The 121,896-nt window shown below is 48.7% G+C and overlaps 2 protein-coding genes across 3 annotated transcripts; both read right to left on the bottom strand.

Annotated features, from left to right (window-relative positions):
• Positions 1-434: 434 nt before the first annotated feature.
• On the bottom strand, positions 435-83,128 carry L3MBTL1 (L3MBTL histone methyl-lysine binding protein 1). Of its 2 annotated transcripts, none has more exons than XM_089769641.1 (22): positions 73,008-83,128; positions 55,487-55,648; positions 51,058-51,281; positions 49,766-49,910; positions 48,974-49,112; positions 48,034-48,160; positions 47,273-47,360; positions 44,288-44,379; positions 43,323-43,427; positions 42,225-42,360; positions 39,937-40,037; positions 35,998-36,149; positions 29,328-29,404; positions 28,422-28,507; positions 23,794-23,904; positions 22,765-22,879; positions 21,679-21,778; positions 20,375-20,572; positions 11,856-11,902; positions 8,144-8,301; positions 7,126-7,188; positions 435-5,410 (listed from the first exon to the last, which is right to left on the bottom strand). In XM_089769641.1, exons 2-22 carry the CDS (start codon positions 55,620-55,622, stop codon positions 5,276-5,278), a joined length of 2,535 nt encoding a protein of 844 aa, XP_089625767.1. In that variant the 5' UTR covers positions 55,623-55,648; positions 73,008-83,128; the 3' UTR covers positions 435-5,275. The 2 variants fall into 2 exon arrangements, with proteins under 2 accessions (XP_089625767.1, XP_075757492.2); XM_075901377.2 differs by having other exon boundaries at positions 39,937-40,028.
• Positions 83,129-87,430: 4,302 nt separating this feature from the next.
• On the bottom strand, positions 87,431-92,376 carry SRSF6 (serine and arginine rich splicing factor 6). The gene is made up of 6 exons (XM_075901378.2): positions 92,151-92,376; positions 91,779-91,927; positions 90,024-90,157; positions 89,583-89,791; positions 89,079-89,162; positions 87,431-88,952 (listed from the first exon to the last, which is right to left on the bottom strand). The coding sequence occupies exons 1-6, from the start codon at positions 92,255-92,257 to the stop codon at positions 88,595-88,597; spliced, it is 1,041 nt and encodes a 346-aa protein (XP_075757493.1). The 5' UTR covers positions 92,258-92,376; the 3' UTR covers positions 87,431-88,594.
• Positions 92,377-121,896: the final 29,520 nt, after the last annotated feature.

The following is a 121,896-nucleotide window of genomic DNA, read 5'->3' as shown; positions in this document are numbered from 1 at the left end:
CTCCCTCCCCCCCCCCCCACCATGAGTTCCTAACTAGTCTTCCCCTTCCCCACAAAGTGTCTGGCTTTCCCCATTACCAGTGGGGGTGGGGGGGAGGGAAGGGGATAAATCCAACCAGCCCTGACTTAGGCTGTGTCCACACTCAGGGGTTCTTTCGAAAAAAGTAGCCTTTTTTCGAAAGAACTTCCCCTGCATCCAGACTCAAGCCGCGTTCTTTCGAAATTATTTCGAAAGAACGCGGCTTTTCTTTCGATGGCGGTAAACCTCGTTTCACGAGGAAGAACGCCTTCCTTCGAAAGTTCTTCTTTCGAAGGAAGGCGTTCTTCAATGTAAAGAGGCTGTCTTCGAAAGAGAGCATCCAGACTCGCTGGGTGCTCTCTTTCAAAAAAGCGGATTTCCGCTATCGAAAGATCCGCCTGCAGTCTAGACGCGCTCTTTCGAAAGAGCCTCTTTCGAAAGATGCTTTCGAAAGAGGCTCTTTCGAAAGAAGCCTGCAGTCTAGACACACCCTTAGACTGTGAGTGATAGGCTCCCTGCTAAGTCCAGGCTGGCCAGAGGGAAGAGTGATGGGCTGTTGAGTTGGCAGGCTGTCATTAAAGAACTGGGCACCAGTCCTTCTGCCATAGGATGCTGGAAAAGGGGTCTGCTGGTCCCTTCTCCATCACCTGCACATGGGTGGGAAGAGAATAAATGGAGGAAATGGGATGGGGAGGAAATAGGGGGAAAGATTGCATGTCCCAAAAATCCTACAATCAGCCCCGCTGGCTTGGAATGTTTGTCAGGACACTGGGCTTTCTGGACCAGACCAGACCGCTCTTCCCCCAGGCACTTCAGAAGCACGAGTTGCTCCCAGGGACGGTTTGTGTCTGGGGAAAGTCAGACAAACCCTGGAAGTCGGGGGCCTGCCTCTTCTCGCACTCCATGGGCCTGGCTGCTGGAATGAGAACGAACATGGAGGGCAGCCCCATTGCCTGGCTGAGCTCACATTGTGCTGTCTTCCCACAGCAGCAGGATGTCACAATCACAGTCAGCCTCGCCATCGTCAGCACCCAATGGCAACCATCACGGGGCGGGAGGGGGTGGACTGTGAGACAGGAATTTGCTGCCATCATAGGGGCAAAGGACTGGCTGATTGTCCTGCCTGGCCCCACTGATAATTCTGTGCTGCACCACCAGCTCCCAGTCCCTCTACTGCCCCCCCAAAGGGCAGGCATAGCCAGGGGCAAGGTTTGAAACTAAGTCGTCTGTTTGAGACATTGCTCTGGCTTCCCCCAAAACGAGTGCCGAGAAGACTCCTGGGCCAAGCTCAACCAGATGAAACACTGCAGAGCGTGCCACTAGTGAGAAATCCGGCCTGCTAGGAGGTTAAGGATTAAAACCCTCACCAGGGGCGTTAGCTTTTCCTGTGCATGGATCTCAGTGCTCCCTGAGCTGGTGGGACGTCTAACTAGTAAAAAACAGGGAGCAGATCTTGGCATTTATGAATTGCAGAGACTATTTTGTTAATTCTGAGGTCAGAACAGAGGAAAAGCTTCTCTTTCTTAGACTTTCCCTGAGGGTCAGGGAGAACAGCAGGTCACGGAGAGAGCTGGGCAGGCAATGCTTTTCTCATCCCGTTTTAAAAGATTTCCAGAAAAATTTCCCATTCTGCACTAGGACAAGCTCGAGAGCCATCAGACACTTCTTTTTAAAAAGAGAGCCCCACCCCCACTACACCATAGTCGCATGGTGAGAATACAGGTGGGCTTTGGGAGACCCAGGCTCAGCTCTCTGTATCATAGCTATGAGGGCTCTGGGGATACTGGGACTTGTCTCTGATTTTGACCAGAAATTCCATCCTGAATCTGAGGAACCTTCCCACCAAAGCTGTAACCAGAATTGATACATTCGAAGTAAAAGTTTCAATTTCGATGAATCAATGATTTTTGACCAAAACAACCCAGCCCAGCTATCATTAGGCAGATAATTGTCAACCAATTCCAGTCAGGGAAAGACTGTTCTACTCCTCCGCCCAAATGCTGCCATATGGCCAGTTGCTAATATCACAAGAGTCATGTCCCTTCAATGAAAAGAACATGTCACAAAAACAGTTGAGAAGTGGAGGAAGTAGCATCCATTGATTTTCTCTCTCTCCCTCTACTTATACACACACACACATACTCACACTCTCACACAGCTTTGGGTTTTTTAAAAAGAAAAAAGAACATTACAAGCTGTAACAGTACATAGCCCTTGGCCATCTACAAAATCTGCATTTCTCTCACCCAGACCAATTCAGAAGCTTCATACTTCAAAGGTCAGGAAACAGTCCACGCAAGAGGGGAATGGACTCCGGGCTGGGGCAGTAGCTAAGCGAGTGTGACGAGAAGGCTCATTACCACAAACACACGCACACAGACACCAACACTCTGTCTCACTTCACATTTACAGTGAGGATCATCTTCCTGGGGAGCGCCAACCTGAGATAATCCCCTGAAAGACCTTGACGGGGCTGTACCTAGACTCCCCTAGAGGTGGGCATTTCAGTCCGGTCTGGTCTGTGTCCAAGGTTACACTGCAGGGACGTGAGAATGCAGTTCAGGTAAAATCTCCTAGACCTGTGGTGTCCAACCAGTTCTGAAGCAGTAGCCACTATAGCCACATTCAACCGGTCACATAGCCACATTGTTCAAGCCAACTAGCCACATTCAATCAGCCAAATAGCCACATGTGGCTAGCAGCTAGCGTGCTGGACACCACGGTTCTAGATGCTGTCTGTAAGGGCTGGGTGGGCTCAGTTGGATGGGCACCGATGGGGAGCCCCCAGATGGCTAATCAAAACGTTAGTTTCACAGGAGGCCAGAAATCCAGCTGAAAGTTGGAAGGTGTCAAGTAGCCATAAAACAGCTCATCCAGTGTCCCATTGGCCATTGAGATTCCAGGGAGACAATCCTAGGCTGGCTGCTACAGCCCCTGTTCCTTTCAAAATAGGCCCACTTATTGGAACAGCCTCCCCAAGAACCAGTTACTCGATCTGTCGTCATAACTTCAAATGCAGAGTACGACTCAGGTGTCCGACTCTCCACTCCAGTGCGGAGCCCAGAGTGTGCCTGTGGCATCCAGCTATCACGGCTGCTTTGCCTGCCCGTAAGTGAAAGAGGAACATAGTCACTTAGTAGGTGGAGACGGAGCTGATAAGAACAGAATATTTCTTCCTTTCTTCCTCTGTTGTGGATAGTTCCTGTAAATACATGGACTGAGCCTTTTGTGGGGATATCAAGAGCTGACCAGGAGACTGACTTTCGTTTTGGATCAGTTTGGAGATATTTCAAGGGATGTTGACATGGAGCGTCCCAAAGCTGAAACCACATTTATATCCCAAGACCGCTTTTCTTCTTCCTCCCATCCAAATCAACAGCGGCCCAGGAGAAGAGCTCCTCTTTGGACACAGAGGCCAATCTGGCACCACTTGCTGAGGATCAGAATGCATCTATGGAAGGATTGGTTCCAGAGCCCACAACTCCTCACCCCCCAGTTTGCTTCTCCCCGCAGACGAACACAGGTCAGGATTTGAACGGAGAGAAGACAATGAAAGGGAAAGAAAGACAGCTTGCAAAACAAGCCCAAACGTGTACAAAACCCCCATACATTGCGTAACATCTTTTATGAATAGCAAGCAGCAATCATTGGAATGGCAGATCAAATGTGACCCCAAAGAGTCAATAATAAAAAGAGTCAAAATGCTGCATTTCCATGGGAAGCCTAGCATGAATTTGACCCATATGTACATGAAAGTGGACATCATATGCCATGTTGCTATGAGACATGTTGCTGGTGCATATGGTAGGAGCGGTCATCAGTTGACCGGGGGTGGGGATGGGGACAAAGGAAACGGTTGATTCATGTTTCTAACCTGACAGAGCGTGGACTGGGGACTGTGGTTCCTCTACCCAGACTACACCTCTTCTGACTGGCCCTTCTGGAAGCTTTTACATGGTTGGCAGTTAGCTGCATGCCAGTACAAACCCTGCACTACCCTTTTCTCAGCCAATCCCAAGAGGCTGTTTTGTTAATAACTGGCAAGTGATTGTCTTTTGGAAAAGCAGTTTGCATGTCTTGTCCCAGGGGAATGGGTGTCAAGTAACTACGGACAACAGCGTGGCCTTCCTTGAATTGCTTAGTTTGATGCGGAAGGGCTGCTGAGATCTGAAGATAAAACCTCACCAGAGTCAAAAAGGAAGAGAGTCCTTCCGACTCTGCAAAGAATATCTGTGCAGCAGAGCAACCACCCACCCAGCCGAGGGAGCACAACTGACCTGACTATCCTTATTCCCAGAGAAGTGCTGACACGGCTGGTACATTTATACTTAGACTGTAAGCTCTTTGGGGCAGGGACTGGTGTGTTCTGTGTTTGTACTGCACCTAGTACAGTGGGGACTTGGTCTATGACTTGTGCTCCTGGCTGCTACTGCAACACAAATAATAAACAGTAATAAAACACTGACCCACAGCAGCAAAGAGATCTGCAGCATAAAGAGCATGATGGGCTTGTTCCCCATGAGAAACAAAAGGAAATAGAAGAAAATTCAGGTTGCCTCATGGTGAAGGTGACACAAGGCTGGGGCAAAGCCAAGTTACTGCCTAGCTTCAAAGGGAACGTTACAAAAACTGGAGAGAAACCAAGTGGAATGTTATCAAAAGCTACTTGAGAATGTCCCTTTAAACACCAACCCCAGCGCAGCAAACATGCTGGGAAAACCCTTTTCAACCACCAAGAAAAGGAAAATAGAAGTGGGTGGGGGTCAGGTGCATGAGAGAGAAGGGGTGCATGGAGGCAGTTTAAATCTTATGAGAACACCAAAAATTCAATCTTGGTTTCTTGAGTAGCACCGTCCCTCAGCCCTCCACACCCTAGTACCTCCTTCATTCAGAATCTCTCTCTCACACACTCAGACACACACACACACCCTCCTATGGAACATGGTCAGTCAGAAGCATATGAAGGGCAGGGGGCTATCCTGTCTCACATCCACAATACTTTAAACGCATCAGAGGCAGAGTGCAGGTCTGTGGTACCCCAACTGCAGCTCGCCCACCAGGCCGGGAGAGAAGTATAACAGGACAGGGAGAGAGAAAGACGAGAGACGAATTTGGTTCAAGGACAGAGAAGGCGACTCAGAGAAGGTGCGAGCAGGATTTTCCAGCTGCTGCAGTAGGACGGTCTCTGCTCCCGTGAGTCAGACAGACAGCTTTGGCAGCTGCCGAGCCGAGGGCATTCCCAGGCTGAGGGGCACGGTCACTTTAAGGTGTCATCGGCGTTTTTGAACATGAGGATGGCGTTGTAGATCTTGAGCGCCGGGCCCAGTTTGACACTCATGATCTTGACAATGTCGGCTTGCGTCAGCAGAAGGAATGCCTCCCCATCAATCATCTGCAGGAGAGAGGGGGCTGGGTTTGACATGCACATCATGCTGCAGGAAATCTGGGCTTCAGCGCTGCCCATCCCCAACCTGTCCTCCTGGGCCAAACAAGGAGCAGACGTGCACGCATGGCCAGCAAGGTAGCTCTTAGGATGGACTAACTACGGCATGGGCTCCCAAACTGGGGCAGCATGCCCCCCTGGGGGAGCGTGAAGAAATTCCAGGGGGGGCACGAGGCAACCCAGCCACACACACCGAGTTTTGCTGCTATTTTTTTGGGAGGGGGGGCATGAGCGTTTCTCAAAAATCAAAAAGGGGGCGTGATGCCAAAAAGTTTGGGAACCACTGAACTAGGGACATGCAAATCTGCTTCCTGCTCAGTGCAAATCTTCTCCCCAGCCTCACCCCGTGAGCATGCTGCCAAGTGGCAATGGAAAATGGCATCAAGGCAAGTGAAAAGGCAGGCCATTCACTGGGCAGACAGAGTTGCTTCCAGCAACCGAAGTGCCTTGAGGCAGCCAGTCCGGGTAGCTCTGCGCAAGTAACTGAGTAGCTCTCCGCCCACAAGTCCAGGTTATATGTGCTTTGTGTAGGGGTCAAAAAGCTTTGCAACCTCTAGAACTGCAAACACAGCCTGGGATCTGGGGGTATGTCTACACTACCCTGCTAGTTCGAACTAGAGGGGGGTAATGTAGTCATACGGAATTGCAAATGAAGCCCGGGATTTGAATTTCCCGGGCTTCATTTGCATGAAGCTGGCCAGCGCCATTTTTAAATGCCGGCTAATTCGGACTGCGTGCCGCGCGGCTACACGCGGCACGAACTAGCTAGTTTGGATTAGGCTTCCTCGTTCCACGAGGCGTACAGCTAGTTCGGATAGGAAGCCTAATCCAAACTAGGTAGTTCGTGCCACGTGTAGCCGCGCGGCACACAGTCCAAACTAGCCGGCATTTAAAAATGGCGCCAGCCGGCTTCATGCAAATGAAGCCCAGGAAATTCAAATCCTGGGCTTCATTTGCAACTCCGTATGACTACATTACCCCCCTAGTTCAAACTAGGGGGGTAGTGTAGACATACCCTGGGACTCCAGCGGGGCATGTAATCCCCAGCAATCGAGATCCAAAAGGAACTGAGCCAGCCACCTTTTGGCAGGAGGATGCAGAACTGGCTGCCAGCATTCCCTCTAATTTTTCCACCTGCAGAATAAATGTTGTTATGTGCACCACGGCACATGTGGATGTGCACCAGCACCACAAACACATGCTGCCGGCCACGTGCGCTCTGCTAATCATCTGGGTGGCATGTGAATCTCTCATGGGCGGCCGCCCAGCACTCAGCATACAGGAAACTGCTGGCTCTGCTGCTCCCCCGCTGAGCCCTCGGAACTCCCCCACCCCCAGTCCCTGGTCTCAGGGACCACACTTGTCCCATCCAGGGGGTGTGACCGTATCTATCTACTTACTGTACCTGAGCGGATCCACGTGGTGCCTCATGTGCCTGACACACAGACAGACAGACAGACAGACGTCTGAGGGAACTACATGGGTGTGGCTAACTGGCCACTGGGGCTATGCTCTCATGGCCTGTTACTTTGGCAGCAGAAGGGCAGAGTTCCAGAGGCCGGTGGTAGGAGGCCACGTAGGCAGCCCATTCTCCCATCCCCTTCTGACTGCAAATGGGCTTCCTTTGCTCCCCTCGCGCACACGCAGGGCCCCAGTCTCCCTACCTCATCCTTGAAGAGTTTGGCTTGGTCCTCACAACCCGTCAGCGTCTGAACAAAGCTAAAGACCTTTGGAAGAGACATGAAGGGAAACAGAACCAGGGAATTAGCCTGCCTGAAATCTCACCTCTTGAGCACCCCTTTCAGGTACGCCTCTTGGCATCTCCAGAGCAGGGAGTCTCCAGATATCTGCATGCCTTGCTCCGGCCAAGAGCTGCTCCTTTCTCTATAAGCCGGGCGTCAAACGGGAGGCAAAGAGCCTTTTATTCTAACACCCCTAGTGCAGCTACTTGCTGTCCACAATAAGGTGACACCTCAGCAAAGGATGGGCACTGGAGCAGGTGGGGCGGAGACCTTAGATCATGAGAGCAGAGTGCAGGGCAAGGCCACGTGGCTGGAGCGCCCAAGAGTGCCTAGGGAGCGGGCACAGCAGTGTTTGGCAGCAGCAGCAGGAGGCGTTAATAAGGAGCTTGGCTAGAACCGTGGGTCAGCGAGGGTTGGGTTTGACTCTCTCGCTTGGCTTTAGGGTTGTTTTGTCTTTAACTTGCTACTTACCAAAATACATGAAAAAAAGCCCAAATGGATTTATTGGAAAGGTTTGTAATAAAATAAGTAAGTAAACAGCTGGCTGCTGGCCATGTCCTGGCACAGACTCAAGAGACTGGTTCCAGTCCAATTGCTAATCAAGTGAGAACGTATTGGAATCACTGACAGGCTCTTTGAGGGGTACGTTCTCCTGCCATACCAATTAGACCAGTGGCTGGATGAGTGGGGGGCTCTAGCACGGAGACGGCGTCTGTGAAATGAGTGCTGCACTGAGAGTGGAGAGCTGGGAGGAATTGGAGAGGCTGTGGAACCTGTTTGGCTCCCACTGGCAACGTGCACTAATTCCCAGCTGGAGGGAAAGGACACCCTCGCCGGGGAGCCATGCGCACAGGGGAGTTTGCACATGTGACTTTGGGAATTTGACCCTCTATTTCTACATTTTTCTCTGCTTTACCAGCCCTCTCTGAAACTCCCTCACCTCATCAATGGTCCACTTGGCCACAGTAGCAGCTGTGATGCCAGCCACCCCTGGCAGGAGTTTGCAGTGTTGCTCCCAGCAGAGGGACAGGGAGCGGTCAGGGTGAGCAGATAAGGCCGACATGAAGAGGGACTGGTGCATGTTGTCCGAGGAAATAGCTGGCAAAGAAATTCAAAATGTTACACAAAGTGGAAGGCCAAAGAAATCGAGTCATATCCTGCAGGTCCTGAATGGCTTGATGGGTCTGAGAAGACATGGGGGATGACACTGCAGGGGTTTCAGGTATCAGATAAGAAGAGTTGTGCTGTGCTAACTATTGCTAAGTAGACGACATTCTTCTCTGATACAGTGGAACTGTGTCCCAGAAAAATAACACAGTCACGATTTCTATCATGATGGTGTCTTTTTATAATAGAGACACAGTGGAGGGATGGAATATCTTTTATTGGAACTTTTGAGCTTACACAGAGCTCTTCTTCAGTTCTAGGAAAGGTTCCATAGACCTGAGGAAGAGCCCGGTGTGGCTCAGAAGCTTGTTTCTTTCACCAATAAAAGTTGGTCCAATAAAAGATATTAGCTCTCTAGAACCCTGAGACCAGTATGGCTACGGTAACACTGCAAATCTCTTTATCATGACATGATTGAGGTTACGCTGTTTCAGAGGGAAAAATGTCTGTTTAGCAATAGTTAATGTAAACTTATTTAACTTGATCATATCCCTCTATTACAGTCAGAGCATAAAATTGATAAGAACATACACAGGACAGTATATAGACATGCACACCTCCTTACTTAGATAAACTGAAAATAATTTAAAGATCTGATCACCATTTCTGCTGTGTGTTTACCTTTTGCATTTAATTTAAAATAGATCTGTAGAGTTCTGTGTGAATACATCTGCAACTGTATTTGCAAAAATGAACCGTGGCTATCTGCAAGCCCATCTGTGGCTGCAGATACCTGTAGATATAAAGCAGATATCCATAGATTTGCAGAGCTCCATAGATATTGGCTGTGATGCTAGACTGGTCAGTTTCACTTTCTCTTTATAATTGGTGTCACTTGCTGTTTCTCATGCCCTAGCCCCTTGCTGTTACCTTGTACATTCCGGTGCTATGGGGCTATCACTTTTGTTTGTTACTTATGAAAACACTCCTGTTCAATGTTCCACTCACCAACTTTCATTTCAAACCAACACTCAATTTCAGGCTGAACTCTGTCCCTTCATTTTTTTTACCAAGATTGGTCTCTTCTCTCACTAAGCTAGTTAGTTCCTCACCTCTAATATCATTAACTCACAGACATTTACCTTCCTTCCCCCCCACCCCCCGCATCCCCCTTCTGTTCTGAAATGTGATTTGTCCTTTTCATGTGTGTTCATTTTTTTAAATTGTATGCTTTGGTATATATGGTTGTGACTATTTTCTTCCACTATTTGATCTGAGGAAGTGGGTCTGGCCCACGAAAGCTCATCATCTAATAAACCATCTTGTTAGACTTTAAAGTGCTACATAGTCCTGTATTTTGTTTCAGCTACACCAGACTAACACGGCTACATTTCTATCACTAAGCTAGTTAGGACTTTCCTGAGCTCCTTGTAAGTGACCTCATTTGTTTCCCTCATTCAGAATTTTCAAGGCAGGCTCCAGCCATTGTCAGATCAGCTCTTGCTATAAAAGCTGCTATTGCCGCCTAGCGGCCATTCAGCAGCTCACACCATTGATGATGCTAAAGAACAAAGGGGCGGGATGGAATTAGCTTTCAGGATGCTGCATGAAAGACTAAAACCATTCCAGTCCATGTACTGCCATATGCTGCAGTAGCAGCAAACCCTCTGGTGGTGAGAGGGGGGATTGCAGGGCAGACAGAGCACGAGAAGGGCTGAACTGGGGATAAGTCCAAGATGCCCGTGAGCATTCATGCCTGCTGCAGCGTGGGGCACTGTGGGTTACAACCACCATGCAGCAGCAGAGGGGAATCTGTTTTTGGTGAGACCTGGGACAGAGACTGCATGTCGTGGAGCTCTGCTCTGCAGGGGCTCCCCCTAGTCTCAGGGCTTTGAGAGCAGAGCAGAAAGAGGAGCAGGGCTGCTGGTGGCAACTCCATGGGTGTTCTGTGCTCAGGAGCCGAGTGGACTGGGAGAGGCAGCTCCTCTCCCCTGCAGGGGAGCCTGGCACCAAGTCTTAGCTCGCACGGCTTCCCCAGAGAGCACACACTGCTCACAGGAAAGTCTCCTAGGGCAGCACCCAGCAAGGGTATTGATACTTGATTCACTTAGACCCATAACCATTAATAAGACTCTGCCTTTTCTCCAGTGGCCTCCACTTCTGGGGAGGGAGGCTCAGTAGGAAGCCCAATGGCACCGTTTAAGGCTGCGAGTCTGTCATGGAAGTCTCAGATTTGAGACTTTATGCAATCACCATGATTTCCGCAGCTGCCGTGGCCCCAGGGCTGCCCAAGCAGTGTTCTTGGGGGTGGCTAGACACAGTCAGCTCCCTCCCCCCACCCCGACCAAAGGTGCTGCAGGAGCAGGTGAGATTTAGTCAGGGTAGTGTTATAAAAGTCCTGGACAGGTGATGGCCGCCCCCAGGAACACTGCTGTCTTAGCAGTAACAATGTGGATCTCCCCATTCAAGCTGGGCGTTGTGTGGGAGATGAAAAACAGGCTGGGGACAGGTGTGTATAGCCAGACCCAAGCATTAAACAACTAAGTGGACAAGTCAAAGAGTGAGAGTAACGACGTAGGCTTGTACTTCAGGGCTGCAAGAGTCACTGGGGCAGGCAGGCAGTCGTGCATCTTTGGAGGGGAGTTCACAGCCCCATTTGCGTACATCTCGTGTTTCAGTAAAGCTAGGCTCAGCCTGAGGCCTGGACACTGCAAAGCCCTTGAGCACACACATCACTTCAAACGTGTGCTCACATCCCGCCGGTGTCAGCTCTCGCAATGCACGGGACAGACACTGTACCCTTCGTTTCTGGGTCGGATAAGAGGTCACAGGGGTCTTCTCTGTCCCGAAGGCCTGCGCATCTCCAAAGCACGTGCTTATGAGGGCTGCTGAGTCAGGGCCTTCAGGAACACCACTGTGAGCCTCTACACCAAATCAAGTCAAATTACAGGAGCCAGATCCTCCATTGATGGAAATCAGGGCGGCTCCACTGACGTCGTGGGCCACTATGTCCATTTCTACCACCTGAGGACGTGGCCCCACAGCTTTATCTTCAGTTTAGTCTCTGTTGTCAATCACAAGGGCAGTTTAGCCAAGGCCAACCAGCCACCCTGATGGGCTTAGCACAGGGTGTCTCCCAGTCTCTCCTGCTTGGAGTGAACATTCCGCCAGGCAAGCCCTGAAGAGCCAGGCTTTCTGCATCCACAGAACAGGGATAGCAGGAGCAGCACCACTGGCCATGTCTCCCCACCCCTCTGCCTTGCTCAGCCCTGCCACACAGGCACAGCATGAGGATGGCTCATTCTGTGGCCTCTCAGCTGGGACAGCCAACTGGAACCAGCCAGCCAGGAAACAGACCGAGACTCACCCACTCCTCACACAGAGGCCACCACAGAGGTTTCAGCATGGGGGCTTGCTGCTCACCAGGACCAGCTCTGACCTGATGATAGTGGGGACAAAATCTTTCTATCCCCTTCCCCAGACCTTGAGCTACGCTGACCCTCTTCCCTGCATGACAAGTCCATGGCATGGGGAAAGGTGCTTACTTTGGAAGTCTTCCTGCTGGATCTTCCGATACTTTGGAGGCCGCCCCCTAAAGAGACAAGAGAGGATATGTTGCAAGCTGTCCACTTTCCCCTTTCGGTTTTACTGTGTCCATTACCCGCCCCTCCTTTCGGCACAGCAAGGGCTGCACTGTAAAGGGACTGACAGAGGTAAAAATCCCCTAGCAAGGACTGAACCAAAGACTTAAGGCTACGCCTGCCCTTGCAATTCAACTGTTATATGTGCCTGACTGTGCCGTAACCCCTTCCACAGAGTCCATATCTGAAGTCCTGAAGCAGATTCCCGAAGGACAGGAATAGTACTGAGTATGGGGAGTCTGGGTACATAGAGGACAGTGCTGTGGCATGGCCCCACGCCTGTTCTACAGCCCAGTGTGGACAGGGCCAAGGGGTACATATCAGGCCCACCACTCCCATTCCCACCATACCTTCACTGTCTCATCCTTACCCTAATCTCAGGGTTGCCAGGAGCCTGTGCTGAGCTCTTAAGATCCGTTCTCCCAAAACCACATTAATTAGTGCCAGCCAGCCTAGACTATGCTCCAAGAACTGCTGTATGGTCTGCAGAGCACAGGTGGGTGCTGGTCAGTGTGTGGGCAGAGTACACAGCCCCGTGACTTTCCCTGGGTCAGCGGGAACATACCGGGAGATGTCACAGAGGCTGCATTCCCTGCACTGTCCCAGGGCCAGAGCACAAGAAGCCCCTCAAGAGCCTGCTGTGAAGGGTGAAGGACTCCAGCAATCCCTCGGGGAGGGGCCTTGCACATGCCTCTGCTATGATGAGCTGGACCAGGTGCTCTCCAGGGCCATGAGCAGGGAACCCTCCTCAGCCCTGCTTGTCTCATCATACAATGGGAAGCTGATGAGGGGAAGGGACCACAAGGGCAGTCCCAGAGGAAGCACCAAGAGACCTGGAACAGGAGCATGTGACTGTCTCTCTCGCTTCCTGAGCAGGGAGAGAACTGGAATCTGAGGCTAGTGAGTTACAATAAATCCCCGTGCTCCCTGGAAATATCCCCTCTTGCTCCAGAAACACGTCGGAAGCCAGCCCCCCTCATTTCCTGCTGCTGCACCCCAACACGGTCCAGCTGCAAATCAATTATTGTACTGAAATGCCATGAACCAGTGTAAAGCATATAGTGGGGGCTATAAGAGATTGTTAACAAGCAGTTACTGAGCCCATGTCTGTGCATGTCTCAGCCAGCACTCTGAACAGTGATAGTCCCTGGGCTGCATGAACAGATGGGAAAGGAAGGGAGGGAGCAGAGCAGCTTTATGATATGTAATGGTTGCTCAAAGACCTCAAGCCACCCCCTTTCCTTCCCCTTGCAAACAGGAGCGGTGCAGAAGGCAGTGGTGGTGGATGGGTTGAACGGTGGCCCATGTAGGCCTGGGAAAGGAAAAGGAATCATGTAGCTATCCAAGGAAAGTCAAAGCGGTCCATTTCTCCCAGTGTTCATTGCAAACGTTTATTACCATTCTCAGTCCCTGCTGCTGGTCTCTCCCCATGCAGAGTCTCTTTGAAGGGGACGGGGAAGAATCATAGAATACTAGAAGGGACCTCGAGAGGTCAAGTCCAGTCCCCGGTCCTCATGGCAGGACCAAGCACCATCTAGAGCATCCCTGATAGCTGTTTGTCTAACCTGCTCTTCGCTATCTCCAGTGATGGAGATTCTACAACCTCCCTGGGCAATTTATTCCAGTGTTTAGTCACTCTGACAGTTAGGAAGTTTTTCCTAACGTCCAACCAAAACCTCCCTTGCTGCAGTTGAAGCCCATTGCTTCTTGTCCTGTCCTCAGAGGCCAGGGAGAACAATTTTCCCACCTCCTCCCTGTGACACTCTTTTAGATACTTGTAAACTGCTAACATGTCCCCATTCAGTCATCTCTTTTCCAAACTAAACTAGCCCAATTCCTTCAGTCTTGCCTCATAGCTCATGTTTTCTAGACCTTAAATCATTTTTGTTGTTCTTCTCTGGATCTTCTCCAATTTCTCCACATCTTTCTTGAAATGCGGTGCCCAGAACTGGATGCAATACTCCAACTGAGGCCTCACCGGCGCAGAGTAGATCTGAATGACTTATCGTGTCTTGCTCACAACACTCCTGTTAATGCATCCCAGAATCATGTTTTCTTTTTTTGCAACAGCATCACACTGACTCATATTTAGTTTGTGGTCCACTATGACCCCTTGATCCCTTTCTGCCATATTCCTTCCTAGACAGTTGCTTCCCATTCTGCATGTGTGAAAAGGATTGTTCCTTCCTAAGTTCTTTCCTTTGCATTTGTCCTTATTAAACTTCATTCTATTTACCTCAGACCATTTCTCCAGTTTGTCCAGATCGTTTTAAATTATGACTCTATCCTCCAAAGCACTTGCAACCCCTCCCAGCTTGATACCATCTGAAAACTTAATAAGTATACTTTCTATGCCATCATCTAAATTGTTGATAAAGATATTGAACAGAACGGTCCCAAAACAGACCCCTGAGGAACCCCACTTGTTCTGCCCTTCCAGCATGACTGTGAACCATTAATAACTACTCTCTGAGAACAGTTATCCAAACAGTTATGGATCCACCTTGTAGTAGCCCCATCTAGGTTGCATTTCCCTAGTTTATTGATAAGAAGGTCATGCAAGACCATATCAAATGCCTTGCTAAAATCTAGGTATACTGCGTCCACCGCTTGTCCCTTATCCACAGGGCATGACAGCCCATCAAAGAAAGCTATCAGACTGGTTTGATGTGATTTGTTCTTTACAAATCCATGCTGGCTGTTCCCTATCACTTGATTTTCTTCCAGATATTTGCAGATGAATTCCTTAATTACCTGCTCCATTATGTTCCCTGGAACAGAAGTTAACCTGACTGGTCTGTAGTGTCCTGGGTTGTTCTTATTTCCCTTTTTACAGATGGGCACTAGATTTGCCCTTTTCCAGTCTTCTTGACTCTCTCCCGACCTCCATGATTTATCAAAGATGATAGCTAAAGGCTCAGATACCTCCTCTATCAGCTCCTTGAGTATTCTAGGATGCATTTCATTAGGATTTGAAGACTTCTAACTTTTCTAAGTAATTTTTAACTTGTTCTTTTTTTATTTCAACTTCTAACCCTACCCCATTTCCACCAGCATTCACTAGATTAGGCATCCCGTCACCATCAAACTTCTTGTGAAGAGTGAAACAAAGAAGCATGGGTGGGCGAAGCATCTGCTCTGGTGATTCCACAAACAGCATTGTGCCCCATCGCAGTGGAGAAGTGACCAATAGTTTAGGGAAGAAAATGCACTGGGGACTATTTGACTGGTATTTCAGTGGTATTTGCTGGACATTAGAGCCAGGCTTGCTGGCAAGGCATAAAGATGTTGTCTGTGGTTCTGTGCTCCTCTTGCACGGGAACTCAATCTGCTCACTGAAAATTCAGTCAGTAAATTGCCTCTTAAATCACTTTCCAGTCCTGTTAAGCATAATTTAGAAAAGTTCTGGTGTAACAAATTCAAGGTGATTCTTCAGATTTAGTGGTGGAGTAAACATGCCTGGTCCACCTTTGTAGCTCACCAGATCCATCTGCTCAGCAATACGTATCCATTCAGCTTTAATGGAAGCGTCTCCCGGTCACAGGTGGCCAGTGCCCTCCACAGGACTAGAAAGTCACTTCTCTCTTGCCAGTCCAGTGTTTTGAATGCTGCAGAGTTCTCCAGAAGAGGTCAGAATAGCACTGCAGGTATCTTACCATTTACACCCTCAGCTCCTTCCTGCTGGGCTGCAAACGCTGTTGGATAGGGGGTGGCCGTGACAGGAGCATTCCTGGGATCCTGACAAGTGATAGTATATGGGGGATTCTGGAGGTTCCTTCAAAGGAGAAATGAAATGGGAGGCTGGCCTTGTCCTCAGCATGCCAGGAGATTCCACAGGGAACCTGTCCTGCTGGGAAGACAGGAGCAACTGAACAGAGACTGGGAGAGAAGGACCCTGGAGGACCTGCTCTTGGGCACTGACAGAAGGTACCAGGAGCAGCTGGAGTTCTTAGGGCAAGGGAGGAGCAGGGTCTCAGGCAAAGGGGGAGGTGGCACTGAAAGCAGTTCCTGGAGCAGGAGCAATGCCCGGGGAGAACAAGACCACAACAGGACCATGCAGCTGCTGGTACTGGTGGGGGAAAGCTTCTGGAGCCTGCACTCTTCCTCCTCCATCTGCCACCCAGGCTGCTGCTGAGGTGGTGAATCCCACCCACTCCTGCTGGAAAGGAGGGTGCTAGACACATGGCACAGACTCCTCCACTGCCACCCAAACTGCCTCGCAGGGTAATCCCTGAGCATGCAGGAGCCTGATCCAGTTCCTGTAGCCCAGCCTCTGTCCAGTTCCCCAACCCCACACAGAACATGTCCCTGTTTGTCTCCCCTCATGACTTTCTGCAGCTTTTCCCTCCTTGTCAGAGGAGTGGGAGGAGACAAGTCCACAGACACTGACATTTGCCCACTTTCCAGTGGTTTTGCCTATTAATGTGTTCCTGTCCCAAAACCGGATTAGCCCCGTGCTCTAGGAGCGTTTGTAAGCAAGAGCTACTGTTCACATCACTCACGGATGCACCTTACTTTCCCAGTATGATCAAACACAGGTCCCACATATTAGGGATGGGTTGCAGTTCTTCAAATATGTGGTGCCAAAGAAATACACTGAATGCTCTTCCTGCCTCTCCCTCTCTCTGTACCCACAGCCACACTTTTCCTAACGTAAAATAAACCAACCCACCCACCCACACCATAGTTCAGAGCAATGAATAACTGTTGCTGTCCAAAGCACCAGAATGAAACCCCTAAAGGTGTTGTAGTTAATGATTTAATAGACAATTAACAGTGAAGATACATGACACTGAACAGTGCTTTTAACCCCACTCCATCTCCACCCCCACCAAACTGTCACCTCTTACAGCCATATGGGTACTCATGCATAGCACTGGATAAGTGCTGTGGGCAAAGGTGCGAGAAAACACTGTGAAGAAGGAATATGTGCAGCCCCTCCCAAAACCCCTGTGCAGAACTGTTTTCAAATGACTATAACAATGCTTAATTACTCCCCATAAATGACTCTGAACATAGAACAAAACATTACTCAAGGATGGCAGTAAAGGCTGGTCATGTACACTCTCTGCAGCACAAAACCACGACCAGAGGTGTTAACCTTGAGCGTCCTCACCCAATTTCCTGCTTTCAGTTAGGACACTAGTGTCACTGCAATCCAGTGAGGTATGTCACAATACCAGTATGTGGCAATGCTTTACTGAGCTTTTCCAGCAGCACCATAGCATCGTGATACTGTAGTGCCCCTCAGCATAGTCCCAAGTCACCTTCTGGGCCCATACTCATCTACAGTGTATGAGCAAACAGCATCACAAATTTCTCTTGCCCACCAGGAATTAGGAGGGTGCATGTGGATGGGCGCCAGCTGCCTCTACAGGTTTTGCACCCAGATGTTCTGGAAGTATTCCCCTTTGGCCTCACTTGTTATGCTAGGCACAGCACACGACGATAATGCAAACTGGGTTGGCATCTCTGGCATCCAAACAGGTCTGCGGATATCACCAATGAGCTCTCAGGTGCCCGAGAGTGCACTCTATCATCAGTCTGCAAGCTACAGTTGGCGGCATTAGAGCACTGCTTCCTGAGCCATAATAAAAACAGGCTGGTGGAAGAGGGAAAGAACCACTGAAAAGAATCACATTGTATCAGGGTGTGACGTAGTGGGGGTACTTGCTGGGCTGTGGTGACCTCTGCTGCCTGGAGCAAGACCCAGCAGGGAAAACCTCTCTATGCAAAGGTGATGCCAAACCGGTTGAACCAGATACCCCCCATGGAGAGGAACAAAGGAACGTGGAGGCTGCCCTGGCTGGGGGGCAGGGCTGGAAGAGAGTGAGTTTAGTTGCTGTCTGAGAGCATGGAGGAGACAACCTAGGGAAAGGGGCTGGAGTTTAGGGGCCCAGTCTCCCCCATCTCAAGGGGGCCTGAGGCATCCTAGCCCAGCTCTGTGACCAGACTACATCTGTGCTGTGCTGTAACCTGGAGAGGCAAAAAACTTCCTCTATTCCACCGGCTGGTGCAGTCTGTTTGTGCCATTTCGGGGTGCAGGAGATGGGGGACCCCCAACGCGCCGTCACACAGGGGAATAAAGTTCCTTCTTTTCCCCATCCTGATCTCCAGAGCACAGTGGTGTCGTGAACCTTTCCTGTATGTCCCGTGTTGGTTTTCCACTAAGTCTTGGAGAATGAGTGAACAATAACCTTCATAGTTTACATATCCATTCACCCTTTTTGGTGATCAAAGGATTGGCGTGTGTTCCATTAATGGGCCCTGCACATTTCAGAAATCCCACTATAATTTCAGGGTCTGTGTAGATTACAGGCAAACCTGTAAAATCACCCTGCTGATACTGACTTTCCAAGTTGTTTTGGAACTGAATGGTAGTTGTCCGGTATCATCAGCTTCCAAAGGGCAACAGCCACCTGCTTCTGTAGTGGTATGGCTTTCAGAAAATGGGAGATCTGGCAGTGGAAGGTGGATGTGAGCTGCTTGCATAACTCCATGAAGTTCTGCTTCTTCACTGAAAAGTTCTGCAGCCACTGGGTTGTCATCCAGATTTCCAAGACGATGAGGTCCCATCACACTGTGCTGGCTCGCTGGGACCAGAAACAGTGGTCCACTCAAGGGCACACCATTGCTATACTGCCAGTCAGTCAACACATTTGTTCTATGTGACCCAGTAGATTTTATCTTCTCCCATTTGGTCATCTTATCTTTGGCATCTCAAATTTTTCTGGATCCGATCTATCCAGTAGCTGGTACTGGAACACATGAACTTTTGCCCCACGAGCAGTGGCATGATCTGAACAGTATCTTCATGGACTCATTTGATTTCTTCAATGCAGTTAGGCAGAAGGGAGAGATAAGTAGGAGCTGCTGATGCCAGCTGTGTGAAGGTACCACACAGAACCAGCAAAACGCAGCAAGGACATTCCCAGAATGTCTTCCGTGAGACAGCCCCCGCCCCGCAATGGTAGTGCTAGCATCACATCCAGAAAAAGAAACATGTGGCTGCAGGTGTATGCCTGTGCACAGCACAGATGGACACTCAGCACAGGTACATGTGCTAGCGGTACATGGATTAGTATCCAGGAAGACATGCAAACACAGATATAGCCTAACTCCAAAGCACAGCTCTCTACCCTCCTCCGTGAGTGTAGCCAGACAGACTAACCCCCCATATCATCCATCTTATTTGCCTCTCTGAAGCATACAGGGCAGAGAAGGAGCAATAAAATCAGCATAGTCTATGCTGGCTCATCTGATCCTGAGAAGCTGAAAAAACAGATATGTGGAGAGAGAGCGATTAAGGCAATCAGCATAGCCATTAAGCTTTGATCTGCTTTAATGCAAGATCAGGATATGCGAGAGTGCCCGGCTGGCACCTATGTTGTTTCGAACACTCACACAGTCCCTGGGAGAGGAATTTCCCACTGAGAAAAGAATCCCCAGTAATTCCAATTTAGTTATCTCTCTTACAAGTGTAAATTAAGTTCACAACTCCCTTGTAAGAACTGGTCTCACAGAAGACAGACCAGCCCCATTTGGCATGACAGACAAGAAAGAGAAATACGTGACCCCATGAGTATAAAAGATGGGTCCAGCACACACTCACTTTGAGTGTCATTCTACCCTCTACCTGCTGGTCGGGTTAGGTGTTTGACCTCCCGAGGTTCTATGGAGACGCCCACCTCGTATTTTCGTCTTTCCTAGGAATTGAGGGACCGGCCCTGGCCTGACATGCTGGAGTCGAGAGGCACAGAAGGGGGTAAAAATTGTACCTGGATGTGGTCCTCTGTCTTAAGTGTACACATAGAAAAAGTAAGCTGTTACTTGGTACCATTATTTCTATTTTTCTAGCTTTATCTTCTTTGTAACCATTTTTAAGATCTATATTTTGCTAGTAGTTAAGAAATAGAGCAATAGCCATTGCAACCATATGATTTATAAGCTTCCTCAATAAACCTGTAACTGTTTAAGCTTTAACCTGACTCCTTCAGTTGCTGTAACAGAACCAGGCACAATTTAAAAGAACTTCAGCCGGTCATAAAGGGACAGATATAGGGAGCCCTGACCGTCGGCTGACAGTGAGCCAGGGGCAGTATCACAACAACTCTCTGAGGTGAGAACCCCACAGGGTCTGTGCGAGAGAGTCTGCCCCAAAGAGCTGCCAGGCAAAGCAGAGGAGACAAAGAACGGGAAGAGAAACTGAAGCACAGAGAGGGGCACAAGGTCACCAGCAGAGCCCGAGACAGAACCCACCTCTCAGCCCAACGCCCTGTCCAGTAGGCCGTGCTGCCACTTATAGAAGCAACAGCAGGTGGCCATTCTCTGTTGGCCAGCCACAGAGCAGGACAAAGTCCGGCTAAGCCAGGACATCACACAGATGCTCCTCAGGCCAGGCTTTGTTTACCCACTCTCCCTACCTCCCGTGGTGTCGGGATTTCTTTCGCTGAGAGAAGCCGATCAGGTTCCTCTTGCGAGCCGAGGCCTCGGTGTCTGAGAGATCGGCCTTCAGCCTCCCCTGGTTCTTCTCTGCCAAGGGGCACCCTGAGAGGCAGTAGTGGGCCGTGAATCTCCCCGTCACGTGTCCGGAACCGTCACAGCCTGGGGTTGGGCACTTCCTGAGAACAGAGGGAAAGGGGGAGAAGCACTTTAAATGGTGCAAGCCCTGGACAGGGATGGGAAGTGCACAAGGCAGGAGCCTGCTGCTACCCAGGCTGCTTGTTACCCTATCTCCACCCACCAAACAGCCTCAGCCCGCCCGCTCACAGAGTGCTTGACCAAGGAGGACAAACTTCCCTGCACAAATCCCACCAGACTCCAGTCACATGGGCTCTGGCTGAAATCCCGGCCATGGTTCCATCAAATCACCACACTTCCCATGGGAATACCCTGCCATACATCACAGGTACCGGGGGTCAGACCGCCTCTACTCCTCTCCTCCCCAGGTGACTCCTTAGGCCCAAAAGCCAGTAGAGTCAGAGGAGGGGGGCAAGGTCTCAGGGAATCGGTCAATGGCTGGGACTAGTGAAATCCTCAGGAGCCAGATGATCTGAGATTCTCATGACTAGGAGCTTTATAACATATATCTCCCATTGCTCCAGTGCAGGGGCTGGGCTCCACCTTCCCCAATTCAACGGAGTCTCTTACGAGTGGGCCAGAAAGGCATTTGAAAGGGCACGAGGAAGTTTATGGCTACATCTCATTCAGCCTACGGTGCTTTATAGCACACGGATTTCAGCTTCTCCAGGGGAGGGCGGAGCACCCCACCCATTAATGCCCGGCCCCATCAGCCACACTGCAGACACTGTGGTACCTAAAGCAGCCTGGAAAGGTTGGGGCCCACGTGGCTGCTACTGGGGGAATTCCTGGCTCCACCGGGATTCTCTGCTGTGTGGGCTTCTGCAGAGAGGGGCAGGCCCAGAGCAGGGAATACACACAGGGGGGTTCATTCAGCACATGCCATCTCTGCAGTCTCCTGCTTCTCCAGGCCTGAGGGTAGGAGAGCAGGGGTGGCCTTGAGCTGGGGGAGCGCTGAGTGGGATGGAGGAGAGGGCTGCCAGCTTGTGGGAGGAGCCTGAGGGGCCAGGTGGGGGTTTCTGAGCTGTGGGAAGCTTGATAGGCCAAAGTTAGCAGTAGAACAGGGGAGTCCCCAGTTGTTGGCCCACCACCGGCCGCTGGGCTGGACTCCCACAGCAGCAGAGCGGCTGGCCTGGGCTGACCTCACCTGTGGTGAAAGCTGTACTTGGAGCCTTTGGTATGGGGGATGCTCTTGCAGCCCAACGTTGGGCAGCCCCCGTGGGCAGAAGCAGCTGGCTCCTTTGGCCCTGGAGCGAAGAAGAGACAAAAGAGAGGTGGCCATAGGTTCGGAGCCAGTGACCTGTCTACTACCTCAGCCTAGCAACCACGCTGCCAGGGGCCAGCACGTCCCACCACAAGTGCTTGGTGAACGTGCCAACTGTAATGGCTGCTGACTGCAAGTTGGCGCATTCCTCTGGACCCCACCCACGGCTTTCCCTGCCTCCGGCAGCAGCCTGCAGCTGCAATAGGCAAAACCCCGCCCTCCCCACCCTTGAACCCTCTTTGGGCCCAATCCTTTGCTCCCTCCTCTCCAGGAACTCACACCGAGCCATGGGAGCTGGGCCCAGGGTCTGCCCCTGGGCCAAGCGTCAGACCACAGGCTTGCAGGGAGCCAGTCTGCTGAGTGCAAAGGAGCCACGTCAGTGGAGTCACTTTGCAGAATGCTGGGAACCGCCTCACACACGGGACTGAACTAGAAAAGGCAGGAGAGGGGGGCGCTCCAGGGAGAACCACCAACCGGCAGTAAGAGTAAAACCTGCCGGGATCCGCACAGGGACTGATACACACTGAGGGCTTGATCCTGCTTCCACCGGTGCCAACAGTCCAAACTCTGCTCTCGCTGACACCGGTGTAACACTAGAGCGAGTCCATTGGCTTCAGAGCATCACCACAGAGTCAGTCCACTGCCACGACAGGGCAGCGCTGGGCAATGGGGCTGCTGAGTGGAGTCTAGTGCAGCTCCCTTTGAGAGGTGCGTGGTGGGTGGAGCGGGGCGGGTGTGTGTGGATGCCAGCACTGCTCTGTGCGCACTGCGCTAGGGAGTGGGCTGCACTGCACTGCTCAGGGTGTCACTGTGCTTGCTGCCCGGGGCCAGTGACAGCCCAGGCTGCTACAAGGTCTCGCACTTACTGGGCAGGTGCTGTGAGTGCAAGCACTCCTGGGGAGAGGCCTCACTACAGTGCCCGTGGCATGGGGCTGCAGTGATGGCACTGGCATCGGCACGGGGACTTACTGAAAGGAGGCTGCAGCGGGTGCCCGGTTTTTGAGCACCATCCCACGGGGTGGATATCTGGATGATCCGCATCGATCCAGAAATCATAGACATGACTCCAGCCATCAAAATGGACCTGAGGGGACAAGGCGACAGGTCACCGCTTAACCGCCACAGCCAATCTCTGACGAGTTTTGAATCCACGGGGGCTCCGGGGCTGGGAAGAATTAAAACAGAGGCACTAGAGGGCTGTGTGCCAGGCCCTAGCCCCTTTCGTTTCTAGCCTCAGGGAGAATGAAGACGTGAGCCAGTGTAACCGGTGTGCAGTCAGCCCGGCACAGTCACGCCAAGAGGTGGGAACTGCCTTTATTCATCCCAGACTTGGGACGGGAGCAAGGACAAGGCCCGAGAGGCTCTCACGCGGCCGTCCCTTAATTTAGATCTGCTCTTGGGAAGACAAAAACTTCAGGGTGGGCAAGCGGGCCAGCTGGATCGCACACACTCGCTGTGGCAGGCCCCCGTCTTGTCCGGGCCACTGCTCAGGCCGGTCTCCCGCCCCCCCCCCCCTTCCCCAGGGGTCAGGGCTTGCAGCTGGTTTCTGGGGTAGGGAGCGCAGCTTCTCCTCCCGGGACTCCCTCTCCCTCCCTCCCTCTGTTCTAAAGCTGTGCTGGTTTCCTGTAACTCTGTCTCTCCTCTTCCTCTCCTCCCGTCCTCTCACGCTTCTCCCCGGCATCCAATCTAGGAGGCTTTTAAAGGTCTCCAGCAAGCCAGCAATGGAGTCAGCTGGCCCCAATCTGCCTGAGCCAGCTCCCTCCCAGTTGCTTCTAATTGTCCTGTTGCCCACGGCTTCTGTTTAGCAGGTCTTCTGCCTTTTTGGGGCTGCCTTTCTCCCACTCTGCTGCAGGCCTCTGGCCTGACCCTGCCATAACGCACACAGACACATTTTGCACAGGAATCTTTCCATCGGTCTCAATAAGATGAGGGTGGGCAGGAGGATCAAGCTACAGTGGTAGTTAAACACAGGCGGCAAACAGAAAACAGGAATCCCACCTTTATCCGGTAATCCTCCGCGTCTTCCACGCTGGCCACGCGGATGAGGGAGGGCGTCCGCCTGTCCACTGCCTCCAGCTTCATGTTGACCAGAAAGCTGTGGGGTGGCCGCTGAGGCAGAAGGTACAGAGGGTCAGAGGGCTGCCCACAAGCACCTGTTCCCTTCATTCTCACTCTACATACCTCCCCCAACCCTTCCCACATACGTCCTGGAGCTCTCAACACCCCCTGCTTCTCTCCAACACACTTGCCATCACAGGGTACGTCTACACAAACAACAGTGGCACAGCAACAACCACACAGTGTCAATGGAAAGGGGTCTCTCTTGCTGTATGTATTCCAGCTGCCTGAGGGGCACTAGCTAGGCTGTTGGGGGTTAGGTCGGCTTAACTACATGGATGTTTAACTCTCCAGAGAGATGTAGCTATGCCAATTTAACTTTTCAGCATAACCCAGCCCACAGCCATAGACCTTCTGCCTTTAAAGACCTCAAGCACGGGTGGGGAAGCTTTTTTGGGTTGGAGACCATGGACCCACAGAAAAATTTGTTGGGGGCCACATATAAGTGAGAAACAAAACCAAAAACCCCTCACTAACCTGGTACTCAAGTGAAAAGAGGGGAAAAACCCCTCACAGATGTGGCCCCCAACTGAGAAGCAGGAAGAAAAACAACTCACCTCACTCCCCTCAAGCTTCAGCCCCATGTGGCAGGGGCTCAGGGCTTGCAGGGCTGGATTAACTCTTCTGAGGGCCCAGGGCTAATACATTTTGTGCCCCCCCCCCAAGGGCTCTGAGTTGGGGCCAGTTCAGTGTGTGGGAGGGTGCTGCTGGAGAGCAGGCTGGGGGTCTGGGTGTAGGGTCTGGGCAGGTTGAGGTGTGGGGGTCTGGGTGGGAAGGACGGTGCAGGAGCAGGGTGGTGTGGGGGGCCTGGAAGGTAGCGGGTGAAGGGATGGGTGGTAGTAGGGCTAACGGGGTCTGGACAGGAGGTAGGGTACTAGAGCAGGGTGGAGTTGCTTTATGCTCCGCTCCATGCATGACTAAAGAACAGGTCAGCCATGCTGGAAGAATCACAGAGTACGAAAACGTGAAAGAGGTCATCAAGTCCAGTTCCCTGTGCTCATGGCAGGGCCAAGCACCATCTAGACCATCCCTGACCAGTATACGTCTAACCTGCTCTTAAAAATCTCCATGGTGGAGGTTCCATAACCTCCCTAGGCAATTTATTCCAGTGATTAACCACCCTGACAGTTAGGAAGTCTTTCCTAGTGTCCAACTTAACCCTCCATTGCTGCAATTTAAGCCCATTGCTTCTTGTCCTATCCTCAGAGGTTAATGAGAATATTTTTTCTTGCTCCTCCTTGCAACAACTTTTTAGAAAACTGAAAACTGTTATTTCCTCTCTCAGTCTTTTTTCCAAACTAAACAAACCCAGTTCTTTCAACCTTCCCTTATAGGTCACGTTTTCTAGACCTTTATTCATTTGTGTTGCTCTTCTTTGGACCTTCTTCAATTTCCCCACATCATTCCTAAAATGTGGTGCCCAGAAGTGACACCATACTCCAGTTGAGACATAATCAGCGTGGAGTAGAGCAGAACAATGACTTCCTGTGTCTTGCTTACAGCACTCCTGTTAATGCAGCCCAGACTCACACTGGCTTTTTTTGCAACAGGATCACACTGTTGAATCATATTTAGCTTGTGATCTACCACATCCCCTAAATCCCTTTCCAAAGTACTCCTTCCTAGGCAGTCATTTCCCATTTTCTATGCATGCAACTGATTGTTCCTTCCTAAGAGAAGAACTTTTCATTTGTCCTTACTGAATTTCATTCTATTTATCTTATGCCATGTCTCTAAATCACCGAAGATATTGAATAGGACTAGTCCCAAAATTGATCTCTATGGAACCCCATTCGTTATGCCCTTACATCATGATGGTGAAGCACTGGTAACTACTCTCCGGGAATGGTTATCTAACTGTTGTATTTCCCTAGTTTGTTAACAAGAAGGTCATGAGAGACTGTGTCAAATGCCCTACCCACGTCTAGACATGTACCACTTCCCACTCATCCACGAGGCTTGTTATTCTGTCAAAGAAAGCTATCAGAGGGTTTGACATGATTTGTTCTTGACAAATCCATGCTGACTTATCTTCTGGATGTTTGGATTCCTTAATTATTTGCTCCATTAAGTTTCCAGGTACAGAAGTTGACTGGTCTGTGATTCCCTGGATTGTCCTCATTTCCCTCTTTATAGATGGGCACTATATTTGCCCTTTTCTAGTCTTCTAGACTCTCTCTCAGCTTCCAGGATTTTTCAAGGAGGATAGCTAAAGGCTCAGATACCTCCTCTATCAGCTCCTTGAGTATTCTAGGATGCATTTCATCAGACCCTGGTGACTTGAAGACATCTAAATTGCCTAAGTAATTTTAACTTGTTCTTTTCTATTTTAGCTTCTGAACCTACCCCATTTTCACTGCAAAAAACATTTTTGAATTGAAAAACTTTGAACACAATACTCTAGTTGGATAAGCCAAGATTCAGTCTTAGATTCGATTTTACTTTTGTTTCTTTGTAACCCTTTTTGTCTCAATGCCATGTACTTCATCATCAAGCATGGGCTTAATGCCCGTTGGTGTCCGATGCCTCTCTCACTATTTCCTTCCATCTTTCCCTGTCCAGTGCGGAGTGGCTGAGTTTCTGTAGACTAGCTCCGCACCAATCTCCTATATCATCTCCTCATTTTCTGCGGGGTCTGCCTCTCCTATTGGTACCATCCATTATGCCGAAACCAGGGTCTGAACTTTTCACTCGTCATTCATTCTGCAGATATGCCTGAATAGCTGTAACTTCCGTTGTATAACCCTTCTGCAGTAGGTTCTCTTTTGGCTGTATCTTCCTATATAATTCCTCGTTGGTGACCTTCTGCATCCATCCTATTCTCTGGATCTTGCTCTAACAACTCCTCTCGAACACCAATATCCTTCTCTTCGAATCTTTCTTTATCACCCACGTCTCACATCCGTACAACATGCTGCTAAATACAGACGTTTTCAAGACGCTCAGCTTCGTTCCTAAACTAATCGCTTTACTTTTCCAGATCTTATGGAAATGTCTATCCTTGCGTTAATAAACTTGTTTTACTTTTACAATAAGTCCAATGCCACGCTGTGGTTGGCATAATGGATCTATCCACTCCAGTGAAATAAATAAGCGGCTGTGTACCATCTCTGGGAAGGAGCGGGGAACTTGACACGGTTCTGTGGTTGTTACAGTGAGAAGGAGCTATGCGCTGCAGGACATCTGTGAAGAACTCGGGACCTAGAGTTCACCACTTAGTACCTGCTAGGAAAGGTTTGGGCTGGCAGAGTCCTGGAGCATTTGCCGGCAGGGCAGACATGCTGGTGTGCCAGGGAGCTGACACATAGCTTAGCCGCAGTGAAGTTCTCAGTTGCTGAACTGAAGAGGTAACACGGTGGCTGACAATATCACAGCAGTGTGTCACAGTATCATTGTGGGACAGCAAGAGTCGGAGCAGGAAGCCATAGCCCTCCAAGAACTAACAATGGGGGAGGGAGGAAGTGGGCCAATTCACACAGATTGTTGCACCTCTAGAGAGCTGCCACCCCCCTAGAGAGGCTCTCACATACTGGGTCAAAGCAGAACGTCCAGACAGCACCAGAGAGAGGACTTGGACACACAGCCCGCACTTAAGACTCAGGCCTTTTTTTCTGAGCCAGCAAAGGACAGGGCGCTCTGTCCAAGCAGGCCCCCAATCCTTCCTAGCAAGAGTTGGATGGACTCTGGCCTCCTGACACTCCATAAGCCTGACAGGCGATGGGTATAGGAACGTCTATTGGGGGTTTTAAGGTTTTCTCTGGAATGCTCCCACATTAAAAATAAATGTGCAGCCTGGAAAACTCTCTGTCGGGCAGAGACAAAGGACAAAGGAGGTGGGAGCCCAGAGTGAGTCTCTGGAGTTTAATGAGTTGAATAGGGAGGACAATGTGCTTGGCGGGGGCAGGGCTGGATTAATTCAATGACAGGCCCAGATCAATGTGATGCTGATGCAGGATGGAAACATTTTGCTCAGGAGGAGGAGGGGCTTTTTGGAGCAGAAGACCTGGGTCAATGGCTGCTGGTTGGATGCTGCTTGCCTGTCAAGAGGCAGTTTTCAGTGCACTGCATTTCTCTTGGTCAGCCCTGGTCCTAACAAACCAGGCTGGCAAACTGGTTTCCCTGCGTCACACCCCAAAACTCAAGAGGGAGGAATGCTACTGAGCTGCTGCTTCCCCCCTCACCCAGGGTGGCCCTGCTGAGCAGTGCTCTCCAGGCTCGGACAATCCATGGCAATGGTTTCTGTGGCTCGGCCCATCAGGCAAACCTTGTCATGCACAGGTCCAAATGTGAGATCTGGGGTATGAATTCAAATCCAGTGTCTGCAGGGAACACAGGCTTGGCGTGCCTGCTTTTGGGGCTCCCACCGGCACGGCACTGTGTGAGGGAGTAGCTGTCCAGTGCCCCTTTACAGACCCACATGGGCATAATGGAGTCTCCAGAGGCCCAGAGCTCACCGGCTCATGACTGCACCAGCAGAGCCAGGGGCAGGGCCAGGCCCCGGCACTCACCACTTTAAAGGCCCAAGCTGGCACTGCAGATGCTCTGGTTTCCATCAGGTATTTCTCCCAGCTGAAGCTGTCAGGGTCAGGATAGTCTAGACAGGAAAACAATGCGCAGGTTGAGTGGCTTCTCCACTAAGGCATATCCCACAAGTCCCTGCTTCCCCACAAGATCCATGCAGCACTCACTCTGCACTGGGGCCAGAGGGAACTCTGGAAACGTCAGCTCCTTCTGCGCCCTCCGTGCTAGCGTCCAACAGCTTGGGCTCTCCCTTAACCCTCTGACTGGCCTGGCAGAACCAGCACACTGCACAGCTAAATCCAGTGCAGCATTTCTCTGCTCCTTCCCTTCCTCTTCACACTGGCTCTGGCTGGCTGTGGGTCACACGCATATGGTGTGCAAGTATAACCACCACCGAGCAGATCTGATCCTGGGACCTCTAGTGCTTAGTGTAGGAGCCTCCACTGCTTGAGCTATAAAGCCAGCTCAGGCTGTAGAGCTCCCTTGTTCTTAACTCTCGCTGTCAGTGGTCTATGTGCCGCTGCATGGGACAGTGAACCACACCCACTAGGTGCATAGGTTACACAAGTGCCCTCTAGCGGAGTTCTCATTATAATGCTTCCTGATACAGGAAATGCCTGCGGGACGGCACTTGGCAAGGGGCTGGGAGTGTTTTATGTTGGCCAAGTGAAAAATAGCTGGCAGCAGCCTCACAGCCTGTCCTTATTTTAACAGCTCCCCCAGGTAGAAGCCCAAGGACCTTGTTAGTCCAGCACAACTCCCCCGGCCTTCAGCTGAGTCAGGGCATGAGTGCGTGATCCCAAGTGTGTTCAACAAACCACAAGGGAGCTCCCTGCGGTTCAGCTCCTAAAGGCCAGCGCCAGCACAGGTGCAGACTCTGGCTATGTACTCACCTTGAGGAGGGGTGAGGGGTTTCCCATGCTCCTGACACCAGCCGACAGGGTGGATGTACGGACTGCTGGGGTCACACCTGCAGCACACACAAGCACAATCAAAGGGGGTACAGGTACAGTCACCTCCAGGGCATGCACATGAATTCGCTTTGGCAGGGCACAGGACCTCAGGAGCCAGGCAGGTCTCCTGCCACAGGAACGGGACCAGCAGGGACAGCACAGCTCCCTGGGGGCTGGAGCATGGCCTACGAGCCACGAGCCAGCCTATGCAGCCTAAAGCACAGCCTGTGGCTGAGCTCCTCCTCAACAGACAGGTGTGATCCCTTGGGCTGCAGGCCCAGCCATGGGCAGTGCTAAAATATACATCAGGTCCCAAATTTCCAAGGGGGAAATAAACCAAGCCAGTGGGCCTGTGTGTAAGTCGGCTTCGCTACTCCTGTGGCCACCGCTGGGAAGGGCAAGGGAGTGAAATGTTCCCTGCCCTTTGCCATTGGAGAGGAAAACGGAACCCGCCTGCCTAGTTTCACAATGAGGTACCGCACGAGGCTAAGTCTTCTGTGGTCTTGGGGCCAATCCTGGGCCCATTCACTCACATCTCCGGTGCACAGCACACTGGGACCTACAGCCTCCACAGGTCCCAACCCCGTAGGAAAGACAAGGGTGGTAGAAATCTGCTCTATAGGGGCAGCTCCAGCCCCTAGAATAGGCCTCTGGGGGACAACATTTGGGCACTGCTGGACTGGAGATTTTCAGAGACCCACAATCCAAACAATCACCAGACAAGGGCAGTAACATTTCCTTCTCCCACAGACAGGGCACGAATAGAGCAGTCCATTGCTAATGGGGCCATGCCCAGGGCATCTTATAGACAAGAGGTGAGTGTATTGGCTGGACATTCCCTATCGGTGCAATGATCTAGTGATGCACTCGCTCTCAACCAGGCCCAACTTCTGGCAATCAGAGGTTTAGGGACACCCAGAGCATGGGGACGTGTCCATGACCATCTTGGCTAATAAGATCCCTTAATGGACCTATCCACCATTAACTTATCTAGCTCTGTTTTGAGCTCTCATGTGCTTTTTAACCTTCACAATATCCCTTGCCAAGAAGTTCCACATGTTGACTGTACGTTGGGTGAAGAACTACTTCCTCATGTTTTAAACCTGCTACCTATTAATTTCACTGATGATCCCTAGTTCTTGTGTTACATAAAGGAGTAAATGCAGGGGGTCCTGGACACATGTCGTCTCCTTATCCATCATTTTGTCTATCTGTTGCTCATCAATAGGAGAACGTGTGCTGATTCACATTAGCCCCATCCTCATATCAGTTGTTTGCATCCACCGGCAGCCAGCACCCCTTTCTCTCCCATCCACTGGCAGCCCACAGGGCCACCAACCAGCTCCTTCCCTTCCCTCCCAGCACCTCCTGCACACTGCAGAACAACTGTTCAGTGGTGCACAGGAGGCACTAGGAGGGAAGGGAAAGAGGGAGGATCTGACGTGCTTGGAGGAAGGGGTGGAACTGGGTGAGGAGCGGCGGGTGGGGTAAGAGGGTGGAGGAAGAGGTGAGGTGGGCCATGAGTAATGTACAGTATTAACCATCACAAGTGTGAAACACGTTCAAGGTGTTAAGGGTGGGCCTCTGCAGGTCAGCTGACTACATCGCCAGGCCCCTGTGCAAGGTGGGGAGAGCCTGCCTCCGTGCTCCCAGAAGGGGCGGGGGCTCAGGCAGAAGGGGTAGTGCTGGGACAGCTGGCTCTCTGCGCTGCCCTCTGCTCCCAGAGGTGCCTGAAGCACACCTCGCCGATGAGTAGAGGCTTTGAATGGCCACCGTATAAGTAGAGATGAATAAAACTGGGACAGTTTATCTTAGAAAAAAGAGAAGACTTAAGGGGGATATGACACAGGCTATAAAACAATGACTGGTCTGGAGAAAGTAAATAAGGAAAAGTTATTTACTTGCTCACATAACACAAGAACTAGGGGGTCACCAAATGAAATTAATAGGCAGCAGGTTTTAAGCAAACAGAAGGATGTATTTCTTCACAGAGCACACAGTTAGCTTTTGGAACTCTGTCAGAGGACTTTGTGAACACCAGGGCTGTGTCTACACTGGGCCACTTATTCCAGAAAATCAGCCGCTTTTCCAGAATAAGCTGCGAGCTGTCTACACTGGCCCTTGAATTTCCAGAAAAGCAACGATGCTCTACTGTACAAAATCAGCCGCTATTCCGGAAAAACTATTCTGCTCCCGCTCGGGCATAAGTCCTTATTCCGGAACACTGTTCTGGAAAAGGGCCAGTGCAGACAGCCCAGTAGTCTTTTCCGGAAAAAAGCCCCGATTGCGAAAATGGCGATCGGGGCTCTTTTCCGGAAAAGCGCGTCTACATTGGCCACAGACGCTTTTCCGGAAAAAGGGCTTTTCCGGAAAAGCAGCCTGCCAATGTAGACACTCCTTTTCCGGAAAAACTGAAAACGGAATAGTATCCGTTTTAAGCATTTTCGGAAATTCATGCCAGTGCAGACACAGCCCAGGACTTTAACAGGGCTCAAAAAAGAACTAAGTAAATTCATGGAGGATCAGTCCATCAATGGCTGATAGGCTAGAGACACCATCCTTGCCTGTTTGTCAGAGGCGGGGAAAAGGTGACAGAGGGGGATCACTTGATGATATATCTATTTTTGAGATGGAACAACCAGAACTGCAAGCAGTATTAAAGGTGCGGGCATGCCATAGACTGGCATTTTGATATTTCTGTCTTACTATCTATCTCTTCCCTAATGATTCCTAACATTCCGTATGCTACTTTAACTGTTGCTGCACAGTGGGTGAATGTTTACAGAGAACCTTCCATGACTCCAAGATCTTTCCTGAGTTGTAACAACTATTTTAGACCCCATCATTTTGTCTTTATAATTGGGATTATGTTTTCCACAATGTAAGCACTTATTAACATTCAATTGCATCCACCTTTTTTGTTGCCCAGTCATCCCATTTTCTGAGATCCCTCTGTAATTCTTTGTAGGCAGCTCTGGACTTAGCTAATTTGGGTAATTTTGTATCGTCTGCAAATTTTGGCAGCACACTCTTTTCCCCTTTTTTCAGATATGTTATAAAGATATAACTGCACCAGTAATGATCCTGGGGGGACCATACTATTGACCTGTGAAAACTGATCATTTATTCCTGCCTTTTGCTTCCTTTTAACCAGTTATTGACTCACAAGAGGACCTTCCCTTTTATCCCATGATTGCTTATTTTGCTGAAAAGCCTTTGACGTGGGACTGTATCAAAAGCTTTCTGAAAGTCCAAGTACACTATATACACAGACTCTTGCTCACATGTTTTTTGTGTTCCTCAAAGAATTCCAATAGACTGGTGCGATGTGATTTCTCTTTACAAAAGCTGTATTGATTCTTCCCAAACATACTACGTTCATCTATGTGTCTGATAATTCTGTTCTTTACAACAGATTCAACCAAGTTGCCTGGTACTGAAAGTAGGTTTATACTCCTAACACTACCAGGATCACCTTTGGTGCCTTTTTTGTTTGTTTAAAAATCAGCATTATATTGGCTATCCAGTCATCTAGTAGACAGTCTGATTTAAGTGATAGGTTACATGGCAGAGTTAGTAGTTCTGCAATTGCCTATTTAAATTCCTTCACCACTCTTGGGTGAATACCATCTGGTCCTGGTGACTTACTGCTGTTTAATTTAGTCAATTTGTTCTAAAACTTCCTCATGAGGACTCAATCTGGGACAATGACTCAGATTTATCACCTAAAAAACTGACTTGATTATGAGAATTTCCCTCACATGTTCTGTAGTAAAGACAGATGCAAAGTAAGGGTATTAAGAGGCGGGTAATTGGGTAATTGTGTAGTTGATACAATTTGTATGGACTACAATAAGAGAAGATGCTCAGAAGGAGCAATCCCCACTGCAGTGCAGCAGTTTAAATGTAGTAAAAGCCGGGCATACAGGCAGCCTGGTTCCTACTACATTTAAACTGCAGAGATGTTTAAACTGCAGAGTGGAGATAGCTCGAGGACTTAGCAAGAGCTGGGCTTGTTTAGTCCCAGCTACTGCTGGGTCCAGCAACCCCTGTCCGCAGGGAGTCCCAATGGAAAAGCACTGCGGAGACAGTGCTGGGTGGAGAGCCAGCTTTTAAGCCAGCTCCCCCCAGCATTGGCTCCTGCTCTGATATAGAGGCAGCAAGGGAAAGGGGGAAATGTGAGTAATCCACTAATTGACTACTCTTTTACATCCCTAATGCAAAGAATTAATTTAGCTTCTCTGTAATGGCCTTGTCTTCTTTGAGTGCTCCTTTAGCACCTTGTTTGTCCACTGGCCCCATCGATTGTTTGGCAAAGTTCCTGCTTATGATGTACTTAAAAATGTGCTTAGTTTTTGTATCTTTTGTTAATTGTTCTTCAAATTCCTTTTAGGCATGCTTAATTATACGTTTTACACTTGAGTTGCCAGAGTTTATGCTAATTTCTATTTTTCTCAGTGGGATTTGATTTCCATTTTTTTTATTTGGGTATACATTTAGTTTGAGTCTGTATTATGGTGTATTTAAAATCCCATGCTGCTTGCAGGCATTCCATTCATGATTATTTCTTTTACTTCTCATTTAACTAGCTTTTTTGTGTTTAATTCCCCTTTTTCCAAGTTAAACGCTACCAGAGTTGGTTTCTTTGGTATTTTCCCCCTCTCAAGGATGTTACATTTAATTACATTTCAGTCACTGTTACCAAGCAGTTCAGCTCTATTCACCTATCGGACCAGACTGTGTGCACTTAAGACTAAATCAAGATTCACCTTTCCTCTTGTGGGTTCCAGGACTAGGAGCTCAAAGGGAGGAGTCATTTATGGTGTCTAGAAATTGTATCTGCATCCTGTCCTGAAGTGACATGGATCCAAACAATATGGGACAGTTTAAATCCCTCATTATTACTGGGTTTTCTGTTTTTATAGCCTGATCTCCGTGAGCATTTTACAATCACCATCTTGGTCTACGATTCCTACTGCTATACATATTATTTCAGGCATGGAATTCCTATGGTATCATTTGAGTCATTTAAGATTTTTATTATATTTAACACTACTAGGGGACTGCGCCCCTGCTTGCTACGCTCACCAACCCCCCTCTCTCTGGGGATAGGAAGCCCCAGCTCTCCCCCTGGGTGCTGGGGAGGGCCAGGCCAAGGCGTGGCACCATTGGCCTGCCCCAGGTCTCTCCCACCCCGGATGACAGCCCCAGTTTTCCCTCTCCCCACAAGTTGCTGGGGGGTTGGGCTGGGCTGAGACAGGCCCTGCTCTCTTCCTCTGGCCGCCAGGGGCAGCTGGACTGGGCTGAGGCCGCGGCAGGCCCTGCTCTCTTCCGCTGGCCACCAGGAGGTTGGACCGATGCCACAGCAGGTCCGGCTCTCTCCCTCCAGTTGGCCAGGGAGGACCTGGGGCCAAAGCCACTTGGCCTTGGCTCTCCCCCCACCCCGAGAGGCCAATCCGACCCTTGCCCCACCACGAACCCAGCTCTTCCCCACCCCTGGCCACCGGGAAGCGGATGAAACCACGCCGGCCTTTGCCTCCCCGGCTGTCCCCAGCTCTTGACCCCCCTGCCATCCTTTCTCCCACCTCTGGCTCTTTGCCCCCTCCCCCCCGGCTGACGGGGAGGGGACCGGGGCGAGGTCGTACAAGGGCCAGCTCTCCCCACAGCCACGGGGAGGGAGTCCAGGCTGAAGCCACACTGGGCCTGGCTCCCTCCCAGCTGCCGTAGTGGCCAGGCCAAAGCAGTGCTGGGTCCAGTTCTCCCACAGTCACTGGGAGGGGCTGGGCCACAGCCATCCCACCTCTTCCCCTCCTCTGCCTTCAGGGAGGGCTGGGGCCAAGGCTGCGAGAACGACAGCTACAGCTCTCCCCCTGGCTGCTGGGAAGGGGAGGGGAGGGCTAGGGCCACAGGCAGAGCCAGCTCCCCATGTGGACTCTGGGGAGGGCCAGCCTGGGAGTGAGTGGGGCTTGGACACAGAGTGGCACAATGATGTCACTCTGTCGGCCCCCAGGAATTTTTTTAGCTATATAGAGAGATGATTGATTTTCCATATGGTACCACTCGCCCACCTGCAGAACCTACTCTGTCATTCCTATGGATTTCACACACTTCTAGACATTTTGTACCCTGGTATTACTATGTCTCGCTGATATTTATCATTCCATCCGATTTTCATGCCATTCTCCAGATGACAGGATGGGGCTGTGGTGGGACAGCCAGAGATTGCTGGTTATGAAGCAGGACTTAGATTCTACATTTATAGCAGACTTTAAGTATCCAGAATTAACCCAAAATGGCCTGAGCTGCAAATTTTGGCTTGGGGTCTGGACTTTCTCAAAGTTCAGGTGGGCTCAGAACCAGGGTTTGGTTCAGGGCTGTCTAGTTATTTTAATAAGAGATATCGAATCCCAGAACAAAAGGAGAGAGACGAATACACTTAGGCCTGCTTGGTCCCTGAACAATTTGCCATTTCCTCATGCTTGCAGGAAGAAATGTGCCTCCTTGCGATAGTATCAAACAATTGGCCAAGTGCATTACACACAATCCAGGAATCATCCAGCATTAATCACTGCCGTGAAGCGGCGCTGCAAGGACAAGCCCATGTTCTTACCAGTAGTCATAGGTATCATCCCAGTTGTCAAAGTGCACCAGAAAACGATTGTCCACCACGTCCGTCACCGTAGCAACGCATATCAAGGAAGGGTTCATGCGGTCTACAGCTTCTAGTTTAGTGCCCACCTGGAATCCCGTGGGGACAGCATTCTGGGAAAAGGAGAGAAACAGAAAATACACCAGTTGGTTTGCTCTTATGGTCATGTCCCTATTCTTTCCACACCTAGCCTGCTTCCCCATCAGGCCCTGCACAGCAGAGGGAATGCTTGAGCAGTAGCACTGCCCTTCATCTGAGGGGCTCAAAGTGCTTTTAACATAAGTTAATTTAGCCTCACAGTTCCCCTGGGAAGCAGGCACAGGGAAGTTATGTGATATAACTTAGGTCACAGGGTGAGTCATAGAATCCCAGGGCTGGCAGAGACCTCAGGAGTCATCGAGTCCAGTCCCCTGCCCAAAGCAGGACCAACCCAACTAAATTATCCCAGCCAGGGCTTTGTCAATCCTCTAGGGATGGAGATTCCACCACCTCCCCAGGTAACCCATCCCAGTGCTTCACCACCCTCCTAGGGAAACAGTTTTTCCTAATATCCAACCTAGACCTCCCCCACTGCAACTTGAGACCATTGCTCCTCGTTCTGCCTCCGTCACAACTGAGAACAGCCTCTCTCCATCCTCTTTAGAATCCCCTTTTGGGTAGTTGAAGGCTGCTATCAAATCCCCCATCACTCTTCTTCTATAGACTAAGTAGGCCCAAATCCCTCACCCTCTTCTCATAAGTCCTGTGCTCCTCCTGCCTCATCATTTTTGTTGCCCTCCGCTGGACTTTCTCCAATGTGTCCACATCCTTTCTGTAATGGGGAGTGGGCAGAGAATTGGACGCAATACCCCAGATGTGGTCTCACCAGTGCCAAATAAAGACAAATAATCACTTCTCTAGATCTGCTGGCAATGCTTCTCCTAATGTCCCCTAATATGCCATTAGCCCTCGTCAGCTACAAGGGCGCACTGTTAGCTCATATCCAGCTCACAGATCTGTGAAGATACAGATGAATCGAGATTGCCAGGCTCTGCTAGATCGGGGTGGGCAATAATTTTGGAGGGGCGGGGGGGCACTACACAAATTTCAGAAGTGGCTGCGGACTGACCTGGAAGGCCTTGGGTGGAAGGGGCAGGATTGAGAATTACCCTGCTGGATACAGTGACCTTATTTTCTGCAGCTAGTAAGAACAGATTAAGCGTTTTAACTTTCTCATGTTAGTTTATCAAACTTCATTTTAGATAAACTAAAATACTAGTTCAATACAAAAGGTTTAACTGTTTTCTTTATTTATGGCAGCGGTTCAGGGCTTCCCATAGACCAGATTTACTTTTCTGGGGTTCTGGAGTTAGTCGATTTTATGGACCTCCTTAGGCTCTGGGGTAGGGACAAAAATGAGGGGTACAGTGTGCGAGACAGGGCTGCCATCACGTAGGATAGGGATGGGGTGCAGGATCTGGGAGGGAGCTGGGGTGCAGAAGCAGGCTGGGAGTAGGGTGTCTGGCCAAGTGGAGGGAGCAGGAGCAAGGGAGGGTGCAGTGTGTAGCCAGGAGAGAGGGTGCAAGAACAAGGGAGGGTGTTGGAGCAAGCTGGGGGGCCCAGGTCTTGTGGGAGAAGGAAGCGAGGGTGATTGAGGTGGGGGGGGGGGGGGTCTGGGCATGATGGGGAACTTTACCTGGTTTCGTGCCCCTGTGCAGCAATGGCTGCAGTCACGCTTCCCCGGCCACCCTGGAGGGAGGCCTTGCTGCCACGGAGGCTGCACAGTTCAGGGCCGGCCCCAGAGGCTGGAGGCACTGCAGCCACGCGGTCTCAGAGGCTGGAGGCCCCACTGCCACAGCCACGCAGCCCCAGGCCAGCCCGGGAGGCTGGGTAAGTCCCGGCAGCAGCCACATGGCCTGGGGCCAGAGGCACTGCTGCCATGGCCACATGGCCCCGGGCCGGCCCCGGAGGCAGGAGACACCACTGCTGCACTCCGGGGCTGGCCCTGCAGGCGCTGCTACCATGGCCACAGGTCATCCCAGAAGCCAGAGGTGCCATGGCCCGAGGACAGTCCCAGAGGTGCTGCTGCCATGGCCATGCGGCCTGGGGCTGGCCCCAGAAGAGCTGCTGCCACAGCCACATGGTTCGAGGCCGGCCCCCTTCCCTCCTGGCATGCATGCCACAGGTTGGGCACGCCCCTTAGGGGGCAGGGCCTGGAACTGCCTTGTGGGCTGGATCCAAACCCTAGGGGGGCCAGATCTGGTACGCTGAGAGGCTTTTGCCCACCCCTGTGCTAGACGCTGCAATCCCAGACAAGAACAGCTTCCCTTTGAATTAGGGCTTGTAATAAATCACTTGTTTCCAGCACAGGTTGGACCTCCACAAACAGGACTTCCCTCATCCGGCAACATCCCCGGTCTGGCATCTGGGGCTGGAGCACTCACGGGGAAAAAACGGGCCCCACACTCCATAACTCCTCCCTGTCCTCCCAGAGCACTGCAGACAGCTCTTTGCGATGTTCAAGCTCAGGGAGAGGAGTGGGAACTAGGGGACGAGGCAGAGCAGCTATGGACCTCTACAGCCAGGGGCCGGGAGTGCAGCCCTGCGGCTAGTGGTGGAGGCTCATGGCTGGCAGCAAGGGCCAGGAGCTGGCCTCCAGCAGTGGGGCTCCGCCCTGCCTCTTCCCCCAGGCGCCCCCGTCCCTGCTATGTCAATGCCACCTTCTCTGCTGCCAGCAGCAGAGGGACCAACATGGACCTTCCCTGGCCCAGGACCAGTCAGGTCCCAAGGGTGTTGCACCAGGGAGGTTCAGCCTGTATTGCTTTCCAGTCTTTATTACTAGGGGCTGACATGAAGAAAGACAGTGGTGGCATTCTTATTCGAAACCACCGATGCCTGCACTCCTCTCCCACCGTGTGCACAATTCCTGCATACACATTTATGTGAAGCCTGGTGCCAAATACTGCACTGACTGAGCTGAATGAGAAAGTGATGATCACACATCATTTGCTGGTATTGACTTTATCAGCAAGCCAATGGATTACGATTTACTGTTTCAGACCTGATGAGGTTTCTATTCCCTAGAAATTTTCAAAAATGTCAGCCAAGTATATTTTGCCAGGGTTCTTTGTAAAAATATTCCCGGTCTCACCCTCCCCTGCCCCTTTCTCTCCCTTTTCTCCTTTTTCCATTCCATTGTGCCTCTGAAAAAAAGGAGTGGCCATGGAGGAAAGAGAGAAAAAGAAAGGATACAGGTGGAAAACTGGCCTTTTTTTGGTTAAAAAAGTCTAAAATTAAAAAAAAAAAGTTTTCCTGGAATTGTTTAAAACAAATACTTTTGACAAGTGCTAACTGTGTGTGGCTACATCTGCATTCCTGGTGGCATGTAGAGGACAAACACAGCATGCCCAACTGGCACCGGTATAAGTAGCAGTCCAGGCAGTGAGGGGGCATAAGGCGAGTGAAGTGGAGTAAGTGTTCTACATACCCACCCTCCCCCGTGTATATCCTACATAGTTCTCTACACATCCACGCAGGACCTCCCACATCTACACTGCTGCCTCCATCCTACCAGGGCTTTTTCCCTCTGTTGGAGGCTTTCCCTGCAGTATAGTGCCTGTACTCAACACTCCCCCTTCAGTATAGGCACAGCCTGTATTGGAGATGGGTCCGAACAAGCCCCCTTATGAGACCAAACCCCAACATGGGGGCTGTTGGTGATACAGCCACTAACATGCAGGGTCCTTTGAGTGCATGGTGCACAAACAGGTTCCCCCCATTTCAGGAGCAGCCTTGCTGTTGGGATTGGGAAGGGAGGTGGGGCAGCGCAAAACTGGTGGGGAGCTCCTCTTTGAGCGGGAAATGCATGGGAATGTAGAGGAGCGTGCTTGGATGGAGGAAGAAGGGGGGTCTGCCACTCACATTGTTTGGGGTTACAAAGAGGTGCTGGGGAGCTGCCTGAGCCTTCGTTATCCTCAGATAGTTGGTCCAGCTGAATTCCTCCTCCTTGTAACCTACACACCCTCAGGAAAAGAAGAGAGAGAACAAACATACAGAGAGAAGCAGAGCTCCACCACAGGCAGCAGGACCTCCAGTGACAGGGGTGGCAGCTTTAGACTGTGCTTCACAGCACTGCACAAGCACCATCCGGCCACTGCCTCCTGCAGTATCTCCCTTCTACCACCACCATCGCTCCCATGTGGGTACCCCCTGTGCTCAGCAGGGGGAATGCTGCAGTACTGGTACTAGCCACAGGGACAACAGGCCACAAGCAATCAGCCCCCACTGACCTGTGCACTTGGCCCCTTGTAGGACAGGCCTGGCACATTCAGTGCTGCCCCCATACTCCTGGCTGGGACCAGGACGCCTGGCACGAAAAGGCTCAGCATCTGATCAGGATTCGAACCCAGATCTCCAGGGGTGACGAACATACTGTGCTACTGTGACGTAGTGGGGGGTAACCTGCAAACTCTCTGGCTGCTGTCTGTAGTTCCACAGAGCAGACAAGCAATGAGTCACTATGCAAAGAGGGTATCCCAACTGGTTTGGCCAGCTGACCCTCATGGAGAGGAACAAAGGAAGGTAGAATGCTGCCCTGGCTGGGGGGCAGGGCTGGAGGAGAGTGAGTTAGTTCCTGGCTGGAAAGCAGAGGAGAAGGAACTGGGGAGGGGGCTGGGATTCCCCTATCTCAAGGGGGGCACTGAGGCCTCTTAACCCCCAGTTCCTGTAACTAGATTACATCTGCGCTGTGCTGTATCTTAGAGAAGCAATAAACCACCTGTATTCTACTGGCTGGTGAAGTCTGTTCGTGCCATTCCGGGGCTGCAGAGACTGGGGAACCCCAACGTGCCGTCACACTGGTGTCAGAAGTGGGATGCACTGCACCCCGTGGATGGAGCTTCCAGCGGCGAGCGACAAGGCGCCGTAGAAGCAAGAGCCCTGGAGCCAAGCGTGCTGGAGACAGAGCGAAGCGGTTCCTGGGAATCGTGGGGCGCTGCAGCACTAGACTGGTAAGTCTGCACCGAGGGGACCAGCAGGCATATGGCCTATGCCCGACTCTTGAAGGCAGAGCTGGTGGGGCTGTGCAGAGAGAGGGGCTTGCCTGTGCGGAAAGCAACCAAGGCCCAGCTGATTGCCCAGCTGGAAGAGAATGACCAGCCACAGGGCCAGGATCTTGTCCCCAGGGGAAGCAGCCAGACCCACCTGAGAGTGTGTCAGGCTCAGAGAGGGGGAGGAGCGCTGGAACCCACCGGAGAGACGAGACAGAGTCTCCCGGGAGGCCTGCAAGCTGTAGCCCATCTAGGGCAGGGGCCAGCCCAGCGGAGCTGCGGCGGCTGGAGATCCAGCTGCGGATAAAGGAATTGGAAGTAGAGGACTGAGAGAGGGACCGCCAGGACCGAGAGAAGGAGTGCCAAGATCGAGAAAGGGACCGCCAGGATCGAGAGAGGCAGTGACAGCATGAGCTGGCCATGGCAGAGCGGAGAACTGGCGGGGCACTGGCTGCACCAAGTGCGGATGGGCCCCAGGGTCCTGGGACTGCCAGGCACTTGGAGAGGCTCGTGGTGGCCCAATTGAAGGACATGGGCGACATAGACGGGTTCCTCAGCTCCTTTGAGAGGGCCTGTGGACTGCAACGGGTCCCCCCAGCTGACTGGCTGCAGGAGCTCATCCCCGCACTGAGCCAGGAGGCGGCCGGAGTGCTCAGTCAGCTGGAGGACCTACAGCCAGGGGATTACAACCGAGTCAAGGAGGCCCTGCTGCACAAGTTTGGGCTGACCCCCGAGATGTACAGGAAGAAGTTCCAGGGGGTACAGAAAGGGCCACGGGAGACCTATGTGGATCTGGCCTCCTGCCTGTCACAATACGGCCACAAGTGGGTGTCTGGAGTTGGAGCCCAGACCGCAGAGGAGCTGCTCAAGCTGGTCCTGATGGAGCAGTTCTATGAAGCGTGCCCACCCAAACTGAGGCTGTGGCTCAAGGACCGGATAGTGACTCATCGCTTGCCTGCTCTGTGGAACTACAGACAGCAGCCAGAGAGTTAGCAGGTTACCCCCCACTACGTCACAGCTACACCCTACTCCTCCCCTGTAGTACTACAGACAACTCTTGTCCCTACAGCCTCTACCCAAGACAACCTGCCTGCACCCAAGCACACAAGGGAAGGCCCATCTGGAACAATGTCCACAATCCTGAGGTCACCAAGTTCTTACCTTTGGGGGGCTGCAGTGTGTGCCCCGTCTCCTCAGCCCAGCCGGCAGGGTGAATGTTGGGGGAGTCAGCATTCAGCCAGAAATCATGGCATTCAGAGTAGCCGTCAAAGTGCAGGCGCATCCGGTAGCCACACACCTGCAGCAAGGAGGGAAGGCAAGTGGAGGATGAGAAGGCCCACAGCTGCACTGCCCCGTGTGTGCTTTCGTCCCCTCAAGCAACGTGCTTAAGAAGCCTGTCCAGCAGCCCACGCACAAGCACTGCAAGAGCCCATCACTTACCTCCTTGATCGCTTGCTGAGGAGGCGGGAGAGCCATATTAACACGCAGGTGGCAGGTATCAGGGAAATGCATTTGAAGTCTGGTAGATCTGTGCATTTAACATGGGAACAGGGCAAGCCCTGAGCCACTGGCCCCAGTATCTCTACTCTCAGCAACAGCCACTGAAAGGTGGCTTTACTGCCACTTTTAAAGCCACTTTACTGCCGGCCTAGCACACCAGGGCACAGGGTGAAACGGGCACAGTCAGCCCTGGTGTGGATCCAGGATTATAAGATCCCACAGTGGCAAATTCTCCCCTCTCTTTCTCCCAAGTGCTTTGCAAGGGGTTGCTGGCCTTGCAAAAATATCACCAGCAGCAAGAAACTAACAAAATGGCTGCTTTGTGGAGTTTCTCACTTGGAAGGATGATTGAGGACCAGCCAACCTCGGGTTGACCTGATGGCCTAACAGGGTGACCTGTGAGTGGTCTGCTGGGTGCTTACCACACAGCATTTCCTCTCTCCTCCTGGAGTCCCCTCCCACAGCCTGGCTGTGAGCACAGGCAGGGAAAGGGCAGCGGAGGAGCCGGGAAAGGCAGGCAGGGGCTATCGGCCCAAAGCTGTGCCTGCGCAGGCAGACACGGAATGGCAGCGCCCTGCAGACCATCAGAGGAGAGAGGGTCTGGAAAAGTCTCCACGTGGGAGGAGTGGGGCAAACCACCCAGCTAGTGCCAAGTTGGAACTTCAGAAGTTCATCGACAGGCTCATGTGACTGGGCTCCCTGCAATAGCAGGAGACTGGATTTGATGACCCAGAAGGCCCTTCCAGGCCCACATCTTACCTCAGCTACAGTCAGGATGAAGTACATTGAAGGGTGCTGGGGGTCAATCCCCTCCAGTTTCATCCCCACCTTGAAGCCGTTCCTGTGCTGGGAGACTGCTTGGTACTGAAAATCAGAGAGAAACAGACCTGCTCCAATCACCCATCACAGCCCATCGGGCGCAGAGTCCTGGGCTTGCCCCAGGGGGGCTTGGGGTATCAAAGCCATTCTCTGTTTCCCAGGTTTGCTTCTCTCATTGCCAGCAGGGCAGGAATAGGGATGTTAAAATGTGTTTACATAAGTAACCGTGTAACAGCTGGAAAATCCAGCAGTTACTCAATTACGCACAGTGGCAGTTGGCTCCCGGAAGCCAGTGCATGTGAGGAACCGACTTTTAAGCTGGTTCCCTGTGCATGCCTCTGGTATCAGAGGTAGGAGTAACGGGGACGGGTGGGACCTGGTACGTATGGGGAGCTGCCTTAAAAACTGGCTCCCCACGCGTACCGGGAGCCTGCGTGTAACCGTGATAAGTTAACCCACAAGCCAGACTCATCGGTTAACTGTGCACACGGCTACATGTTCACGTCCCGAGACAGGAAACACCACAGCACTGGTTTGCCACGCACACTCGCCTCAGGGCCCTGTAGGCACAAGGGTATAAGCCGAGGGCTCATCTCTTGCTCGGACAAGTGCAGGAGAGAGGGAATTAGACTCACATTTTCCCAGCCAGTGGGCAGCTGACATTTTAGACAGTTCACAAAGGTTGGGGTGGGACCAGGGCCAACACTGTAAAGGGCACGGGCTGAGCAACTAGACTTGGGAGAGGAAGGGCAAAGGTCAAAGAGGGAGAACCAGGGCAAAGCTGGAGCGCGGGAGAGGAAGAGAGTTGGCTGGTTACCCCAGGGCGAAGGAACGAGATAGAGAGGAGAGGAGAGAGAATGGGAAAGGCAGGAGAAGAGGAAACAGAAAGGAAAATCCCAACTCACTTCCTGGAACAGATTTAAAGGAGCAGCGATGGCTTTCTGCTCCTCCAGGTACGATGCCCAGGACCAACCTTCTTTCTTCTCCTCGCTGGAACCTGACCTCGGCACAAACACACACACGAGTCACTCAGACGCTGCTGCAGATCTGGTTCGTTTCCTATGGAACTAGTCCTTGAGCTGGTCCAGGCAAGCAGAAAGCCAGACCAGCTCCCTCCCCCACCCCGCACCTCACTTAGGGTCCCTCACCAGCCCCCAAACACTTTTGGAGATGGGGAAAGGCACAGGTGGGCCTGTCCACTGAGTGATGCACATTGACAAGAAGGGGCAAATCCTGCTCCCATCCCCAGTGACCTCAGGCACTGCCCTGCAGGCGTGACATTGGGCCAAAGCCTCATCTGTCCATCTGGATGGCTGTTGAGCTGGAAGGGTGAGATGAAAAGACATCTCTCATGCAGACCAGACCAGGCCAGTATTCTCTCTATCCTTTTACAAGGTGCGAGTCCTGCAATAAAAGAATCATACTGAATACAGCACAGACAACGCTGAGGGGAACCCAGAAACATAAGAGCAGCCAGACTGGGTCAGACCAAAGGTCCATCTAGCCCCGTATCCTGTCTTCTGATAGTGGCAAGTGCCAGGTGTCCAAGAGGGAATGAACAAAACAGGTTCAAGCGAGCCACCCCTTTTGGCCCATTCCCGGCTTCTGTCAAACAGAAGCTACAGACACCATTCCTGCCCACCCTGGCTCATAGCCACTGATGGACCGAATCTCCATTAATCTAGCTCTTTTTTGAACCCCTGTTATGGTTCAGAAAGTCTTGGTCTTCACAACAGCCTCTGGCAAGGAGTTCCACAGGCTGTGTGAAAAAGTACTTCCTTTTGTTTTAAATCTGCTACCTATTAATTTCATTTGATGACCCTTAGTTCTTGTGTTATGGGACTCTTCTTTGTTCACTTCCGCTATACCAGTTATGATTTTATAAACTGACATCATAGCCCCCTTCTTTGTCTCTTTTTCCAAGCTGAAAAGAGCCAGTTTTACTAATCTCTCCTCATGTGACAGCCATTCCAAACCCCTAATCATTTTTGTTGCCCTTTTCTGAACCTTTTCCAATGCCAGTATATCTTTTTTGAGATGGGATGACCACATCTGAACAGTTTTCAAGATGCAGGCATACCATGGATTAATATAGAGATAATAAGATACTCTCTATTTTATTAGCTCTTTCTTAATGATTCCCAACATTGTTCGATTTTTGACTGCCACTGCACATTGAGTGGATGTTTTCAGAGAACTATCTACAATGACTCCAAGATCTCTCTCTTGAATGATAACAGCTAATTTAGTCCCCATCATTTTATATGTATAGTTGGGATTATGTTTTCCAATATGCATTACACTGCATTTATCAGCAATGAATTTCATCCATCATTTTGTTGCCCAGTCACCACATTTTGTGAGATTCTTTTGAAGGTCTTTAATCAGCTTTGGACTAATGATCTTGAGCAATTTTATATCATCTGCAAATTTTGTCCTCTCACTGATTACCTCCTTCACCAGATAATTTATGACTATATTGAATAGGATTGGTCCCAGTATGGACCTCTGGGGCATACCACTAGTTGCCTTTCTCCATTCTGAAAACTGACCATTTTGTTTCCTATCTTATCAGTCCATGAAAGGACTTTCCCTCTTATCTGATGACAACTTACTTTTCTTAAGAGCCTTTGATAAGGGATCTTGTCAAAGGCTTTCTGGAAATCAAACTACACTCTATCCTCTGTTGACATGCTTGTTGACCCCCCTCAAAAAAATTCTAGTAGATTAGTGAGGCATGATTTTCCTTTACAAAACCATGTTGACTCTTCCCCAATAAATTATACTCATCTATGTGTCTGACAATTCTGTTCTTTACTATCGTTTCAATCAGTTTACCCAGTACTGGAGTTAGACTTACCAGCCTGCAATTGCCAGGATCACCTCTAGAGCCCTTTTTAAAAATCTCTGTCACATTAGCTATCCTCTGGTCATTTGGTACAGAAACCGATTTAAAGGACAGGTTACAAACCACAATTAGTAGTTCTGCAATTTCATATTTAAGTTCCTTCAGGATGAATGCCATCTGCTCCTGGTGACTTGTTAATGTTTAGTTTATCCATTTGTTCCAAAATCTCCCTACTGACACCTCAGTCTGGTATCATGAGCACATCCGATGAAGTGGGGTTTGCCCATGAAAGCTCATGAGAGACTAACAAAATATGTTTCTAGTATCTGGTGCCACAAGACTACCCATTTTTAAAGTTACAGACTAACACAGCTACCCCACTGAGACCTCAATCTGGAACAGTTCCTCAGATTTGTCACCTAAAAAGAATCCCCAAACCAGCCAGAGAGAGGCCAGTTTGTGTTAGCACAGGGGCTATCCAACTGGTTAGTGTGTATTGGTGCACGTCTCAGATGTTTCTCTGACCCCTGTTGCCATCAGACCTGAGCGCTTCGCAATCTTTGCTACATTAGAGACCTCGGGGAGGAAGGCAAGTGCTGCTAGCCCATTGCACAGAGAGGCTAATTGGCTTGCTCAAGTTCACAGGCAGTCCAAGGTACAGCCAGACTTGAACTTAGGTCTCCCTGCACTGTACCCTAAGCCCTGCGCATCCATCCTCTCCTCACGCAGGGAGATCTCTGGGAGGAAAGGAGCTATGGGAGCTCCAATTTTAATGCTACCTATAGATGTAGTCAGAGACTGGACACCGGACCAGATGGACTTTGGGTCTGAGCAAGTCTGGCAGTTCCTATGGTTAATCATCCATCACTTCATCAGGGGATTCCCATAGCATCACGAGTTACAGGAATGTCCCAGTCCCAGACACTGTCACCTGGATCCTGAGCAGGGCACTACAGCTGACTTACCCGCCGGCAGTCTAAACCCGTAGCTGCTACTGCCTGGAACGCAGACACCAGAGACTGCTCTGCCCCCCCCCCCTTACCGTGCTGGTCCGTGCTCCACTCCTCAGTCTCCGTGTTGATGATGATGGAGTCTCCCCCCAAGCTCTTTCTCTCTTCCGGCTTCTCCTCCTAACCATGAGAGTGCAGAGTCAGTCACTCACCACCTTTGGGATGTCTCAGACCTTCTCTGATTATGATGGTGCTCAGGAAGGATCTGTCCAAGAGGATCTGGCTTATAAGCAGACTGAAGCTGTCGGGAAGGGGGGAGGGATTTGGGAGCGGGTTCGAAATAACCTCCCTAAAGACGGATTTATTGTGGGCAATGCCGCCTTATTTTTCGGTCAGTTAGTGCTTTCTGCCCCAGAACACAGCATCTGGATCACAGAAGCAGATGCCCTCTGCAGCGGTTTCTGCATGATCCGAGCTGATGAGGCCAAGGGTTCTCATGGCACTTAGCGGTGGGGGGCTGAAGTGTTTAGCAGACCCATAATCAGGGCTCAGTTTTCAGAAGTGCTCAGCACCCAATGTGCACAGTAAGCCAAGTCCCTTAAAAACTTGGCCCATGATATCTAGAGGACTCGAGGGTCAGTCCCTATAGTCGTCCACTCCTTCCTCTCTTCCTTTTGGAATTCAGTTGCCAGTTTCTGATTAATAGCACTATGTCAATGACATGCCCAACACTTACAAATAAAAAGAGAACGCATGCACATGCACACACACAGAAAATGGCTGGGCACCCCAACCTCTACACTGACGTATCTGTGTGAGATCGTGGCACCTCCAGGCCTTCCCTCTCCCCTACCATTTGCTCCGATTCATACTCCTCCTCCTCTGAAGGGCTCTGGTAATCCTTTCTTTTCCGTTTTTTCACCGGCTTGAGGATTTCGGTGGCATTCGTGCTGCCAGCAGAGTTCTCCACTATGACAGACCTGTAAGGGAGAAGGGACCGTGATGCCCAGCAGCAGAAAGGAGAAATGCTGCGTGCTAGCAAGCGATGATGTCAGCAAACCTGGCTCTTAAGAACCTGGGAATGAGACAGGTTGTACGGACAGCACCAGTCTGAGAACCTTTTCAATCTCTCTTGCCCAGCTCAGTGTCTATACACACGCAGACACACGCATGCACACACACGGCTCTTTGTGATTAAAATGAGCCATCTGCCAGGAGCATATATCATATTTCATATGTCCTCGTGGGATGAAAATTAAGAGATAAACCTGAATCAAACCCTGGATGCAAGAATATTGGGGTGTCTGAAATCCAAGTCTGAATCTCGATCCGAAGAGATTGATCTTTATAACAGACTGGACCAAATGTCTGGATCCCAGCCATCCAGAAGGATGGGGCACTAAACCCAGACTGACACATGGTGGCCTGTCCTCATCTGTGAGCCGGGAAATCAGATGAGGGAAAATGGGTCCTTCGGAGACCAAGCTGAGGAAGTGTCCCCTGGGAAAGCTTCTCATGGTGCCAGGCGCAGCCCACTCCTGTACTGACCAGGGACAGTCTGAATGTAAGTTTGGCCCCCCTGAAATCAACAGCCACCCCCGCCTGCAGTGGGCTCAGGGGAGCTGAGCTCGCAGGTAGAATAACTTGCCCTCAGGAATGAGAGGGGTGCCCCAGCCCACACACACGCCCATTTCCCCCTCTCCTCTAGAGGGCAAAGGCTGCTCAGAGGAAGGCAGGATTTGGCTGGAGTGTTCCCCTCGAAGGTGCCCCACCCAAAGCAGCGTCGCCTTTACCTTTCCTTGAACTGCCGGTGGCAGTGTTCACTGCAGAATCCCCCGCCCTCCCGGGCCCCCTCCGACACATGTCTCCGGCCGCAGGTACCGCAATGGCACGTGCTCTCTGCTGTTGGCAGCAGGGGCTGCTCGGGCACATCTGTGTCAGAGCGAAAGAGACGTGAACTCCAAGGGGCGAGAGCCGCCGGGGAAGGAGAGCAGCACAGATCACCAGCCCCCCACATGGCTTGGGGTGGCGATGGGCACTGTGCACACACCCTGGAGAAACAGAAGCTTTCTTCCCGCCCACTCTGGGGCAGGATCGAGGGGCACTTTGGAAGCAGGTTGCCAGCATACAGCCGACTGCTGAGCTGAACTTGAACAGGATGGACCCTCTCGCTTCATGCAGTACAGAGCGGGAGAGAGCCTCGTGGCAACTCTGCCTGAAAATGATGCACTGGTCCCAGCTGGCCACAGGGGTTTGTGGACAGGGCAACAGGTCTGTTGGGCTACTGGCCCTCCTGAAGACACCAACCACAAGGCCTTTAGGTCCGAGATCACTTCAGAGGAGAGGCGCCAGCAGAAACCCACCCTCCCCACAGCCCGCGAGGGCAGAGATATTAACACACCGCGGACAAGAATCTGCTTTCCACAGGCTTAAGGACACCAGAGCCAGAGAGAGCAGTGCAAGGGAGTGGGGCTCCCCCAAAAGCTCCCCAGCCCTGGTGAGAGGAAGTGCCAGCTCTTTCCAGCACTCTGCACATCGCGATGGGACTCAGAGCCAAAATCATCATGCCAAGCCGGCATCCTTACCCTGAGCAGCAGCCGTGTTGTCCCTGCTGGCAGGCATCACCTCCGACTCCCCATCTCTCTCTGCATGGCCCTCCTTTAGGGACTCCACGGGGGGGATCTTATCCGCACTCACCACTTTCAGCGCCCCGTATTCATTTATCCGAAACTGGGTGATTAACGCACACAGATGGGAAGGAAGACAAAAGCTGGCGAGTGTGTCACAGGTCTCCCTTTGGGCCCACCCACAGGGGACATGAGGCTGGTACAGATGGCAGCACTAGAGTTGTGATGTCTCCTGACACTGACCCATGGCACAACCTGGGGAAGGCTTTTCTCTGGAGGGCAACAGGGAGGAGAGGGACCAGGGTTTGGTTGGAGCCTGATGCTGCATGTGCTGTCCTGAGGCTGAGATGGCCTGAAGGAGGCAGGGTGCTGGCTGAGGTAGCGCAAGGGTTATAGTAACAGTCTGCCCCTGCAGCTGTGCATTGCACATGGATCACCAGCGCTACATAAGAACATAATGGCCAGACTGGGTCAGACCAGAGGTCCATCCAGCCCAGTATCCTGTCTGCCGACAGCATCCAATGCCAGGTGCCCCAGAGGGAGTGAACAGAACAGGGAATTGTCATGTGATCCCTCCCCTGTCACCCATTCCCAGCCCCTGACAAACAGAGGCAGGGGCACCATTCCTACCCATCCTGGCTAATAAGCATTCATGGACCTATCCTCCATTAATTTATCTAGTTCGTTTTTTAACCCGGTTAAAGTCCTGGTCTGCACAACATCCTCTGGCAAGGAGTTCCCCAGGTTGACTGTGCACTGCATGAAGGAAAACTTCCTTTGGTTTGTTTTAAACCTGCTACCTATTCATTTCATCTGGTGACCCCGAGTTCTTGTGTTATGGGAACAAGTAAATAACAAGCAGCCCCACTGGGCACTAAGCGTAAGCACAGTTGTGAGGGCCAGCGTTTCACAGATGGGTGCCATGATTTGGCTTGCAAACGTTGCATGCGCCAACACCACAACTATGTTCCGAAATGACACTGCAGAGTCAGCGACGTCTGCTCCCTCAGCGTGTGCAGCTCCCACCCCTTTGTGGGCAGACCTGCAGCATCCATCCCAAAGTGACCTGGGATTTAACAAGCTGCCTCAGTTTCGCTGCTAATGAGAAACAAGCTCAGAAGGTGGGATCCTAGCTTGGGACGGGTCCAGAGGGCAGAAGCCCAGGAAGGGCCCAGAGAAGCGCTTACTGCCCTCGTAGGAAAGCAGCGGCACAACCTGCCAGTTCAGGGGCCCGCCTTCGTCACACTTACCCTTAGGTTGCTGCCAGGCAGAGTGGCCACCCCATCTTTCCACTCCAGCACCCGGACGGTGTTGCAGGTCGGTACCCCGCTGATCTGAGGGATGACGGTTGCTGTGATTGGCTCATTCCCTGGACCCCTCTCCAGTCTCTCGGCCCCTGCATTTCTCTGTGGCTCCCGGGGAAATCGCTGGATCTCTAAGGTGCTGGCAGGGAGGCTGATGGTGGTTGCATTTGCTTGAGAGGGGACAAAAAATAAAGAGAGACAATGTTTCACATACACAAAGCCGGCAGGGGAGCAGCCAATGCAGCACAAAGGGGGTGCGAGATGCCAGGCACAGGGTCTGCGCACTCACTGTTCTCACACCCACTTGCAGGTTTACACCATGGGTTTCCTTACAAGAGCTACATCTACACTGCAGAGTTTTTGTGCAAAAACTCCCGGAGCATCCACACTACATGCGCATATTTACACAAGAAAAAGTACAGTAGATCGTCAGAAGACAGGGCTTTTTGCACAAAAGTTATTCCTCTTTCTACGAGGAATAAGCCTTTTTGCACAAGAGCTCTTGCGCAAAAAGGCATGTGTGAACAGACACCAGGGGTTTTTTGCACAAGAAACCTCTATCGGAAAAAGCACAGGTGCTCTGATGGCCATTCTCTGATCGCCGTGTGGACACTCTCTTGTGCAAGATCTCTTCCGCAAAAAGTTCTTGTGCAAGAAGTCTGCCTGTCAATCCACCAGGCCTGGCCTGCCTTGCAGCAGCGACTTGCTCTGTGACTTGCAGAGCCAAGCCCCAGTTCTGAGCTCAACACCCTGCTTGGGGCAGGCGGGGGAGAGCTACATGCCAGCTCTGCAGCCCCCTGGTGAATTCTGAGGGGACACAGGTCAGAAGCAGAGCAGAGAGGACTGAGGCCAGTGGGGAGGTGAGGGACTGAGCACTGAACTGATTGTTGGGTTCCAATTAGGAACAACTACAGGAATAACAGAGCTGATTCTCCATTACACTAATGCCCCTTTGCACCATTCTGGGCCCTAACGCAGGTACCAGCCCCAGCTCCATTCATTTAAAGGTGAGTGGAGTGTAAAGGGTCCCAGTGCAAACGAGAATATTTTAAACTTCACCTACACTAGTCAGAGCAGTTGGAGGAGCACCCGTCCTCTGCCCCTCCAGCCCCCAGTCTGCTCCGCACCCGGGGACTGCCACGGCTAGGTCTGACAGAACAGCTGCCTGGCACCACTGCCTGGGAACAGCAAACTAGTGGAAAAAACAGCAACTGCTCCTCCCAGACAGAGTCTGGTCACAGCAGCCCAGGACTTGGTTCCTTCACAGCTGAACTGCAGCAATAGGAGCTGCCACAGGCCAGATTCCCTGCTCTGCTCAGAGGGTGGGAAGTGGCCTTCTTCTGGCTGGAGGCGGCCAGCGGCGAATCCCTCCTCAACCAGCCAGCGTAAAGCTGGCACGAGCGGTGCAGCTACCTCCAGCGAAAGGGGATGGCGACATGGAACCATAGAACTGGAAGGGACTCTAGAGATTATCTAATCCAGGCCCCTGCACTGACACGGGCGTAAGTATTCTCCAGACTACCCGTGACAGAGACCCCACAGACCTCCCTGGCCAATCTGTTCCCGTGTGTCACCACCCTGACAGGACGTTTTCCTCGTGTGCAGCCTAAACCTCCCTTGCTGCAATTTACGTCCACTAGTTCTTGTGCTTTCTTCAGCGGATCAAGAGCACAGATTAGCACCCTCTTCTGTATAGCAGCCATTCACACCGGCGTGGGCAACCATTCTTCGCCAGGGGCCGCTTCAGAAATGTTTGAAGTGGCCCCAGTCTGCACCGGAAGGGGCAGGGCCTCAAGCGGAAGGGGCCAGGCCAGGACATTTCCCTGCTTTCCCACACACAGACTGGTCTGGGGTGGGGGAGCATGTGAAGTCTTTGCCCCTCCCACAGGTTCCCCCGAGGCGCTCATGCCCCCGTCAGTGGGAGGAGACTTTGCGCGCTCTCCCTTGTGCCTCCAGGCCAATCAGGCCTTGGGGGCGGAGGAGCACATGAAGTCCCCTCCCACCCTGCCAAGAGCCCATGGCGCCTCTAAGCACCGCACACTGCTTGCAGGCGGAGGCAGGGCAGAGGAAACTTTGCACACTTCCCCCCGCCCCCAGTTGGCCAATCAGTTCTTGGGGGCGGGGGAGCACGCAAAGTCTCCTCCCACCCTGCCAGGAGCGTGTGGTATTTCAAAGTGCCGTGCACTCCTTGCAGGGCAGGGGCAGGGCGGAGGAAACTTCACGCACTCCCCTCGCCCATAGGCCAATCAGGGCTTGGGAGCGAGGGAGCATGTGAAGTCTCTTCCAGCCCTGCCAGCGCAGGGCACTCCTGGCAGGGTGGAGAAAACTTGGTGCGCTTCCCCCACCCCCAGGCCCTAATTGGCCTGGGGGCAGGGGTGTGGCAGGGCCTCTGCGGGCTGGATCAACCCACTTGGCGGGCCGGATGACGCCCTTTTGCCCCCCCCGATTTACATACTTGAAGACTGTTATGTCCCCCTCAGTGGTCCTTGCTCTATAATAAAGAAACATGTTTTCAATCTTTCCTCATGGGTCACGTTTTCTAGACGTTTCATAATTTTTGTTGTGGTGGTCTAGATTTTTTTTCCAATTTGTCTATTTTTTTCCCCCAAAACATGATGGCCAGAACTAAGCGCAATACTCCAGCTGAGGCCTAATCAGCGCAGAGTAGAGCAGAATTCCTTCTCGCGTCTTGCTCACAACTCTCCCGTTAATACAGCCCAGAACGACGGTCGCTTTCTTTGCAACAGCGTCAACAGCATTGACTCATATTTAGCTTGTGTTCCATTATGCGCCCCAGATCTCTTTCTGCAGTACTCCTTCCTAAGCAGTCACTTCCCATTCTGTGTAAGTCCCTGGTCCTCCTCTTCAGATCCCTCATCAGGCTACATGCCAGCCTCCTACTGGAAAACCTCACCCAGCAGGCCCGCCATCAGGGGAGGGGGAGAGGGAAGGGGCAATTGCTTAGGGTTCCCAGCTACTGCTGCTGCTACTGCAGGAGCAGCGGTGGCGAGAGCCCCAGACCCTTGAAATTGCTGTGGATCTGCCGCGCCATGTGCTCTGGGAGGCTCTGAGGGTTGGGGGGCTGGCGTTGCGCTCCAGGTAGCACTGAACACTGGCTGCCCTGGCCCTGCCCCTTCTGGGAGCACAGAGCCACCCCCTTGCCCAGGGGCACACAGAGGCTGTCAGCTCCCCTGACACCCAGTCTTTCTGCTCCATCCAGCGCACTGCAATCAACAGGCATTGTGCTGCTGCCTGGCCCAGGACGGACAGGCAAGGATGGGCACAGCTGCCGATTGTCCCGACTTGCCAGTGGCTGTGGAAACCATGCTGGGTTATCCCCACCAGAGGCTAGTTTGCATCCACTTCACCATTGGGAACTGTGCTGGGCCCCACTTTGATGCAGGAGTCCTGGTAAAGCACCAACTCCCCACTGGCCAGGAATGTCTCCAAGGTAGCACAAGTCCCAGAGACAGAGAAACCCCAAGGAAACCCCTCCAAACCCTTCACAGCAGGGGTCACTCTCAGGCTTGTGCTGCCCAGCTGGATGCAGGAAGGCGGGAGAGGAAGTGAAAGAGAAAGGAAGAAGGGGACAGGAGTGGGAGGTAAAGAGGAGGGAGAGAGGGGGTGAAGCAGGTGTGGGGGAGGCTATGTACTAGGGAACTGGGCTTTAGAGTGAGGTGCACCCATACCCAAGAGCTCTGATCTCTGTGGTAGACCAGACAGTGAAACCTAAGGTGTTGTTACCCTACCAGGCCCCTGAAATGAGGGGGCAGGCATGGCCTCAGCTTCCCTGCCTTGCAGCGTAGCCATTGGACATGTGCCCATCCCAGCCACCAGCCCTGCTGCAGGTCCCATGTCTTTTGCTATGCAAATATTTGCTACAATAACAGGATTGTAAAATGCAAGTTGCCTTCTCCTCGGGTGGCTGGGTCACATGGAAGATAACAATCTACTGCTGCTGTCTAATTTGGGCTCTCTTGAGGCTCAAGTGGTAGAGATCTGTACTACAGTGCCAGTGGGTCCTGCTGACTATCCCAGAAGAGTGAGAAGGGCTGACTCCATAAATAGAAGAAACATTTCAAGATATTTGGAGAAAGGAAGATTCCATGGTTATGGCACTGGTCTACATCTTGGGAGACCTGAATTCAAGACACAGCTCCGCCACAGACTTCCTGTGTGGCCTTGGACATGCCATTTAGTCTCTGGGGCCATAGTTTCCTCTCTGTGTAATGAGAATAATGGCAGTGCCCTGCCTCTCATGACTGCTGGGAGAATAAACACACCCACGACTGTGAGGCGCTCCGATACCAGGGGAACGGAGGCTGTCTAGCTTACCACAGATCAATACTCAACTGCCAGCGTGAGGAACACCTACCTGGGATGATGAAGGCAGTCGCGGGCAGGTGAGCGTTCTGCACTGTGTTCTCATTGGTGACCAGATGGACGCTGACCTCCCCAGCGGCATTCCCCTGGGTGCTTCTCAGGACCTCCATTTCCCCTCGGCCATCCATCACCTCGCTAGGCAGGTGGCATAAAACTGGAATGCAACCAGCAGGAATGGAGGCCAGTTAGCGCCTGAGTAGAACGAACGCAACAAAGGAGCAAAGACAGAAGCAGCTGCAACACCAGTCCCGGCAGGAATCAGTCTGAAGAACCGCGTAAGAGCACTGACTATGGCTGCCTTGTAGCGCCATGAGTCCCACCCCTCCCCTGCAGGAGTAGCTGCTGGGGAGTTCACAAACAACGGCATGAAAGTTCTGGCTTTTACTCAACCATCACTCAATATATTGTAGCCAAGGTCCCACTGTCAGACCAGGAGAGGACATGGATCTTCCTGGCATTAGGGACTTTTTTTAATTGAACAGCTTGATTCTTTTAAGTCACATTCTCGTGAGTGGTTAGAAAGGTTTGCTACAATCCCTGATTTAAACCAGGGTACACAAAGGGTCTCCAGTCCTGGGAGAGAGGCCAGGGTTTCAGTTTCTGACCATTCTAGCCAGATCAAGCTTATTTGAAGAATTTCAGATGCATGACAGGGAGGGCAATATTAGCCAAATGCTCTATGCCAGTCAGGAGATAATAGGCTAGAAGGAGGGGGAGGATAAACCAATGACAGTGTAGCTGAAGAATGTTCTTATTCAAGTGAAAAGTGCAATGGAAATGCAAAGATACAATAGTAAAGAGCGGGAATAATATAAGGAAATATATATGTGCAACAAGTCATATCTAGAAAGCATGAATTCTGCAGAGCCTACCTCTGTGTGAAACAGACAAGGTGAGCGGTGACATTTTCTGTTAACTAAGGCCTTGTCTACCTTACAAAGGGTTTGCCAGTATAACTATACTGATGTAGCAATACCAGAAAAAAAACCCTAATGTAGATAAAGCTTGTACCAGCGGCAAAAGAATTATTTTGCTTGTATAGCTTAAACCAATTTCCAGAATAGGTGAGGTAACACAGCGTCCACACTAATACTACACCAGTAAAACAGTGCCAGCAGACAGCATGTGTCATTCAGGGAGGTGGTTTTCAGCCACCAAGAGGAAGGATTTTATCAACAGAATTCCAGATTGAGTGTGGACACATGCAGAGATATTCCAAAACCAGGCTTGGTTACTGGTAACGCTTTCTAGGACAGAGCAGGCCTGAAAAGGACTTTTCTGCTAGTATAACTATGTCTACCCTAGGAATCATAGAACACTAGAACCAAACACGTGATGTATCCTGGCAAATCCATGGTTATGTAAATTGGATGAGTAAATTTTCTGCACACTCTTAACCAATTCAGCTACTGCCAGTGAAAGTCACTAGTATAGACCAGACTTACGATGGAAAAAAATAACCTTATCCGCTGTCCAGAACATGTACATATATACTGTCCAACAAGCTTGGGCTTGAAATTACATGAAGGTTTCTAACCATCAGAGGAGTCAAGCTCTAGAGCAGTCTCCCAAGCAGAGCAGTGGGCCAACAATCCTAACTGGTTTCAAGACTGAACTTGCTAGGTTTATGGAGGAGATGGTCTGTCAGGGCTGCCTATCATGGCAAGTGATCCATCAGCAACTGCTTGGAGCAAAAATCCCCAGTGGCTGGAGACAGGACACTACATGGGGAGAACTCTGAGTTACTATGGAGAATTCTTTCCCAGTATCTGGCTGGTGGGTCTCGCCCAGGGTCTAATGGATCACTATATTTGGGAACAAGAATGAATTCAGATTGGCAGAGACCCTGATAGTGGGTTTCCCTTCCTCTGTGGCATGGGTTATGGGTCACTTGCAGGTTTAAATTAGTGTCAATGGGGAATTGTCTGTAACTTCAAGTCTTTAAACCACAATGTGAGGACTTCGCTATCTCAGCCAGTGACCAGGGTCTATTACAGGAATGGCTGGATGAGGTTCTGTGCCTGCAAGATGCAGGAAGTCAAACTAGATGATCACAATGGTCCTTTTTGGTTTCAGTAAACATATCCAAGAACAGACACTATAATTTTAAACTAATCAGTGTCCCATAAGTGGGTCTAATATTTTCTTTTCTTTCCTGACATAGGAATTAGATACAGTGCTCCTGTCAGATAATTTCTACGTAATCATCTGCAAAAACATTAGAGCTTTCAGTTGCCTAAGTAGTCCCAGGAGTCCCGGTTGAAATTTCCTCACTCCACTACACTCCCAAATCTGAAATGGCAACTATGTGGGCAGGCATGAAATTTGCCTCCTCCTCCTCCCACACCACACACCCAGCCTTGTTAGCCTGACTGGAGCTGCCCTCCCCCATAAAGAAGTCTAACTATTACTATGGTATTGGTATTATCATAAGACAAATAGTATAGCCTGACAGGCTGCAATGGGAATGGCTGGCCTGCTGCATGCCGTGTGTTTTGCCCTAAACAAATCATGTTGATTTTGAATAGGAACTCTCACAGTTCAGATTTCTTTCACTTTTAGATGCATAATAAATAATAATAATAATTTAGATAATTAATAATAATAAAATAATAATAATAATTATTAGTCCTCTTGACTCCTAATGGAGCATAAGACACCAACGAATCTTCTCCAGCTTTCACAGTCCTGAGAAAGCTGGCTGACTACTTCCCAGGTCATGCCCTTCCTTTTCATGTCTTCCTCCACAGTCCTCCTCCAGGTGCTCAATGGCCTCCCTCTTTTACACTTTCCAGGTGGAGTCCATCTGAGTGCCATTTGAGGGAGTCTTGTTTCGCTCATCAGAAGGACATGCCCCAGCCATCTCCAGCGTCTCTGCTTGATCTCGTCCACAACATTGTTGATGCCAGTGCGTTGGCTTATCTCCTTGTTGGTAACATGCTGTTCCCAGTGGATTCTGAGGATACGATGAAGGCACCGTCCTTCAAAGCCTCTGAGTCTGCTCTCAATCTTCTTGTTAGTCCTCCAAGTCTCTATGGCATACAGCAGGACTGAGCGCACATTCGACCTATAGATCTTCAGTTTAGTCCTGGTCTGCAACAGTGACGACTTCCAAATGTTATTAAGCTTTTAGAAGGCTTGCGATGCCAGGGCAATTCTAGCAGAGATCTCTTTGTCGATGTTGCTGTCCACTGAGATACCTGAAGTCATTTACTTCCTCTAACTCTTCACCCATGACGGTGGTTTTATCGGTGTTAGTTGTCCTCAGTTTCATCACTTTGGACTTGCCAGGGTGAATTCTGAGCCCAACGCTTCTGGCTGTCCAGTCAACAATGTTGGTCTTTTCTTGGATGTCCTGCTGATCATGCGTGAGAAGCGCCAGGTCATCTGCGAAGTCGCAGTCCTCAAGCCGAGCAGTCAGTCCCCACAATAATAATAATTATCATTCTCCAAAAAATCATTAAAGTTCATTTTGTATTAGTCCCCTGTGTTACAACAATGACATTAGCAACAGAAGATATGACAGTCAGGACATGTGGAGTGAAAGTTTTGTCAACCACCATCCCAACTATCGTTTCCCCGCAACAGTCACTTGACAGGGACATGGAAATTAACGTGCAGCTAAACCATGAGATCACACAAAGCTCAGGTGACACTCAATACCTTCCTAGATGTGAGAGCTTGTAAAATCCAGGAGGACAACACAGGCTAGAAGACAAAGACAATTCCCACTTTACAGAGGGCCATTACAGACAAATTTGTAGAACTGGGGTTTACTTGCCTAACAGTCAGTGTGCCCAACTCTCACAATTTTATCTCAAGACTTTCAGTATCTGGTGGGGTGTGTAAAGCCCCAGCTAATGGAGTCATGTGATAATCTCAGCTTTCATTTAAAAAGAAAAGTTTCCAGCAGCAGTGGGTGGAGAAAAGTTGGAAAACCATGAACCCAAAAGGCTACAAAAATCCTGTGTTTACTTATTTTTAAAAGTTTCTTGATTTTTACATGCTTGCGAAAGTCCTAGTAATGCAGCTGTACTGCTAGCTGTATCTCTTCATTTCACTCCCGGGACTGTAGAAGAGTTCTCCATGCTCACGTCACTGTCCTGCTGACTGCAGGCTGAGGAGAGAGGTGCTGCAGGCCTGTTTCTGGGGTGTGGGATTTAATCTAATTTGGAGGGGTGGGGAAGGTGGATATTGTGGAGTACACAGCCTGAACACAGAAGGGAGCGGGAGCAGACAGGTTGCTCAGGCTGACAGTGCAAGGTGAATGGAAAGAGGGTTTTGCTCTGCTGCATAAATGGTGAATTCTGTCACAAATGGTCGGGAAAGATGGACGTAGGGCTGTTACAACACCAGTGGGAGATAGCACCTGGAACCAGCTGTATCTTTCAAGAAGGGAGGATCTGCAGTCTCTGCTGGAAATACACAGGAGGTTATGCCAGGGCTGCAAGAGATTGCCAGGACAATTCCACCCATAGCCATCACTTTGCATTTTGGTGCCTGCTTCAAGGGGGCTAGAGGACGACCTATTGTACATGAAAGCTGAGATTAGCACAGATGTGCAGTGGGAGACCATCCAAATTCATCAGCTAAGGTCCCACTTCAGCAAGGTAGTTAAATAGCTGCTTAGCGTCACCAATACATCTCTATTACCAATACTTGCGATTTTATTGCCAGTCCCATGCTGTCTGGGGCTTTTCTCAGAGACCAGGCTCCATATGAGAATCTCAACTCAGCTTTCGTTTTTAAAAAAGGGCACTTCTGACCTCATGAATGTGAAGAAAACGTGACTCCTAAAGACCTGAGGGGCAAATATAAAGAACCCAGCAATTTTTTTTAATAATCACATGATTTAGGGACTTAAATCATGATTTTTGGGCATGTGGGATTGACATTCCTTTAACAATATGAGTAGAAGCACTGATTTCAATGGGGTGACTCATGCTTAAAGTTAGACACCTACAAGTCACTTTCTGGTTCAAGGACTCAGTGTAGACTTGGCTGATTTGTTTCTGTTCAGTGTTTCATAGCAAATAGCTCTCTGGTCAATCACACAACCTTCTCCACCCCAAGCTCAACTGAAGCACACATGTTTGGGGTGAAATCATGGAAGTGTAGGTTTGGAAGGGACCTTGAGAGACCATCTAATCCAGTCCCCTGCACTCATGGCAGGACCATCTGCAGGATCAAATGGTCTCTAGACGACTCCTGACAGGTCTCATTGACTTGAGCAGAGCTAACATTTCACACTGCACGTATCTAGACCAAGCCATATTAAAAACAATGTTCCCCAAAAGTCAGCCAGAAGACTTTTCCAAAAGCAAAAGAGCTCTCCCATCTCCAATTCTAATTTAGGGCCACAGCTGACTTACATCTGGGTAACTGTGACAGGTGGCGAACCCCCTACCACTCGGCGAGAGAGCCGCCCCAGGACCACGACGATGCGCGCCTGCTCGGCTGCAGCACGTGGCCCATGCCAATGGCTATGTGCACCGGCACGAAGGGAGGTGCTGGGGGCAGAGGAAGGGCAGAGCCAGGAGAACGCGGAATTTCAAAGAGTGAGACGCCAAACGCTGGAGGAGATGGGGGGAAAAGACGGCAGAGCGGCACGGCCGAGGAGGAGGCTGAAGACCCAAAAGGGGAACGGATGGGCTGGAGGAAGTAGCCCAGGATTGTGGCATTCAGAGCCCGTGGGTTGGTGACTTAAGGGGCATCCCCTCCCCCCCACCAACCGGACAGGAACAAGGGTTCCTATCCTTAGGGTCCTGGGCTAGGGCCTGGAGAGAGGGTGGGCCCAGGCCCCCCTCCTATCCTGCCAGGAGAGGCGCTAGTTGCGGCTGACTCCGGGTGAGTTAAGGACTGATCAGGGTTTCGAGGAAAAAGGACTCCGGTGAAGGACACAGGGAAGACGGGTGTCAGGGCAGATAAGAGGCATAAGGGCGCTGGGGATTAAGCCCGATGATGAGACCCTCCGGGGACTGAGGGATTACCCCTGTACAGTAACAATTTATAGAACCTTTTCTACAGACTCAGATCAACAAGCATTTTTCCAAATGGTCTTTAAAATAGGCCAGTGAAGCCAGTTATTTACAAATGCACACAGCTTCCTCTGCTGCTAACCTGTCAGCAGGAAATACCATAACTGCAAAAAAAAAATGACTTTGAGTTTTACTTGCTGAATTGAAATGAATTGTGTATTTACTTTTTGCATTATAAGTTAGGGTATGTCTACACTACAGCGTGATTTCGAAATAACGCATCTACACACAAAATGCATTTTGCTATTTCGAAATACCGCGTCCACACTGAGTGGACACTGATTCGGAGTTAAGGCCGGCTGGAACCAGGTCAGGGTGAAGGCATCAGGTAAGGAGTGTTTGTGTGGCTGCTGCCTGAGGCTATCTGTGGCCCGTGCTTAAAGGGACACCCCCAGCCCCCGGTTCTCAGGTGTCCCTACTTGCTTGCCTGCCTTCCACATACCCCTCCCTAACCCCCCTTCCTGATGTCAAATAAAATACACGTATTTTCAAAAATATAAACTCTTTATTTAACAAAACTGGGGGGATGAAACTCTGGGGAGACTGGGGAAAGGAGGCGGGAGAGGGGAGGGGGAAAACTGGGAGGAGGGAGCTGGAAGGGGGAAGCAAGGGGAACAAGGGGGAGGGGAAGCTCAGGGGTGAGGGTATCGCCGGTCCAACTGTCTCTCAGCATGGCAGGTGCGGGGGCCTCAGCATCCCCGGGGGGGTGTGGAGGTTGAGGAGGGAGAGGCGAGAGGGGGAGAAGGAGTGGGCAGAGGAGCGGGAGCTGGGGAGGCAGCAGGCACTGAAGCGGCAGGAGGCAGCACGCTCTGCACCAGGTTTTGCAGATGGGTACCGATGGCACGACCCTGGGCCAGCAGCTCCCACCGGAATTCCTGTTCGTCCTGCACCCACTGCTCCATGGTGCGGTGCAGGGCTCACAGGGCCACCCGCTGCTGTCTCGGTACCCCTGCAGTGATGCGGTGGACCTGCTGAGCCCTCGGGTGCAGGAGGATGTCCCGGGCGGGGTGGTGCGCCCTGTACGCGAAGCTGATGCAGCTGTGGAGAAACAAGAGCAGTGGTCAGTTCTCCCTGGGGACACAGTGGGTGAAACCCAGCCCCCCTCTGCGAGGTGAGGATGACCATGCCCTGCACCGTCATCTGTGCTTGCACGGAGGCCATCGTTGAATGTCCGGCTATCCCCGGGAGTGGGAGCTGCCCCGAGACCGCACCTAGGCCCCTGTGCTGTGTAGTGTGGCCGACGTGGTGGTGGTGGGCAGATGTTAGAGGTGGCTTGTGAAGGAAGGGCGTCCTGCTGTGTCCCGCCCCGGGGTCAGGAGCATGTCAGGTCTCTTCACACATGCATGTGGCTATCAGACCACGGCCCCTGTATGGCAGGCAGCTGGAGCCACCTGCCCAGGGGTGGCACGGCACATGCTTGCACGTGCACAGGTTGCTGTGATATAAGCAAAGGCCACGCATGGGGTCCCTGGTCTTCCTACCCCTTCTCCCCCCGGAAGGGAACAGTGACGACACTTACATGGTGTGGTCTCCTCAGACGACCCTGCTGACTTCTCTCTTGGGACTGCTCGGGGGTCCTGCTGGTGTGGCGGCTCCTCCTCCGCGCCCTGGTCAGGGCCCTCTGGTCCCGGCTCGCTGCCCCCTGGGGTGGCATGGACCGCACCACCCCCCAGGATGCAGTCCAGGGCGGTGAAATAACAGCAGGTGTCTGCCCCTGCTGCGGAGCTGCCCCAAGTGGCCCTGGCGTATGCCTGCTGCGGTTCTTTTATTGAGGCGCACCTGCTCCTGGATGTGCCTGTGGCTTTTCTTGTCCATGGTGGCAGCTATGCAGCCGTAGATGGCCGCATCCCTCCATCTAGCGTGGAGATCATGGACATTGGGGCCTGCCCCCAAACCTCAATGAGGTCCATGATCTCCGCACTAGTCCAGGAGGGTGCGCGCCGTCTACGGCCCCTGGCTGGCCCCTGGGTGCTGAGGGACTGAGTGGGGGACTGCTGGCTGGCTCTGGCTGCCCGGCTCATCCTGGGGCCACTGGGTCAGGGGCAGTGACTGGCATGTGCAGTGTGGCCAGAGTCTACCCCTTTAAGAGCTCCAGGACTAGGGGAGAGGAGAAGAGTGTTCCTGGTTTGGCCCAGAGTGGCAACCAGGGGGAACTGGGAAGGGCTGGAGGCTCCCTATTTCGAAATAAGTGTCTACACAGCACTTATTTCAAATTAGCTATTTTGAACTTGGCGTTATTCCTCATAGAATGAGGTTTACCAAATTCGAAATAAGCGCTCTGCTATTTTGAATTTATTTCGAAATAGCGGTTTGCCTGCATAGACGCTATTAAAGTGAATTCGAAATAACGGCTGTTACTTCAAATTAACATTGAGTGTAGACATACCCTTACTTAGGCTTTCAATATTCTTCCCCGTGTAATAACAAAAGGCTCCGCATTACTAGTGCAGGGTTGTTCACACACACACACTGGTTTCCCAGGCACCGTGACTAATCTCAAAGTCTGTAACCAATGTCTCATGGCAGATGTTTGCATCTTTCAGGTAGAAAGCAGCTTTCTGAAGGAAGGGGCAGGGCAAGTGGGAACAGCAAGGGGCTCACAGAGGAATGTGAGAACCGTACGGCCCAGCCCCCACAAAGCACTTACTACTGAATGTAACGTTCGTTGCTTTCACTCCAATGAAAGCAGGGTGGGGAACCCACAAGACTGTCTGTCCTGCTTGCAGCTGTGCGATCCAGTCTTTTGGGAACCCAGCTTGTGCACTAGTCAGGGTGAGTGACTCCAAAGGAACTACTTGTGGGTGGCTCGATGGAGAGGTAAGGGGGGAATCCCACTTTCCCTGAAGCCAGCGGCGAACTCTAACTGAGATGGGTATAGAATTGGGCCTGAAACCCTTCATTATTATAAAAGTTGATTTAATACGATTAATCGTGTCACTGAGCTGAAGGGTTCAGAGGGGGAGCCGAGTTAGACTGTAATAGAAAAAACTTAACAAATAGACTAGTAGCACCTGAAAAACGAACAAACCATGTAGATGGGATCATGAGCTTTCATGGGCACAGCCCACTTCTCCAGATGACCGGAGTCTGGCATTTCCTAAGCTACTAGAGCTGTGCCCTTTGCTCGCTACGCTCACCAACCCCCTTCTCTCTGGCAGCTTTTGCCGCCAGAGAGTGAGAGCTATGCTCATTAACCCCCTTCTCTCTGGGGGTAGGCGTCTGGCTGGAGGGGGAGGGGGCAGGAGCAGGCTGGGGTGTGGGGTCTCAATGGAGGGTGTGTATGAGGGGGCTGAAGGTGTGAGGTCTCAGCAGTGCAGTGAGTGAGCAGGCTGGGGGTGCAGGGTCTCAGCTTGGTGAAGGGGGTAATTGAGGGGGCTGGAGGCACACAGCCTTGGCAGGGCACCGGGTCTCAGCTAGGCAACAAGTAAGCAGGCTGAGGCTGCACTGAGAGCCCATGTCCCCACCCCCCAACCTCACTCATCACCCTGCCGACAGCGAGAAAAGCCTCCATGAAGTAGGCCCCTGCGCTGTTGTTATACAGAGATTATTTAGCACTGTATTTCTCTGAGCTTTGCACTAGAAGATGCACAGAACATGGAAGGAGTTTTGTTTTTAAACTTTCCGCTCCGCTGCTAAAGCTTTGTATAGAACAGGAGGGATTTTCAAAAACAGAGATTCTTTGCTTCGTATGATCCCATATACAGCATATGCAGTGAGCAGAGCAGATAAAAATCAATGATTTTTTAACTGGATTTTTTAACATTTAAATTGGGATTTTAAATTTTTTTGTACATAATCAATATTAATTTTTTTAATTTAAAAACAGCAGTTACAATTAAATAAAATTAAAGTCACAACATTGCTAAACTTACAGTCTCAAAAAAATCAACTGTTAGCTCTAATCTGTCCATCCTAACAACCAGCTTTTGCTTCTTCAAAGTTCTGAACTTTCAATTTCTGTTTCTCGGAAGACTGATGTGCAAAGACAGACACAGGCTGAGTAGGATTGTTTTTGTTCTGCGCTTACCTGGTAGTGGCCCGAGCCAAGCACAGCAGGGGAGTGAGTTAGGACATTGTCTAAAGACAGACACAATATATACACTTAGGCTTAGTCTACACTGCAGGGTTTTTGTGCAAGAAGCCTTCCACAAAAGAGATCTTCCACAAAAACTTCTTGTGCAAAAGAGCATCCAGACCTCAAAGCGCATCGCAAAAGCACGGACACTCTTGTGCAAGAAAGCTCTGATGGCGATTTCATACCTGTGCTTTTCCTGATAGGGGTTTCTTGCGCAAACCCCCCTCCTTCCCCGAAGCATCTACACCTGCCTTTTTGCACAAGAGCTGTAGCGCAAAAAGGAAGCTATTCCTTATGGGGAGAGGAATAACTCTATCAGCAAGTTCTGTCGATTTTCTTGCACAAAAACACCCTCTGTTCTGTTGATTTTCTTGCACAAAAACGCGCTTGAGGTGTGGATGCTCTAAGGTTTTTGTGCAAAAACCAGCATAGTGTAGACATAGCCATAAAGGAAGTGGAGTGGACTGGAAAGAAAAAGGGAAGACATTGTTCAGCACACACCCAGCAAGCTGTATAACCCTACACTTTGTCATAAAAAAACTCTCATGACTTCTGGGTGTAAGAGGGACCCTATCTGGGAATAGTTTATTTGTTCCCTGGATAAAATATGAAAATGTGCCAAGTGTAAGCAGAGCAAGATGATGATGCAGGAGATGAGAATGAAAGATCATAAGAAAACTGCTTATTAGGGATGTAAGCGACTAGTCCCTTGAAGCAAGAGCCAATGCTGGGGGGAGCCAAATTAAAAGCCGGTTTCCCCCAGCACCATCTTTGCAGGGAGCAGGAGAGTCAGAGGGGTACGCTGAGTCTCTGCTTTTTAAATGTATTCAAAGCCTGACAGCTCTTAATACATTTAAAAGGCTGGTGCGCAGCTGGGGGAACCCAGCACGAGCTTGGAATCAGTTGTCCTGACCCATGCCAGGTCCCCCACGCTGTGCTGACAGCTCTTAATACATTTAAAAGGTAGAGCCACAGCAGAGTTAGCTGTTAAGCAGGGGAGCATCAGCAGGGTTATCAACTAGTCACTTAATTGAGTAAACTAAATTTAACATCCCTACGGCTTACTGGGAGAAAATGACGTGGATGAAGATGTGTGTGTGTCTGAAGAGCAATGTGGATCCACTTTGCAATGCATCATTCTTCAGGACTCTGTGTCTTTTAGTATAAGTGTAATTTAACAAGTAAAGCTGTTCTCTGTGTTGGATGTTCCTAGAAAAAAAAGCTTATCTTAGCTAATCCTTATGGGTTGTTTGATTAGTTAACTAGATTTTGAATCTAGTACAGTACAGAAAGCTGCCGTAAGTGAAATCTAGAGTTGCCACTTGCCACTGAGAGTCATTTTCTTCTTTATATTACATAATACATGCCTCTTATTTCAGAGCATCCAGCTCACAGACCATAATGGTGATGCCATAAGGCTGGTCCCTATTTTGCTTCACCATAATTCAGCTTTCCCAAAGGAACCCCATCAGGATTCCCACTAAGCAGTGTGCTTGCACAGGTGTGCAGAAAACATTTCCACCCCGCTCATCTCCTATGCAGAGCTACATAGCCCTGGCTGTTTGTGTTTGGGGTGCAGATAGTAATGGCCCTGGCATATATATTGGTGGCATATTGTGTGTGTGTGGGGGGGGGGCAGATTGCAAGACTGGGCACAACTACAGGGAGTGTGTGTGTGTGGGGGGGGGGGGAGTGGCCAGCAAGCTGGGTGGTTTTCAGAGTGTGTGGGCGGTCCAGGGTCATGAACCTAACTAGTGGGTGCCAACATCCAAACAAGCACACATGACATCAATATTGGTGCACAAGACAAAACTCACTCCACTCACGGGTGGAAAATCTTACAGGGAACACTGAACCCCATCCCTTGTTTTCAGTGGGGCTTACTCCAAAATTAAGTGCACTCTAAGCACATTAAGTCTTAGCTTTTTTGGTAACTTGGAATCAGATCAGCATTAAAATGAGAGCGGGAGTGGGGAAGAAGTTGTAAGGCCACAGCATATTTAGGGTCCTGAGGACTTGTCTGTTAGAATTAATAAAATTTGAAAATGTTAACAAAGTTTGACAGCTGTCAGCTGGCAACTCAGGAAACTGCTGCAATTGCAAACGTGAAACATTTATGATTTAGTTTATTAAAATGTAAGTGTTTGTGTGTGTGATTTAGTTCTTCCCATTCCTAATGTACTGCTGCTACCTCTGCAGCTTGACACAGGTGATGAGAATTATGTACCATTTCCTAAATTAATAAAAAAATCAAGTTATCACACAAAGTATACCTGCTTAGATGCTGTACAATGCTGAATTGAGCTGTAAAATTAACATGGTTTAGTGATCAGATTGCATTGTTTGAAGAAATATGTGAAGTAATATCAGTGAGAAACTTGATTTAAATCAATCCACATTGAGAGTGAGGGTATATAATCCGGTTCTTCAGCCCACCAGTGACATTTGCTCTCCCTCAGGTCAGCTGTAGATTTGCTGACCCACCAAGCCCCCATGAGGAGCGGAGCTCCCCCAGTTTGTTCTGAGAGTTTGTCCTTCAAGCGCTGTGGGAATGCACAGAGCCTCAATCTTGTGATCTGGCAGACAGGCAGAAAGCCAGTCCAGCAGCCAGAACCACAAGTAGCACTACACCTTTTAAACCTTTGGTCTAACATAAGCTACAGGTCAAGATCACTCAAGAGACCAAGAAAATATGGTTAGTTAAATGAGGAAAAGTGCTAAGGAACCAGTTTTGGGCCTGATGTTTCCATGAGAATGAGTGAAAAACAAGGGGAAAGTTTTCCCAAGTGCAGCAAGTGACAGCTCTGTAAAGCACCAGCGTGAACCAGGCTACAGTTCTGGGAGCTGCATTCCCAGCACTGTTAGCTACTCCCCTAGTGGAAGTGGTTTACCTAGAGTGCCGACAGATCTCTCTCCCAGTGCTCATGCTGTGGCCACGGTTTCAGCTTAAAATGCTGCCGCAGCTGGGCTTTAAACTTTTAAGTGTAGACAAAGCCACATGATTCCTCTGCGTCTTCCAGGGCCTTCCTCTGAGCATTTCCTCATGCACCCACCTTGCTCCTGCCCTTTTGTGAGGCCTCAGTGTTTATCCAGCTGCCACCTGACACCAGTCCGTCCTAAGCCCAAGTATGGCTGACGGAATGGGGCTGTCTAGCCCCAGACCTCCTTGTCCTTGAAGGCATACGGCTGCCCTGTCACACACTGCTATTGCCAACTCCACACTTAAAAAAAAAAAATCAAGAATGTAGCCACAAAAATAAAAGAACACCACCACCACACATGAGAGAGTCTTACTGTTTTTAAGCCAGTTTTTTCCATTTACCTCTGGATTCCGGAGCGTTTAGGATGCTCTTTGGTGACATTTTACTCCACAACTATGAGGGCTGGAAACCTCCATTGTTTTAAATGGAAGCTGAGATTCTCACAATCAATTGCCCCAGGAGCTGGGGCTTTCCAAAAAGCACCACACAGTGTGAGACTCGTGACAAAACTGCCAGGACTAGCAACACATGATTGATGAGACAAAGCAGGGGGTAGGAGCTGGCTCACTGTAACTTCCACTATTCTCCTGCCCTCCACAGAACAGGTCCACTTGCAAAAATACACAAGCAGTTGCAGATCCTGCAGCTTTGTGTATGAACTGGCAGCCTAAACCCCGAGACACCCTTTGGCACACACAGATGCCCAATGGTGGTGATTTCATAGCTGTGTGTAATCATGCGAGTGCACATGGATCTCTGGCTTCTCTCTGCCTTACCAAATCTGGTCCCGAGTTTTTAGAGTGGAATTGACTCTCTTCTCTGGATTGGGCAGCGGGATTTGATAATCTTGTGGCTCCCTCCAAACCCATCTGTCTCCCCATGTCGGGAAGGAAAGAGCTGAAATATGTTCAGTTTATTTCTTTCATCCTCATTATATTCACATCTCAGAGTGGGATGGGAAGATCATATTGTACTGGTTTGTTATCTGCACTGTGTATTATCATTTATCTACTGGGGGTCAGAGCACAGGATCCTGTTGGAGACAGGCAGCCAGAAAGGCAGCTACCTTCAGCAATGCCCCTACAGAAACAAATGCATGAATTTAAGAAAACAAACAAAAGCAGTAAATTCTGGGTATGAAACATTTCTTACCCTGATGACTCATCTAGCAGGACACCTCTGAATGGGACGTTGGCACCAAGGCTTTAACTCAGATTTGCAGTTGTGTAGGTTCAAACTTCTGTAGCGTTCGAGCTAAAAGACCCAGCCATGCTATCTGGAGCAGCAGCAGACTCAGTAACATCTCTGCAGATCAGCCACCAACAGGCACAGAGTACCAAGCAGGGCTAGCCTGGGTTACTTCCGCGTACTCATCAACTGCATTTCATGGGTTAAGCTTAGTCCAGTGAGTCACCACAGCCAACTACTTTGGGGATGGGGGAAAGGGGGTGCATCCTGGCATATTACCATCATCAGTTCTGCTTTTTATTTTTTAATTGATCTCACCTCTGCCAAGCTGGCCCGTGTTTGGGGGAAATTCTTAACATCCCAGTGCAGGCTGCATGACACAGATGTGGCTGCAGTTTGGCTCAGGTGTCTTCTATAACAAGCTCATCCACTTGTAAAAAGAGTCACTTTATGAACTGATCTAAGACAGCTGGTTGTAGGGGAGCTCACAAATACTGTAGTCCCAGCCTTTCCCAGCAGGGGTTGCTATATGGTGTAGGGCAGGAGCACTGGCTGTGGGTAAACCCACAGCTATTCCAGCAGGAGCCCACAGCACAGGTCACAGTCATTCTGCAGGTTATTTTGCAAAAAAGCACACATTCTATTGACTTTAATATGCAATTAAAATATTTACCTCCTCCCCAGGTAGACACATCCAAGAGGATGTGAAACACTGTCCACAAATATTCCAAAAAGTGTTCATGTTTCCTGGGGTCACTGCTAATTTTTCTATTAGCTGAAAAATAAACCCAAATTCTGCCCTAAAAGGCATTGCCCCTTTTCCTGCAGCCACTACCTGGAAGATAAAGGCTGGGCTGGATTTGAAAACCCCCAGGAAAGAGGAACATTACAAAGCTATAGGACTGGAGGAATTCTCTGACTACTCCAGACTCACTGCATCCCTGAGGAATTACCTCAGGGCTGAGTCTTGACTGGCAAGTTTTTCCGGAAAATCAGCTGCTTTTGTGGAAAAACTTGCCAGCTGTCTACACTGGCTGCTTGAATTTCCACAAGAACACTGACTTCCTACTGTAAGAAATCAGTGCTTCTTGTGGAAATACTATGCTGCTCCCATGCGGGCAAAAGCCCTCTTGCGCAAATCATTTGCGCAAGAGGGCCAGTGTAGACAGTACAGTACTGTTTTGCGCAAAAAAGCCCCGATAGCTAAAATGGAGATCGGGGCTTTTTTGCGCAAAAGCGCGTCTAGATTGGCACGGACGCTTTTCCGCAAAAAGTGCTTTTACGGAAAAATGTCCATGCCAATCTAGACGCTCTTTTCCGCAAATGCTTTTAACAGAAAACTTTTCCGTTAAAAGCATTTGCGGAAAATCATGCCAGTCTAGACGTAGCCCAGGTGTACAGGAGTCAGGAAAGCTCCTATCCTGGCCTCTCCCAGCAGCAGTCACTGAAGGAAACAGTGCAGGAAGGCAAAATTTATAGGTTCTCCAGTTCCAGCCTCTTCCTGCAGGAGTCACTATTTGGAACATGGCAGGAGCATCAATTGATTGTGCAAACTTCTGCTCCTATGGTCCCAAAATTCACAACAGAAGTCACCACAGCAAATGGGAGAGAAAAGCCCACAATTGCACAGACCCCTAAACTCCCCCAGCAGGGGTCACTGTGAAGAACAGTTTGGATACCTGGCAGATTTACATTCCCCATTGAACCACAGGAAGAAAAGGTGAGGAGCACTCCTGTAACAAACAACACACCCTGACAGATGCCTTTTTAATGTACTTATATTTCTCCATTACCCCTCCCCACATTTGCTGTTAATAGTTAGTGCAGGAAAATTGCCTTTGTAACACATACATGTCAATCATAACATGGTCCAAAGCAAGCTCTGTGTTCCATCTTTTGATTTGCTACTGGCTCCACGCCTGGCATTTTATACTAGTTGTGTGATGCAGAGTGAAGCACATCTCTGACTCTTGTTCTAATCTAGGCTCTCTCAAAAGGAAGGGCTCCCCATTTATTCACAGCCAGTGCCTAACCTACCAGTGTGTTCAGTAGTTTTTCACAAACATACAGCCTGCCAGGCACAGCATTTCCAAGGATGCTAGCACACTAGCCTTTCACCCCGCCCCTTTCCTGACAGCCAGCTGAGAATCAAAATGTGAGCAAGTGCAACAATCTTTTACACACTGAGCCTGTCCTTCCACATTAATGGCACTCAGATAAAATACGGGGGGGGGGGGGGGGAGAATGAACCAAAAATTGTATGAGTCCTCTTTAAGTATCCAAGAATAATTGCCCAGATCTGTTCTTTCCCACTCTTTAAAGAAATGGTGGTAACACCTCCCCACCCCCATAACCTTGGGACCTTTAAAGAAGGACCTATAGACACGGCTACTGCTGCTTTTCTAGTGCCTGAGGCAGCCACGGGCCACCTGATTTGCAGAGTTGTTCCTAGAGAATCTTCACTTCAAGAAGCTTCAACAAAAATAAATAAGGATGGGGGGAGGGGTCCTTCCTTCCCCCGTGGCTCAACCTGTCGCTCTCAGCCTTGCCTGCATTTGCCCCACGCCTAGGCGTTTTGGCAGGGCTAGCACCAGGGTTGCCCATCAACCCTACCTTCCGAAAAGCCTTTAATTTTTTTTAAACATCAAAATGGCGGAATTCCCTCTCTCTTTTAAAAAAAATTCTCTTGCACAAACAGAAATTCCTCTAATTGGGAGAGTGGGAATTGCACTAAGAAGAAAGTTTGCAAAAATGATCCAATATCTCCGCTCCTCGTAAGCCTTCCCCTGTCCTCTCTCCCTTCTGCCTCGCTGCCTTCCAAACTCTTTAACTCGTTCGCCTATTTGGGGAGATGGTGGAAGGGGGTTAAAAAAAGAAACCTTCCCTCAGTTTAAACATGGAATAGAAAAGCATCCTGGGGTTGCAAGCACTTGCATTGTCCCTGCCAGCCCCGCTTTACCTCCTGCTTTCCTCGGCTCTGCGATTGCTCTGCCCATTGCACAAGCACAAATAAAAATCTAGAGCATCTGGTTCCCAAAAGATACAATAAAATAACCCAAAATGCTGGTAAGAAAAGCTAGTTGCAAAGGCAGGCATGTGGGATTTTCAAAGCGATGCGGGTCGCATGCAAACCGGGCGCACAGGTGGGCAGAGCACGGAGAAGACCCTTTCCGAGGTGCATCTTGATGATTTAAAGAGGTTTATAAATTACTTTCTTATCTGATTCCTTACCTACAATAATCAGCCTGTGGTCACTGAATGCTGAGCCTGCGGGAACCTGGGCTGCCGCGCGCCTGCGCACACGGGGGGGCGGGGCCGCCTGCCCTGCAGAAATGCACTGGCTAAGAAATTGACAAGCAAAGCATATTTAATATACAGCGAGCGAGAGTGGGGTGGGCTGGGGGGAGACGTGTGTTATCCACGCTGCAATTCCCGTTTTATATAAATAGAGAATTAAACCCGCTATTAACCCCTCCGAGGCTGCTGTGCAGCCGGGTTTTCTCTGCCAGTGGGGGCGGCCCCTCCTCTGCACATCGGTATTTTGGTAGGTTTTCTGGTTGGGCTTTTTGAAGATCAGGGTTAAGTTTAGAATTAATTCATTAGTTAACTGGAATGATGAATGCATCCGCCCCAGCCCCCTTCTTTTTCTTTAAAGCACACGCTTCAGATAAAACGTCCCCTAGGCTCTGTCCTGTTTGCTCCCTGACAATGTGTTTTGTGTTGCTGTTGATGGCGATAGTTTGCAACAAGGAGAAGAGTCAAAATATGCTGCGCACAATGTGCGGATTTTCGTAGCCAGGGAGCCTGTGTAGGCTGCATTTAAAATAACCCCGCCCAAAACTATTATGGAAAAGCCGTTCTGGGTCAGTGGCCCTGCAAATCCGCAGATATTCGCACCCGCGGCTCCGTTTTGCGGATACAGCTGTGGATGCAGATGCAAATCTCGTATGCACAGGGCTGTAGAGACAGCGGTTTCAGAGGAAATTAACCGGTCCAGGCAATTGTCCAGTGAGCCGGCCCTTGTAGTGGAGTCCCAGTTTCGGGCAGGGGGAGGTTTAGGGACATATAGAGCCTAAAGCCAGATCCCCGACCATCTAGGCTGCTAGCCACCGCTACCTGAGCTATCTAGTTCTCTTTTGAACCCAGTCACAGGTTTGACCTTCACGGGCTGACGGGGATGGGAGAGCGCTCGCAACACTCCTCCATGGCTAAGGGAGTCACTGCTAATCGAGGCAACAAACCATCACGTGGAGCATTCCCTTATCTTCTCGAGACCCTGCGATTGGCGTGGCCAGCAATGGAGAGCCCTTTGGAAGCTGCCGAGAGCCAGGCGTAGGGGCTAATTAGCCGGGGGGGGGGGGGAGATCAATATTTTTCTGCATGTTAAGTGCAACTAACAACCAGCCGTTGGCTGGGTTTGTGTCTTGTATGGCTCTGGGCTGCTCTTAGCTACACGGGCAAAGCTCACTGAAGCGATTGACATAGCTAAGGGCAGAGGCCACGCGGGTTTGAGGGCAGGTGGAGGTAACTCCCAAATCCCTCCCAACCTTTCGAAAATAGCCAGTGTCCAGCCTGGGAAAGCAAAGGGGCAATGGCGGGAGTTCATGCTAGCAGGCAGCAAGGCTGGGGGGGTGTTCGGTTTCAATACTAAATAGTCGATGGGAGGATTCGGAGCCTAGGACCCGAGGGAAATTCTCCCTCGGAGCCAAAGGCGAAGTGCAGCCAATGGCACGTTGGCATCCAAGGCGGGGAGGTCACCTCTGAAGTTCTGTTGTTTTCTAAACAATGGGCCGCGTGCGACTGACCAATAGCCGCCTTGGGCAGCAGGGGAAGGAAGATGCCCCCAGTTGTCACCGCGCGTAAAGAGCTCCGATCCTTTGAACTTCGCCACACTGAGCGCAAGCAGCGCGCCCGCTTAACACCGCCCTGCCTGGAGGCGCCCCGAACAGATTCTCACGCAAGGACGCGTGCATGGGCCCTGGAGTTTGTGCTACGGCCGGCCTGGGTCGGGGCGGTGGAGAGTCTGAGACAAGCAACCTCTGGATTTCCAGCTGTGGCAGCAAACGGCCCTTGCTCGTGTCATTCTGCAGTCACGTCTGCTTCGCCTCACCCGCCCCTTCAGAGGCAAGGGTTGAGGGGCGTGTGTGAATCCCCATAGCATATCTAGGGCAGGAACATCAGGGGCGAGGCAGCAACGAAAGAAATGCAATCTGCAGCTGCGCCTGCCCGAATCCGGGCTGCGCTGGGAAGCAGATTGTAATCCGAATGAGGCTGACTCGGTTTACACTGCAAACGAGAAAGAGATTCTATAGTTAAAAGCTGATGGCTTTTGACTAACTAGACCCCGGTGCGGAGGTTAATCTCCATTGCCATGTTAGCAAATTCTCCAGATTTTTTCATATAATTTGGCAGATTTAAATTTATGCAGGCAGAATTTAACTCTTCCGGTTGCCATAACAACGCAATACATTTATTCTTCAACGCGGCCGTGTCAATTTTTAATCACATCACATTATTTTGGAATGTGATTGCATCGGTTTAGAACTTTGGTTGCTATAACAACTGAGCAGATAAAAATACATTCGGTATCCAGTTTACATTTGGGTTTGGACCTGGGATTTTTTCTCCTGGAACCGAGGGCAGGAGACTATTCAGAAAATTAAACTGAAATGGCGAGATAATCTCTCCACAAGAACGTAACACACACACACACGCTGATCACAAGTGATTACAGACTTTTGAAAGTCGCTTGAAAATTCCAGTATGAATGCTTGATTAACTGGTTGTCCTGTATTAATAGCATCCTTTTCATAAAAATTAAAAACACACTGTTCCTAGATAGGACTGGTTATTGAAAAAACTGTTTGTTTTATTCATTTAGAAATGTTTGATTTAAACTGAAGTGTGTGTGAGGGAGAACAGGAGCACTAGGAAAGTGTATTAAAATAAAATCATCCAGTCAAAAATCCTTGACTGCTGTACTCTGCTTGAGTAAGAGAAAATATCAGACTGGCCTCTCAGTTTGGTTATCTTGGGAACTTAGACACAAGCAGCAAGTCAGATTTTTGGTTTGGTTTTTAGAACTTGTGCATCATTAAATAATTGGAAGATGTTGTAGAATACTGGTCAAAAACTGCAAATAAAATGTTAGGGTGTATAGGGAATGAAACGGAAAATGGTACATATAAATCCATGGTGCTTCGTTACCTAGAATATAATCTGTTCCATCTTGGGCACCCAATCTAATATTAGATAGATGATATTAACATTGCTACCTCATGCTGCCACACCTTTTGTGCTGAAATTAGTAAAATAAAGAGTGAAAGTTTTCAAAATGTTTAATGTCAATTTCAACTAACACTGTAGCTGGTAAAATGCGAAGTGGGGGGCTTTTCACCACAATATTTTCTATTTTTCAGATTTTGCCATCAAAATTTTGAAATTTCAATTTTTTTCAGGTTTTATTACAAGAGAAGAATGAGCAGATGTGCACAATAACAGTCTTCAAATGTGTAAGAGGCGGTTAAAAAGAGCACAGTACTCAGTTATTCTCCATTCACTTATGCTAGGGCAAAAAACAATTTGCTTAATTTGCATCAAGAGAAATTTAGATCAGATATTAAGAGAAACATTCTAACTAAGGATAGTTAAGCACTGAAGTAGGACTAGCTCAAAAGCAGTGCATGTACATCTATGGGAGCTGGAAATTACTAAACATAACAGCAAAGCTCAGACCCAGTGACCTAGATATATTCATCCTCCTACAGACATCTTAGTGACAGGATCCCTCTGCTAAAAATTGTCACTGTCTTCATGCTTACCTAAAAGCCATTGGGGAACAGCATTGAGGGGTAAGGACTGTGACCCATTTTTGTACCAGAATGGAATGCAATTAACCAGTTTCCCCGTGTTTTTTGACAGCATGTTATTAAAACATTAAAACCCAGGTTTATGTGCTTTGCTTTTTCTTTTGCCTTGCATGCAGGAGCATGGAGAGATTCCCTCTTTCATGTACTTGCACAGGCTCCAGCGCCCGTCTGCTCTGCCTGCCTTGCTGCTGAAAAACGTGGCTGAAACTGGTGTGCTTGAAAGTCATTGTAGAGGACAAGGAACAAACACATCCTACTAGCTGCCAAGCCCTGATTCTCCTGCTTTGCTCACGCAGCTCTCTAGTGCTGGATGTTTGGTTGGTATCACCTACACCTGCTTAAGCACAGCTATATGAAGTAATCAGGGAATTCTGTATGCTTCACAGAATGAACGTGTCTCAGTGACTAGCAAATATTTATGCTTTAATCTCCCAAGACTTGAGTTCAGATGTGACTTAGGTGAAGAAGTGGGTAGCAAATTCCACTAGGCCACCAATTCAAATCGAGCCAGGTCACTAGTAACTGAAATTCATTCCTATGCGATGGTGACCCATGGTTTCAGTGCAGCTTCTCTTGGGCAGGTGTGTCTGCAGCACAGAAAGCAGCAGCACAGCTGGCACTCATTGGGCACTTATGTTGGCAGCTGAATAGGAAAGGGCCATGGGCATTAGGGATGTGAATGGGTAACTGGTTATGCTTACAGGGTGATGCTTTCCAGCAACTGATTAGCTGGGGACTGCTCCACCTCAGCCAGGCCCACCCACCAGGCCAGAGGCTGCCTATTTGAACTTCCAGGAGTGGGCGGGCTGAGCAGGGGGGGGGGGGGGGTATTATGGGATTGCTCCACCCTGGCTGGGTTGTCCCCCTCCCCTCACCTGTGGGAACTTGCTTAATCAGTTAAACATTATACTTAACCAGTTAACTGATTAAATGGGATTTTACATCCCTAATGGGCATTGTACTTCAGATGAGCTCATTGCAGGCCCAAGTGGAAGCAGAAAAGCCCAGATTGCTTCTGTGTTCTGTGTTGGGGAGGGATGGAGAGGACTCTGCTCTCTGGGACTGTCGAGATGCTGCCTGGGAGCAACTCTCCAGTAACTTCAACATTTTAAAATAAACATAGATCAATCCTGCAGGAGGTGGGTGGGACGAGTCCATTCATCTTATCACACTCTTGGGAGGGATTTAGGCCTTGATCTGCAAAGTGCTAAGCATGCTGGTCCTGATCCAGCACTTGGGTATTATGACCCTGGGCAGGAGAATGTCCTTGTTTGGTAGCATTAAAAAAAAACAGACTCCAGTGACTTAGGCAGAGCTGGAAGTCTGCCTGGGAAAGATCCCTGACGGGAGTAGCAGGGCACAACGTGCGTTCGCAGCCTGTCTGGGGGACCAGGCCTGGCAGAGACCAGCAATGAGGTACCTTGGCAAAGCAGTGGAGGGGAGGCTTCTGCTGTCTTCTTCCATGCTGGACCACTGAAGCCTGCAGCAACATTCCCACTTACTTCAAGGAGAGCAGAACCAAGCTCTTGGCTCTGGAAATCCTGTCACTCTTGCATCTCCAGGAGCTTAGAATCACCCGCTCTCCAACCCGCCCCAACATCTTCATTGTTCATAAAAAGAACAAGAGACCCAGGTCAAGGATTTTGATTAACTAATCAGAGCTGATCATCAGAGTTTGCTAATGCACTCGGGCTTTAAATAGACTTTCCGTTGCCTTTTTTTTCCTGGGGGGGGTGGTAGATTATGTGTAGCAATTGGCTGCTTGTGCTGCCAGCTTTCCTGTTCTGGAGAATTCACATATAGCTTCAGCTCAGGGGAAAAGAGTCGATTTAGTCACTTTGAGAGAAAGTGATTCATGGATAGAGACAGAACATTCCATGCTCACTGCTAGCAAGACATGCAAAAAAGCATGTTCCTTGAATGCAGCTTACTATGAGTGATCATGATTTCAGACACTTAAAAACAGGAAGTGCTGCAGCCCACTAAATACAAAACAGGATTCAGATGACCTGCAGTCTATTCCTTGCTCTGCCACTGGCCTGCTAGATTACCTCAGGAAAGTTACTTTACCTTAAGTGCTTTTTTCCCCTTCTTTGAAAGAGAATGATGCTGACTCCCTTGGCAAAATGCATTGAGATTTACTGATCAAAACCAGCCTGTAAGATTTGTAGGGACTCCTGCTTGTTTATATATATACATACGCCCAGAGTCAATCTCAATGCATTCTCCATGTTATTAACATGGATGTAAACCTGAATTCTAAAGCATGTGTTTTAATTTAATCTGATGATTCCGCCACCCCCTCCCAAAGCTGGAGTGGTATGGAGCTCTCTGAACCTTTTGAATGGCTAAGGTCACTGCTGTAAGGAATATTGTTTTTCACAGGAGAGGCATGCTAACATTAGGTAAGAAAATCCTGGTGAAGCCCAGGCTGTTATAATTTAAACACAAGGTAAACTCCAGATTCCCATACACGCCTGTCCTCCCCACACTAAGACATGGTAAGAGCACCCCCCATCTCTAGGTAGACTGTCCACCTGCTGTGTTCTGTACACAACCATTGAGCTATGAGACACTGCTGGTCAGGAACTTTCCTAAAGGCACAGAGCTCTGTGTGGGATAGCTTTCCAACTTCCCTTTGCTCTAGGGATCACAATATTTCCTTTGCAGAGCACTGAGATACATGGATTAAAAAAATTATGTAAGATTACTGCAAAATCTCTTTCCCTTTGGCCATCAAAAATGGTGGCATACAATGTCCAAGGTCTTTTATACATTTCACTTACAGTTTCAACTCGAAAGGCAGCAGTCTTTCATTACCAACCAACAGATCCAGGTCACATCTTTCATATTGCTTTCCTCTAAATCTCCTGCATGGTCAGTTGCTCTTTCCATACTCTTCAGCTACGTCTACACTGCAGGCACTTTTGTGCAAGAGCGTCCATGGCAGTGTGGACGCTTTCTTGCGCAAGAAAGCTCTGATGGCCATTTTAGCTATCGGGGTTTCTTGCGCAATAAACTCCTTTTCCCATTCACACTAGTCTTTTTGTGCAAGTGCTCTAGCGCAAAAAGTCTTATTTCTCGTGGGGACAGGAATCACTCTTGCGCAAGAAGCCCTCTCTCCTGATGATCTACTGTAAACTTTCTTGCGCAAGAACAGGCTTGTAATGTGGATGCTCAGCAAGTTTTTGTGCAAGAACAGCCATTCTTGCACAAGAAGCCTGCAGTGTAGACATAGCCTTCTAGTTTAGCCCAGAAAGGGAGCAGTGAGAGCTGAGCAGACAAAAACTAGCAGTAACTGTCATGAAATAACTGTAAATCCATAAGTCTTTACTCCTGGGGGAATTATGCCACCATACATTTGCAGAATTCAAGCCCTCCCCCATAGCCCCGATTTTTTTCTCTGCAGAATGTAGATTCTTTAGAGCAGGTGCTGCAGTTACCTTCCCCCTACTAGGGGCTGCTGTGGTAACAGAAAAAAGGGCAGTTGGCCTGGCAGAGGCCATGTTCCTCACAGAAGAGAAAGAAAAAAAAAGTTGCATGTGTTTGAATAGGGTCATAATCTGCCTTACTAAATTTGCCCACTCTCCTCCTGAAGACTTTCCTAGCACATCTTTTCATTTGCTCAGAAATTTCCAAAAACTATTTTTTGGGCTGAAATCCTCTGTGCAGGAGTCTTGTCCAAAAGCATATGTTCAAGAAATATTTAAGCCTATTTCACAGAGCCATTAGATATTTGCTATCACTGGCACTGCCAGAAGGATCCATGTAGGTGGGCCCTGACTTTGGGTAGGGGCAGGGGCTAAGCCCTGTGCCCCAGCTTGAGTGCTGGACACAGCAGGTAAGCCTCAGCACTGTTCCCCAGCTGCAGTAAAAGCTGGAGCACAAGGACAGCTGTGGCCCACAGCCCACTGAGGGCTACACCACTACTTCCAATTGCAAATAGTTTGTATTAGACACGCACCCATATGTAAAAAAATCACTCTCCATGAACAGATAATGAGACAGTCCCAAAACAGAAGACACCCAGAATTGAATAAAGGCTGCTTTTCAAAACTGACTAAATTATGGAGTATGTCCACAGACATCTTGACACTTGCATTATGGATGGGGTGTGGATATGCAATGGATGAACCTCACACCACCTGTTGGGTAATAAATAATGTTCTGATTGCAATGAGCTATTACATACATCTATACAGCTTGTGCCACTTTTGTTTGTAAAAAAAAAGTTAGTGGAGTGAGAACAAGTTTGGATGTAGACAGTCTTATTTTAGTTTTAGGAAGATTTTTTGCTTATTTACAGGATTAAGCTAAATCCAAATACGCCATGCAACTGACAATGTGCATGAACAAACTTGCATCCTTTCAACCTAATTTATTTAAGCCTACACTTTTAGGGAAAACAATGCACGTGTGTGTAGACAAGACTGGAAGAGATAAGATCTGCAAATTCTGATTTGATTGTTTTTATTCATCTCCCTCTTCAAACAAAAATGAAAGAATGTGATTGCAACAGTAATAGGTACAATTGAAAAAAAAAATCACAAGCCAGCACTCAAAGCACTACACATAGGAATACTTACATTCATCTTCCCTGAAATGTGCAGTTTAATGTATTTCAGGTAGTATTAAATACACACCATGAACCAGAAAGGAAATGCAACACTGTTAAATTGGCTTTGCTGTGGGAGTCTTACCTTCTGTGTTGTACAATGTATTGTAATTTCAACTGCACCCATGGCATTTTAGTACCATAGCATTTATTAATCCCATTACTCTTCCCTCAAGGACATGCTGAATGTAAAGACTTCTGACTTTGAGTGCTTCTAGACCACTGAGCCAAATTCCCACTTTTTCAGCTTTAGCTCTTTGATTTACAAGCATACAATGATTTCATGAATGTTGGCAATGCCAATCCAGTAACAATTGGACTTTGGAGAAGCAGAAGCTGGAAACAGTCCAACAAGAAGTTTGTGTATGAAATATTAATTGAAGTAGGTACCTCACCCTTCCATCCCAGTCCACTGTCCTATTCAAGGACACTTGCCAAGACTAACAGCTGTCTTCCACTCAGAAATGAAGTTATCATATGCAGTGTGTAGATTTATTTTTTAATAAACATTTTTTATATTCTTGTCCACTAGATGTTCAAGCTATTTCCTGTTCCAGTTGTAATACCACAGCTTCATGCTCTCTGCAACATTTTGGTGTGTGCAAAAGAATAAGCTAGTTTCATTTCCAGATGTTTTAAAAGCAGTTCCCAACAAGAGAGTTGTATAACAGAAACACCACTTTAGGTTTGCTCTGACCCAGCCACCTAGTTGCTGTTCAGCCTGCAGGTGCATAGTAGTCTATTCAACATATGCTTCGAGAGAAGTGTGTTGATGTCTGTTCACCAGCGTGCACCTAGGGCAGGATATCATTATGCAGGCTAGCACAGATTTAAGCTCTTCCATGGCCTTAATTTGACATACAGTACCCATCCATAAAGATGTAAATCATTCCAAAACACATTAGGGTAATACTTGGATAAGAGAGGCCCTCCTGCAATAGGCACTACACACTCAAGAAACCCAGCCATGAAGAGCATACAAAGCACTTATATTTTTCTGATAGAGATGTAGCTGTGTTAGTCTGGGGGAGCTGAAGCAAAATGCAGGACACTGTAGCACTTTAAAGACTAACAAGATGGTTTATTAGATGATGAGCTTTCGTGGGCCAGACCCACTTCCTCAGATCAAATAGTGGAAGAAAATAGTCACAACCATATATACCAAAGGATACAATTAAAAAAAATGAACAAATATGAAAAGGACAAATCACATTGCAGAACAGGAGGGAGATGCAGGAGGAGGGGGGAAAGAAGGAAGATAAGTGTCTGTGAAATGATGATATTAGAGGTAGGGAGAGTGGGATGTTTGTGAGTTAATGGTATTAGAGGTGATAATTGGGGAAACTATCTTGATAATGGGTGAGATAGTTCAAATGTTTGTTGAGTCCTTTTTGGAAAGTGTCGAATTTTAACATGAATGACAGTTCAGAGGATTCCCTTTCAAGTGCAGATGTAAAAGGTCTTTGTAGCAGAATGCAGGTGGTTAAGTCATTGAGAGAGTGTCCTTTCTGGTTAAAATGGCAAGAAACTGTTTTCTCTTTGTGATCTTGTCTGATATCTGTTTTGTGGGCATTAATCCTTTGGCGAAGTGTCTGAGATGTTTGTCCAATGTACATAGCAGACAGACACTTTCGGCACATGATAGCATAGATTATATTTCTGGATGCGCAGGAATATGTGTTCTTGATCTTATAACTCACTGTTCGTCTGCTATGTACATTGGACAAACATCTCAGACACTTCACCATCTCAGACTCCAGCTATCTTACCCATTACAAAGATAGCTTCCCCAATTATCACCTCTAATACCATTAACTCACAAACATCCCACTCTCCCTACCTCTAATATCAATTCACAGACACTTACCTTCCTTCCTCCTCCCCCCCCCCCCCCCCCCCCCCGCATTTCCCTCCTGTTCTGCAATGTGATTTGTCCTTTTCATATTTGTTCATTTTTTTTAATTGTATCCTTTGGTATATATGGTTGTGACTACTTTCTTCCACTATTTGATCTGAGGAAGTGGGTCTGGCCCACGAAAGCTCATCATCTAATAAACCATCTTGTTAGTCTTTAAAGTGCTACATTGTCCTGCATTTTATATTTTTCTGACACTCAAAACTACAACAAGTCTATAATGAGCAGCTGGGAATCAGGACTAGCTCTTTGTAACAGATTGACTTCTGCCTCTTGCAAGTTCTCCCTTGCTCTTCCAACATCGTTCCCCTCCCCCCACTGGACAACCCCTCTGTTCTTGATTGGGCATGAGCTTGCTTTGCAGTCATACTTTGGGGTGACCCCTGCCTCCTGCAAGTACCCTCTCTCCTCCAGCCAGTGTTCTTTTGGCAGGCCTTCAACAGCTCAGCCCTTATATAGGGTCTTTCTGGACCCTAATAGCCACTACAGGCAGCCTGGATAACTTCTTGCTTTTATTCCGAGGAAAGATAAGGCCATGCAGCTTCTAGCTCAGACCTAATCTACCTTGCCACAGTCCCACTGAGGTTTGTGCTTTATTAGTACTGGTTAGAGACTACTCCAGGACAAGTTTCACTTGTTGGGTGGTGCCACGGGGCAAGGGAAGAAATCTCAGAGATGCAAGGTTGATTTAATATTTCCCCCTCCATGCATTTGGACTTCACCCTTCCATAAGTATTACAGCGCTTGGCAAATAGGGTTTACTTAAAGCCATCATTCTTTAGAATGCATGAATTCATATTTATCTTCTATGGCAAAAAGATTAAATTTTTCCAGAACTCAAGTAAAATCTGGTACGCTGATTCTAAACCAGATTGTACCTCGCTAAACTAGGACTCTCTGGTCCTGCAGGATCATAGGCATTTCTGGACCAGAGCACCCAGGGAGGTCTGATTGTGCAGCCGGGAGCACGGCTAGGAACCCTGGGGAGCTGGCGAGAGCAGGGCCAGCAGGAACCCCACCTGCAAAAGCCCTAGTGGGCAGGTGGCATTAGAAACAAAGTCCTGCCAGGACCCAACAATTGGGAGGGGCAGTGGGCTGCGTGGTCAGTAGCAGGGGACCTCCTAGGGTCTAGCAAATTCACTCTTTTGGGACTGCTCAGGTCCTGAGGATGCCAGACTAGGGAGGTCCAACTTGTATTACAAGTGTATCTTAATGAACTGTGCTTGCAATAAGGTCACTCAAAAAGGGAGCATATATTTCTATTTGCCCATGTCTGCAGCTTATTAAATCCAGATATACATGAGATCACATTTTTGGGCAAATATTAGAGGAATATCTACCCTAATAAGTGAAGGAAAGCTTGCTCTAAAACACTTGCTCTAGAATTACAGTATGACAACAGTTCACATTTAGCTAGGAGATGACTTTCAGGGGGAATGAGAAATTTCCATTAAGGTAAAACAGAGAAAGGAGACCAGAATAACTTTATGCAGTAACATGAGGCCATGTATTAAGGCCTTCGATATACTCCACCACAATATGCTAAGAACTCAATTCTAAGGCAAGGACACCAGATTCTGCAGTTCAGAATCAAAGTTCCATAGCAGCTTCAAGGGATATTGTATTCACACATCACCTTAGATTATTCTTTTATATCTTTAACTTCAGTTTTCACACTGTGAGATATGTTCACACTGAGGATGCATAAGCTGAGCTGAAGTTAGCGGGAATTAACAGTAGTGACAGATAGCAGAATAAGGAGCAATGGTCTCAAGTTACAGTAGAGGTCTAGGTTGGATATTAGGAAAAACTATTTCCCTAGGAGGGCGGTGAAGTATTGGAATGAGTTACCTAGGGAGGGAGTGGAATCTCCATCCCTAGAGGTTTTTAAGTCTCCGCATGACTAAGTCCTGGCTGGGTTGTTTTAGTTGTTATTGATCCTGCCTTGGGCAGGGGGCTGGACTTGACCTCGACCTCCTGAGGCCTCTTCCAGCTCTGACTCTATGATGTTAAAATGCAATTGACTAAACAGAATTTTCATCAACTAGTCACTTCTGCATTCCTCCTTTGAAACGTATAATAGCCCCCATGGCGGGGTGAGGGTGGGGAAGGCACTCAGCCAGATTGAGTCACTTTGTACATTTTGAAGGCGGAATGTGGAACTCTGCGTACAGCTCTGAGCCAGCGGGAAGTCCTGCTGACTCCAGGCTGCATGTGGGTGCCTGCTTTGAAATGCACAAGAGTGCCCAGCAGAAGCTCTTGTGCATTTTGAAGCCATGGAGCCCGGGGTCAGCAGGGACTCCGAGTCCGCCACTGACCCTGGGCTCCATGCTATGCTGCTAAGAGCCCCACTTGACCCCGGGCTCCACCACAACTACCCCTCTGAAATGCCACTTTGAAGTACTACCCCTTCCCCCCCACCTTCGCTGCACCTCTCAGAGGTGGGGATGGAGGGGGGAATCGACTAGTGGAAAGGCTGATAGTCAACTAGTCTATCTGATAAGCATTTGCTTTTTAACATCCCTAGTGGGAACCAAGGTTTGGCAGCTAGATGCCTGGAGGTGGTGTGGGAAAATATCTGGGACAAGCACACTCAATGGGATGTTTCTGCCAAAATATCAAGCTGTGAAATTGTTCAAGTTTGTGTTATCTTCAGGGTCTACCATGAAGACGTGTCAGGCTTTCAGCAGACTAAGGACTTATCTACACTAAATCTGAACAATTAGTTGATCGTACGAGAGGCTCTACAGTATCTAGTTCAATGGTAGAATAGTGATATATGCAGCCATGTTAGTCTGGTCTAGCTGAAACAAAAGAAACTATGTAGCACTTTAAAAACTAACATGGTAGTTTATTAGGCGATGAGCTTCCGTGGGCCAGATCCACTTCCTCAGATCAATATGTGGAAGAAAATCAGTACAACCATATATACCAAAGTGATACAATAAAAAAAAATGAAATTGACATCAAATTTTAGAACAGAGTGGGAGTGGGGGGGAAGGTTAGTGTCTGAGGTAATGACATTGGGGTGATATTTGGGGAAGCTATCTTTGATATCAAAAGATAGCTTCCCCAATTATCACCCCAATGTCATTACCTCACAGACATTAGCTTTCCCCCCTCAACCCCACTCTGTTCTAAAATTTGATTTGTCAATTTCACAGGCATTTATTTTTTTGATTGTATCACTTTGGTATATATGGTTGTGCCGATTTTCTTCCATATATTGATCTGAGGAAGTGGGTCTGGCCCACGAAAGCTCATCACCTAATAACCATCTTGTTAGTCTAAAGTGCTACATAGTTCTGTTTTTAGTTCAATGGTAGGAATGCTCAACATTTTTAAGACTGTCTAATAAAGATGCCCCCAACTCTTCAATATTCTCTTTACAACTAAAAGGGAGAAACATTACTACAAGTTGAGATCACGGAACAACTCAGGAGGGAGTCAATGCACCAGCAAATTCTCTGTGCCCCAGAGTAACCTTGGTACACTGGTTTCTGCAATGCTTGAAATTTCAAAATGGGACTTTCTAATGTTAACTCGATAGAAGTGGGGCCATGATTACAAAAAAGGGATTCTACTAAGTCAATCAGTTCTTTGATCCTGCTGTCAAACTGCAAAGACCAGAAACCTCTTAAAAGCACATACCTTAACCAAAAAGGTCTACAAAGTTTTCAGGGCATCTTTCACTTTAAGCAAGAAAGAATGCTAGCAAACATTTCAAAGCCACTGACTGAAATTTAGCCCAACCACCTCTCCATTGCAACCCTGTGAGCGAGGAAGCTGACACCCTCACTCCTCACCCCTGAAAATTGTCATGTGTTAGCTATACTAGAAGAATTTGCATCAACACATGCTGGTGTCTTTTTGTAGAACAAATACTATTTCAAGATCCATCAAATGAAAGGATTTATTTTAAGACACTTTCAACAAGGCTGAAATCCACCTTGTTTGCAGGTATTTATGCCTACAAAATAAATACCAGTGACAAATACATAGGTCCAAGATAGCTTCCCTTATTGTGGATGTTTCTGAATGCTTATTCCTGCCCACAATTAAAAGTCTCAAACAAGACATTTAGAAACCAAATGTCACAGTGTAAGATTAATACAATGTATAAAACTATAGTATGTCCTGCCACCTCATTTAATTTTATCAAATGACCTGATGTGTTCTCCACATAGCAAGAATCTACCTCAGAAGCCACAGAGAAGGATTCAGCAATTTAGTCAGAAAAGAAGCCACAGTGTAATAAAAGCACAAGAATGAGTCACTGATTTAATTTTATACAAGTAAAACTACACATTGTATAAAGATTACAAGGCAGTTCTAATGTTTGCTATTTCAGGTTACAAAAGTCAATTTAGCTATAAGGGGGCTTTTGGGATGGATTCTACTCCACAATTTAAGTGAATTGGCAAATCTGGTTTAGTAAAGCCTTCTGTTAAGACTAGAACTCTAGCTCCAATACATTACAATCCCATAGAGGTTCAGATTCATACCCAAGGGGATTGTGGTTCTCATATTTTGAAGCAACGTCGATATTAAATGAATCATAGGGGAAGGAAGCTTTACTCAGTTTTACATACCCAAAAGGTAAATGTTTAGAGGCCCGCCATTGAGACAAGACACTAATGATAAGGACCACATCCAGAAAGACACCACTGTGAGAATTAGTGTGTCACCTGGAATCCAAGCAAACTAAAAAGTCATGTTACTTCCATTGTTTGAACTTATTTACGAGTTTAGGCAATACTACATCATGTCAGTCCGCAGAATAGTACCTTTATTAGTTTAATACAATTATGGGAAAGCAGGAAAGAAAATTTTTGCCAAGCTAAGTTAAGATACAGCACAACTGAAGTGCTCCAAACTGAGTTTATTGCTGGTCTGAAATTTGCCTAGTTTTATGTTTACCATACGTTCAGTTAACATTCTGCTTCTACAAATTAAGACCACCACATCATCTCTAATGACCTGTTTAAACAAGGTGCTCATGCCTCTGGTAGCAAGCCATAACCAATTAAACTGATGTTCATAATTTTAAAAAACAGTGAAAAAAAATTAGGAAAAATAACACTCAAAATGCCTGAACTGAAGCCTCATACACATGTATTTTTAATATAAAAACCACCTTCCACCCAATAGCAGGTAAGTTATTCCTGCTGAAATGCTATAAAATTAAAAGGTTAGCTTAATTTCTAGAAAAAGGGAGGGGGGGGGTCTCCTGCTTTTACATTTCTGTACAACCTCATCTTTTCATCAAATTTAGATATGCCTCATTACTTGGTTCTCAGGCCATTCCCTTCTCCAAGAGAAGAAACCAACTTCTTAAGTACTAACATAAAAGATTAATGGCCTGGCAAGTAGGAAAATGTTCCATAATAGTGTGCAAAGTAAGAGGAGAGTTCTAGTCTTAATCTCTTGAACTAGATCTTGATCGTGAGCGAGATTTTGAGCGAGATCTGGAGCGGGACCTTGATGCAGCTCTTTTGGGTGGTGACTCAGAGCGAGCCTTGGCAGGTGGTTGCTGCTGTGGTGATTTCGAATGAGATCTACTTCTTGATCTGGATTTAGACTTAGCCTCTCCTTTACCATTCTCTTTGGGAGAGCGTGACACAGATCTAGACCTGCTTCGAGATTTCTCAGATTTCTCCTTGGATCTGCTGCGGGAGCCTCGATCAGACTTGGGTTTGGATTTGCTCTTTGATCTAGACTTCCTGCTTTTAGATCTGGAACGTGAACGATCTTTGCTTCTTGACCTGGATTTAGATCTTTAAAAGAACACAATTTTTATTCACCGCTGACCAAAATGTACACATGCCAGTTCCTATGTATAAATAAATATAGTTACAAACTAATGAATTAACAGAAAGCATCATTCAACACAAACTACTCACCGCGAGCGGCTTTTTGAGGCACTACGGGATCTGCTGCGGCTACTCCTACGACTTCTGCTGCGTGATCTTCTCCGAGATCGTGACCTGGTGACATTTCAAAAAGGTACCTGTAACTGACTACACCAAATTCAGAGGGTGTTTTTTTTTTTTTAAGCCTGGTATGTCCTGCTCCCCCCTTACTTTAGCATAGCCAAAGTGTCTTATCATGAATTTTTAGCAACAGGAGTGGCCATACCAGAGCAGATCATTGGTCCATCTAGGTCCAGAATACCATCTGTCAGTAGCCTATACTTGATGTTTCAGAGGAAGGTGAAACGTCCTCCCCACAATGCACCTGGTCAACTATGCAATGTTACATCATGGAAAAACATTCCTTCCAGACCCCTGGGAGTCATCTTATCCCTGAAGTATCAACAAATTATAAAGGTAATGATTACTCTTAACATTAAGAGTACATATAATAGGCCCTCTCATCAGAGCACAGAGTCTTTGCTATAAAGTTACCTTGACCTGCTGCCAGAATAAGATCGTCTATGGCTTGTCCGTGGCTTGTCTTCAACCAGTCTGATTTTCCTGCCATTTATCTCCGTGCCATCCAATTTGTCCAGAGCACGCTTCATGTCAGAGTAAGAGCGGAATTCAATTACCCCTTCATTTGTGCGTTCTTTGTGAGCATCCGCATAAGTTACCTCACCAGCTTGCCTCATAAAATCCTTAGAAAGTAGATGAAGAGTTACATAACCATTTCCACATTTATTCAGTGCAAGTAGGTCACTAAGTCAAAGCTGAGCAGATGCAAAAAACATCAACAATGTAAATTAGCATGCCTGAATACATTTCAAAATATTTCTGCTAAATAATGAAAAAACATCCACATTAAAGTAAAATCTTATTGCTTTCTGCTAGTCACAAGTGACTATTAAGAGATTTCACGTTAATACATACTTTCAAATCCTGCCAACTACAACGACTGGAAAGGTTTTCAACAATCAGTCTGTATTCTGTACGAACAGGCGGTCCATATTTATCTCTTCCTGACTGTCTCCGACTGCTATATCCACTGCCTCCACCACTCCCACCTTTATTGTACAAAGAAACAAAATTAGATTGTCTCAATGTGACAGCAGCTAAATATTCTGAAAAAATTAGTTACACATTATATTTACAGGAGTAGGAATTCATTATCTTTCTAAACCTCAAACAAAGTTGCAATTTTGCCGTGATCTATATTAATGGCAAATCAAATAGACTAAAATCCTACCAGTCTGTGCTCCTAAGATCAGTTAGAGAGTGACTGCTCCTTTATTAGATTTACCTTGCTAAGTTTTATTTTACAGAACATTGTAAAATATAAAACTTAACTGATTACATGCAATTCTACATTTTACAAAAACGTTTACTAGTTATGCTAAGTACTTACATCACAGTATGAGGTTTTTGGTGGTTGGCCACAAAACACGCAAGGTAACAGTCACCTAGTTCAGTTTAACCAGTTTTGTCTAACCCTTGGAATCCTCACCATCACCCTGCGTCTAATGGCAAAAGGCTGCTGTCGTCATGGCTTCCGGTAAGGTCAGCCAAAGGGTCATAGGGCAAGGGTCACACAATGTATGGAAAAGCCATGGCCAATCAGGAAAGGCAGTCATCTTAGCCTCAGTGGACACAGCCTCAGCCCCACTGGTCACTTTTAAATTGAAACATCAAGGACTCGTTAAAAAGTATGAATTGAACATGCAACAATTTTAAACATACATTTGAATTTTTAAAAACTTGTAAAAGACAGACTCCCACCCACCCAGTAACAAGCATCTAGAGCAGTGATACTCAGACTGATGTAGCTGTTAATGCAACTCTTTCAAGTTTTTGCAACACATGATAAAACACTAATTATTATTCAATCTGGATACTTCTATGTTAACAACCAATTGTAGTTAATAAAAATAATACTTGGTAAATCACTTGGCAGTGAAAATACTATATACATACACAAAAACTAAATATTTCCCATCACACTGTTTATTGTGAATAGCACTACAGTAAATGTAAACAATGAATTCTCACTAGTGTGGATCTTTTGGGCAATGTTTATCACTAATTTGACTCCTGAACCATTGAGGTCTGAGTATCATTGATCCAAAGCTTACTACTACTTCCCATATTTTCTACAATCTGTCTTAAGTAACCGCCCCCTCCCCCAAGTTCTGTATATTCAATTGAAAGGCTCACATTGCATTTTGCAGGTGAGCACTTCTACTACACTAAGATATGCAGCTTACTTAATCTTCCAAATATTTAAGTTACTATAAACAACCTCTACTAGTAATCCCTGTTCTTAATTAGAGCAACACTACACTAAAATCGCCCCTCTAGTCTGCTTCCTATGCAATTACAGGTACCATTGAGTGAGTGCAGGGCTGTTATAGAGTACTTGAAGCGCAAGGCGTGTGCAAGCCAAGAGGTTTGCAAAGCAAAGCGTGGCAGGTCCCCCTGCAGCCAGCGTTGCACCCGAGTACCCCCAACAGCCACACACACCAATGCCCGAGGAGACCGGCAATGCCATCCCTCCCGCACCCCGGGGACGGGTCCCACGCACCCAGCCGCCCTCTACAGAAAGGATATGCGGCTACCGCAGCAGTGACCGGTCGAGCACCCCCCGCCGCCCCCGCCCGCCCCCGGTGCGGGGCAAGGAGCTGTACTCACTGCGGCTGCTGTAGCTGTACCCGTCCCTGTCCCGGCGGGGGCCGCGGGCGTGCTCCACGATCACCCGCTCCCCGCACAAGTCCTTGCCGTTCAGCTCGTACACGGCATCGTCGGCGTCGCGGGAGTCCTCGAACTCCACGAAGCCGTAGCTGCGGGGCCCACAGAGCGGCCGTCAGGCGCGGGAAGGGGCGGCCGGACAATGGAGCCAGCCCCGCCGCAGCGCCCCGCTCCCCGCCCCCACCGGCGCCATTTTGAACGCGGCGCCACGCGGCAGCCGCGGGCCCCACCACGGAGCTCCGACCCCTCCCCCCTCCTCCTTTTCCCGCCACCGGCCGCCCCGCCCCGCCCCGCCACCGGGCGCCCCCGCCTCACCCGTTCTTGAGATCGACCTCGAGCAGGCGGCCGTAGCCGCTGAAGAAGCGCTGGATGTCCTTCTCCCGCACGTGGTAGCTCAGGCGCCCGATGTACACGCGCGGCATCTCGGCGGGCTGAGGGGGAGGCAGGGCGAGAAGAGCGCGGCGCTGCGGGGCCCACACGATCCCTGAAGCACGGCCTGCTCCACAGCACAATGGCGTCCGGCGCCCGCGCACGCTTTTATACCGGGGGCGGGGCGTAGGCCTCTACGTCACCACGGCAAACGTACTGTGCGCCGAAGCACATCCAGTGAAGGGGGAGAAAGCGCAATGTGCGCATGCGCGTAGGTCGACACATTTTCCATGGCTCCCGGAGCGAGGCTTGGTGCGCATCGTTTCTCCGCGCAGACGAAGCGCGGCTCCTGTACGCATGCGCGGCGCTGCCCCTCAACCTAGTTTGAGGTGGAGCGGGGTGCACTGGTGGTGCTTTCACTAGTGCTTCAAATGCCCCAAGGCAGTGCGTCCATAGACACCCCTCAGAAATTAGGGGTGCCAGAGAGTTTCACAAAAAATACCAAACACTGCAGGGGGGGGAAATTGGTTGAGAGGAAAAAAAAGAGTCAGGGCCACTTTAAATCTCCACACACTCCCACACTACCCCCGTCCCCCCAGATGCGGGGAAAGAATGTCCCAGGTGTCCTTCCCTCTGAGAAAAACAGAAAATACAGACATTTTACATAGCTACTATTTTCTGGGTTTTTTTACCGGACACATGCTGCAAATACCGGGCTATCCGGTCTAATACCGGACATCTGGCAACCCTAAGAGCAATGTCCATAGACAGTCCCCTCCACAATGACTCCAAGATCTCTCTCTTGAGTAGTTGTAGCCAAATTAGTCCCCATCATATGTATGTATAATTGGGATTGTTTTTCCAATGTGCATTACTTTACATTCATCAACATTAAAATTCATTTGCCATTTTGTTGCCTTATCACATACTTTTGTGAGATCTTTTTGAAGCTTTTCACAGTTTGCTTTGGTCTGAACTGTCTTGAGCAGTTTGGTATCATCTGCCACTGTTGCCAATTCACTGTTTCCCCTTTCTCTAGATCATTTATAAATAAGTGTAATAGGATTGGTCCCAGGAAAGACTGTTGGGGGACCCCACTAGTTACCTCTCTCCACTCTGAAAACTTATCATTTATACCTAGCCATTGCTTCCTGTCTTTTAACCAGTTATCAGTCCTTGAAAGAACCTTCCCTCTTATCCCATGAAACTTACTTTACTTAAGAGCTCTTGGTGAGGAACCTTGTCAAAGGCTTTCTGGAAATCTAAGTACACTGTATCTACTGGATCCCACTTGCCCACATGTTTATTGATCCCCTCAAAGAACTCTAGTAAGGCATGTTTTCCCTTTACAGAAACCATGTTGACTTTCCCCAACAAATTATGTTCGTCTATGTGTCCGACAATTTTATTCTTTACAATAGTTTCAACTAATTTGCTCAGTACTGATGTTAGATTTACTAGTCTGTAATTGCCAGGATCACCTCTAAAGCTCTTTTTAAATATTGGCATGATGTTAGCTATCTTTCAGTCATTAGGTATAGAAGCTGATTTAAAGGATAGATTACAAACCACAGTTAATACTTCTGCAATTTCATATTTGAAATTTTCAGGACTCTTGGGTGAATGCCATCTGGTCCTGGTGACTTGTTACTGTTAAGTTGATCCATTTGTTCTAAAACCTCCTCTAATGACACCTCAGTCTGGGACAATTCCTGATTTGTCACCTACAAAGAAGGTTTGGGAATCTCCCCAATATCCTCAGCCATGAAGACTGAAGCAAAGAATTCATTTAGCTTCTCCATAATGACTTTATGATCTTTGAGTGCTCCTTTAGCATCTCGATCATCCAAGAGCCCTACTGGTTGTTTAGCCGGCTTCCTCCTTATGATGTTCTTTAAAAAATGTTGCCATTACTTTTTGAGTTAGCTGTTCTTCAAACTCCTTTTTGGCTTTTCTTATTATATTTTTACACTTAATGTGACAAAGTTTATGTTCCTTTCTATTTTCCTGACTAGGATTTGACTTCCACTTTTTAAAAGATGTATTTTTATCTGTCACTGCTTCTTTTACTTGGTTGTTAAGGCATAGTGGCACTTTTACGGCTCTCTTAGTGTTTTTAATTTGGGGTATTTAGGTTGGGCCTCTATTATGGAGTCTTTGAAAAGTTTCCATGCAGCTTGCAGAGATTTTACTTTTGTCACTGTACCTTTTAATTTCTGTTTAACTAACCTCCACCTTTTCGTGTAGTTCCCCTTTCTGAAATTAAATGCCATGTCGTTGGGCTGCTGAGGTGTTTTTCCCACAAGGATGTTAAATTTTATTACATTATGGTCACTATTTCCAAGCAGTCCAGTTATATTTGCCTCTTGCACCAGCTCCTTTGCTCCACTTAGGACTAAATCAAGAATAGCCTTTCCCCTTGTGGGTTCCAGAACCAGCTGCTCCAAAAAGCAACCTTTTAAGGTATCAAGAAATTTTATCTCTGCATCCTGTCCTGAGGTGACTTCTAGATTATTTTTAATTTCCATTCTCAGTATATTGTCCCGCTTTTTCTTTGCCAGTTTTCTTTGTGTTTATATAGCTAAAGAACATATTACTTGTGGTTTTAATTTCCTTTGCAAAGTCCAACTCTGCTTGGAATTTGCCAGTTCTAACTTTATCTCTATACTTTCTGACCTCTAAGGCTGTGTCTACATTGGCACCCTTTTCCGGAAATGCTTAAAACGGAACAGTTTTCTGTTATAAGTATTTCCGGAAAAAGAGTGTCTACATTGGCAGGATGCTTTTCCGCAAAAGCCCTTTTTCCGGAAAAGTGTCCGTGGCCAATGTAGATGCGCTTTTCCGGAAAAAGCCCCGATCGTCATTTTCGCGATCGGGGCTTTTTTCCTGAAAAGACTACTGTGCTGTCTACACTGGCCCTTTTCTGGAACAGTTTTCCGGAAAAAGGACTTTTGCCCGAGTGGGAGCCGCATAGTTTTTCCGGAAAAGCAGCTGATTTCTTACAGTAAATCGTCACTGCTTTTCCAGAAATTCAAGGGGCCAGTGTAGACAGCACACAGCTTATTCCGGAAAAGTGGCTGCTTTTCCGGAATAAGTGGCTCAGTGTAGACACAGCCTAAGGGTGTATCTACACAGCATCTTTACCTTGAAATAAAGCTGCGCAATTTGTGCTACACAAATTGCGTAGCTTATTTCAAGTTAATTTTGAAATAGCTAATTTTGAAATTTGGTGCTGTTTAGGGTTACCAGGACATCGGAATAAGTTGTTGAAATAACAGACTTCTTCAATAGACTCAGAATAGCTATTTCAGGATGCTTCTGGTATGCTGAAATAACTCTGCAATGTAGATATAGCCTACACCTTTCCTTGCTGATCCATTTCCTTCTTCCATTCTGTGTAAGCTTTCTACTTTTTCTTAATAACCTATTTCAAATACTTGTTCATTCAGTTTGGTCTGCAACCCTGTAGCGAGACAGCCCCCCCCCCATCTCAAACAATCTTGCTTGCCCTCTGAGATGTCTGTATACAGGGCAGAGAAGGAACAATAAGAAAATCAGCATAGCCATTAAGCTTTGATCTGCTTTGATGCGAGATCAGGATATGCAAGTGTTCCCTGACTCTGAGTAACGATTAAGGCAATAAACTGAGCTCGAGGCTGCAAGAAGTGCCTGGCTGGCACCCATGTTGATTCGAACACACACAGTCCCTGGGAGAGGAATTTCCCACTGTGAAAAAAAGAATGCCCAGTACTTCCAATTTAATCCTCTCAACTGTCTCTTACAAGTGTAAATTAAGTTCACAACTCCCTTGTAAGAACTGGTCTCACAAAAGACAGACCAGCACCATTTGGCATCACAGATAAGAAAGAGAAATATGTGACCCAATGGGTATAAAGGTGGGTACAGCAGCGCACTCACTTTTGAGTGTCAATCTACACTCTACCTGCTGGTCGGGTTAGGTGTTTTGACCTCCCGAGGTTCCACGGGGATGCCCACCTCGTATTTTCGTCTTTCCGAGGAATTGAGGGACCGATCCTGGCCTGACACGCTGGGACCGAGCAACGCAGAAGGGGGTAAAAATTGTACCCGTATGTGTCCTTTTGTTTTAGTGCATGCATAGAATAGAGCTCTTTAAAGATTAAGCTGTCATTTGGTACCATTATTTTCTATTTCCTATCTTTATTTTTCTTTGTAACCATTTTTTTTAAGATCTATATATATACATATATATTTGCCAGCAGTTAAGAAATAGAACAATAGCCATTGCAACCATATGATTTATAAGCTTCCTCAATAAACCTGTAACTGTTTAAGCTTTAACCTGACTCCTTCAGTTGCTGTAACAGAACCAGGCACAATTTAAAAGAACTTCAGCTGGTCATTAGGGACAGATATAGGGAGAGCTTGGGCGTTTGGATTTGTGTCACACCCAGGTGGCAGAATCCACTGGGGCACCTTTCAGTCTTTCCCCAAAGCTGCCCGCTGCGAAGGAATTACGAATTCTAGCAGCTGAAATCTAAGGTGTTATAAGCTCTCCCTGTACACTTATTGGGCACCCGTCAGCCTCCTCCAGGTTGCCTGCTGCAAGGGACCCCGGTCTCAGCAGTTAAAGTCTCGGGTGTATAGCACATTCACACTGCCTTGACCGTCGGCTGACAAACCCATCCCTTGCAATTCCCCTTCCCCCCCTTGCTTGTGATTCAGGCTTCAGATAGTTTCTACAACTTTTGACTTAAAGTCATTTCCAATACTCTTCCACATTCATATCCTTGAGTTCACTTGAGTTTCATTTGAGTCCACTTTCCTATTAAATTCCCTACTTTTAAAACAAAATTCCGTTTGAAAATTATGGACACCACTTGCAGATCTATTTTTGTTTATCCTTCCATTTAGTTTAAATTGAATTAATTCACAATCAGGGCAATAATTATCAGTCCCAGACCTGACTGTGATTCCTTCGTGGACTTCCATGCTTCTCTCATAAAGATCTCCACAGGTCATCTACAGGATCTCTGGTGAATAAGGAGGTTCATTTTAGCCTCTGAAGAACTGTTAGTCTCTGGAATATAACATTTCCTTCCATATTCCCATACAAAAATTAATTCTGAAAGGAAAAGACTCTAGCCTTTACTCTCAGCTGCTGTTTATTTAATTTCTTTCTGGCTTAGTTTTTGGGAGGTCATCTGAGAAGATTCTTTCAAAAGGAAGAAAAACAATGATCCATTAAGCTAATGTTCCATAACCATATTAGCAGCTCTTACAATTGCAACACTTTCCATCCTGTCAATTTTTGTGCATGCAAAAAAGGTGCACTGATTTTGCACAATAATATTGGAATGTTCAGGACTAGCTCCTTGTCTCTGTCAGGACAGTGACAGGTATAACCACACCAGAGAGTAAGCAAATAGAAGAGGAGAGAGGCTGAAGAGAGAAAAGTTACAGGGAGCAGCAGGTAAGTTGTCATGTTCTTGTCCTAAGCATGATGATTTCAATCATAGATTCATAGACTTTAAGGTCAGAAGGGACCATTATGATCATCTAGTCTGACCCCCTGCACAGTGCAGACCACAGAATCTCACCCACCCCTCTTAGAATAATCCTCTCACCTATATCTCCGATACTGAAGCCTTCAAATACTTTGAAGGTCCCAAGATGCAGAGAGTCCTCCAGCTGTGATCTGCGCCCCATGCTACAGAGGAAGGCGAAAAACCTCCAGGGTCTCTGCCAATCTACCCTGGAGGAAAATTCCTTCCCGACCCCAAATATGGCGATCAGCTAAACCCTGAGCATGTGGGCAAGACTCACCAGCCAGACACCCAGAAATTCAGTGGCAAACTAAAGCAGATAAACCAAAGTAACCTCTCCTGTGATATGGCTGACTGATTAAACAAATTCCGCCATCCAAAAGAGTGATTGGGAGAAGAGAGGAGGAAGACGAAGGGCAAAACAGCATTGAAAATACTTTTTGTGTATCAGGCTCCCAGCCAGGGAAGAACAAGACTCATAGACTTTAAGGTCAGAAGGGACCATTATGATCATCTAGTCTGACCCCCTGCACACTGCAGGCCACAAAATCTCACCCACCCCTCCTAGAATAATTATCTCACCTATATCTCAGATATTGAAGCCTTCAAATACTTTGAAGACCCCAAGATGCAGAGAATCCTCTAGCTGTGATCTGTACCCCATGCTACAGAGGAAGGCAAAAAACCTCCAGGGCCTCTGCCAATCTACCCTGGAGGAAAATTCCTTCCCGACCCCAAATATGGCGATCAGCTAAACCCTGAGCATGTGGGCAAGACTCATCAGCCAGACACCCAGAAAGTTCTCTGTAGTAACTCCTATCATCCCTCCATTGACCTATTTCCCACTGATAATGAATGGTCAATTAGTTACCAAGATCATGTTATCTCATCAAACAATCCCCTTCATAAAACCATCTAGTTTAATCTTGAAACCAGATACCGTATATTCCGGCGTACAAGACGACCTCTGAAGTTAAAAAACATCCCCCAAAAATCGGGGGTCGTCTTGTACGCCGGATGCCCCACCGCCGGAGCCCCTCCGCGGCTTTGAAAGCCTCGGGGGAAGCCGGCGGCGGGGCATCCCAGGCGCGCATGGGCTGCCCGCCCGCCGGAGCCCCTCCGCGGCTTTCAAAGCCTCGGGGGAAGCCGGCGGGGGGGCATCCCAGGCGCGCATGGGCTGCCCGCCTGCCGGAGCCCCTCCGCGGCTTTGAAAGCCTCGGGGGAAGCCGGCGGCGGGGCATCCCAGGCGCGCATGGGATGCCCCGCCGCCGGCTTCCCCCGAGGCTTTCAAAGCCGCGGAGGGGCTCCGGCGGGCGGGCAGCCCATGCGCCCCTGGGATGCCCCGCCGCCGGCTTCCCCCGAGGCTTTGAAAGCCGCGGAGGGGCTCCGGCGGGGGGGAGGGGGGGGGGAGCCCAGGCGCTCCTGGCGCTCCTGGCGGCTTTGCTCCCGGTGCCTCTGGTCTGCTGGGGACCAGCTCCAGCAGACCAGGGACACCGGGAGCAAAGGAGGCGGAGGGGCGCTGGGGTATAAGATGAAACCCTATCTTTTAATTAAAAAGATAGGGGGTCGTCTTATACGCCCAGTCGCCCTATACGCCGGAAAATACGGTAGGTCTTTTGCCCCCACTACTTCCCTTGGAAAGCCGTTCCAGAACTTCACTCCTCTAATGGTTAGAAACCTTCGTCTAATCTCAAGTCTAAACTTCCTACTAGCCATCTTATATCCATTTGTTCTTGTGTCCACATTGGTATTAAACTTAAATAATTCCTCTCCCTCCCTGGTATTTATCCCTCTAATATATTTAAAAAGTGCAATCATGTCCCCCCTCAGCCTTCTTTTAGTTAAAGTAAACAAGCCAAGCTCCTTGAGTCTCCTTTCATAAGACAGGTTTTCCATTCCTCGGATCATCCTAGTGGCCCTTCTTTGTACCTGTTCCAGTTTGAAATCATCCTTCTTAAAAATGGGAGACCAGAACTGCACACAGTATTCCAAATGGGGTCTCACCAATGCCTTGTATAATGGCACTAACACCTCCTTATCCCTACTGGAAATACCTCGCCTAATACATCCCAAGACCGTATTAGCCTTTTTCACGGCCATGTCACAATGGTGGCTCATAGTCATTCTATAATCAACCAGGACTCCGAGGTCCTTCTCCTCCTCCGTTACTTCCAACTGATGTGTCCCCAGCTTATAACTAAAATTCTTGTTATTAATCCCTAAATGCATAACCTTACACTTCTCACTATTAAATTTCATCCTATTGCTATCACTCCAATTTACAAAATCATCCAGATCTTCCTGTATGATATCCCGATCCTTTTCTGAATTGGCAATAGCTCCCAACTTTGTGTCATCCGCAAATTTTATTAGGACACTTCCACTTTTGGTGCCAAGATCAGCAATAAAAAGATTAAAATAAAATTGGCCCCAAAACTGATCCCTGAGGAACTCCGCTAGTAACCTTCCTCCAACCTGACAGTTCACCTTTCAGTATGACCCGCTGTAGTCTCCCCTTTAACCAGTTGCTTATCCACCTCTCAACTTTCATATTAATCCCTATCTTTTCCAATTTAACCAATAATTCCCCATGTGGTACTGTATCAAATGCCTTACTAAAGTCGAGGTAGATTAGATCCACTGCATTTCCTTTATCTAAAAAATCTGTTACTTTCTCAAAAAAGGAGATCAGGTTGGTTTGGCACGATCTACCTTTTGTAAAACCATGTTGTAATTTGTCCCAATTGCCATTAGCCTCAATGTCTCTAACTACTTTCTCCTTCAACATTTTTTCCAGGATCTTACATACTACAGATGTCAAACTAACAGGCCTATAGTTACCCGGGTCGCTTTTTTTCCCTTTCTTAAAAATAGGAACTATATTAGCAATTCTCCAGTCAAATGGTACAACCCCTGAATTTAGAGATTTATTAAAAAATTTTGCTAATGGACTTGCAAGTTCATGTGCCAGTTCCTTTAATATTCTTGGATGAAGACCATCTGGGCCCCCCGATTTACTCCCATTAAGCTGTCCAAGTTTGGCTTTCACCTTGGATATGGTAATATCTATCTCCTTATCCTCAGTCCCATTTGTTAACTTACCATTATCCCTAAGATCTTCATTAGCCTCATTAAAGACTGAAGCAAAGTATTTGTTCAAATATCGGGCCATTCCTAGATTATCCTTAACCTCCACTCCATCCTTAGTAATTAGTGGTCCTACTTCTCCTTTTTTTGTTTTTTTTTTCCTATTTATATGGCTATAAAACCTTTTACTATTGGTTTTAATTCCCTTTGCAAGGTCCAACTCTACCTGACTTTTAGCCTTTCTCACTTGCTCTAACCTCAATAAGGTAGCTTTCTTTACTGATCCCTCCCATTTTCCACTCCTTATATGCTTTCTGCTTTTTCTTAATCACCTCTCTGAGATGCTTGCTCATCCAGCTTGGTCTAACACACCTGCCTATAAATTTTTTCCCTTTTCTAGGGATACAGGCTTCTGACAGTTTCTGCAACTTTAACTTAAAATAATTCCAGGCCTCCTCCACTTTAAGATCCATAATTTCTTTAGTCCAATCAACTTCCCTAACGAATTTCCTTAATTTACTAAAGTTAGCCCTTTTGAAATCAAAAACCCTAGTCCCAGATTTATTTTTGTTTATCCTTCCATTTAATTTAAACTGAATTAGCTCATGATCACTCGAGCCAAGGTTGTCTCCTACAACCATTTCATCTATGAGGTCCTCGCTACTCACCAAAACCAAATCTAAAATAGCATCCCCTCTTGTTGGTTCAGCAACTACTTGATGAAGGAATTCATCAGCTATCACATCTAGGAAAATCTGAGTCCTATTACTATTACTAGCACTTGTTCTCCAGTCTATATCTGGAAAGTTGAAATCTCCCATGATTACACAGTTTCCATGAGTATTTACTTCATTAAAAACATTAAAGAGGTCTCTATCCATATCCAAATTGGATCCTGGTGGTCTATAACACACCCCAAGCACTATCCCAGGGGAGGATCTGATAGACAAGAGAGCATTTGGCACTGATCAAACATGTCCAGTGCATGATCTTCAGCTCTTTGGCTCCTCCTTCAGTTTGTGGCTCCTCACTTAGTCTATGTCTATACTGCACATTTATTTTGGAATAAACAATTTTGGAAGAAATATTCCAGAATAGCTTATTTTGATATAGGGCATCTACGCACAAAAAGCTCATCAAAATAGAGCTGAGCTATTTTGAAATAGAGCATCCACACTGATTAGACACTAACTCGCATTTAAGGCCACCTGGAACCACTTCAGATAGGGCATCAGCTCAGCAATTACTTCCTGAAGCTGCTGCCTGAGGCTATCTGAGGCTTATGCTTAAAGCCGCGCCCCGCCCCCCAGCAGTGTCTCTGGCTTTTTTCCTTTGCCTATCTCCTCAAGGGCCAGGAAAACCTTTTCTTCTGCCTGCTGTGATAGCCCTTGCGGACACCTCAGCTTCCCAGATATGGAGCCAGAGCTTCCTCAGGTATTGCAGCTTGTGCTGCAACTCATACAGCAGTTTCTGCAGGCTGCCTCCCAGGCCTTGCAGGAACTCAACCCCCTGCTCCAGTTGGAGACCCTTCTCACCTCTTTGTGGGCGCAGCTCATGCTGCTGGATCCTACCTACCCTCCCCTGCACACCGTGCACTGCTGCTTCTGATGTCTGGACTCCAGTGCCGACCAGTGGGACCAGCTCATCATAGAGCAGTGGGGAGACCAGCAATGGCTCCAGAATTTCAGATGAGGAAGGACATGTTTCGGTGAGTGGCTCGCCCCTGCCCTCAGGCAACAGGGCACTCACATGAGACGCAACATCCCTTTCCAGAAGCGGGTCAGCATAGTCCTCTTGAAGCTCATCATGGCAGTCGGCTACCGAGCCGTTGGAAACCAGTTCAGTGTGGGGAGATTGACTGTCAGGATCCTGATCATGCAGGTATGGCATTCTCAGGCTATTGTCTCAGGAGGGGGGTGAACTGCTGAAATGGGGTTCTCTGGGGAAAAGAGGGTGAGGAGTGGACCTCCCGAGGGCTCTGGCCACCCTCTGCTTCTCTGTTTATTTGTTGGTCTCTTTCTGCAGGTGGTGAGTGCCATCAACACCATCTTGCTATGCAGGAGCGGCGAGGAGTCCTGTGGCTCTGGAAATTTCCACTACATGCATCTGACGAAGTGGGTCTTTGCCCACGAAAGCTTATGCTCCAACATTTCGGTTAGTCTATAAGGTGCCACAGGACTCCTCGCCGCTTTTGCAGATTCAGACTAACATGGCTACCCCTCTGATACTTGCTATGCAGGGTCACCCACCTCGGAGACATACCTTCATTGCTAGCTTTGCTGACATGGGCTTCCCCAACTTCGGGGGGAGAGGTTATTGACAGTACTCACATCCCCATCTGGGCCCCCAACCTCCGGGCATCTGTCTACATCAACTGGAAGGGATACTTCTCGATGGTCCTGCAGGTCACCACCGGGCAATTTACAGACATTGACATTGGGTGGTCAGGGAAGGCACACAATGACTGTGTCTGCAACTCTCGCGTGTTTTAGAAGCTGCACGCTGGAACATTTTTCCCCACCGCACCATCGGGGCGGGGATGTCAACATGCCCACGTGCAAGGTGAGGACATGACCTACTCTCTCTTGCCCTGGCTCATGAAGCCATACACTGGCCACCTTGACCATTTCAGGGAACAGTTCAACGCCAGGCTCACAAAGCCCATAGGGTCATTGAGGGAGCCTTTGGGCATCTGAAGATGCGGTTCAGATGCCTCATCACCCAGCTGGATGTCAGGGAGTGGAACATCCCATGTGTGCTGGCCGCGTGTTGTATGCTCCATTATATTTGTGAGCGGAATGGGGATGCGTTCATGCCAGGGTGTGGGCGCATTGGCAGGGCCTTCAAACAGCCGTGCATGGCTGCCATCTGGCAGGCTAATCAAGGGGCCATGTGCATCTGGGGGGGGGGGGGTGTCCCAAGTGAGAGTTTCTCACAAAGACCCAGTGACACTTTCCCCTGGGCCTTCCACCAGGGGCCTGTGCTTCACCCCCTCTGCCTTTCCTCCAACACCCCTCCTCGCCTGTCTCCCCTGCAGAGATAATAAAACAGACTCTTTAGAAAAACACCTCTGGGGAGGGACTGGGGAACACCCCTGGGAGTGGGGAGGAGGGAGGTGAAAAAGTGGAAGAAGAAGGGGGATGAGAAACTTGAGTAGAGAGGAGGGGTGAGGAGCGGTTCAAAGAGGGGGTTGGAAGTGGCACCTGGCTCTGGGGATCCCACCGCCATGGGTGCGGGGGCTTTGGTGGCCATGGGGGTGGGGGGGAAACTAGAGGAGCAGAAGTCGGTGTGGGAGCAGGTGCAGGCAGTGTGCTGGCAACCAGGGATTACACAGCTGCACACGTGGTACGGCCCTGATCCAACATCTCCTGCCACGTGTCTCGCTGCAGCTGGACATCTTCCTGTGGTCTGCTCCAGGTACTGGGGTACCACAAGGTGCTCCCTCTGGAATTTATCCATGGATCTTCAGCGCCTGCGGGTCCCTTGGGTTCGGGAGGCTGCCCCGGGTGATGTCGACCACCCAGCTCTTGCAGCTGGTCCAGTTGTGGAGAATAAAGAGAGACAGTCAGTCATCCCTGGAGACACTGTGCCTGAAGCTTTGCACTCATCTGTGAGGCAAGAGCAACAGTTCTGGGCACAGACGAAGGCAATGTGCACTCTAGCCAATGGGACTTTGTTTGCAAGGGCCCAGGTGTCTCCGGGGTGGGGAGCCTCACTACCCCCTGTCTGGGGACAAGCAGGCATGGGAAGGTGCCAGTCAAACCGGGATCCTGCGGGGTGTGGAGGATGTGGTGGCTGGGCTTCGCTTCATGGCACGTGCCCACCAGGTCTGGCAGTGGTGGCATTCTGCAGAGAGAACACTTGTATCCCTGCCTGCTGGAAGAGATTAGGACAGGGTTTTGTGAGGGGGGTGTTAGAATCATAGAATAATAGGACCGGAAGGGACCTCGAGAGGTCATCGAGTCCAGCCCCCCGCCCTCAAGGCAGGACCAAGCTCCGTCTACACCATCCCTGATAGATGTCTATCTAACCTGTTCTTAAATATCTCCAGAGAGGGAGATTCCACCACCTCCCTTGGCAATTTATAGTGTTGTGAGCGGCAGACACTCCTGCGCCTCCCCATGCTGTCCCTGGGAGTGGATCTGCCGCGAGAGTGTGGGCACACCTGTGTGCCATGTGCAGCACTCCTAAGTGTGTGTGTATGTGTGTGTGTGTGTCCCCATGTTTCCAGCCTCCTTCTAGTATGGCAGGCCTCTCCAGACACTTCAGCCAGGGAGGATTAAACTGGCTTTAAACTGCTTTGAAGTCCCCTTATTTTGGGGGCATGCAGAAGCCTGATTAGCCCCCAGTGTTAGTTAGTTAGAATAATCTCAGGGCTTCTTCAATGTATACTCTACTTCCTATAGTCCTTTATAGACCCTAGGATGGAGACAATAACTGTACAGCAGTGGCCCCCAACCTTCTGGGGCTGCCGGGCGCCCAGGGGCAAGGCTGCACACGCGCCTGGGGGCGGGGCTGCACATGTGCACATGCCCGGGGGCGGGGCCACCAATACGCCGCATGCCTAGTGCCGGTGCCACCCATGCGCTGCACTCCCGGGGCCAGCGCCGCTCCTGGGCCATACGCCCAGGAGCTGGCATCGCCTGTGCACCTGGGGCTGGCACAGCCCATGCACTGCGTGCCCAGGGGTGGGGCCACCCAAGTGCTGCTCACCCAGGGCTGGCGTCGCCCCTGGGCCGCGCACCCGGGGGCCGGCGCCGCCCATACACCGCGCGCCTGGGGCCGGCACAGCCCTTGCGCTGTGCACTTGGGGGCGGGGCCACCTCTACCCTGCACGCCCAGGGGCCGGCACCGCCCATGCACCATGTGCCCGTGGCGGGGCCGGCCCCGATCACTTGGCAGGTGCACAGAAATGGCCCGGCGGCTGCCATGGCGCCCGTGGGCATTGCATTGGTGGCCACTGCTGTAGAGCCATGGTTTCTGGCCGCATCTCAGGCATATCCCTGGTCTATCCAATTCCTTTTACATCTGTGTGGTATCCTTGACTTTGATGGAGTTACTGCTGGTTTACTCTAGAGCAGTGTTTCCCAATTTTATTTGGCCACGAAACCCTTTTAAACTCAAAATAATTTTGCGGAACCCCTAATGACAGTCTTATATATGGAGCTGAAAAAGTAGACCACAAATAAGTAAGGATAATAATAAACAAATGCTAAACAAGGTCATGAGATCAACACAAATGAAAATGGTTTTCAATAAAATTCATAAATGCTTAATATTAATTATTATATTTTAAATAATAACTTTATTGTAATGGAATTTTCTCGCGGAACCCTTATTGTCACTTCATGGAACCCTGGGGCTCCCCGGAACACCATTTGGGAAACACTGCTCTAGAGCAAGTGAAACTGGAATCAGCCCCAGCAAATCAATAATCCTTCTCTAGAAGGACACATGCTTCTTTCCCTGGGGAATGCTACAGAGAACTACCCCAGCACATTAGTTAGTTATATAACCTGAGTTGCCATTTGTTGAATATTGATTTCTGCTTTGCCCAACTATAAATTGCAGAATTGTAGTGCAAATCTTTGGTGCATGGCACATGGGTACTTAAAACTCAGAGTGAGAGAGAGAAAGGTAAGGATTACTCTGTCTGAACACATTGTGCACAGTGAAAGGTATGAGGGTCAGGATCAAAAAAAATTACAATCAATCTTTCCTTTCTTCCTTAAGTGTGAAAAGCTCTAATATCCTGCTCTAAGGGCTCAGAAGTCTATAATAAATCATAATCTGCTAGGTACAAATCAGTGGCCTGGTAACCTTTTATTAGATCCTTTATTGTTAGTTCAATAAAAGATAGCACATCATCTAATTTGCCTGCTCTGCTGAGAACCAATATTTGGATACTGATTATTTCTTATAATCTGTTGTCAAAAGAAGTCTTCTGTGTGAAATTGATGGTCTTTTCTCAGACCTTGTGAGCTGTGGAAATAACCATATGTGAGCATCTCATGCAAACAATATAAAATATGCATATCATGCATTTATTATGCACTAGGTATTTGCAGAGAGACTGGAGTCATTTGTGCAGCTATAGTTATTAGTTAGTATTTCTATTATGCTTCTCCTACACGTTTTCTTTCCAGTTACGTTTCTCTTAAAGTCTTTCCAGAAAGTCAGATTCTAATCTAGCATTGATTCAGATACATTACAAGCTGAAACTGTCAGGCCCTGCTGGTTTGTAATGGTTTCACAACTGCTGTTCCAATGAACGGCATATGCAAGGAAAGGACGTTGCAGAAGGACTTTAGATCAATAGGCAAAATGAAATCACTGACCTAGGCTGGAGATTTTGTCCAGGTCACTGGAATTGATAGTATCTGCTTAGATGCTTCTGGGGCCCCTGTAACATCCCCTGTGATGGGAAAGTGTCACCAACTTCTTTTTACAATGTCACAAGATGAGGCTCTGGTGGGCCCTAGCTCAACTGAATCCTAGGATAGACCCTTGAGCCTTAACCATGCTGTCAGCATGTTTACAATACCTGAGTCTATTTCAGTTCGTCCCACATATACTTTTCCTAATGTCACTTTAATAGTAAGTTTCACAGCATACAACTGTGGCCATTGCCCACAATTAAAAAAACAACAACACCCAAACTATTGATTAGAGGTGTTTCTATTTTGCATATCCAACTCAAGATTTTAGGGAAGGATGCTTAGCATTTTCTGAAAATCTAACCTCTGTAATACATCTTAACCTTAGCACCCTTAGCACTAGCAGAGGTGGTGAAAATCTCCCATTTTCCCCCAATGATTTCTTTTTTGTCAGTATTTAAGGTTTTGATCCAACATATCTTCCCTTCCCATGCACCCTGAAACAAGATGAATTGTTTGCAAAAAGAGAGTAAATAGTTCATTCTATTTTTGACCAGCTAAAAAACGGATATGAAAAATGTTGCCATTTTTTCCAACCAGCTCAAATGATTTGTCATTTTTGAGAATCTTTGCCATCTTGCACAGCATTATGCTGTTGCTAATCCACTGAGTGCCCAGCAGAGGATGCTAAAGTCAACATGCAGACCCACAAGTTCAGTTTTATTTGTCCTGTGACCCATCATCTCAGGTCAGGCAACACTATGACTATTCAACAGGAAACTCTGATAGTTTCCATTTGCAGAATTGTTCCTCCTTTTAGCAGTCATCTTAGGCAAAGGGAGGACTCTACCAAATTTCTGTGATTTGCACAGCAGCTACAAGGTTAGACTCTGAGCTCTCTATGTACATTTAATGCATCACAAAACACAGCAAGATGTATTGGGACAGGGAGCAGTTTCATGCTCATGCCACTAGGTGTCAGAATACATGAAAGAAACCAGCCAGCCTTCCTAATGGTGGCATTGTAAACACCATGCAAAGACTCTGTCACAGAGAGAAAGCTGTTGCTTGTCATTTCAGTCAGACTGACCATTCCCTTAATGATCTTAAAACATGCATATTGCGTCAAAGAGATTTTAACTCCAGACTTCAATGAGAAGCTTCAGAATTGTCATTCATGCTTAAATTTGCTCTAATCCCACAGACAGAGACCAGAAACTTCAGGATCTCTACCAAGCATTTATAAACCTCAACTACCCACCTGGAGAAATAAAAAAGCAAATTGAAAGAGCCAAACGAATACCTAGAAACCATCTACTACAAGACAGACCCAAGAAAACCAACAATAGAACACCACTTGTCATCACCTACAGCTCCCAACTTATACCTGTCCAACACATTATCAATAGATTACAGCCTATACTGGAACAGGACACTAAACTCCAAGAAGCTCTGGGAGACAGACCCATAGTCTCCTATAGACAACCACCTAACCTCAAGATGATTCTTACCAACAACCACAGGACATACCACAGTAATACCAACCCTGGTACTTTCCCTTGCAACAAACCCCGCTGCCAGCTTTGTCCACATATTCACTCTGCTGACACCATTATTGGGCCTAACCAAGTGAGTTATAAGATCAAGAATACATATTCCTGCGCCTCCAGAAATATAATCTATGCTATCATGTGCCGAAAGTGTCCCTCTGCTATGTACATTGGACAAATGTCTCAGACACTTTGCCAAAGAATCAATGCCCACAAAACAGACATTAGACAGGATCACAAAGAAAAAACAGTTGCTTGTCATTTCAACCAGAAAGGACACTGTCTGAATGACCTGCTAACCTGCATCCTACTTCAGAAGACATTCAAATCTGCGCTTGAAAGGGAATCCTCTGAACTGGCATTCATGCTAAAATTCGACACTCTCCGCAGGGGAATTAACAAAGACTCCAACTATCTTACCCATTACAAAGATAGCTTCCCCAATTATCACCTCTAATACTATTAACTCACAGACATTTCCCCTGCCCCACCTCTAATATCATTAACTCACTGGCATTCACCTTCCTTCCCCCCCCCCCCCCACACACATCCCCCTTCTGTTCTGTAATGTGATTTGTCCTTTTCATGTGTGTTCATTTTTTTAAATTGTATCCTTTGGTATATATGGTTGTGACTATTTTCTTCCATTATTTGATCTCAGGAAGTGGGTCTGGCCCACGAAAGCTCATCATCTAATAAACCATCTTGTTAGTCTTTAAAGTGCTACATAGTCCTGTATTTTGTTTCAGCTACACCAGACTAACACGGCTACATCTCTATCACTATGCTTAAATTTGACACTTTATGTATGGGTCTAAACAAAGACTCTAATTATCTCACCCATTACAAGGACAGCTTCCCCAATTATCACCCCTAATGTCATTACCTCACTGAAACTTCCTTTATCACCCCTATGTCATTACCTCACAGACACTAACCTTCCCCCCTCTCCCCCACTCTGTTCTAAAATTTGATTTGTCAATTTCACATGTGTTCGTTTTTTTGATTGTATCACTTTGGTATATATGGTTGTGCCAATTTTCTTCCACATATTGATCGGGGGAAGTGGGTCTGGCCCATGAAAGCTCATCACCTAATAAACCATCTTGTTAGTTTTTAAAGTACTACATAGTTCTGTCTTTTGTTTCAACCATGCAAATGAAGCACTGATTAGCATTTTGTTGTGCTTCATTTTGCATAATCTATTCCAGTCTGTTTTTGCACAAGAGGTTTTTGCATAAGGGTCTAGAGCAAACAGGGGTTTTTGTGCAAAACAGACATGTCCATGCTGCATGTTTTTGCACAAAAACCTCTTGCGCAAAAATGGATCGGAATAGATTATGCAAATGAAGTACAACAAAATGCTATTCAGCACTTCATTTGCATTGCCTCTTCTGGCAAAATATGTAATGTAGACGTAGCCTCAGGCTTTTGCAGAAGAGGATATGCAAATCACGCTCGCATTTGCATATCTTCTTCCGATTCTTTTTGAGGAAGAGGTTTTTCCGAAAAAAGCTCCATGTAGATGGGGCCATTTGTCGGAAAAAAAACCCCTCTTTTGCAAGACTCCTTATTCCTCATAAATCAAGGTTTATAGGGTCTTGGAAAAGAGGGTTTTTTTCCTGACAAATATCCCCATCTACACGGCACTTTTAATCGGAAAAACCTCTTCTGCAAAAAGAAACAGAAGAAGATATGCAAATGTGAGTGCGATTTGCATATTCTCTTCCACAAAAAATGGCACTGTAGCCATAGCCTGAGGGTACCTTTACACTACAGAAGATAAAAGCTGCCACTGTCAATCTTCCAAAGTTCACATTTGCAGTCTAGTTAAGACAGCTAATTAGAAGTTGGAGGGGCACTCGGGTCAATGTTGGTAACCTTGCTTTCATGAGAAGTAAGGGAAGTCAAAGGAAGAGTGTTCTTCCTTCATTTTCCTGCAATGTAGATGATGCCAAAAGCTGAGTTAAGCTACTTCGACGTCAACTACACAATCAACATAGCTGAAGTTGCATATCTTAATTCAACTTTGTCCCATAGTGTAGACATACCCTGAGGATTCATCCTTAGAACACTAGGTAATGAATTTGACATGTAAACATCTTCACATATTCCAGAAGAGCCCGGCCATTGCATAGAATCAATCAACGCTGTTCTAGGTAACTACAAAAATCTAGGCCAAAGTGATTCCTTTTCCAAGTGACTGATGGAACTGAGGGACAACTCCATCTTGCTGACGGTAACACAAGGCAGAGTTGTTAATGTTTATTTGGCAGAAAAACAGGGAAATTCCAGGCTGGTTTTTTTGTATCCACTTGAAATGGAATTGCCATGTTGTTCCTTCAGGATTGGTAGAAAGTGCTAGTTCAGAGTGTGGAGTCCAAAGTAATTTGGGTGTCAATCCTTGGCAATCTGGTTCTTTATAATACCTCGCACCCTTGTTCTAAACTCCACTGCAGTGTTCCCTCAATAGATCAGTGTTGATCTCAAGCCCCCAGGCCTCACAACACTCTTGTGGGTTTCAAGGTTTGCAAACCAGTTGAATAGCCATGTTGCTTTCCCTGGTTGTTTTGTTAGTTTTGCATTTTGTGACGGGGTGTATCGATCCCGCACTGAGGGGCAGGGAGTCATCTTGTCCGGTCCCCTGCACTCATGGCAGGAATAAGTATTATCTAGACCATCGGTTCCCAAACTGGGGGGTGCGTCCCCCGGGGGGGAGAAATTCTAAGGGGAGGGCGCGAGGCAACCCAGTCCCCCCATCATTCCCCCACCCCAAGAAAGAACCCACGGTGGTGCTACCTCCTATGAAATGCTTCCACTGCCCAGATCCCCATGAGTATTCTGCCCCACTGCCCAGACCTCCATGAGTACGCTGCTCAAGGCCCCACCAGCACCCTGCCCCCTGCCCCCTGCCCAAGACCCCATCTGCACTCTGCTCCTGCCCCCAGGCCAGACCCCATCCCGCACTCTGCCCAGACACCACCAGCACTCCGCCCTGGCCCCCAATAGCACCGTGCCTCCTGCCCAAACTCTCACCAGCACTCTGCCCCTGCCTCCTAGCCAGACACCCACCCCCTTGCTCCTGTACCCTATTTTCCACCCAGATTCTGCACCCCATCCCTATCCCACTCACTGGCACAGAGGATCCCCTGTCTCACACACTGGATCCCTCATTTTTGGCTCCACCTCAAAGTGTAGAGGGGCCCACAAATTCCACTAACCCTGGAACCCCAGAAGAGTTAATCTGGCCTGAGGCCTTGAACCTCAGTCCTACCTATCCTCCCTGCATGGGGCTGCGGTACCAGGGGAGGGAGCTGTCTCAGTTGGGGCCACATCAGTGAGGCTCGGGGGAGCTTGAAGGGGTTGGGGGGTTTTTTGTATTTCACTTGTGTGGTCCCTGACTGATTTTTTTGTGAGTCAGTGACCCCAACCCATAACAGGTTCCCCGCCTCTTCCATAAATAAAGACAACGCTGAAACGTTTGTGTTGGACATATTTTATTTAAAAATGAAGCTTGGCCAACAAGCCCCCAATTGGGGCCAAGCCCCCATCTGGCTGCATCCCCACACACACCAACGCTGAGCCTATCATACACCAGAACCCACTGTCCTGAGCCTCTCACATCCCCAGGCTTCTGCCACAATACTAGTGCACAATCCACACACTGAAAATCTGTGTTCTGAGCCCATCAAACTCCCAACCCCTCTGCCTGAGCCCCTCAAGCACCCCAACCTTACCTCCTGCACCCTCACATCCACAAGCCTGTGGTTTGCTCAGCACCCCAACCTTCCACCTGACCCCAACACGCTCCAGCCTAGAGCCCCCTCCCTGAGCCAGTAGCCCCTTCTCCACCTCCTCCTGCACCCAAATTCCCTCCCGGAGCTTGCACCTAAGCTTTTCAAGTTTAGTCACATTAAAAACGAAACAAAAACGATTTGTGTTGCACACTTTTATCTTTCAAATCTAGGATTTCTCAACTTGTGAAGAAAATGCATCATCATCCTTCACATTAAATTCATGTTGTTTCTGCTATTTCTTATGTTAAATTACATTTCTATTAAATTTTTGTGCTAAGAAAAACTATTTGTGCTTATTTTTAATTTTAAATTACGAATTGAATTTTTTGTTATAAAGGGGGTTGGATGATGGTAAAGAAGAGGTGGGGAGGCATGAGGGGTTCTCAAAAATCAAAAAGGGGGTGTAATGCTGAAAAGTTTGGGAACCACTGATCTGGACTGTTCCTCACAGTGTATTTGTCTAACCTGCTCTTAAAAATCTCCAATGATAGAGATTCTACAATCTCCCTAGGCAATTATTCCGGGTTTAACCATCCTGAGAGTTAGGAAGATTTTCCTAATGTCTAATCTAATCTCTCTTGCTGCAATTTATGCCCATTTCTTCTTGTCCTATCATCAGAGATTAAGGAGAACAATTTTTCTCCCTCCTCCCTGTAGCAATCTTTTATGTACTTGAAAACGGTAATCGTGTCGTCTCTCAATCTTCTCTTTTCCAGACTGAACAAACCCAATTTTTTCCAATCTTGCCTTATAGGTCATGTTTTCTATATTTTTGTTGCTCTTCTCTGGACTTTTTCCAATTTGCTTACATCTTTTCTGAAATGCGGTGCCTAGAACTGAGGCCTACTCAGCACAGAGTGGAAGAATTACTTCTCATGTCTTGCTCAACACTCCGCAAAAGTGTCACATTGTTGACTCATATTTAGCTTGTGGTTCACTATGACCCCCCAGATTCTTTTCTGCCGTGCTCTTTCCCAAGCAGTAATTTTGCATTCTGTATGTGTGCAACTGATTGGTCCTTCATAAGTGGAGTACTTTGCAGTTGTTCTCATTAAATTTTATCTTATTTACATCAGACCATTGCTCCAGTTTGTCCCGATCATTTTGAATTTTAATCTTTTTCTTCAAAGCATTTGCAATCCCTCTTAGCTTGGTATCATCCACAAACTGAAAATGTACTCTCTATGCCATTATTTAAATCACTGATGAAAATATTGAACAGAACTGGACTCAGAACTGATCCCTGCAGGACTTTACTAGTTAGATCTTTCCAGCATGACTATGAACCATTGATAACTGCTCTCTGGGAATTGTTTTAAAACCAGTTTTGCACCACCTTATAGTAGTTCCATGTAGGCTGCATTTCCATAGATTGTTTGAGAAGATCACGTGAGACAGCTTAAAAAACTTTACTAAAGTTAAGATATTACATATTTACCACTTCCCCCATCCCGAAGGCCAATAGCTCTGGGAACATTCATGTAGTCGTGCTGCAGTCAGCCATGTGTGGTTGTGCTGAGTGATAACGGTGGCTGGTGGGATTGCTGCTGGTCACTAGCAAAGCATTGTGAGAGACAAGCCAGGCTGGAGAGAGTTAAGGGAGCACTGAATTCCCACAATGTCAGGCCGCACACCCAGGAGACTTCACACTGGGAAGTTATCATATAATCCTAGAATAGTAGAACTGGAAGGGACACCAAGAGGTTATCATGTCCAGGCCCCCGCCCTCATGGCAGGTCCCAGCACCATCTAGACCATCCCTGATACATGTCTAGCCTGATCTTAAATATCTCCAGAGATGGAGATTCAACAACCTCCTTAGGCAGGTTTGTAAAGTCTGGATGATTACTCACCACATAGTGGGGATAGCTCTACCAGCCCTCATGCCTCCAACTTGGTATTATGAACTGCAAATTCTGCACTGATTCAGGTTTCAAAATTGCACAAAGAATGGAGTTACACTGCTAGACTGTTTATCAGGGACTATGACCAGGGGAAAGAAAAAGTTTACTTTTAACCAAAAAAGAGATGATGATTACAATATTTGCTTGCTATGAAGAATCCTTATTTTCTGTATTCACAGCTCATGGGTGTCTTTATTCCATTCTGCAAATACAACATATTCAGCCCTGATGTCTCCCCTCAATTAATCTCTCTATTTCTCTCTCACACGCACACACAATTTAACACTAGGTACTGCTCATACTTGGGCTCTCCTATCTCTGTCACTTCTCCCCTCTCTCTGCTCGGTTGTTTCCTTTCTTCATCCCTCAGTTTTATATTTTTATTCCCTCGGATTTGTTTTTTCTCCTTCAAGTTTCTGAAGCAGAGTCATTCCAGACAAGGATGGTTCAGCAGTTAGGGTATTAGGCCTAGTATTCAGAAGAACTGAGCTGCAGCAACTAAGGAGACACATCTTAAAGGCATCATGATATTATTTAAAACAATTGCACAGTGTCTTTCTACTCCCCTGCAATGTTGCAAACCTACAAATGTACAGATGCAGAAACCAATGCCTGAGGGCCAGAAAGAGAAACTGAGTCAGACTCAATAATCAACAGTTGCATTAGCAGGGCCAGGTAAAGAGTCTATCAATGGGAATGGTCACAGGGTGAGAGGGGGAGGGACATTATCAGAGTGTGAGGATGATAAGGCCCTTTCATTCTGTGTCAGAGTGTACATTGGTAAATAATAGAGCCTGGCTATTTGCCAATAAGTAGCTTAAAGTCCAAGCTATGTGACAGCTGGGCCAGTGAATACACCTCTTACAGCCTGTAGTGGGACAACTTCAGAACACTGGCCAGGAAGGGATTAAAGGAGGCAGGAGGGAGCCTGAGCAGAGCCCTGGCCAATTGAAGAGGAGCTTTTAGGGAGCCAGTCAGGGAGTAGCTTATTGGGGCAGCCATGTATAAAAGGAGCTGCTCAGCAGAGCTTAGACAGTTAGGCCCTGACCAGGGAAGGACCAGGACCTGGACCTGGACCTGGACCCCAGAGAAGCACCATGAGGAGGGCAGTGATGGGCAGGCTCAGTGGGGCTAGCACTGGAGGCTCCAGCCTGATACTTGCTACAAGAGCCAGGAGGCTGCAAAGGGTCATATGGAAGTGGCCCAGGACACAAGGGGCGGTGGAGGAAGAGTGAAAGAGGGCAGGACAAGGTTGCTGTTGGAGGATCCTTGGGTTGGGACCCAGCGTTGGGGGTGGGCTAATTCCCAGGGGGCACCACAGCGGTGAGTTGACTGTGTGACATAGCCAATTACAGAGTTTTATGCAAATTAGCTGTAGAGTGAGACTGGTGATTGGTTGCATTTCCACTGTTGTCAGGACTCTTGCATGGCAGAGATATATGCCTGGCTGTAGGTATATACAGGCAGTCCCCAACTTACGTGGATTCAACTTACACCGGATCCGTAGATATGAACGGGGCTTTTCTCGCCACAGAGGACTTGGGCGGCGGACTGCCCAGACGCGCTGCGGTCCCACTGCCCGCGTCCTCCGCAGCGAGAAAAGCCGCTCCACGTCTCCCTGGTCTGCTGGGGGCCCCCCCCAGCAGACCAGGGCGACGCAAAGCGGCTTTTCTCGCCTCGGCTTTGCTCTGCATCTCCCTGGTCTGCTGGGCCCCCCCCCCCCCCCCCACCAGCAGACCAGGGAGACGCGGAGCGGCTTTTCTCGCCGCAGAGGATGCGGGCGGCAGGACCACCTGGGTCCTCCGCGGTGAGAAAAGCCTGGTCTGCTGGGGAGGGGGGGACTAGCTGCGCTCCCCCCCAGCAGACCAGGGAGACGCGGGTGGAGGGACCGCAGAGAGGCGCCGCGGTCCCGCCGCCCGCGTCCTCAGAGGCTTTGCTCCACGTCTCCCTGGTCTGCTGGGGGGGAGGCGCAGCTAGTGCACCCCCCCCCCCCAGCAGACCAGGGTTTTCTCGCCGATGCCTGGGGTAGAGCAGCTGGGGCGCTGTCGGGTTGGTCCAGTAGCGCTGAGGAGCGGCGCTACGGGACCAACCCAGCAGCGCCCCAGCTGCTCTGTCCCAGGTGTCCAGACTCAGCTGCTGATGAAACTGATCAGCGGCTGATTCCAGGAAGCCCGGGGCAGAGCAGCTTTGCCTCGGGCTTCCTGTAGTCAGCCACTGGTCAGTTTCAACAGCGGCTGAATCTGGACACCAGTTCCGACTTACATACAAATTCAACTTAAGAACAAACCTACAGTCCCTATCTTGTACGTAACCCGGGGACTGCCTGTACTGAGTTGGAAAGTCAAAATGGCTGAGAACATGCAGTATGGCAAGCAGCAGACAGCCTATCCCGGTGCTGATTGAACCTAGGGACGTTCTGAACAAAGACAGCTCTCAACCATGCTTGTAGCTGTTTCCATCACTTCATGCTGATCCAGATGTTAAAGGTTTCAGAGTGACAATCCAAGCCAAAAGGAGCTAACCTCCGGGATGAAAATGTACCTAAAAGTGTCTGCAGTAATCATTCCTTTGGTGACATAGTGATAGTTGACACATACTAGCAAAACAGAGTTAGCCAAACTAGGGGAAAATACAGAAAATGCACCACGAAACAGGAGTGCCATTACTTCTCTAGGGCCATCCACCTGTGACTCTCAGAGCTCTTTGCAAACTTTCAGGGAATGAATCTCACAGCACCACTACAAAGTAGGTGTCATGATGTGCATTTGACAGATGGGGAAACTGAGACGTAGAGTAATGTGGCAAATTCTTAACCTGTCAGGAGGCTGTGTAGTGGGGATGAATTCTGGGGGGAAGAGGACGGTCCATGGAAGGGCTCAAGATCATAGAAAGGTGTTTTTTGCCCCATGATGGAGAAAACTCAGTAACCCATCCCTGAGTGAAATGAGAGGAGGAGCTGGGCAAACATGGATTCTCTAGCCCCATTCATTCTCTGCCCCTGGCTCCCTCCACACAGCAGTGTAAAGACTGTAACTCAATAAATTCCTTTTTGCATCAGAACCTAAGTATGGGGACTTCTGCAGTGGCAGAAGCTGCATGTGACGCTCTGTGACTCAGTACCAAGAGCAGAACGCACAATGTGAGATACCCATCCCTGTGCTCTAACCATTAGCCCAAACTGCCTGGGAAAAACAGTAGTAATAAGGCTGTGGAATAAGGCAATGAGCACCACAGGAATGCCATTAATTAGGCCAGTAGATTGAGCTAGCATCCTTCACAGGCCAAACCTCCGCAGGCGCCTGCCCCAGGACCAAAGCCCTCCTCCCGCGGTGCAGCCAAACCCCTGCGGGTGCCTGCCCCGAGGCCAAACCCCCTCCTGCGGCGCGGCCAAACCGCCGCAGGTACCTGCCCCGGGGCCAAACCCTGGGGTCGACCCCTGCTCCCGCGGCTCAGGGAAACCCCTGCACTCAACTCACCCCTCCTGTGGCGCAGGGAAGCCACCACACTCCTCCGGGGCTGACGCCTCCTCCTGCAGCGCGCCCAGCATGCCATGGAGCTGTGGGAGGGGAGCAGCCAGCGCACTTCTGGAACCCCCGGAAGTAGCGCAAAGCTGCAGGCAGGACTTTCGTCCAGCCCTCGGGAAGCCGGCACTACACTGGAGATAGGTAGTGGGGCTTCTCGGGGGTGGGGAGGAAAATGGGGGGAGGGACGCTCGAACGCCTCACAATCGACTGGTCAAGGCCTCGGTATCGACCAGCTGATCGCAATTGACCGATTGGTGATCACGGCCCTAGGAATTCCCCTCCTGGAGGCAGTGTCCTCACTCTACCTCAGGGTTTTATTTCAGTCTCTCAGGGTATGTCTACACTAGCCCCCTAGTTCAAACTAGGGAGGCTAATGTAGGCATTCGGAGTTGCAAATGAAGCCCGGGATTTAAATATCCCAGGCTTTATTTGCATGTTCCCGTCCGATCACCATTTTTAAATTCCACTAGTCCGAAGTAACTGCCTGCGGCTTCACACGGCAGCGAAACGGTAATTTGAACTAAGTCCTTACCGTTTCACTGCCGCGTGAAGCCGCGGGCAGTTACTTCGGACTAGTGGAATTTAAAAATGGTGACTGGACGGGAACATGCAAATAAAGCCCGTGATATTTAAATCCCGGGCTTCATTTGCAACTTCGAATGCCTACATTAGCCTCCCTAGTTTGAACTAGAGGACTAGTGTAGACAAACCCATAGTGTCATTCGGTCTCCAATGCACTCAGTCTTCAATGCTCTCTCTGCTCAGAGCTATCAGCAGTGCTGCTTCTCTCTCATCTAACCAGTCTCCAGTCTCTACACCTTGAGGTCTCCAGAGGCACTGAACTGACTCTGGTCCTGCACTCCTGTTATAGAGCCTTCCTGGCCTTTGATTAACTGCTTCTCCTGCAGTCACTCTACTCTACTTGGAGGACTTCTCTATGGCTTCTCTGGGGCGTGGTAGAGTTGGGCTTTCAGGTCCTGGATCACTCTATCACAGAGCTCTTTACATGTTGATGTGAAAGCTCCAAGCGAGGTTCGGCTTTCAGCAGTGGCATGGAAGGCTCTCATCCTAAATGTGGATTCCACGTAGGACAAAGGGTTGGATTAGCAGCTTCACATCTCAGAGCATAACTAGGAAAATTAAGAAGTATGCAGTTGGGACGTGGAGGGATATGTAGGAACAGTGTTACTAAGGAGCTCAAGGAAAACCAAGATACTCTGAATCAGCCCAAATCCTGGAACGAGATTTCACTCCCTGAGTACTGTGATCAGTTTCTTCCCCCAGTGAGAACTTCAGAAAGATAACACAATAATGAAATGCCCAAAACATCATCAATAGAGTCAAAGCTGCCCCAAGGCCTTCCAGAATGCACAGAATGGCCCAACTTACACTGCTGAAAAGCAGAAAGCAAAGCATGGGTGGTTGGTGAAGGTAGGGCTGAGGGAAGCAAGCCTCCAGCCCCACCTCCAGCCATGCACCTTCTACTGAGGTCCCACAGGGAGATGGGTCAGCACACCGCATGTTCACCTCCCCCAACCACAGGGAGGAGAGGGGAGGGGATGAGTGGGCACACACTTTCCCCAGCCTCCTTGGCCCTGGAGTACCGGGGATGGAAGAGGGCTGAAAATGCAGCCTCCCCAGTCCTGGAGCACTGGGGAGGGAGGAGGGCACACAGCACAGCCCCAACCCTGGAGCACCAGGGAGGGCGGAGGGTGCATGGCTCCAGCCTCCTCAGCCTTGGAGTGCAAGGGAGGGAGGAGGCACTCAGCTCCAGCCTCCCCACCCTGGAGCATCGGGAGGGCAGGCGCTGAGGGCAACAACACTCCACCCCAGAATGACTCCAACAGGTTTTCTGAGGGCGGAGTGTGGGCGGGGCCATGCCTGGTGGTTTGGGAAGGCTGTTACATCCCTCACCTAGGCTACTGGATGCCCATGAAGCAAAGTGTTAAAAACCCTCCACAAATCAGGATATACAAAGTTAAAAACAACAGATAGTCTGGTAGCACTTTAAAGACTAACAAACCATGTAGATGGGATCCTGAGCTTTCGTGGGCACAGCCCACTTCTCCAGATGACCGGAGTCTGAAGAAGTGGGCTGGGCCCACGAAAGCTCATGATCCCATCTACATGGTTTGTTAGTCTTTAAAGTGCTACCAGAATATTTGTTGTTTTTTAAGTTTATCCTTTACAGACTAACTCGGCTCCCCCTCGGAAGGGAATACAAAGTTAAGGAACACACCGGCCTCCCAGTGCAACCTTAGCTCTGAACCGTGAGCTGGCACGAGCCTCTGGGAATGGTTCAGGAAGGGGTGTTATAGTCTTGGACTCCACAACATCCTCTGGCAAGGCTGGCTGTGTGCTCCGTGTTTGTTTTAAACCTGCTGCCTATTGATTTCATTTGGTGACCCCTAATTCCTTGTGTTATGGGAAGGAGTAAATAACTCTTCTTTATTCATGTTTTCCACACCAGTCATGATTTTATATACTTCTATTATATTCCCCCAGATGTCTCTTTTCCAAATGTCCAGTTTTGTTAATCTCATCTCATACGGCAGCTGTTCCTACCAGCGGATATAGGGCAGGGCGAGCGGGGCGGCTGCCCAGGGCCCTGTGTTACAATAGGCCCTGTGCCGAGCTGCCGCGCTGGGCCCAAAAGGCCACTTGAGCTGCTTGCTCCCGCGAGGAGTCCCGGCTGAGTGGCGCAGAACTCAGCTGAGCACCACAGCGGGAGGCAAAGGGCGGCGGGGCGGTGATGTACACGGCCGGGGGGGGAAGCAAAGGGCATGACAGAGGCTCCAGGTCCTGCCCCCTGGCCGTGCACATCGCTGCCACACACTCCTTCGCCTCCCACCGTGGCGCTCAGTTGAGTTCTGCGCTGCTCAGCCAGGACACTGCATGGGGCCCAAATGGCCGTTTGGGCTCCGTGAGTGAGAGGCAGGAGGGGGAAGACTAAGGAGAAGAGAAAGAGAGAGTGAGGCAGGAGGGGGAAAAAGAGAGTGAGGCAGGAGAAGAAGAGAAAGAGAGAGTGAGGCAGGAGGAGAAGAGAAAGAGAGAGTGAGGCAGGAGGGGGAGGAGACTTAAATACAAATGAAAATTTGTAATTATTAATGCAGAATTTTGTTTAACAATGACTTATAATATAATTAAAATAAAAATTATCCAACTAAATTAAGTTTCTATCAAATTTACCCAATTCACATTTAATATGGGTATGTCTACACTACCCCGCTAGTTCGAACTAGCGGGGTAATGTATGCATACCGAACTTGCTAATGAAGCCCGGGATTTGAATTTCCCGGGCTTCATTAGCATAAAGCCGGCGCCGCCATTTTTAAAAGCCGGCTAGTGCGAACCCCGTGCCACGCGGCTACACGCGGCACGGGCTAGATAGTTCGAACTACGTAGCCGTTCCACGAGGAGTACAGATAGTTCGGAATGGCTACGTAGTTCGAACTATCTAGCCCGTGCCGCGTGTAGCCGCGCGGCACGGGGTTCGCACTAGCCGGCTTTTAAAAATGGCGGCGCCGGCTTTATGCTAATGAAGCCCGGGAAATTCAAATCCTGGGCTTCATTAGCAAGTTCGGTATGCATACATTACCCCGCTAGTTCGAACTAGCGGGGTAGTGTAGACATACCCTAAGAAAATAGCCTTCAATCTGCACATTTGACGCCTTTTTTATTTTTTCTCCAAAGGGGGGCCCCACAAAATTGTGCTGCTCTGGGCCCCGCAAAACTCTTATCCGCCCCTGGCTGTTCCATACCCCCAATTGTTTTTGTTGTCCTTTTCTGAACCTTTTCCGATGCCAAGATATCTTTTTTGAGATGAGGTGACCACATCGGTACGCAGTATTGAAGATGTGGGTGTACCATGGATTTATGTAGAGGCAATGAGATATTTTCTGTCTTATTATCTATCCCTTTCTTACCA

Source organism: Pelodiscus sinensis, chromosome 17 (assembly GCF_052426305.1).
Source record: "Pelodiscus sinensis isolate ZL-2025 chromosome 17, ASM5242630v1, whole genome shotgun sequence".
Classification (NCBI taxonomy): Eukaryota; Metazoa; Chordata; order Testudines; family Trionychidae; genus Pelodiscus; species Pelodiscus sinensis.
This window is presented reverse-complemented; position numbering and strand designations above follow the sequence as displayed.

Coding starts and splice junctions, on each gene's coding strand:
- SRSF6 (XM_075901378.2), bottom strand. CDS start 92,257: ATGCCGCGCGTGTACATCGGGCGCCTGAGCTACCACGTGCGGGAGAAG. Junction 91,928..92,150: donor GAGGTCGATCTCAAGAACGG/GTGAGGCGGGGG, acceptor TGGGCCCCGCAG/CTACGGCTTCGTGGAGTTCG. Junction 89,163..89,582: donor TATTCTGGCAGCAGGTCAAG/GTAACTTTATAG, acceptor AAATGTCACCAG/GTCACGATCTCGGAGAAGAT.
- L3MBTL1 (XM_089769641.1), bottom strand. CDS start 55,622: ATGGATGGCCGAGGGGAAATGGAGGTCCTGAGAAGCACCCAGGGGAAT. Junction 40,038..42,224: donor CACACTGCAGCCCCCCAAAG/GTAAGAACTTGG, acceptor TCTTTTCCTGAG/GGTGTGTAGGTTACAAGGAG. Junction 21,779..22,764: donor CCCGCTGCAGCCTCCTTTCA/GTAAGTCCCCGT, acceptor TCTTCGCTCCAG/GGCCAAAGGAGCCAGCTGCT.